We start from the raw sequence: 109,831 nt of genomic DNA, 5'->3' as shown, positions 1-109,831 counted from the left end.
ACATTTATGATATCACTGATATATGGTGCTTTTTAAAAAAAAAAAATTGAAAATTCTGTTTTCGAACCTCTTGAAGTCTAAAGCTCTAGGAAATGGAACCCAAGTGTTAGATCTGGTGACAGCGTGGGAAAGATGCAAGGAGTGGCCTTGCTCCATGAATTTGCAAATTTTCTAAACTGGAAGATAAGCTTTTATTTGTGATACAAAAGCTTGTCAAATCCAACTAATATGATTGGTAGATTCATTTATCCATGTTTATACATTTTCCTTTTCAATGTTTTGGAACTATAAGGGCAGTATCAGTTCAGAGAGACCTTGGTTGAAGAGAGTATCTTTTGGATAAGAAACTATGGGAGAGTTACCAATGCATTACTTGTGATTTGGTTTATAGCAGGATGAGTAAACAAATTTGTTAATTTTCAAAAAGAAGTAAAGAACAACAATTTCATTTTCATATTGTTTGAGTGATACTTTACAAATTTAGAGTTCTCATAAGTGAAAACTGAAAAGTTTTCGACAATTTTATCTATTGATATTAATTTTGACTGTCAACATTAACTTTCCTTTACTGTAGTATTTGATCTTCTTTCATATTTGTATCCGTCTAGTATTTTGCGAATATTATGTGTAGAAAGCATCAGACCCTCACTTGGTAAAACAAGTTGTCTGTGGCTTGGATTTATCAATCTACCCTGCCTCAAATTTTGACATTCAAGTGGGAAGGAAGATAAATAACTATTAATGAAGTTATTTCTTTTTATACTAGGTTGGGAGTGCATGAATCATTGCTTTGGTGAGAATTGCAAATTCCTCACAGATTTGAGCGTAAGATTTTGTGATATGTACAATTTTTTTAATCTCCCTCAGCATAAAAAAGAAAAAGAAAGGGAGGAGAAGACTTCTTTTTCTCTCTGTCTCAATCCTTATGATCTTAACTTTTAGGGTTGGCGATGTAGGCCAACTTTCATTTGATGTTCACAAGTAATGCATTTGACCATTCTTTGACATGCATATTGATTTTTAATGGTAGTTTACCGTGGGAGATTGTTGGAATTGGGTTGTGAAGTGGGCCATCCCAAGTACCAACATGACATAATTACTTAGACATTTTTTACCAAAGCATTCAAGGTTTTAACTTCTCTTTTACTCAACGGGATGAAACCTATAGACCAGAGGCTACCATTTGATGGGGTGGTTTTAGATGTTAAGCCAGTACAAAACATCATTTAATGGTAGCTTGCTCTCTAATATTATCTTTCATTTTGTGCTATTACACCCATTTATTACTTGTTAGAGATAGAGATATATGTGGCATCTGATATAATATTCAATTGAAAGAGTCTGACAGTATAGAATATTGGGAGGACAATTAGGAACTCATATTTTGAAATTTTGGCCGTGGTTTATGGTTGGAGAGCAACCACGATGGTGTGTTGGTTGGGACTTAGTTTTAGTAATCTAACATCTGTGTAATGCAATTGCAATATGTCACTAAGTAGGTTCATTGAGTGTAATCTGCTCACCATGTCTTCCTGTATTGCTTGCTTAATCTTAGGTGATAAGTTACGGATCATGATCATATCATGCAAAATGCTCACTATGTACCTTTTTATCGTGTGAAACCTAAGTCATCGTTGAATCCAAGTTTTTCTACTGTTAACCCAAATGCAAACGAAGTAGTAGGTTTACCTGGATGATCTAGAGTTGAACACTAAGAATTGTTTCAAGACATTAGTTCTAGAGTGTTACTAATCAATTGGGCGAATTGCAAGAATTAAAGAATAATGAATGTAAGAATTGCTAAACTAAGCAACCAGAGTCTATAAAGAGGGGATAAGAAAATGGCATGGTAATACGATCTAACTTGTAACAGAGAAATGAAGGTAGGAATGTCTACATATTACCACACAGATAGGTGATGAGATGACCTCGATGCAATTTAACTCACTAACCATATTTATGATCAAGGCATGCTTCTCTTGAAGTCATTATATGTCACACATGGTTGCTTTCAGGGATCCTATGGCTAAATATGAATTGACGAGTTATATCTAGAAGGAACTACTTATGAACCATATAGTATTTCGAGATTAAGGACTGCTACCTCTTGGTACCTACTATGCACACTTGTTTTCCTTTTCATGATACAAATGTTGGAAATAATCTAGTGAGGGGAGATGAAACTCCTCCTCGCACGCGTTAATTAGGTTCTAGCTACTTTTCTTTTCGGGTAGTTGTCAACTAATGCTGGCCAGACGATGCAAATAGCTTAACTAACACAATAAGACTTATAAGCAATGCAACTCTTCTTATCAAGAACTTATCATCTACCTAAGCTACGAATAACATGTTGACTAGTGGAAAACAAAGGAATGTTGAATTGAAAAGTTATGTACTTATGACAAATACAAAGAATGTAGGCCATAGGCCAACACAATATATACAATACAAACTACAAAGAATACAAAATTGGAAGATAAGTCAATGAAATAGTGTTACAAGTTAGGGGACAGAAAGGAACTTCCTTCATCTCCACTCTAGCTACAGACTCTCTTTATGGTGTATTCAGACATTTTTCTTTGTTTGGGGACAAAGTGCTTTTCTAGACAGCTTTTCGGCAAGAAACTTCCATTCTTATGAGATTGTCAGTGCTGATGTTGATCCTGTGAAGTCACGTCACTCCAACTTGTCTTTCAGTGCGTCTTCCTCGCATGATGACGTGGTTCCTCACCTAGAGATGATTTAATCGCCCAATGATTTTCCATTGCGTGGCTCTTGTGCGAGGTATTTCCTATGATTCACCAGTTCATTATTTGTTCATCATTATGCGTTTAGAAATTATAATCACTAAAACAGACACGATACCTATGTAATCTGTATTTCTGAATATTATGAAAATACAATGTAATTGATGACCATTGCAATTTCTCCTTCGATCATGAAGATCCACAACTGATGGCAAACATCAACTATGACGACGAACATGGCTTCAACATTAATCTCCCTTCATTATCAAGAAAGTATCAAGGTAAGCTCCTTTTCTTACTCTTTTTTTTCGCCAAGTAAACCGACATTCATTAACAAGTAAACTGGCTTCGAGAGGTAATTCTAATAACTGGGTTTTTTAATTAGATGGCTGTTTTCATTTATATATTTCATTTCATTTTCTGTTATGTTACAGAAGCCTATAGTAAAATGCAAAGGGAACTAGTAAAGGTAAGGGAAGGTTTAACCAAAATTTTAACATCAAAGGATGTAAAAGCTACTGTATGTGTTTTTTTGTTTCTCATTTCACTCAGCTGAGAATAGAAAATTCTGCAACAAAAATGTTAATGCCATTCTTTTCTATGTGCAGTTGCTAGACATGGTAGAGCGAAACGAGCTCAATAGATCGTTACTTGCTCTTCTCGACGAAAACATAGCCAATGCACAAATGGGTAACCAGGTAAGTTTACCTTTTGATATGTTTTATGGCGTTACAATGTTAGCATCAACAGTATCTTTTAGGGAATAAATTTCTGCCAAAATATGTTGGGTTGACTATGAAAGGATTGAAACAGAATTGGTAAAGATCTAAGTTGAATTAAGCTTTTTATCTTCGTTTCTCTTCTATTAATTTTCTTGAATGAACTCTTTTACTCAATGAATCTTCCATTAACGATAAATAGAAACAAGTCGTTGCTGCTTTCATACGTAATTTTGGTTGAATTAACCCATATTCATTCCATAATAATGCAAATGTTTTCAATTTACTTTGGATGTCCTCATTCCTTTCTAGAATCAGAACAACAAATGAAGATGTGCAAGCCTTTTATATATGAAAATCTATGATTTATGTTTTAGACAAATATTTGTTTTTTGGAATCTATTACTCGTACATTGGATTATGGATTAATGGTTTGTCTTTATTTATTTCTCAAAACTCCAGACTATGGATTAATTTATGAATATGAACTTGACATACGTTGTGTCTTTTCAATGCTTTTTCTTATATTTTTTTTTTGCATCTTTTCTTCTTTTACTATCAAATCTTATGTCACTCAATTATTGTTATGATTTTTTTTTAAATTGTTGCTATGTGTATATCTAGTTGTGAGGATCAAATTGGTTAACAAGGTATTTTTTTTCCTGAAATAGAATGTTTGAAAGTATATGGATGTAAGGGATAGATAAGAGACCTACATAAAAAAAATGATTCGAGAAGGTAGAAGTTCATAGAAGGTTAAAATTCTAAAGATATAACAACTAAATTTGGCTCCTTCCCCCAACATATTTTTTATATATATATATATATACCTTAAATTTCATTTATTAATTGAAGATACTTTTTTCTAAAAAAATAAAGGATCTCCTGACACATAATATGATGCATCGGGAGATCATGAAAAGCTCCCAACACCATCCATACGACGTTAGAAGGAGAAAATCGAAGTGAACCAAAGAGAGAAAATCAAAATTGTCATTTGTAGAACACGCAAAGCCAAAAGGAAAAAGAAAGAGGAAATTGAAACCTAAGATTTACGAAACCAAAATCGAACAACAAAATAAAGAAAATTGACGTAAAACACACAAATCTTATAGAAGAAAAAGGAAGAGAAAGATGATGACCTTCTTCCACATGACTTTAGCATTCTTAATAAATGACCCAAAGTCACAAATTGGTGAAATGGATGAAATTAATAAAATTAATTTCAAATATTTGTCATATAAAAAACGAGAGTTTTAAAAGATCGAAAAAGTCGCAAAAATATTTACACGGTATTAAAATAATAAAAATAAATATTTACACTATACTGTAATAATAAAAATAAATATTTACACTATACTGTAATAATAAAAATAAATATTTACACTATATTAAAATAATTAAAATACCTTACAATTAATAACGATTTTGTACCTAATTTGAACGGTCTTGTACAAAGTCTAAATAATATAATTTTATACTCTCGTATCTAGTTTAAACGATTTTGAATTTTTATATCCAATCTCAACGATCTTGTACCCTCATACTCAATTAAATGATCTTGAATCCAACCAAATTAATTTAAACAATCTTGGTACATGATCTTTAACCCAACCAAATTAATTTAAACAATCTTGGTACATGACGACCTTGTACCTTTGTATCAAGTCTAAATGATCTTATACGCTTATATCCAATTTAAATGATCTTATATATTTTTGCACCTTTCTAAACGATCTTGTATCTAGTCTAAAGGATCTTGCACCCTTATACCCAATTTAAACAATCTTGTCAATCTTATCATTTGGTTTAGATCTATTAATAACAATGGTCTATCAAATCAAGATACCCAATTTAAACAATCTTATCAATCTTGTCCTTTGGTAGCTTGTCAATCTTGTCCTAGTTTAGATCTATTAATAACATTGGTCTATGTCAATCAAATCTTGTCCTTTGGTTTAGATCTATCGGTAACAGTGGTCTATTTCAATTGAGTGGTTTATCTCAACTGATTGACTGATCTGTTATTAACAGTGGTCTATCTCAACTGAGTCTGATCAGTGATCTATATCTCAAGTGATTGATCAATAGTCTATATCTTAAGTGATTGATCAGTAGTCTATCTCAACTTAACTCACTGATCCCAACTCAACTAACTAACCGATCAGTGGTCTGTCTCAACTCAACTGTCTTATCAGTGGTCTGTCTCAACTCAACTGTCTGATCGGTGGTCTGTCTCAACTCAACTCACTGATCAGTGGTCTATCTCAACTCAACTCAGTTGACTGATCAGTGGTCTATCTCAACTAACTAACCGATCAGTGGTCTGTCTCAACTCAACTGTCTTATCAGTGGTCTGTCTCAACTCAACTGTCTGATCGGTGGTCTGTCTCAACTCAACTCACTGATCAGTGGTCTATCTCAACTCAACTCAGTTGACTGATCAGTGGTCTATCTCAACTCAACTCACTCAACTGACTGATCAGTGGTCTATCTCAACTCAACTCATTCATGACTGATCAGTCAACTCAACTCACTCAACTGACTGATCAGTGGTCTATCTCAACTCAACTCATTCATGACAACTCACTCAACTGACTGATCAGTGGTCTCAACTCACTCATGACTGATCAGTCAACTCAACTCACTCAACTGACTGATCAGTGGTCTATCTCAACTCAACTCACTCATGACTGATCAGTGGTCTATCTCAACTCAACTCACATGATTCATTGACATTGACAAGGAAGAAAATGTAAAATAATGACAAATAAGAAGTGCAAGAAAAAGTAAACAAATGACATAAAGAAGTGAGAATATTTGTAAAGAAGTGAGAATATTAAGGAAGAATGAGTGGAAATATAAGGAATGAGAAATAATATTAACAAACAAGGACCATCCCAAGAAAAAGGTTAAACTGAAAACTGTAATTCTAATACATGTTTTGCAGCAAACACCAAACACCCCTAATACTCCCATTTAACTGTATAAATTAAAAATGACAATTTGTTTATATAGTGATCATAGTTTTTGTATAAAAGAAGTGAATTCTGAACTTCCAAGAACCATGGATAATATTTAGTTTTTATACTGAATTCTAACAACCAATCTGTTTGTTTTATTTCTTTTTCCTTTCAAATGATCAGCTTGATATATCCATGTATCTCCCCTCTTCACTTTTTCAAACTTATATTTTGTTAAAATAAATTGGATGCATCATGCAGCTATGAGTAGACGTTAAATGGGAACAGCCTTTTGTTTTGAAACAAAACAATCTAGGTAAGAAAAAGAAAGCATAATACAGGCAAAAAAGAGTACAGAGTAGAAGTTGAGTTTTATTGAATTATCTTTAGTCTCTCGCCAAACCTTACATCACCATAGTTCATTACACAACCCAAAGCTAACACGACAACGTTTCATTCTCGAACTCTCACGATTCACACCGGCAAACTTCACATCGACAATCCGCTCCACACCTGCAGTTACCCTTCCCGACTCCGACCTCCGTTCTGGGACACGTGCACGGGTTACAGTCACAATGCTCCCCGCACGGGCATCTCCAATTATACGCAGTCTCCCCTCCCGCTGCCGCTGCAGTTGAGCACCTACAAGCGTTTCCACCGGGGCAGGGAACGGCACAACCGCAGCTCTGGTTGCAAGCCCCGACTCCGCCTCTACCGCTACGACCACCTGGTTCTGCCATTTTTAATTATCTCCTCTTCTCCCTTCTGGTTCCATTAGTTTAAATTTATATAAGTTGGAAGCTACAACGATACTGCTTTCTGCTTACACGTGCCAATCCACGTGGTGACTTCCCTCGTGCATGGTTGTATTAAGTGGAACTTTGATCCTCCCTCCCTCCCTCTCGGTTTGTTTTCTTATATGTTGGGATGATATTTATGAATCCATCATTTTTAAAATAACAGTCCAAATACGAAAACTCAAAAAATATAATATTAAAATAATAATATAAAACATAAATAAATAAATAAATGAAATAATAAATAAATTTGAAAAATTAAAATTCTCATAAATTTCCACTTTCTCTGTCAGTATTGTTCATACTTACAAACCCACCAAATGTCATTATTTATAAACAATTTGGCATGCATGAAGTAGATTACATACCACAAACGGTGAGTCTCTTATACGTTGTTCATGTGCTAAAACTTGATCTGAGATCATTGTTTGATTTTTATTTGCTTTTGTTCTTGTTTTCTTTCCCTTTTTGTGTTCCTCTGCTCGAGATTTGTTTCTGTTGCTAAGTGAATCTAGTTTTTGGCATTTAGTTTGAACTTACAATCACATATGTTGTTTGTAGTTTATTTCTTAAGTTTATGCTGGAAAATTTTGGCTTCTTTGGTATTTTCTTAGCTATGTTTAGTGAGATTTACATGTGGGAGTGTTCAAATATTGAGGCAATGACGTGGATCTACCTTGTGAATCTGTATATAGCTTATGGAAGTGTTTTTACATTAAAATCTAGACGTTAATGAGAACAATTTTTCTATTTTAGAAAGTCAAAGTTAAAACAAAAGCTTAAAATTTAAGGTACATAAATCAATCTTTTTCCATTAGAAATTTGTTGAACCTTTGTCCATATATGGATGGAATTCCCGAATATAAAGTATATCTCTTAGTTTGATGGATAAATAATCATACTAACATTAGTTCCAATGGAGAGATATTCTCAGTTAAAATTAGGAGAAGTAATATTTCAACCATTGTTAAAAGAGATAGTTGCAAATTTAGCCATTAAATTCAAATTAATTAAGTATATAACACAATTTTAAAAAAATTTACAAATATAGCAAAATTTGTCAAATTCTATCAATGATATAAGTCTATCATTGATAGACTATGTTGCAAATATTGGTCTATCATTATATATCATATGGAGTCTATCAGCAATACAAGTCTATCAATGATAGTTTTGCTATATTTGTAATTTTTTTAAAATGTTGCTATATCCTTAATTATTATTGTTAAAATAGTCATTCATTGTAATTTCTCTTGTTAAAACTTTGGATAAAGTTTACAATCTAGGACTGGTTTTTGTAAGTTAGAGTTAAAGTGGTACATATGAACTTTTTGGTTCTTTTGGCAGTTAAGTGTCAGATACACACGTTTTATGAACTTTTTGGTTGCATCTGACATTTGAGATTCAATACTTATCTTAAAAAATTTAGGTTGTTTTGAGAGGCAAAGTGCTACTTGCATACTTTTATGAATTTTACCTTGATTTTGAGAATAAAAGTGGCACTTATGCACTATTCATTCGTTTCAAGGGTTAAAGTGTTGCTTTGAAACTTTATTCATTTTTTAGAAACTTTTTATGAGAGTTGAAGAGACATTTAAGCATTTTTTTGTTGTTTTAAGTGTTCAAGCATTTTTCATCTAATTATTTAGCATTGAGAAGGAAAAGAAAGATCTCATTTTAGGATTAATATTGGATGGTGTGGAAAGTAAATATAAATAACACTTTCAAGTGTGATCTTCTCTCTTTTTCCATACACGAGCAAAAGCTACAGGAAAAATATCACTATGATGTTATCTCTTTTTCTCTCAAATGCTCGATGAAGAACTTGATGAAGGAGAATAACACATATTAAAAAAGAAGAATATAAAAAAATGGACTAAAGGGAGATAAAGAACAAAGAAATTTAAGTGGTACGGCCAAAATGTCTACATCTACTGGTCAAGGGGACTTTCTTTTCTTTATTGTTTTCAATCTTGAAGAGAATTTATACAAACCAAAAAACTCAAACTCTCTTCTAATTTCTTTTTTTATAGATATAAATATAAATGCAATCCTCTTTACTTTGACTTACGTGTTGAGTTTTCCCTTCCTCAGATGTCTAGGCTTGAAGCCAAGTAAAGAAGGTTAAGATGATCATTACACGGAAAAGCTGATCAAGTTATCCATTTTCGCATATTTCGAAGTTATTATATTTGAAGAGGATTGCATCCCAGTTTTGTGTGAGGGATAAGCCTTTGTCCTAAAATGGGTTGCTAGGCTATCAAGGAGTAATTAGACTCCTAAACACATTGAATGCGAAGGGTAGCATCCCAGTTTGGTGAGAGTCAAGTGAGGGGTTCAAAGCTTAAGATTTACCTTTGAACTATGTGAGAAAGAAAAATGTAATTGTAAAGCATTGGATCAAGTAATAAAAGTGAAGTTGTATTTTCTATTTTGTTGGCTGTGTTGTGCTTATCGCTTGATAAGTTAGAGTATAAGTTGAACTAAAGTTAAAGATTAGACAATTAAGACAAGCTTGTTAATTACTTAAGTTTTATTCTTTTTTGCTATGTTGTGTTGAGAAAGTCTCTTGAGTTCTATGTTGAAACTTGTTTAGAGAAGTTGTTCCACTTACTAGGCATTCAACGTTTATCACGCAATGTGATACATGTTAGATATTTAGGTGGCACGCCTCCACTTGGTCGCAGGTAGCTAGTAAGTTGGAGTAGGGCATGACAAGTGTAATCATAAGAATAAAAGTAACTCTGTGAAGGAATCGTCTGTTAGATCAATCTCATTATGTAAATAAAATTCTAAAGGAATATAATTACTTCAAATGTAAACTAGCATGTACTCCTTATGACCCTAGTGTAAAGTTGTTCAAAAACCAATTCGAGTATGCAAGCATCATAGGCAATCTCAAATATGTTGTTGATTGCACTAAGCCTGATATAGCTTATGTTGTAGGATTACAAGAAGACCTAGTATAGAGCATTAGAATGCTATAAAAAGGGTTATAAGGTATTTAAAGAAAATCCAAAACCTAAAGGCTTTTTGCTATCCTCGAACTCCCTCTTGGATGACTCGAAGGGTACTAGTGGCTATATCTTAAATAAAAAAGGAGGTGTTGTTTCTTGGAAGTCCAAGAAACATACTACTTTGGCTAAGTAAACGATGGAGTCCAATATCATAGCACTAGCAACTACTAGTGAAAAAGCAGATTGGTTATGGAAAAAAATATGTACCAGCCATCTTGATCCATTTTCATAATCTGCAGCAATCATAAAAGTTCAGAACTATAATTATAACGAAAAAAGATGACAAATTCTTTATTACTAGTGTTGTTAGAGTTGAACATAAACAGATAGATGAAAACCTTGTTGATCCTTTAACGAAAGGATTGACAAGAGAAAAGTTTTTAAAACCTGAGAAAGGATGAGACTTATGCCTATAGAAAAATGAATCACATGTGTGGAAAACCCAACCTATAAACTAAAGATCCTAAGAAATTGGTTCAAAGTGTAATAGTTGTTCACAAGTGATATGGAATGAATCATGTAAAAACGATACAAGAGTTCCTTTCTATGACCTAGAGTCACACCATCATATCCTATGAAGCAAATGAAAAGGTTGAATTGCGTTCTTAATGAGATCTATACTTGTTGTCAAGTGGAATACCTAGCTACAAGAGTATTTTTTATAGACTTACCTATGTGAATTTAAGGGTCAAAGCTGCCTCCTATGAATTTTTAGGCAAATTCTCTGGAGAAACCATCTGCCTCGCATTCTCTCCCTTCCACTATTGGATGATGCCTTCGACTATCGGTTTGACGTCGCCTTCAACCACCTGTGTAACATCGTCTTTGACCACTGGTCTTCTCCTTCCCCCACAGTTTTTTGCCACTGTCGATTATCTCTTATGGTATGGAAATGCCTCTTTTGTTCTCCATTTTGCGAATCTTTCTATGTTTTGAAGTTTGGTTGGGATAATTTTTTAGATTATTTCAAGTTTTGGTTGTGATAAATTGGATTGAAGTTTCTCTTTCAATTTTGGGGTTATATCATGTTAGAGATTTTGGGGTTATAAGTTGTGATAAATTTTGGGGTTATAAGTTGTGATAAATTTTAGGGTTATGTTATGTTAGGGTTTTTTTCTTAATTTTGGTTGTGATTAATTGGGATTGAAGTTGCATAATATAAGAAATTTGTTGATTGAAAAATTTTAATTTCTTAAACGACTTTTTTGGTTATTTGCTTATTATTTTTCTTAATTTTGGTTTGTTGTGGTTAAATTAGATTGAAGTTTCTTTTATTTATTTTTCTTGATTTTGATTTTGTTATTTCCTATTGGAGTTGTTTTGACTTAATTTAAGCTTGGGTTAAGAATGTGGTTGTATGAAATATAACTACTTTAATTTCAAGAGTTTAAGCTTTAGATAGTGTCCAAGTACAATCTATTGGTTAAACTTGTTGGCATTTTAATAAGATTCTTTTAGTCCTATAAGCATGAATGAGCTTGTAATAAGTAACCGTAAGTATTTGACTAAATAATACAGGAAATTACTTATGTTGAATTTACAAGTTTGTCGAAAAACGTTTATTATTAACAATAAACAAGGAGTGGATCAAACTTAGAAATAAATTATCGGTTGAGTATAGAGAATGAGTGTCCTAATTTTTAGAGGTGGCAAAGTTTCATGTTAATAATTTCGGACGAACAAGATGACCATACAAAAAATTGTATCAACTCAATATGAGAGTCATTAGAGGGTGTGGAACGACATCTATTAACTTATGGAATATCTCCCTCATACTGTGAATGGGTATATGATCTTGGAGAGTCCATCAACTTACCTTGAGGTTTTGAAAGAGTTGCAACGCATTCACTGCATAATGATGAAGAAACTAGCAATGTTTTTTAAGAGAATGAAATGTTGAATCTTATAAATGATTTACGAGTATTAATTGAAATCAAAGAGTCCACTAAACAAGGGATCAAGAATGAAATGTCCTTTAATAGTCAAGAATGAGATATAACAAACTTATTTGAGGATTTAATGAAAGAAGCACAAAATGAATTGTACCATGATTGTTTAGAATTTTCCTCCTTAAACTTTTCAGTGAAGTTGATGCACATCAAAGATCTCAATAACTATAGTAACAAATCGTTTGACATGTTGTTATAATTGTTAAAAGCAGTGTTTCCATCAGACACTGCCACACCTACTTCCTTTTATGAAGCTACGTGAAAATTGTATGACTTAAGTCTTGGTTATGAGTCCATAAATATGATTGTGTATTGTATTAGAAGAAACTTGAAGATTTGCAACCATGCCCAGTTTGTGGTGAGTCTCAGTACAAAGTCAATGATATTAAAGCTAAAAAAAAATCCACTCAAGGTATGACATCATTTTCCATTGATACGAGATACGGATATGATAGGATACGACATACATCCATTTCTAAAAAACTAAGATACTACAAGATACATTCTTTTTTTCCTTTATAAAATCTAAGATATAGGTAAATTTCCATTAAGATACTAAATGTAATTCACTAAATCTACAAAAAAAATCATAAAAAGTCAAATTAATGACAATGGTACGAAATACAATATTAACACAACAATAGAGAAAAAAAACACATCAAAATCATGAAAGTACAATAATCGATAGAATTCTATAGAAAAGAGGCACAAATTTATCAAAAGAAAGAAGATTAGAGGCAAAGTACGAAGATAAACAAAGAACTTGTTTGTTAAATTGTGTTGCATATATTCGAGAGAGTTATATTTTAAAAGGCTTTACGAGGACTCATTTATGATGATGATTAGATGACCCTAAGATTTGGTATCTTATTTGTTTAATCATTTTAGTATTGGATGAGGGAATGAGCATATATTAATTAGATAGGTTGTTTAGTTTTGAGTTGGAAAATATTACATGGGTTGTTTATCTTCTCTTTAGATAATAGTCTAACATAAAAATAAATGTGTTGAATTGTGTGTCATTACGCGCCAAATATTTTCATGATACATCAAATCAAGTATCAGATACGTATCTAAAAGTATCGGTATTTGATATTACAAAATCTTTGGTAAGATGAAGTATCTGTGTTTCATAAATTAAAAATTTTGAATGACTTTTATGATTAATTTTAGTATTAAATAATATAATATCCGTATTCAATACATTTTCATTTGAATCTATATTCAACACTTTAAACCTCATTTCAAAGTGTTCTTCGAACTTTGTGTTTTAATGTTTTAACCATTAAACTCAACGTTGAAAAGCGCATCTAAAAGTTTCAAACAATCAATCTTCATTACACCGTGCAATTTTTTAACCATTAAATAGATCTCATCAGCTCTTGGATTGAGCACATCTCCAGCAACAAATCGCCAAGTCTGAGAATTAATATGCACCAAACTATATCCAGCAACAACTTTAACTCCTTTCTCTTTTGCCAACCTTCTCATTTTTGCAGAATCAATCATTAGCCCACAGTTTGCATACAAGTTAGATGCAAGCATGTAGCCTGCCGAGCTCAAAGGTTCGAGTTGGAGAACACGAGAGGCTGCTCCTGAGCCAAGCGAAATGTTTCCGTAGCTCCTACAAGAACTCAAGAGTGTCCCCCAAATGCTAGCACCTGCTTCCATTTCTTTAGGCAGTTTCTCAATCAACTCTAATGCTTCGTTAAATTTCCCCGCTCGGGATAACATGTCGACAATGCACGAGTAATGTTCCAAACCAGGCTCAATTCCATGTTTCTGAACCATGGATGTGAAAAAAGAGAGTCCTTCTTCCATTAGTCCTCCATGGCTACAAGCAGAGAGCAATGACAGAGCAGTCACAGCATTTGGCTTAGTGCCATTTTGTTTTATTTTCTCAAACAACATCAAGGCTTCGTGTGCGAGACCGTTGATGCGAAAGGCAGATATCATAGCACTCCAACACACAACATTTTTTTGTGGGATTTGGTTGAAGGCTCTAATGGAGGCTTCTATGTCTCCACATTTTGAGTACATGTCAATAATGGATGTTCCAATATCTACTTCACTAGCCAAACCTCTTCTGACAGCTATGCCGTGAGCCCATTTCGATTGTCTCAATTCCGCAGAGACAGCACAAGCCTCCATAAGATTCATAATCGAAACATTGTTTGGGATCACCTCTTCATTCATTTGCTTGAAGACTGATATCGCCTCGTCCGGTTTGCCATTACGGGCAAAGCCTGCAATCATGGTGCTCCAAGCCACTACATCTTTCTTATTCATTCCATCAAAAACCATACGTGCAAGCTCAACCAGATTGCATTTTGCATAAGCATCAATTACAGAGTTCAGCAGCAATTCATTTGATTCGTATCCCTTCCGTATAATCACACCATGGACGGACCGGCATTTTAATGAGTCCAGAAAATGCTTAGCTATCTGAAGAACATTCGCCAAGGTCACCTCATCTTTCTCAGCCCCTTCTCTGACCATTGTCCCAAGCAATGCCAAAGCTTCCAAATGACTCTCATTGAGGATATATGCCGACAACATCAAATTCCACGAGATGATATTCTTCTCTGGTATCTCCTTAAAAGCTTTAAATGCAGAATGAACATTAAAACATTTGGAATACATGTCTATCAAAGAGTTTCCAACAAATAAATCATCTTCCAAGCCCCTAAAAATCACCAACCCATGTACCATAGTTCCAAGTGAAATATCTTTCAAGTTGGTGCAAGCTTTAAGAACACTAACAACAGTTACTCCATCTGGTGGAATGCCAGCCTCTGTGACCATATTTCGAAACATCAGGAACCCCTGTTCATCTTCCCCAATTTGCACAAAACCTCCGATCATCACACTCCAGGAAACAACATCATTTCTAACTGACATTTCACCAAACAACTTGTGGGCAAAATACATATGGACTTCAGCATACAAGCTCAGCAGAGAGTTTTGAACTGAAAGAATGGCAGAGAAGCCAGAGCGAAATATATAACCATGAAACGCAAAGCCTTGACTGTAAATTTTAAGCTCACGAAAGGCCTGAATTACAAGTAGCAACGAAGAAATATTGGGCTGAAAATGGGCAAATCTACCCTTGATAAACCAGCACAAACCTGCCATTATGCTCCCATTCGAGAAATTCCCATGAACCATCACATTCCAAGATACCGAATCCTTGTTCTTCGTAGAATCAAAAGCACGTTGTGCTGAATCCAAATCACCATATTTCATATAAAAGTCAATGGTGGAATTAGCAATGGAAGTGGAAGATTGGCATCCTTGTTTGATGAGACATCCGTGCATAGCGGTTCCAAGATTGAAAGAAGTGTTCGAACATGCTTTGAGAATGGAAGGGAGCACCCAAGTGTCTGACAATTGAGCTCCAGAGATTCTGATTTCGTGGTAAAGTTGAAGAGCTTCTTGCCAGTTTCCGCTGTATGACGCGTCTTTGATCTTTGAAATCAAATCGGAAAGCCTCAAACCAGCTTGAAAATTCGAGAAGCGCATTAGTAAATGCGTTTTCCAGTAAAGTTTGACAACAATGTACACTGTGGAACGGCTTCAGGCTTCAGCAATGGAGTAAATATGGCTGTCTGTTCAACCATGGAAGTTGGGCAGAAAACCATTTGAAGTGGGCAACAAGATGATGCACTCCGTAACACAATTTCCAGTTGAAGTGGGCAATAAGTGTTATTCTGAAAACAATTTTGTTACGTATAAAATACTCATTCGCTTACGGACTATGCACGAAATTTGATTACCAATGAATAATTCATCTTATTATCTTCTACACTCTTTTCAATTTTAGTTAAGCTTCTGTCTTGGATCATAGTAAGTTTTTTGTTTTGATAGTCATTTCATTATTTCTTAATTACTTTTCTTTTTCATAGTAATTTTTTAATATTGTTTGATGTCTTCCCATTACCTTTCATTCTTTACCACCTCCAATTTCTATTTGATATTCATTCTTTGATTGTCTTTTGATTAACTTTCATTCTTTTAACACCTCCAATTTCTATTTGATATCGATTGTGTTATCTAATTGATATCTTATGTTTATTTGTAGTGAATTTCACATCTCAAGTCATATATATCATCCATCTAACCAACTAAATAAGTGCATCAACTATTCTAAAAATAATTCAATCAATCTCAATCGAATTGACATCATATTACCATGTGATTCTTATATAATTGAGATTTTAAACACTAGAGGCATTTAATTAAATTAAAAGGGCATTTTCAAATATAGTAAAGAAATTGAAACTATCGGGCACATTCATCAAATTCTTTCTAGTTCATGAGTTTTTTTTGTTATGTTTTATAAATAGTTTTAATGCTCTTTCTAATTATGACATTTACTCTAAATTTTAAAACAATGAAGCATAACAAGTTTATTAGCAGGACATTAAGTGCATTAAACTTATTAATAAAACATTTAAGTGCAATAAACTTATTAATGAAGCATTTAAGTGTTTCAAGACCTAAAGGGTATCAAATGTATCAAGAAGAATAAAGTGTAACAATGAGTATTAAGTGTTTCAAGGTCTTTCAGGTGTATTAAAGGGTATTGAGTGTATCAAAAAGTATAATGGTTCATCAAATATATCAATGTCCAAGGGTTATCAAAAAGTATCAAATGTATATAAGTGTATCAAGGAGTATCATGTGTATCAAAGAATATTAGGTATATCAAATGTATCAAATGTACATTAGTAGCAAGGCACTTATGACATTTTACATCTTGTATAGGTGAGTTGGACTTTACTTTTGCCATTTTTGTAAACAACAAATGTGTGTGCTATGAGCTTAATTATTATAACTTGATTTGCATTTTTTGCAAGCGTCCCTTGTTTTTTTTGGATATTGCAAGTTTGGAATTTTATTTTGGTAATTAATAAGGAAAAGGAAGAATATTTTTATATGTTTGAAATTAAAGCTATGTTTATGCTTGAAATTCTTATTGATTATCAAAATAAAATTGAAAGTATATACAATATATATATATAAATGATCTATGAGATTTCGAAACTATTTTCAAATTATAGCCAAAGCTAAATATAGTCGAAGCTTTAATGGACTATGCTATATTTTATAAATAATTTCAAATTTTTATTGTATTTAAAACTGTTCTAATAATATACATACTTATATATCTAGTTGCCTTCGGATGTACCAAAAGAAAAAAAATCATCTTTTTTCTCCTTCCTTTCGCAAACCCAATCGACGACCCCTTCCCCCTTTGTTGTGTTTTCTTCTTCGTGGCGCAATCGGTCTCAACCCAGTTGCTACCCTTTTATGTTTTCTGTTCTTCTTTACATCGTCACCCATCTCAACCCAGCCACCAATATCAATTGTTGCCCTCCCTATCTTCTACTCTTCTTGGCGCTGCCACCGGCTTCTATTAGCCCATTGAATGAAAAAATGGTCTTCCACTTGCATTAACAATCTTTGAATTTACCAACTTGATCTTAGAAACCATCTCCAACCGAGAACACCTCTCAATTCTTCTTTCGCTAGTCTCCAATTACAATGAATTGATCTTCTTGAGTCTCGCGCAATGGTGAGTCTCCGACCACTATGAAGAGTTGAACAACAACATTTCATCTCTCTCATCTATTGTATATAAAGGGAGAAGATGTACTTTTAGTCTCTGAAGTTTGAGATTCATGTTTATTTGGTTACGTAAGTTGTAAAATAACATGTTAATCCCTTGCATTTGTTAAATGATTATAAGTGATCCCTAGGTTAACAAAATGGTTACTAGGCTTGTTATGTGTTGTTTTGAGCATTAATTGTCTTGTCCCACCCCAAAAATCACTTTATACGACCAAGCGACTGTATAGATATTCGACGCGACCCTCACTGCGAGATAATACGCATAACGCCTAGTAAACAGAACAAACACAACCAACAAACTTAATGCAAAATGAGCGAAACGATAACTCAACTGAAAATACCAAGACTTCGTTAATATTCCATGAGAGAGTATTTTTGACCCTCAGTACAAAGTTACTTCCAAAGAAACTAAATACAAACACAAAACAACATTTTGACTCTTCTCACCTAGCTTCTAAATGATATGTGAGTTGACAGTGGTTACTACTAAGTTGATGTGTTCAAATAGGCACAATAAGTGATTAAGGCTACAAATCAAACGAGTGATGTCCTTGGGGGGAGAGGGGAGGGGGAATAAAATAAAATATTTGAAAGGTTAGACAAAAATGTCTACTGAGTGATATCTTTTATCAACATCTATAATAAATCAAATTTTGCCTCAATGCGTTATAATTCATTTCATCAAATCATGCAATACAAATAGTAACTATCAGAAATATCAATTAATAGCAACCTCGTTGGTAAAAGATATCAGTGATAGCAATTGATACCACATTTTTCAAATTGAAAGCTATTACTAAAAGTAGTTATCAGTGATAGCAACTAACTATAACAAATGATATCATATTTCTCAAATTGAAAGTTACTCTACCCTTCATTAGTTATCATTAATAAAAGTTATTGTTGGTAGGTGTTGTCAATTATATCAATGGATAACATATTTCTCAATTTAAAAATTATCATTGATAGCATCTATTAGTAGTAGCAGTATATAACAACTATCAATTGCTATCAACGATAGCTTTCGATTTAAGAAAACGAAAAAAAAATACTTGTAATGGTAACAAGTTATCACTGATAATAGTTGTTAGTGATCACAACCGATAATAATCATCAATGATATTCACTAATAACTTGTTCACTAATTGTAGTTATTAGTGATAGCTTTCAATATGAAAAAATCGAGAAACGTGTGAAATAATTAATTCTCAAATTGAAATGCTATCACAATTATCAGTGATAGATGTTATTAGTGATTGTTGTTAACACTAATAGCAATTATCAATGATAGTTTTTAATTTGAGAAATTTGACAAGAAACTAGGGGTGTACAAATATGGGTTGAACCCGAATAACCCGGACTACCCAACCCATATTATAAGGGTTGGGTTGGGTTAGGTTAAAATATGGGTTGAGTTGGGTTAAAAAAAATTGATTTTTTCGGGTTGGATTGGGTCTAGGGTTGGAGGGTTGAAAATTTTGGTTCAACCTAACCCAACCTGAATTAATGTAATATATAAATAAATAAATATATTATTTTAATAAAAAAACAAATTAAAGGTATATAAATCTTGAATTTATTGTATGAAAGTTTGAATTATGTATGTTTGAAATTTAAATGTAACAATTTCAAACTTTTATAATCATTAGAAATTAGAAATTAAAATTAGAAAACGGAAAAAGAAAAATTAAAAAAATAATTATATATACAACCCGACAACCCAACCCAACCCATATTTTACGGGTTAGATTGGGTTGGGTTAGAAACTAAATTCAGGTTATTCGGGATGCCAACCCAAATAACTCGAAAATATGGGTTGGGTTCCCAACTTGACCCAACCCGATTTCACCCCTACAAAAAACAACCAAAATGGTGATTTGACATGGATATTTTAGTCTTACTATTTTTTAGGCTATATATGCAATTATTTCATCATTTTGCTATATATATTATTACTTTTTGCTTTTTTTTGTCATTTATGTAACTAACTCTTTTAAATCTATATTAACTTTCGAATAGATAAGAATCACAAACCAGTCTGTATCAAAGACATAATTGATAAAATTGAAACAAAAATCAATTGATATCAAATAATAATCACACAATAATCAAATAAGGTATTATTGACCATTAGTATCAAATGCTAATTAGATAACAATTATTAATGATATCGACAATCATATAACAATTAATATCATTAACAATCAGGTAACAAATAATATCAAATAAAAATCAAAACAAACAAACAATCAAATAACAATAAAGTTAAAGGGTAATATGACAACAATTATATGCAAAACACTTTTGTAACTGTGAGAGATAGATCAATCAGCCGGGTATTTCAATTGTATTGGGTTTAAGGAATTTGTCAGTTTGCAAAGTAATAAACATATGAACTATGAGCTTAATTTTAACCCATTACAATTTCACATTTATGCAACTATACCCTAACAAAATTTAATCAATTAAAATTTGAAAAAAAATTGAGAATAATTTAATGGAATGATAAAGTTGAGCTGGCTGGGGAGTACACCAAATTTATAGCAAAGCTAAAATTTAAATAGCTTTAGCAGGCTAAACTTAAAACAGATTTAGAAAAAGATGTGGGCAGATCAAAAAATAAGTTTTCTTATTTAAAAAAAAAGCTCATAGGATTGTAAAAGCAATCCCAACCTATATTTTTAATCAACAGTAGAAGCAAATTAGCAATACTACATTTTACACAACTAAAATAAATTATCTAAACAATATAAAGTATCTCGATCCAAAATAGTTGAGTAAATTCATTCACCTTCGTAACATCTCTCCGCTTGATTTATGTACAAATCCTAACGTAATCACTACACTCAGCCAAGCTCGAAATTGCACAGAAATCACCAAACGAAGTATTAGACACCATCATCTCGTTGCGATTTTGACCTTCACAACTACCTCGATTTTTTTAAAACCAAATGGTAGAGCCTCGTTTCATTTAAATGACCTTCCCAACATGCTTCAGTGATTGACCTACAAGATAAAATGTGCCTAACTTAGCTTGCAACATCAATACAACGATGTCGTTTTATATCAGTTGAGGACCGAAAGTACTATAGCAATTTGAAATCTTTTCTATACTACTTTCTTTCATTGCTTACCATATCTCTGATATTTCAAGCTTATATTTTGGGGTTCAATTGGGTACTAGTAGCCAACATTTTAACTCCCCTTGACGCCTCCTGGATTGCGCCCAAATTGGATAATCATTGGCTTGCCTTTGAACACGTAACCATTTACTAGATTCTGTCAAAACAATGAATTAGGCATTATAGAATTATGAATTACAAATATTCTTCTTATTTCTTTACAAATGGGTGATTCACCCATATACATACAATGATAAATTTCTAATATGGTGAAACACTCCACAGTTAAAAGAATAATATATAATGCAAGAATATTACAAAGAAATGTGTAAATAATTGCTGGAAATAACATTCCAAAGAGATAGCGGAAGGAGAAGACTTTCCATATTCAACAGGCATATTAGATAAGCTCATTTTACTCCTACCGGAAGATTAAAACAAAAACTGAACACAAATAGTACTACAGCCTTCGGGTATTTGGAATAGCAATTCTCGATTCGAAACCAAAGAGCATCTAGAGGAAAAGTATACACAGTAATTTGTAAGACGTATCTTAGGACAGGTAATATGGGAAAATTTGGATCCAACAGTTATTAATCTTGTGCATCTAGAATCAGCACGGGAATAGGGTAGTTAGCATTTTTCAGAGGTTCTAAAATAGGGGAGAGACCACATACCAACCCTCTCCCTATGAAGCATGGATACTTCAAAGGATGGTATCTGGTGTATCAAGTTGAGAGAAAATACTCAATTCCAAAGAATACCTCAAACATTGTATCGAAAGCCTACAAGGTTTAGTTTAAATACCAACCCTTCTCACTAGTCAGTTAACAACGATAACGATAAAGAATATATGAGCAAGATTTTTAAAGAACCGGCTTTAGAGACTTATAAGCCTAAAGAGCCAGTTAAAAGTAAAATAGAAAACATAATACATCAAATTCCCTCCAACCAAAAGAAATTAAACTCACCCTCGAGTTTATGTTAAAATGGAGAACTAATCTGGTAGGAAGCACTCGGTTATGTCTGCAATGTTGAAGATTGGGCTCGTGTAAATCTTCAAGTAGTTCAATCTTGTAAGCGTTGTCACCGCATTTCTTCAATACTCGAAAAGGATCAAACTTCTTGGGATGCAATTTCCTGTAAGTCCCTTCTGGACATTGAGTTTTTTGAAGATGAATCATGACCAAATCTCCATTAAACTCTTTGAATCATCTATGCTTCTAGTTGGTCATTTTTTTCAAGTGTTGTGAGACTTCTTTATGTACTTCTGCTATTCTTTCAGTTAATCCTTCACCTTCTAAATTAAGATCAAATCAGGAAGGCAAATTAGCAAGGTCAAATGTTTATCTGAGGAGTTTAGTGCACACTATTTCAAATGATAACTTCCCATAGATCGATTCTTCATCTGATTGTATGTGAATCTGCTTGAGTTAAGACAAGGTCCCATTTTCTAGGCTTGTCCTCTCCAAGACAACGTATAAGATTCCCAAGGATTCTGTTCTGTTTGTGTGACTTGTGTTTCCTAATCGGTTTGATAATGACTTATTGTGCTAAACTTTAAACTTGTGTTAAACTTCTTCCAAAAGTAGCTCAAGAATTTGGCATCTCAGTTTGAAACTATAGACTTACGAAAACTTTGTAAACATGATGTATTTTATATTGTCCTTCAGTTAGGAGTAGCAGCCAATTTTTGAGGTATTTGTAAACAGATAGCTGGATCTTTTAAGTTCATGAAGTTGTAAATCCATTATTTTTAAGTACAGTCGCTAACTAATTTGTTGGTTCTTGTGCTTGTACTCAATCAGTGAAATTCCTCTGCACCGTTTGATACTCTTCTACTGCCTTACCAACAGTTTGGTACTACTGATACAAAATTGGTTCATAGTCGGCCGAAAGAAATCTTTCCTTCATCATCTTCAGCATTCTCAACCGGCTTCTGATGGATGCCTTGCCTATTAGCCGCCGATTCATTTGGATTTGGTCCCACCATGCAGAGGCCTCAAACTTCAACATAAAAGCAACCAGCTTTACCTTCTTGTTTCCTCATTTATTCATCTATGAAGATAAGATACTTCATGTGAGGCATAGAATCTGCACCAAACGCGTATCAGATATTGATACTACGAATTATTTCTCAAATACGTATCAAATACCGATACTTAACACATTATATACGATACTTCTCAAATACAATATAAACAAACACTCCAAGAATTGTTTCATCATCTAGCCATTCTGTCAATTGCTAGATTCAAATCAACAATGCTCATTTTGATCTTGCCAACCGACTCTTCTACAACCAACAACCGGGTCGTGGTCATCCAAGCAAGATAAATCTTCGGGGGTATTTGGGTAAGGTCTCAGCATCCCTTCCGTTGCTGACGTTTGCAACATTCTTGCCAACCATGCGCGTCTGGAATGGATTGTGTCTCACATGTAAAAATTAGAAGATGAGGCAAACACTTCGTATCCTAAAAACGTCACTCCTATAGATATCCTAAGTGTTCCTTTGTCACCAAAATCACCCTCGGGCATATTAATTGGCAAAGTTAATGTGGGCAATTCTCCCACAAGTAGCCTAGACTTAGAAAACAAGAAAAGAAAGTCGGTACAAATGCATTTGAAAAATCATTTAACAAGACATCTCTTAGGCCACCAATAGTGCATCTGTATAGTAGGAGAGAAAAGAATAGTACGGGCCAGTGAATTGTAAGTGGTGGGGACCACTCAGGAGAATAATATTTTATTCTCAAAGTGCATTGAGTTAGTTAGGGAGAAATTGGAAAGTATCTTCTCAAGAGTGAGGAGATGTGGAGTTAGGGACGATCATCTCTGATTGTGCCCTAGTTATTATACTGTAATTCTACTATTCGGTCCATTACTATTTACTACTACATTAAAGATCTATACCTTTCATATTGGTATCGGAACAATCAAACCTAGGGAAAGCATCCAATATGGTGCAGAAACGATTGGAAGAGAAGATTGACTAAAAAGAAGTTGAAGACTATCGAAGATGAAGGAATCCATGAAATCCTTATCAAAAGGCGTGGAACGAGTGATTGTACAAGCGAATAGTCAACGACTTTGTTCCAAAGAAATGAAGAAGTTGTTGAAGGATCTCTTGAACGAGGCGAATCAAGCGGAAGAATGAGAAGGAAACACTAACGGGAACGACTGCAATTATGAATGAAGTTGCACGATTTGGACCGAGAGATGCAACATTAGATCAGAGTAAATTCAAGAAAGTAGAGATGTCAATTTTCAACGACACTGATCCCGATTCCTAGCTTTTTCAAGCCGAAAGATACTTTCAAATTCATAAACTAACAGGGGAGGAGAAATTGATTGTAGCGGTTATAGTTTTCAAAGTAGAGACTCTGGACTGGTACAGTGCGAAGGAGGATCGAGAACCATTTTCCGATTGGAAAGCATTGAAGATACGACTACTAAAACAATTCCGATCTCGGCAAGGGATGGTATGTAGCCAATTTCTTGTGATTAAACAAAAAATCAACTGTAGAAGAATATATAAATCTTTTAGATAAGCTTGTTGCACCGTTGCCTCATTTGTCTAATGAAATCTTGGAGAATACGTTAATGAATGGGCTTGTACCATGGATTAGGGCAGAGGTAGAATGTTGGGAAGCCCATCGGGCTTGTGAATATGATGAAAGTGGCCAAAGAGTAGTGAATAGAAAATTGGTTCAATCTGAAACAGTGAAGAAGAAGGGAGAGAAGGGCATGATCATTGAAAAAAATAAAGGAGTGAATGTGGTGAACAATCGTCAAGGAATTCTACCGATCACAGCAAAGGAAATACCAAAGACAGTCAAACCAGTTTTGATGCGAACAATTACGTTGCAAGGGGTGAATAAGGCCAGAGTTTAAAAGGAAGGCATGTTCAAGCGTTTGTCTGGCGCTGAATTCAAAGCAAAAAGAGAGAGGATTATGTTTCCGTTGTGATGAACGATACACTATAGGTCATCGATGTAAGGTTAAAGATCAAAGAGAACTTCTTGTCCTGTTAGTGCAAAATGAAGCCAACGAGTTAGAAGTATTTGAAGATGTAGTAGAAGAGTTTGAGATGATAGAACTCCAATATGCAGAAGTACAAGAAACAGTGGACTTATCGACGAATTCAATAGTTGGATTATTAAACCTAGGAACGATGAAAATGACGAGCAAACGGAGAAGTCCAAACATGGTGTTGGTCGATTGTGGAGTAACACACAATTTCATTGACAACAAGTAGTAGAAGAAGTGGAGATCAAAGTTGAGTTGACCGTGAATTACAGAGTAATGATGGGCACTAACACGACGATAAAAGGGAAGGGGGTGTGCAGAGGAGTGTGATTGCATATTGGAGGGTTAGTAGTTGAAAAAAAATATCTACCTTTAGAGTTGGGTGGAGTAGACGTTATTTTGGGGATCCAATGGTTACACACCTTAGGGGTGACAGAAGTTAGATTGGAGGACAATGACAATGAAGTTTCTGCACAAAGGGAAGTCAATAGCGTTGAGGGGAGACCCAAGCCTAAAAAATTACAAGTGAGCTTGAAACGCTTGGCGAAAACTTGGGAGACTAGGGATCAAGGATTTTTTATCCTTGCAAGGCATGGAGTCATGGGAAGAACTTTATGGAGGAAACATATTAAAAAAAATACTCTTAATATGTACCAATGATCTCCCAATATTTGTCTTCTTTTGGAGAAGACTTGTCCTCAACATATTATATCCAAAAGACACATGTCCAGAAAGTGAATTTTGCAACATAAGCAAAAGACTTATAAAATGTGAATTCCTCGCTAAATGAAATGGCAAGCCTGAGAAAATAAAACATTTGAGCAATAAGTGTATCCAATTGGTCTCGTGATGTCTTGACATAACTCAAAGCTACTTGGGAGAGAATTACTCACAATAACTCCACCAAGTGATATGACTGGGGTGGTTTAGATGGCAAAGGAACATTTTTAGGAGTTTTCCTTTCTATTCCAATGTTTGTCTCATCTTCTAATTTTTGCATATCAATTATAACTTTAGGAGTGACTACACACAATCCATCTCCTTGACAATTTATCTTCAACAAGTGAGCTCTAACTATACGAAAAATTTCCACCCACTCAACTTTTGAATCATAATCACATATTCACAGGGATTTAGAATCAAAGCTGGTAGATTCCATGGAACTATTCGACGATTGACAGTGGCAAGAGTTCACAAATATCATCCTAACATTTAAAAATAGAAAAACATATATAACTTATAAGGGATTGAACATGGCAGTGGTCAACTTGATACACTTGAAGAAAATATATATTTATATAAAAGAGTTTCAACTTTGAAGATCGACACTAGCTTAACCTGATAGATTTAAAGAAGAAAAAATCTGAAAGTGATTGAACTGTGAGGATTAGTAAACGATAGTGACAAATATATATATAACATGTTAAAAAATTTGAGGATTTGATAATGGTATACAACAGTGGGTAATGGCCAAAAACATATTAGAGGTTGAACCTTGAAGATAGGCAGTGAGCAGTGGGTAACTTGATAGTGATACACTTGAAGGGGGGAAAACATACTTCATCATTGTTATCAAAGAGTTGGAAGATTGAGGCTAGAACACTGGTCTCTACTGCTCTGGTGAAAAGGAGAACTAAGAAGGCTACTGTCTCTGTTCGTTTTTGTGATTGCATAACAAGAGTGGGAGGGAAGTTGAAAAGTTATTGTTATATTATACTGAGTTTTTTCTTTTTAGGTTTTATATTTGGGCCCATACTACAAACAATCGTTTAGAAGTATCTTTGTTATGACTCAACATGTCAATTTTTTTTTATTTTAAAAAACAGAACATGCAAATTAGCGTTTCATACAAGTGTCCCCTGTGTGCCTGAACAAATATGTGTCCAACATATATCCCACATTGATACTGCCCCTAAAATGGAGTGTTTATGCTTCATAGTTGTACGAATGGTACGAGCAAGCTACAAGAACTTATGTTAAACACAATCTCTTTCATTTATATTGCAATCAACAAAAACATATAAAAGAAGAACAATTACTCTACAATTCCACGAAGTGTAGTGAAATTCTTGTCATTCCTTGACAACTAAGAGCAATCATGATCAATATGTTGAGTGAATAGTTGATCAAGAAAATACATGGATTGAAAAATCAAATACATACCAAAGCACGTTGTGCAAGCTCAATCGATGGAAATGTTACAAATGCTTGACCCCTCATTCTTCCCTCCTGAAATTCAGAAAAGTAAAAAGTTTGAATCGCAGGTCATAATTATATACAATCAGATGAGCAATCATTATAGTCTGCTCTTTCTCAAGAAACTAACCAGCACACATTGATAAAAGATCATATTACACTAAGTTGTATACTTTGGAACATAGCTCATATTAAATTGATTTTTCCCCCTTAACTTGCAGCATTCAAATACCCTTTTTTCTTTTTTCCTTTTCCCTTTTTAAGGAAAAAATACAATACAAGTTTTGTTCATTCGATAAAAGGTCATCCATCACACTCCGATCTTTGCAAAACTATCATGCTAATATCTAAGCTACGTTAGTACATCTCATGCTTTAAAAATAATGACCAAAGTGGAATTTAATGGTAAAGAAGAGTTGACACGGTATTACTAAAACATCATATTGTTCTTTTAATTTTTTCAATCAAGGATGTATGTAATTTTCTCAAGTGTAGGAAATCAACCTAATGCAAGCACGAGACTAGGCTTACAACTAAAAGATTTAGACAACCCCTTATTTATACTTTCCTTATCTTTGTAAAAGCTGATGCCTAATAATAAAGTATATGATACATATTATTGGCTCTCAAGGTCAGACAATGAGGCAACTTTGCAGATGTTTCTTCTACGCTCTTCAAGTAATCAGAGAAGAAGTTACAAATTCTCCGCTATTCAAAAACTTTTCGTCAAACTACACATATGACAACAATACCTAACCTGCATTAGCTTCACAGTTAGAGCAGATTTGGCTTCATCAATACCTTCAAATAATGATCCTACAAAATAAAAACCGCCTAGTTAAAACTAACACATTGGAAAAGATAAGAACCATAGTAACTTCTAAATTTTTTGAAGTTGGCAAAGAAAACCATTAGAAGAATGTGAAAGTAATGTTCTTCCATGCATCAAAAGACCAGATATATAGGCCTATCCTACGGTTACAATGAGGTGGCATTCAACTTATAATTAGTTGCACATTCTGGAAATCTTCAAATTTACTTCCCCATATATTGATCAATCAAAAAGTCTGATGCATAATTTTAGCAATAGGCCAGGACAGGTTCAATATTTTAGTGTATGGTTCTCACATGAAGAAGGTAGTGCAGGACAATTGGCCAGTGAGTGAGTTGATAACACAGAGCTTGCAAATGGGAAGAAAGTGTTGTGAAAGTGGCCAATTGGTAGGCCTGGAAGAGAGTGTTGTAAAGTTGCCTATTGGTAGGCTAGGGGTTTGATTGATTCCTTCAAACATGCAGCCCTCAAAGAGTTCATCAAATTTGCAGCCCGGGTAAGGATATGAAACCAAGAAAAGATTATGAAACCAAGAAAAGATTATGCGACTAAGAGGAAGAGTGCTCAAGAACAGAGGGATCAAAAACAAAGAGCTAGCTAATTTTCATCACCCTAAAGGTTTATGGTATTCACATGTTAATGAGATGACTGTCAGAGAACTACACAAGTTACCTACTGAAGGACCAATGAAATTATTCTGAAAAGTGTAGGAGGCAAAGGTAGTAAACATATTGTTAATCCTGAGGAGAATGTTTCATCCATCATGGCCAAAGCTTCCAATAAGCTAGGTTATCAAATTTTCTTTTTGGATATGAAGCCTTCTGAATGATTAATTATTTTATTCTGGAAGGGAGCTTGAAAGAGAAAATTCTTTGGCTGCCCAAAATGTGCAACTAAATTCCTTACTTCATCTTGTTCGTTTGAAAATATATATAATGCCAAGGGTAAAAAAGTTGTGGTGATAATAGATCGATTAGATCTCTTGGAGCAATAAAAAGAAATCAGATCTTTCTGTGAAAGTTGGACATGTTTTCTTGATGGAGTATTGTGAAGAAAGGCCATTACTTTGGGGCAACATTGGAATTGGGGCAAGGCTGTGCACTTATTATCAAAAGTCGTCCACTGATGCTGTTGCAAAATGGGGGGTTAGCTTAGGACATGTCATTATCCTCGAACCTTCAGATAAATCTCCTTATCTTGGGGAATTAAAAGGTGTTCAACACAGCCATCTCTTGAAACAAACATGTACAGAGCTTCTGTATTTTCCCATAAGGTGCCAATGACTGATTATATATTGGTCCGTTATGCAAAGGGAAACCTTTCCCTGATACGTAGTGTAAAAATTCTGCAGTTAGCCAGCGGCCCAGCAGTGAAAAGTCAGCAAGGATGTTCATGTTTCTCTTGGTGTTCCCTCTTCACTCATCTCGAAGCTAATTGTGGGCTTTTTGTCAGCTTACTTTGGGTTCCTTTTGACTTCTGTTTTAATTAATTACTTAGTACTTTGTTTACATTTTAGTTTTCATCTGTGCTTCCAGTATAGAGGATTTTGTTTAGCTCATTGTTATTGTTGAGTTTGATTTAGCTATTGTTTGTATCTATTTTAGCCCTTCTGCTCACCGTATATTTCTCTTGTACTTTGAGCGTTAGTCTCTCTTATTATTATTAATATTAATAAGGAGGCTTGTCTCCATTTCAAACAAAAGATAGATGTGCATCATGAGACAGAATGAGTGTCACGCCAGTGAATGGTCAACAAACAATGTATCAGTGCAACATAGACAAAGTTTGGGTGAGTGGTTGCACGAGAATAACTCTACAAGTGTGAGCAGAGGTGTGAGAAGAACTGTTTTGGTTGCTGAGACGTCTTCTACAGCTAATGTTGGCGCAATGGTAAAATATGGAAGCCATTCTAATGCATAAATTGACAACAAATGCCACTTCTCAAATGATATCTGGATCTTTCCAGCTAGTCTTTCTTCTTTTTTATATCATTCTTTAAGTTTTCTGTTTTTCTTCAAATTTTCTTCTGGAGAATCAAGGTTTAAACAATAAGAATAAAATAAAAAACAAAGAAATGTAGAAAAAGAATAGCAGAATTTGTAGAAGAAAATGAAAGAAGTCATCTTTTTGCTTAGCGTCCATTGGTTGCTTATCGAAAATGATAGCAAGAAAGAAGGGTTGGAAAATGATGGAAGGTAAGAAGATTGGATGGTAATCAGAAGGGAAGAAGAGATGTTATGTTTTCTTTTTATTTTTAAATTTCCTAAAAGTGAATTGAAGGGTTGGCTGCTGGAATTAAAGCAATGTTGGTTGGATGCCAACCGAATTACCAAATAGCGCTTCGCCAAGGGGAGCAACACGGCACTTCACCTTGATGCAACTTCTAGAAAAGGCATCAGGCAGGGCACTTGGCAAGGTGCCTACCTCTATCTCTTCAAGACAGCTCCGTTATGCCCTTTCATTTGCTAACTCCTCCATTTAGCTCCAAACACATCCTAACTCATCCGGCGGTGTCAATTGCTCGTTTTCCTGTCTAAACACTAAAATACCTAGAACTAGCATGATTTAAGCTCACTAAACAGCCTACCAAATGATCAATAAGGACATAAATTTCCAAATATGCACAAAGCCGGAATTGGAGCAAAGAAACTGACCAAAAATATAGTAGAGGTCGTCATTCAATACATCTTTGGCTAAATTCTTGATATACAGCACTGAAGTAGGAGTCCCAGCAGTATAGTTCTGAAATACCCATAAAATTTCCAGCATTATTCTTATCACAGTTAAATTTTCATCATAATCGAGCAGAAATAGGGAGAAAAAAGGAGCTACGTGTTCAACTATAAACCAGGGAAATCAAAGCAAAATTTATTGAACCCATGAAAAGAAAATTGCAATATTACGGGATTGACAAAAATCCTGAACTTTTTTTTTGTCCCAATAAAGCAAAAGTGTAGAACCAGGAGAAGCCTGAAGAGATTAACACTCACATCCATGACTTCATCAGAAAATTCTAGTCTGATTCAACAAGGATCATAGAAAGTTGTTACTCTTTCAAAGTACATGCCGTTTTTCTTTTTCTTTTTTTCATTTTTAACTAAAAGATAACTGTTACAACTCAGAATCAAGTCCCATTTATTTATATTATACTCATAAAAACATTGCTTAACAAAACCAACATGCATCAACACAAGGGTGACATTGGTATCTGTTAGGTATTTAAGCACTTTAGGAAACACACCCCAAAAGCTAACAATTGGGGTGGAAGAGCCAAGCCACTTAAGTACCGCATTGGTCATCTCATTCTAACCAATGTGGGGCAAAGGCATTCCATATTATATTTGTTTCTAACAATACCACATCCCAAGAAAGCCGACATCCCAGTGGCTACTCTGACGGCACTTCACTCAGCGATAACCGGTTCTGATACCATCGTTAGGTAGGTACTTAAGCACCTTGGAAAACCACACCCCAAAAGTTAGCTATTGGGTGGGATTTGGAAGAGTCAAGCCACTTAAGTATCGCCTTAGACATTCCATTCTAACCAACATGGAGAAAAAGCATCTCATACTACATTTGTTCCTAACAATGTCCCAATTGCGGCCAACAAAAGAGAAACTCAAAATAGCAGCATCTAGAGATTTATATATTTGCTAACAAGGGATAAAAGATAATCATAAAACTATAATACAAATATTTCATTTGCAACTAAGGCCACACGTCCCAAAACATGAGGTAAGCTTTTATTTAAAAAAACATGTTTAACTATCTAAAAAACAAAGCTCCTTTTTTTAAAAAAAAAATTGAGCTTTAACGAACCAAGAGAAACATGCATTTTTTCATACTTAAGCATTGAAATATCACATGGTATAGTACCTTGAACATTGGAAGCGAAAGAATTTCTTCTGGAGGCAATTTGCCTCTCTCTAAATCTTCGAGTGTTGCATATGGCTTAAGATCATCTGCTTCCTTTTCTGCCTCTTCACCATCATTATTAATGTTACCAACCTTTCCATCATGAATCACTTTAGGGGCAATTCTAATCTGCAACGATTAAACAAGGGAATCTGGAGGAGTCATATAGATAAGATCATATGCCAATTAGTTACATTTCATAATAAACGCAACCTGAATCACTGGGTTCTTCTTCTTTATCATAGGAATCTCTTTTGGAACCAATGTGGAAGGTTTCACCCCAACAGCCTCATGAGCCACATCTTTATCTATCCCAGGGCCTACAATGGTTTCACACCTAGGACGCTTGTATCCTGATTTTGCAGTTTTTGAAACTCCACTTGGATTATATTTTCCTTCCACATCCTGATGCAAACTTAAATCCAATTAGTCAGTAAGTTCCAAGAAAAAATTGGAGTACATTATTATACCTCATCTCAGCTAGAAACAGCCTAGAACAAGAAATGAATAGAATTTAAAATAAAATAAAATCGTACAGGAGAATTAAGAACAAAATAACAGAGAAAAGAACATTTATTGACATGAAAAAATAAAGAACAGGATGTACCTAAAAATTGTAGATGACAAAAACATCAACAAGATTGACATGATCGTCCATAGGGAATAAAAAAATAAATTTTACTGACATGCTCTCAGTATAATTTTGAACCACAACAAAGAAAGTACAAGATTTACAGGGCCCTACGGATATGCAGGGAAATTTATGAAAATAATTTTTTAAGAACAAGTTTCATTTATGTATGAAGTTTATAGAAATGGGAGACTCCAATCCAATCCAAATGATTCACAATAAAATTCTCATGTTCTTTAATTGGATAAGAGTGTAGAGAAAATGTAGGAAATTAAAAAATGTGAATAACTACAGCAAGATGTAGCTTTTCTTCTTCTGATAGGAAACAGCACGATATAGCTCAGAAAAAGACTTGGAACATCTTCAAAGGGGATAGAGTGGAGGTGTCCATTTTTAGAATGGAATCCTTAATTCTTGTGTAAAGAGACTTAGCTTTGTCTGATTCCACAAAAACAAAACAAAAAGGATCTTCAAAGGTGTTAACTGTCGGCCAAATAACCTCACTACAAGTGTGTACAAATTTGTTGCTAAGGTCCTTTCTAGAACTAAAGACTTGCAAAATCGTTGCCAAGGTCTTAACTAAAAGACTAAAGAGTTATCCTCCACACCATAGCTAAAAATTAATCGAGCGGATATATATGGGAAGGATCCAAACAAAAACGGCCATACTCTTATTTGGATACACATTTAGTATTAGTCAGAGCAGACTTTTGGGCTCCCGTTGAAGACAGAATTTCATTCAAGCTAGAAAAAAGAAAAAGTTTCACCAACTCTAGGCAAGTTACCTCTTCTGAGGACTCCATTTCTGACTCATCACTGGGCATATTTGTTACTTGAGACCTTGTAGTGACAGGAGGAGGAAGAGGTGGCAGCGTTAATGATGGTGATGGTGGTGCAGGAATGGAAGGTGGGAGGGGTGGGGTGGGTAGAGGCAATCGGAATGGAGCTGGGATGTTCATCTTGTTCATTAAATGCAGCACCTACAATCAAAAAACTAAGTTGTAAGTATTTATTTCAAACATGCTCCAGAATTCAAACGAATAGATTGTAATTTCATTTGTAGTAACCTGAGTATAAAAGCGAGGGACAGCTATGAGGGCATTAACAATGTTGGTCAGGATATTACCATCTGGAGGAGGATACGCATACCTAAAAAAGTTTTTACCAAATCTTATTGAATGCACAACCAAGTACAATTGGTCTCCATAAAGCTAGGTAAAGAACAGACAATTTCGATTAGATCAATTACAATGCTAAACAAAGAACCCAAAGTAAAATAGTATTTTTAAAAGAAAAAATGAGTCCAACTAAAGAGAACCCCCCTATCCAATATTGTCATTTCAAAAAGTCTTTGAAGCCCAAAGAGAAACATGAACCCTCACCAAAGAGGGCATCCCTCTCCATACCTTAAATCACTCTATTGTTCCTCTCCTCTCAAAGATCACATAATAATGCACAAACCCTGTCAACAAGAAAAAATGGCTTTTCTCTTCAAAAGGCGGATGGAGGAGCTCCCCGATCAGCAAAGATCCCTCTGCCTAGCCTGCAAGATATCTAACTCTTTTGTGCATGTCATCCTCGCACAAGGGCCATGCTAAACTTATCTGTGTTGTTCCAATTTTATTGACAGTCCCCAAAGGAACGTGAAATCTCTAACTCTGGAAAGAGATAACTCCAAATAGAACTTAGATACTAGCACTCCCATAGCACGTGGTCAAAGTTTTCCTCCACCTTCTGACAAAGGATACAACAACAAAGGACTCACAAACGAAAGCATCTTTCTCATTAGCTTATCCAAGGAATTCACACAACCGGGTAAAACTTGCAAAGAAAAGAAATTGATTTTCTTTGAAATCTTAATCCTCCTTAGAACATTAAAATCTAACTTGAAAACAGGAGAAGGATCCAATAAAATCCTAAAGAACGACCTACAAGAAAATCTCTACTGTTAGAATTAGTGGGCTTGGCCCTTGGGGTATTTGTGGAACGATTATGGAACGATTTACCCTAATTCCTCAATCTTTTTCTTTTTTATTCCCTTGTGTATTCTATTTATTCTCCCTCATTGTACCTATTGTAAAATTCATCAAAAAAGAATAAGAGTAACAATATCGTGGTTTTTCTTTCGGTACTCGGGTTTTCACATAAGCCTCGTTTTCGCGTCTATTGCTTTCAATACCTACAAAGTGTTGTTTCCAAAAACAAGCATCCCTTCTCCCAAGCCTAAAGTCAAAACCCTCCACTTGGGAAAGAAGAGAAACCACATCTGTCGTTTCCCTAATGGTCATCGGTGGAAACCAAAGGAGAAAGATACAGAATTCCCTAACCAAACAAAGAAGTACAGCACCACACAATTTTTCAAGAGGGACAAAGAATGATAAAACCTAGGAAACACAAAGGAGAGAAGTCTATTCCCACTCAATGCTCTTGCCAAAGATAAATTTCCTTACCATCCCCCACAACACAAAAAATAAGATGTAAAATGTGAAGGAGCTAGATAGAAATATCTTTCCACGAATTTCGATATGTGCCTTTTAACCCTTTTGGATACCCACTCATAGGGATGGGGCCATGTTTGCTCGCGATAATTCTCTACCACAAGAATTCGGGCTCGAGTGGAAAATACCACAACCATTTAGCCAACATGGCTTTGTTACATAACTTTAAATTTCCAAGCCCTAACCTCCACCCCCGGTCCATGGATTTCCCCACAAGATCCTAGCTAACCAAATGAGACCCTTTCCCTTCCTACACATTTTCCCAAAGGAAGTCCCTCATCAGTTTCTCAATGCTCTTATAAACCAAGACGGGCACACTAAAAAGAGAAGCAATAAATGGGGATCACACGCAACACCTATTTGATAAGAGTAAATTTTCTAGCTTTAGAAAAGAAGTTTTTCTTTCACGAAGCTAATGTCTTCCTAATCTTCTCCAGGGGGTCATCCCAAAAAGAGAGAACTCTTGGATTACCTAGGAGGCCAAGATAGGAAAAATGGAAAGAATCAACCTCGCACCCAACCAAATTGTCCCATCTATTCAGCTTTTCTAGCTCCCAGTTAATACCCAAAATCTAAAACTTACTCTCATTGATTTTAAGCCTCGATATCAGTTCCAAGAACCCCAAAATGTAATTCAGGATAAAGTTCTCTTTTCCAAAGCAAAAGAACATTGTACCATTAGCAAATTGTAAATGCCACAAAGCTACCTCTTTAAATCCCACCTTAAAGGGCTCAAGAATTGTACCCCCCAACCCTCCAAAAATAATGCCGCCTAGAACGTCCACAACCTAGAGAAATGAGAAAGGAGACAGAGGAACCCCGGTTTCAACCCTCTAGAAGGTTTTATCGAGCCCTTCAAAGAACCATAGATAAGAACCAAATATATCAAATTCCTGATGGATTCCCACGTCCACATTGTCTCCATAGCATTTTGGAAATCCTTTAAAATTACAGCCCTTTTCTTCTTCTTCTTCCTTCTTTTCTTGTTTGATAAATGGATGAACAAAAGAGAGAGACAGCATCTTCGATTTTGTTTCTACTTCTTTGTCTCTTCTTTTCTTCCTTTCTTTGATTTTTCTTTAATTCTACCTTTACAAACAATGATACTTCCTCCTAATTCCAAGTTTTGAGGAAGAATTTCTTTTTCTAAAATAAAAAGTTAAACAATTGACAAGGCAAGAACTGATGCACCTTGAACATATGTTCAAGGCAATTGAAAGGCACAAAAGACGAGCACCGTACTGAAGGTGCTCAACTTGGGTACTTGCAATGCGTTAAGGTCTCACCTCTCACCTCAGGCGAGCGCCAAGCTATGCCACAACAACTCGGATAAAAACACACTATTTGGGAATTCCAATATAATAATAGCAAACCACTCATATTCAGTTTCTTACATTAAACACACACCAACTCTGCTTCATGTTACATTCTCATTAATTCTAAGCCACCACCATAAATGCCCAATTTTATCTTCATTTCTTACAAGGTTTTTAGTTTTCACTTATGTCTCTAATTGGAAGTATATTTCAAGTAGCTAGAAGACTGCACCTAAAATGTTGATTTAGTACCTATTGTGAGGATTGTTTAAAGTTTAAACTGTGACATTATGGTGTAGATGCTGAAAACATTTTTAGTACAAAAGTTCGTCAATCTAGTACATAAAGAACAATTTGGATTTTCAAGAAAATAAAATATTAAATGCATGTGTCATCCACTCCAACTCCTAACCTTAAAGAATTTGTAGACCTAGCATGCACAGTAATACATTAGAAATAATAACGTAAGATGAAAACATTAAATAGTAAAAGAGCAGCATACTCAAGATGAGGAGGGAATGGATAGTCCACACCAAGCCTTGCAGCAATTGGCTCACCAAAATGCAGAGGCCTTGCTCTCATACCCTCAGTATGATCTCTACTCCAATGGTCCTTAGAAATGGCATCTTTTATGGCAGCACCCTCCATCTAAAAAGATGAGGATAAAACAAAATCCTCTCTTGACACAGTTACAATCTGTTATATTTATAATATTAAATCGTTCTGGTAGCCCTTTCCTCTGCTAAAATTTCACCGAGAAGATTCAGCCTGCCACCATGAAATATAATATCATTACTTAGACTTCCGAAAGAACACAGAACTACCAAATTTCATTTCTATCACCGAGAGCATATACTCAACAAAAAATGTTGCTCTCTTCGTAGTTACCATTGCTTCGGGCTGAAGGAAGTGGATATTGATTGCTAATTGCTATATAATATTTGACATTCCAACAACATTTTGTGGGAAGATAAGGCATGCTTACAAAAGAAAAAACAAGCATTTAATCGTTATTGGTGAAACAATACAGAATTAAGAATCTCTCAAGGATGAGAGAGTTGGTTTCCATTGAAATATGAAGGAGGGAATACAGGGTATTTACAAAGTTAAACTAAGTCATAACAACTTAACTGAAGGAAACAAACTTCAAACATAAATAACAGAGTTTTCTTTAAAGGAAACTTATTCAGTTGACATGGCCCCTCAAACAAAGGCTGATGAAGCATGAGTTTGCTTATGAGAAATGAAGACTATTGGTTGTAAGTGGTTTGGTAAACAAGTCTGCAAGTTGGTGCTGTATAGGAACAAATTGCAGAATAGTATGTTCTCACACAAAGTGAAAGTCTATCTCCACATATTTAATTCACCCATGAAAAGCAGGATTTCTTGCCAACTGAATTGCAGAGTTGTTGTCACAAAGTATTCGAGGAGGATTTATCTCAGCCAGCAGACTTCAGCAGCAGTGATGGCTACAGCTCTATATTCGGCTTCAGTTGAGCTGTGTGACACTGTGGTTTGCTTCTTAGCTCCCCAAGTCTAAGAATACTACAAAGCCAATTGTAGAGCGTCGATCATCACGATCCGAGTCTGAAAAGGCAGCTAATTGAAGGGTGCTGGTTGAGGTTCTTTGAAACAATAAGCCAAAGGTAGTAGTACCACAAAGGTATCTAAGGACTCTTTTTGCAGCTATTAGGTTTGTTGTATGTGGAGAATGCATATGTTGAGACAACTTCCCTACAGAGAAAGATCTGGTTTGTTGAATGTTAAGTAGTGTCAATTACTATTCAACAGTGCATGGGTCACCAACATTAGAGGGTGGAGGAAGAGCCATAGGTGTAGAGCAAGGCTTTGCGCTTGACATTCCATACTTCTTCAACATTTCCACTATCACCCCCAAAAAAACCAAACTCTGCAGTACATTCAAGCCTTTTGAGATGTACTGAATTTCTAGGCCAAGGAAGAATCGGAAGTTGCCAAGATTAGTCATACAAAGCAAGCTCAAAGTTGGGATATTAATTCAGAGATGCACACTTGTCGAATTCCTGTTATTATAATGTCATGGGTAGACCACCAATTGTTATACATTATAGTAAAAGGAAAAAGGATGAAGTGGCACGTGCACAAGAGGATGGAAGTGGAGGAAGTGGAAACCACCTTGGTGGGGACCACAGTTAGTTACATGGAAAGATGGGGTGGTTATTTTGATTTTGGAATGGACGGCTGAAGTTTCCTTGAGTTCAGGAATTGCAAAAGTGACAGTTACCTATAGTTATTAGGAGTTGTTTCCTTTGTTGTGAAGTTTCTTTTCTGTTCTGTAATTTGCTTTTGTTCTGGTTAATTTTTCTGTATTAAGACTTGTGTTGTATGGTGTTTAAGACTGTTTTGAAGGCTGTAATCTTGTTAAAGTTTGGTTGTCTTATGAATATATAGAACACTCTACTTGGTGTTCTATCATCAACATATAATAACAGGTAAGTGATGGTAACATTTGAGATTCTGACAAACAGAGAAGAGTCAGCTTGGGATGCAACAAAATCAAGGTTTAAAAGATAAAAGGTGAACCGTTCAAACCAAGATCTAGGTGCTTGCTTAACACTATATAGTGACTTGAGCAGTTTACAGACATGATGGGGATGTGATGAGCAGATAAATCCTTGAGGTTGTTGCATATAGACCTCATCTTGAAGTACACTGTGTAGAAAGGCATTCTTGACATCTAATTGTCTAAGTCCCCATCCATATTGAGCTGCTGGTGATAAAATGATACAAACAGCCGCCTTTTTAACTATTGGGCTGAAGGTTTCTTCATAATAAATACCTTCTTCTTGATGGTAGTCTTTTGCTACAAGTCGGGCTTTATGTCCCGCAACAATGCCATATGGGGTTCGCTTGACTTTGTGTCATCCATTTTTAGGTTTTCCCCTCTAACCTAGATCATGACATGAAAACACTCTTTGAAAACAATTTTTTCAACTTAAAAGCCAAGCGAACAAGTTTTATAAAATTATATAGAAATTTCGACAGTATCTCCCTTAAAATAATGGTTAGCAAAACCTGAAAAGAGAGGAAATTTCACTTTTATATTATATATAATCTTCAAACTCAAAATCACATCGAGTGTATCTCACCACTCATCCAAACTAGTTCAGAGTCTCAATCAAAGTTCATATCCAAACTAGGAATCAGTTACAAAATAATTACAGTCCAATAAGAATCTCTCAAAACACATAATAACGTGACTCACAATTCTAACGACCCAATGATACAATACAAAAAATAATGAGAATCTACAATCAATGATAGGAAGCTCAATGAATACTTGGTCCTTAACCGCTACCTGGGAGAGAAAACATTGAAAACATAAGCTAAAACTCAGTAAGTGACAAATTTTTTAGAAGTAAGAACCCGTAAAACATACTCTCAAAACTGTTTAAATATGGCACCGATAATGAAATAACAACTAAAACGTTAAAATCATGTATTACTATAAACCACAAGTATTTGCCAACAAACTTGTACCATATAAGGGTCTACCGTAGCAGAGCATCTAAATATACGGTCCAGAATAACTCGCACATGATCAAGGAATCATGTGGCCAGACTGAGCTCACGCATATTTAGTACTTGTCATAATAGCAACCTTCCTTCAACCAACCATGGTAGAATACTAAATACACGACCAAGAATAACTCATGCGTGATCCATATCCACAAGGAAACACGCAACCAGACTGAGCTCACGCATATTTAGTACCTGCAACAGTAGCAACCTTCATTCATCCAATCATGGTAGAATACTAAATACACGACCGAGAATAGCTCACATATGATCCATATCCACAAGGAAACACGCGGCCAGACTGAGCTCATGCATATTTAGTACTTGTCACAGTAGCAACCTCCATATCCATGCTCCTATGTGCACATAGAGCCACCCACCATGGGTTAAGCTAGGCCTGAAGCCAATCATAATCCTTCATCCACGTCCTCACCTAGGCTCAAGTTTTCGTATCTCTGGTCACGATCTCCTTCAACCCCGAAAATCCCTGACAATCATAGGTGGCGCTACGGAAACACATTCACATAGCCTTAAGGAAATCACCTTTTCACTCCTCATATACATCGAATAATCATATTTTAAAACCAAGTACAATCAGAAACTTGAAACACATTTTTAAAAAATTCAATCCATACACATTCTTAAAATCCTAACAAGGAAACACATCGTCTAAGCATAAATGAAAACATAGTCATAAAAAGGTTTAAACCAAGGTAGACTCCAAGCGATATCATAAAATAACATATATATGTATGAAGAAAGCTTGAAAATGAATCACTCACTATCAATTACTCAATCCCCGAGATCATACGCTTTCCCCACTTCAATTTGGCCTGAAACAACGATTAAGGTTTCTCGGTTATCTTCACATGTCAAGGTGTTACAACTATCTCTAAAACACTTCATTATGACAACTCAAGCTATTCATGATTCAATAAGTCGAATTCCTACTTCCTTTATTAAACTTGTATCATTCTAGACATGCTTTAATTTAGGCTATAATTTCACTTTTGGACCCTTAACTTCAAACTTAAACTCTTAACACCTTAATCATCCAACTTAGGTCAATCTTAGTGGGTCTTTTAATTCCACACGCAGATGATTTTTTAGATTAAGTTCCATTATATCAACATAAGTCAATTAACCTTAAATACTTCATAAGATCCCCTAAACCATTTTATGTTTCAAATTTGTAAACACAACACCCAATGACCTCCAAAACTAGAAGAAAGCCCACTTTTGACCTCTAACATTCAACTTTAGGACCCGAGTATTATGATTAATTTAATCTAATGCTTAGACTCAATGGGCATTTAAGAACTCTAACAAAACTCACTTAAAGCACTCCTGAGAACTTAGCAAAGTAACCTTAACCTCCATCTACAGCACCCTAATGACCTTCCAAATTCGAAATCCAGCATCTGACATCATGGGTTAACCTATATTAGCACCAAAATTAGATGGGTACACAACACCCACTCCAAAAAGGTTAGAAATTTACAAGTTGTGCTAAATCGCCTAATTTCAAGCTTCCAAATGGCTGGACAGCAGCTCAAACTCTTCAAAAATTAAAATCTAATATTTGGGCAATGTTAAACTCAATGGGTATTCAAAATTCCAAGAAAACTCTTTATAAGTATCCAAAATCTTACCAAAGGCTTATGGACACAGCCTTAACTTCAATGGCCAGAATTGTCTATTAAATTCGGTGCTAACATCCCAAATCATGGGTTATTCAATATTAGCACCGAACTTAGATAAGTTCTCAAAACCCACCGCATAATGCTTAGAACTTTACCCAAATCTACCAGAGAGAAAAATTCCAACGACTACCTGAAGGAATGGGACTCAGCGCCCGACAATATGTTACTCCGGACAGCAGGGCGATCAAATAAAATTTGGCGGCTGGGATGAACGACAAAAGGACTTCGCACACGTGTGGCTTGCAGATCTCAGCGTCAGAGCATCACGAACGACGGCAAGAAATGCGGCAAAAACTATCGCTTTGATGGCTTCGAACGGCGGCGTGTGGCTGGGAATCACCGGCGAGTTAAGTGGCGCAAGCGGTGGCGTCGGCTGAAGGAGAGGAAGAGAGAGGCTTCGGGCGTGTGGTCGACGAAAAGTCGCGTCGTTCTCGGCGTGCGTGAGAGAGGTGCGGGCGGGCGTGTCGTCGTCGGAAGTGTGCCGGCGTGCGAGAGAGTAGGAGAGAAATGGTTGGCGGAAGAGAGCAACGGAGAGAGTAAATTTCGAGAATCCGGTGGGGTTGCGCGCGTAAGGAGAAAGCCTTCCTTTTCTTTTCTTTTTCATTATTTAATAAAAACTAAAATAACCTTTATAAATATGATTTTTTAAAATATATAAGAAAACGTCCAAATTTATACCGAGAAAGTCCACAATAGAAAATACCAAAACTGTCTCCATCAGTCATTAATTTGGCACTGGCATGCATATTTGGTATACGAACATATACTAAAATCGTAAACAATTTTATTTTAAATTCATTTGTACACGATCATTTAAATTTGTTTATTATTTGCTACAAGATCGTTTAGATTTAAGTAGTCAAATCTAAACAATCTTGTTTAAGATTCGTTGGTACAAGATCATTTAGATTTGGATAGTCAAATCTAGACAATTTTATTCAAGATTATTTAGTACACAATTGTTTAGATTTGACTATTTTAAACGATTTGTTAAGGTTTTTTGGTACACGATTGTTTAGAATTGTCTACACAATCTTTTAGATTTGGCTATCAAATCTAAACAATTTTTTTCAAGATCTTTTATATTTGGTACATGATTCTTGAACCAAATAATACCAGATTTATGAATGATTGAAAAGAAAATCATTATTTCAAAATAAATATAAAAGAAAAATGGCAGAAGAATAAGAGAAAAAAGACGGAAGAAAAAAAATCGCAAAAGAGTAAGTGAAGAAATATGATAAAAAAAGAAAATCAAACTTGAAATATTTTTATAAAATGTTCCGATTCATGAACTTTTCTATTTTGTTACACGAACCTTAGATATTTTAATAGTTTGTTATATTTATGAAAATTAACTTTTATAAATTCAACTCAAAACTAAACATCAACCTTGGCATTTACTTAGTTTTTCCGTCACTCATTAAATTTTCTAATCAATACTTAAATAAAATTAAATCTAAAATTTTGTCATCAAAATGATTCAATTCATAAGGAATTTACAACTAGATTTAAACTTTTTTTCTCGCAACTTAGGAAATAATAAGGTAAATTTTCGTAAATATAACAAAACATCAAAATATTTACGACTCGTGTAACAAGATTAAAAAGCATAAGAGGTCGGTAGAAACTTTTCATAAATTTCATATTTGCCCTTCATATCGGAAACAATTCATCACTTCTATTTCTTCTTCTTTGCGATTTATTTATCTTCTCTTCTAGATTTCTTTAGTTTTCTCTTCCATATTTTATTTCTTCTATTTTTATTTTTCTTCTTTTTCTTGCTTTCTTTCTTCATTTTCTCCTTCTTTCTTACAGCTCCTCTCGCAGAATATTAAGATTATTTAAATATCATTTTGATATGATCTAAGCGATCGTTTACCTAGTCAACACGATCGTTTAGTATGGCAAACACGATCATTTAGATTTGAAGTATTTTTTATATTATTAAAAAGAACTACATTATCGTGTACAACTTTCTACACGATCGTGTATCATTTCCTACATGATCACGTATCATGATCGTTTAGAAGAAGAATTACACAAACGCGTGTGGTCGATTAATCGCGTGTTGGGCATTTTTTGTATTTATGTAGGCTTGTGAGTTTTTTATGTTTTCAAAATTGTTTTATACACTATAAATATTTTACAGGTTTGATTACACAAACGCGCGTGTTAACTGGGGCATTTTTTGTATTTTCCATTGTAGGCCTGTGAATTTTTTATGTTTCAAGGTATTTTAATATCTACTAATTATTTTACTCGATTTGAAGCCCTACCTAATCAATTTTCTCTGTTAAAGACCTCAAGGTTTCTTCGATCACTAGTATTTTGCTTATCTCTTCGATCACTAGTATTTTGCTTATCTCTTTGTTGATTCCAAGAATTTTCTGTATTTTCTGTTTTTTCTGTTTGTAAATCTCTAATCATTCTTTGATACGTGTTTGCACCATTTTTTATCACCATTATAGGTTGAACATACTCTGATACCAATTTATGGAATACCAAAATGTGTTTGTATTTATTGATATCAAACTAAGAAATACAAAGTAATCAAAAGAAACTCAATACCACTTCAATAGAACCATAACCCTCTGACCTTCCTTTCTCTCAAGGAATGTTACAGCAAAGTTTGCCCTTCCTTTCTCTTGCCCTTCCTTTCTCTCAAAGAATGTTACAACCCTTTATCTTCACCAAAATCAGATCTTGATGTCTTTCTTCCTTTCCAAACTTCATATTTATAACCATCTACCTGCCTATATATCTAACTACCCCTAACCTCATATAAATCTAATCTAAATCTAGGTATATAACATATGATTTGATGTAATAAATTTGAATTGTCTTCCAAAATCTATGGATCCATCATTGCTCAAACTCAATGCATAATACATCATTATTACAACTAACTAAATGGAGCCTTCAGTTTTCTCTTGGCTTTCCCCTAAAAAGATCATACCATTACAAAAATTTGAAACACATCTTATTTCATAAGCAAGTGTAACTAAGGGATAAGAAATAGAGAGAGAGAAGTAGGATAAAAAGGACCAATAACTTCTACAAAAACTGAGCTAGCATTTTAAAGATCATTAATATCAAATTCAACCAAAGTATCAAACAGTCAAAAATTTGAATTTGTATGATGAATTTCAACCATTTTTGGCAGATAAAAGCTGTTTGGCACCAACCGAGAAGAATTCGGTGATTACTTCAAGAGGCATTCCCTTGGTTTCAGGAACTTTTAGAAAGACGAACACCCATGATATGATGCAAACAACTGCATACATCCCGAAAACACCACCAAGCCCAATGGAGTTAAGCAACACGGGCAATGTATATGTGACGATGATATCGCCAATCCAAAATGTCAATGCACAAATCGCAATACATAGGCCACGGACTCGGGTTGGGAAGATTTCTGCACATAATATGTTTGGGATTGGCCCGAAACCCATGACGAAGAAGCAGAAGTAAACAACTACACTGACTGTTGAGATAGATGCATTCAATATGCTGCCCATCTGCACTAGGCTACCAATAACTAGGATGACGAGGGATGCTATCAAGGCAGGGATGGTCCACAGTAATAAAGTCCTGCATGATGGGAGAAATATATGAAGTGTGAAATGTAGAAAAGTGGAAGAATAATCATGTCATTCTCGGTCAACAATTTTGTTGTCTATGAATGTTACAAGGCGTGTGGCTGGCATTAATAGAGGGAAAAGTGTCTTACCTACGACCTGAGATGTCCATTAATCTCATCGCCACTGCAATTGAAGGGAGCATCAATAATGTGGTTAGACCACTGATCAGTAAAGATGCAGAAGAAGAGCCAATCCCCAAGTTTGAAAGAAGGATTCCGACACCTGCTTTCTCAAGAATTTGTGGAGTGTAATACAAAACTCCATTTATGCCAGAGAACTGAAAATAAAATAAATTGGAGAAAAGACTATTAATAAAAGAAGCAGAAGAAGCCAAAGGTCTAAGATGCAAACAGTTTTACCTGCTGAAGTATTTGAATTCCTACTCCCACGAGCAGTGCGTGTTTGACTCCGGGTTCGAAAAGGTCAACCCAACTTGGCCCTTTTGTTACGCTTTCAGGATGGACCATAGCTGGTCCAACTGGATGCTGACTCATAAGCTCCTTCGAGTATAAAGCTGGTTGGCTGACCAATGCAGCAGCCTGAATATAGCCTCCATCGGTCAGGGCATCACCACCAGGAAGAGACACTATAGATCCTTGCTGAGGTCCAGAAATGCCCTCTTGGTGCAAATAAACTCTTTTAAACCCCCCTTCTTTGTTTCCATCAGGGCCTTCTCTCTCAGACCATTTCCAAGCAAGTTGCCAACCCCCACCAATCCCCATGCTTCCAACAGGTTCTCCAGCCAGACTGCCCTGTCTCATGCTTGAAAGACTACCATGAGCAGGTGCAACCATGTCCTTTTCCATGCTTGTCGTCTGTCTCGATATCAAAGGACTCCTTAAGTTATCATCCGAATCATTACCAGCACCATCCGACTGATAGTCCTCACCCTCTCTAGCAAGGCTTTCTTCATCCCACTCTTCGTTTCTATGTTGGTTACCTCCAACACTGAACATGCTGCCAAAATGTGGAAACAGTGTACTACGCATGCTTCCTGTATCAGGAAGCTTCTCGTGTACACTGCCGAAGAGAGTGACGAGAGGATCAACAAGCCCGCTCTGATTTATAATGCTTCCATGCCGAGACACTAGTCCAATAGAACTCTGTCCTGTAACTGGTCTAGCAACCCAGGAGACTCCTTGTTCAGGTCCATACAATTTGATTCCATCTTTGTCCGTCAGTAGATCTTGGTCAGGAAGGTCATCTGCTGGACCAATTATGTATTCCTCAAGAGAGGTCTCACCCCCAACTCCAAGACCCTCAACAAGTAAAGCCAACTCACCTGTTCATCAAAAGATTCAATCAGTAACATCTGAAGTTTGCTTGAGTGAGCCATTGTTGTAAAAGCCAACGACAACTGCAAGACACTAACTGACCCTAGAGTTTCTTTCCTATAACAATAGTATAAAAGAAAAGCCATCCATTTAAACACAAAATGGAGCAACTATAAACAACTGAAAAACCGTTAAGGACTATATTTAAACACAACAATCTAGTGCCACATTCAACAATAAATTTATTAATGCAGGTCATCAATGTCTGAAGCAATTGTAGTGTGCACTATGATAGACCCCCTATCATCCACCAATACACTAGACGAAGGAAGAAGAATTAGGTAGGCACGTGTGAGTTTGTTAGGGTAAGTAGTTAGGATATGTTTTATAAATAGGTTTGAATTATTGGAGGGAAGGGCAGTTAGGTTTTGAGATTTGAGTCTGGGCACCTTCGAGAGAGAAGGTAACAGATAGATTGTAACCGAATTAGGATTAATTCGTTTCTTTTATTATTTCACTTTGACCTTGGATTTATTTCATTTATCAATGGAAGTTCCATTGATAGAACACAATCTTAGTGTTTCATCCCACTACTAGAAGTCTACTATTAATACCGTAGTTTCACTGTGAATCACTGCATGTAAATAAGTCACAACCCAGCTATGACTACTTAAGTCATGAATCTAAAGTTAGAGCGAAAAGGTTTTTAAGTTATTCTTCTATGAGCTACTATTCAAAAGCGTTTCATAATGTTTCTAGTTTTAAATCAATTAAAAATTATTCAGCATGAACCATCAATAAGCATTCTTACAAACTTCCAACATCATGTATGAAAGAACAACACCAACGGTAGAAGAGTAAATTAGCATCAACAATAACTAACCAGATACATCCTCTCTGCCTCGGAGCCTCTGCAGCACTCGTTTGGCCTCGAGCATCCGGCCTTTACTGACAAGCCAGCGAGGTGACTCGGGCAAGAAAAATATTGTCAATGCTAAATATATAAGAGAGGGAATAAATAGGACCCCAAGCATCAATCTCCAACTCGGGGATTCCATTAAAGACATCCCAAAAACCATGCAGTATGAAAAGAACATTCCAGCAGAGCCAGTGAACTGAGGAAGTGTGTTTAATGATCCTCTAATTTCAGGGGGAGCAGTCTCAGATATGTACACCGGAACCAATGTAACAGCCAAACCTATTCCAAAACCATCCAAGAGCCTTCCTAGGAGAAGGATGTATACGTTGGGAGACCACAGCATTATAATGCCACCGATAAAGTAAAGAACAGATGATAAAATTAACAGCAACCGGCGTCCGAGCCAATCTGATATTGCTCCAGAACATGTTGTGATTACAGTGGCTCCGATAAGGGATGTGGCCACAATGAGCCCTTCTACAGTGGGGCTACTTTCAAGATTGAATTCCTTTTTAATGTACAGGACAGCTCCTGCAGCAACGACGGAGTCATGTTTTTTAAGAGCTTAGGATATAAATTTAAGAACACCATGATGCTGCTAATAAGGAAGGACACAACTTCAATAATTTTACCTTGGAACAAGGGAAAAAATAAGAGAGAAAGAATGAAACTACCTGCTATAGTCGCATTATCCCATCCTTGCAAAAAGTTTCCAACAGCAGCAGCAACAGCCACCAAAACAGAACCACTCATTTTGCTTCTTCAAATCGACAAGAAAATCTCAAAACAGACAACCAAGGAACCTAAAAGAGTACAAACCCAGATCGCTAACCAAACATCGAACAAAAATCAAGCTTTCAGAGAGAACCAATATCTCCATTCAGATCACTAGACTCAGAATTTAACTCCAGATTAACAGTCTGATAACAAAGAAAAATGAACCGTAAAAGGAAAAAAAGGAAGGCTTAAATGAAAACCCAAGTGTTCAAATCCAGCATAAGAGAGAAAACAAAAAAAAAATAGTGACCTATTGAGAATAAACAGTAAAGGTGATGAGAATTTTAGGGACCATCAGCAGCAAAGACAGCCATGAAATGCTCTGTTTTCACATGACAGCAAAAACCTAGTTAATACCCAAGAGACAAGATCAACAAATTGAAAAAGCAAGCAAAAGAAAAGAAAAGAAAGAAAGGACATCAATGTTATTAGCTGGAAGAAAGGCGAAAGTGAGCGATCCAAAAGCAAAAGAACATATGTAATACTTCAAGTTTAAAATGATATTTTATTCACTGCTCGTTTTCTTGTTCGACACTTGTCCTGCGGTTCACTCTTTTCACTACACGTCAGCTCTTTCAATCTAATCCCCAGCGTTTTCTTTATTATTTTCGTTCGTCTACAAGTTCCCATTTGTCATCTTTTTCACTGAAGATTCACACCCACCCTCCAAATGATTCATATATATCTCGATAAATTAACATGCATGAACAAGAACGGTGAATTTTCCCTTCAGAAAAAAAATTGGACGAGTTTTGCGAGCAAAGTTTGTTGCAGGAATCACGGAAAGAAGTGCGGCGAGTGAAGGAGTTAAATCAAATTTAGGGTTTTACAGAAATAGAAAAGAGAAGTCACCTAATTAGCTGATCAGTCCAAATTATCGCCATAGATATATTACTTGAAGTCAAAATCAGTCAGTGTTGTCAAGAAATGAGGTTGATGCAAATTTGCATTATAGAGTGAAAGAGATTGCAACTTTCCTATGGGTGTTTGAAAGAAAAGCTTACCATAAAAAGCCCGTCAATGAGTGTGAAGCACAGCGAGGCTCATAATCATTAGCAATGGCGGGATTTATGAGAGTGTGGTTATGATTTTTAAAGGACTGAATCATGATGCCCATGAAGAAAAGGAAAAGTTTTTTGGGAAAAGTAAATGGTTCCTTGGATTATTTTTACCGGCTATTTGGAGGAGTTGAGTTGGATTAGGGGTTTGCTTCCTTCACCAATTATTTAAAAGGTTTACTATTTCCTTATTTTTCATCCTCCTAATACTCACATTTCTCAAATCGTTATTTCAAAATTACCAATTACTTTTCTATAATTATTAACAACTTAACTCTTTTTTAGTTTTATTTGAATTTATTACTTTCAAAATCTTAAAATTTTACCTTTCAATTTTGTTTATTTTTAGATTTTATAATTTTAATTTTTAAGTTTTTATTAAATAATCATTTTCAATTATCCATTGTCAAAAGTCTATTATTTCATTTAAATAATTATAAAGTAAAACATTAAATTTAATTTTAAAAGTGTAGAAAACAATGAAACTTGATTAATTATAATTCTTTTATCTCTTTTAATTTACTAATACTAATTTGATACTACCTGGGTTACACGTGTTATGTTATATAGTTTAGAAAGAGAATTTATTTGTTAAAATTAATTATAAAAGTTTAAAAATACAACTTTAATATAAAGTGTAGATTAAAAAAGAAACAAGGGTCGGATCTTGAGTTTATCCAATACTTCTTCAACAACCCCCTCATGAGGTTAGAGAATCTAAGGGTCGGCTTTCCTGGGTGTTTTGAACAAGAAAAGATCATAGTGACTAAAGGTTTAGCATTAGAACTTGAACTCTTTAGGTTTTCAGAAGAAGAAGTGGCACATCTATCTCTTTGGAACCCAAGATCGAAAAAGAGATCAATGGCCAACTTGACCATTTAATCAGCAAGCACTTGCTGTTAATATTAATTTATTTGAGTAATGTTGTGAACAATGCTTATAAAATAGATCATTGGGCTAGCGTTTCAGTCATCGGAAGGAACCTCTTTCTTTTCCCTTTTGAAAAATTGATTGATAAAGAATGGTTGACCAATGCCAGTCCATGCTTTGTTTACAAACATCTCCTTGTTCTCGAGGAACCTAGGGTCAATATGAAACCATACAATTGAATAGAGAATGATTTTAAATTCCAACAGACTCTCACTTACACTAAAATTCATAGTGGGATAAACCAATGTTGAATTTAACTATGAGAGAATAATATATATATGAGTACAATAAACATATGAATACAACAAACAGAGGCATATTCACAATAAGTCTCTCACTTGTCCTAGTTTCAAACATCGTAGACCTAAACTCTATAGGTGACCTTAAAAAACTTTAGCCATGAGAGCTTTTATAAAAGGAACAACAATATTTTGCTCAAAAGATATCTAGCCACCACAACATCTCCACGATGTACAATTTTTCGGATAAGATGGTACTTGCATTCGATATGTTTTCTCCATTTATTGCTTCTAGGTTCTCTTAAATTTACAACTGCACTGCTATTGTAACAACATAAAGTGATTGACAAATGCATATTTAGAACAACTTTCAGGTCTGTTAAGAATTTTATCAGTCATACTGCTTTATTTGCCTCTTCACAAGCAACTACGTATTCAGCTTCCATTGTGGAGTTAGCTATACAAGTTTGCTTTACAATTCTTCACACTACCTTTCCTCCATTTAGAGTTAATATTGATCTCGATGTAGACTTTTTAGCATCTTTATCAGTTTGAAAATCAGAATCAATGTATCCATTAAGAAGCAGATCCTTTGCACCATATACGAGTATGTAGTCTTTTGTTCTTCTAAGATATTTTAGGATATTCTAAATAGTTGTCTAGTGATCACATCAAGGATTAGACTAATTCCTGTGGACGATCCTTACTAAGTAGCATATGTTAGGTCTAGTACATAACATTGCACACATCATACTTCAAAAAGCAGAAGCATATGAAATATGTCTCACAATCTCAATCTTTTGAGGTGTCTTAGAGTATTGTTACTTTGACAAATGAATTTCATATTTATATGACAGCAGATTAACCATTTTTGGTATTTTGCATTTTATATCTAGACAATATTTTGTCTATATATGATGCTTGAGACATGACTAGTGTTCTCCCGAATCTTTCATTTAAAATTGCATAGTTAGTCATTCCTTGATGTCATTAAGATAACCTACATCATTTCAAATGAGTAGAATATCATCGACATACAAAACTAAGAATGTTATAATTAAATCGTCGACATTTTTGTAAACACAAGGTTTGTCAACATTCTTCTTAAAGCCATAAGACTTGATCGCAGCATCAAATCTTATATTCCAAGATCCATATGCTTACTTCAACCCCTCTATAACCCTTTGACACAAGTCAAGCCTTAAAAGTTTGTACTTTATCGATTTGATCTCGTTTTTTTCTTGTAGATCCATTTATAAACAATTGGTTTTATGTCATTCGGTTGATGTACTAGGGTCCATACATAATTAAAGTACATAGATATCATTTTGATGTCCATAGCTTTGATTCACTAGTCATGGTCCACATCATTCATCACTTGTTTATAGGTTGATGGATCGTCTATGGTATGATGACTTGAGTTTCAGTTAAATTCAAGTAGCTATCAAGCTAATGAACAACCCTTCAATACGTCGAGGCACTCTCAACTCTCGAGAAGGATGTGATTGACCAAATTTACTAGTTTTGTTAACTAATTTAGTGCATAAACTAGGTTTATCTGTAACGTTTTTCGAAATCTCATTAAATACTAGCTTACTCCTAGGTTGATGATTCCTGATGTGATCTTCTTCTAAGAATGTGGCATTTGTCGATAAAAATACTTTACTTTCTTGAGGATCATTAAATAAACCACTTCTTGATTTCTTTAGATAACTTATGAATAGGCATAATTTTGAATGATGTTTCAATTTCTTAGGATTTTGCACCAATACGTGTGTTGGGCATCCAAAAATCCTAAAGTGTCGTAAACTTCCTTCATGTCCTTTCCATAGCTCATAAGGTGCTTCTGAAACACTTTTAGAGGGAACATTATTTAAAATAGAGACAACTATTTATAAAACATATCCTCAAAAGGGACTTGGCAACTGAGCAAAGCTCATCATAGTGAACCATGTCCAACAAGGTTTGGATTGGACGGAGGTCATTACTATGGTAGGTGCTAAGTAAGTGTGAGCTCTGTTTGACTGTGTGTTTTCTTGTGGATATAGATCACGTGTGAGCTATTCCAGGCCGTGTATTTAGCATTCTACCTTATTCGAATCAAATGAAGGTTTCTATCGTGGCGGGTACTAAATACGTGTGAGCTAGTTTTGGCCTCATGATTCTTTGATCATGTGCAAGCTATTATTGGCCGTATATTTAGGCACCTTGCCATGGTTGGATTGAGTATGGGTTTGTTGACTTGACTTGTGGTTTATAATATGATGTAATGATGACATTTTAATTACTGCTTCATTATCGATACATTTTTACACATTGTTTTAGTATGTTTTATACGAGCTTTTAATTTTAAAGAACTTGCCACTCACTGAGTTTTAAATCACGTTTTTTAGTATTTTTCTCTCCCCCCAGATAGCGCTCAAGGTCTAGGCTTCTGTTGAGCTTTCCCCTCACCATTTATAGATTATCGTTTTCGTATGTATATACTCAAGTTTGTATTACTTCACGAAGTAGTTAGAAGTAGCGAGATTTATGCTATGGATACGTGATTTGAGATCAGATTTATTAGTAAACTGTTATTCTTTGGTAACTAATTATCTAGTTTGGTTATAAACTTTTCTTGAGACTCCCTATAATGGAATAATTTGGATTAGTGTGTGGTGAGACACACTTGAGGTGTTGAGTTTGAATATTGTATATATGTATATAGCTAGAAGTGAAAAACTCTACCCTTTTCAGGTTTGGCTATCCCAAATTTTAGGGGAGATGTTGTCAAAACTTTCATAGAATTTCTTAATATGATTTCTATAGAACTAAGTTGGAAAATGTCGTTTACAAAAGTGTCTTATCATGCCATAATTTAGGTTAGAAAGGAAAACCTAAATCGGGGTGTGACAGTTCAAGTTCCGGAGACACCATTTAAGGGACACACTCATCTACTTACCCTAAAGTAGGGAAGAAGTGAATTTCATCTTATGTAATTATGCTTCCAGCTCCCCACTTGGTCTTGTTCCCAAAATGATAAGCATATTGAGTTGGCAATCTGGCCACTCTCGCCCATACAAATGAAAGGACAATCCATCATGAACAAGAGTTCATAATACACTCGAGATTAATACTAAGTTACTTAGATCATTCTAATGAAATAGAAACACAACTAATTAACAGAGTTACATCTAGTGATTATTATTTTGTGGTCCGATCTTATGCAAACTCATTGCATAGGATACCCTTACTTGCATGTCACCTACATAAACGCATTGGATCATTGCATTTATATCAAATAAAAAGTGAGATGTATTCATAATGTTACCAAAATAAGGTACCCAGTCTTTTCCCTATACTATATACCCTTTAAGCTAATCTCGAACATTGATCCCTACATGTCTCTACATACTGTTCAAGACTCATCAAACAACTTAAGATATTAGTTTATTGAACTTAGGTTATTAAGACAACTAATAATATAATCAATAATATGTATTGAAACTATAATAATAACACTTTATTAATAATGGTCAATTTGATTACATTTACAATCTACGAGTTTTAGAACATAAATCCCAATATACCCAACTCCGGTCCCACTACTACAAAAATTGGTTTACTTGACGTGAATACATTGTCAAGTAAACGTATACTTGACGTTTTTAAAAGCGTCAAGTAATCGACTGTCAAGTATAGACGATGATAGAGCAAGGAGTTTCAAGGGGGATTAGGTGGGTTTTCATTTTCTAGGGAGGACAGTATGGAGGAACAATGATGGACCCTCGTTCAAGCAAACATGGTTCCTTTGTCCAAAAGTTTGAACCAAAGTTGCAGGTTGGAGCAAGGAAAGAATTCCACGATCAATAGCCTTCTCTTCCTACACAATACAACAATCAAGATTCAAGAGAAAGGATCATTGCATTTTTCTCTCAGCCACAACAAGTGATGATAATTCACATACTTGAACACAAATCTAGTCTAAACACTATTAATTTCATGGCTCAAATATTGGATCACCACTAAATCAACAAGTTTAATTAGTTAAATAATATATATAACCATTTATAAAAATTCTTAATGCACTTATTTTATGGATTTGAAAATGAGCACAAACCAAAAAATGAGCACAAATCCTCGTAGTCTTAAGCCAAATTTATCATTAATGCCATTACAAAAACAATTCATATAAGAAACAAAATGATTAGAAAAAATCACGTACCTTCTCTCTTTTATGCATGAGCATTGCTAAGCGTAGACGTAGAAATCCTAACAAAATATGCAACACATAATCTCTAAGAAACCTAGGGCTCACATAACTACACACTAAACTAAGTGAATGAGTTGATGACCATAATGAAACTCCAAGTATCGAGGCAAAGATGAGAAGCAAAAATACTAGATTAACATCGTAATTACATAACGATTAATGACTAAAGCCCGATTCACAATATTCAACCCCTTAAACGAACAACACTCTGTCCTAATCATTCTAAATACCAAAAAACAAACAAAATAAACCAATAAGATTGTACTAACCAAGTAGCTTAACCCTAAACCAATAACTAAATATTTCAAATATGAAACCGATCCACTAAACAAAATAAAAAAATAATATATCCTTAAGAGAAAATTTAAACTCACTCTTGCGGTCAATCATTTTGAAGGAAACCATATCTACTCAAAACTATTAATTCACCTTTTTGCCTTCACTACAAAACAATTCAAAATGTGAAAAACAAAATAACTAGTCGATCAAATAATCAAACAAGCAAAAGAACTCCAATCGACAAAAATTCTAAAGTTCGTGTAGCAAATTGAGAAAATTCGTACAAGATCTAGAAAGGTTGTACAAGATAAATCTGTCTTATGCAACAATTAATGACCAGTCCAACTAATAGCAACCAATAAAATATAAGATGTGAATTCTAGTATTCTATAGGCTTTTGCATCATCTGCCAAGAAAATCTAAAAAGCCATGACCCTAATTAACACAACAACTTTAAATGTCTTTTACTTACGAGAGAAATATAACCGATTGCTTAATTTGGAACAATTAACATTGTTAAGAAGGGTAGTTAAAAGCACAAAAAAAGAAGAAAAAAAAGAAGGGCTAGTTAAAGATGTAGACATCTATACCTTTAAATCTCCTTTCAAGATCCAATAAGTATTCATCCACTAGCTTGATATTAATCCCTCACGAGTGAACCTAAGTTATGTAACAAAATACATGAAAAATAAATTCATCCTACATATTAAAAATTGTTAGTCACGTTGAATGGAACAAACCAAGATTTTAGAATCAAGCAAACATTTTCCGATAGCAATAGTTAGTACTCTTCCCTTGTACAAAACAAAAAGTTAATCTTCATGGACTAAAAAGAAGGTCCATATTATGTTTATCTTCCATACTTTGAATAATTATAGAAAGTGTGGAGTACTTATCAAACCTACAATCTCCAAAAATCCAACCTCATTTTTCCCTCCAAATATGTTCTTCAATTTCTCGTCGCAAACTATGACTTTATTGTTGCTTGGTTTCTAAAAGAATAAAGAATATAATTTAAAAGAAAAACAAATAAACAAAACAAACTGACACGACTCAGGGCTTCTGTGCTTCAAATCACTAATTTGCGAGACATCAAATATCATAACCAAGTTATGTTCTTCAAAAAATTCAAAGTATGGGAATACAAATAATGTTTCCAATTAGTAGTGAAGAAAGAAAATTAGAAAAACTATAGCTTTGCAAAATCGATATATCCTTGCACACAATGTAATCTTAAAAAAACATATAGCAAAGTAATCTTGAAAAAAAATACAATTCAATTATAGGAATACATTAACCTTGGTTTCACACACAATAACAATATACTAATCTATATCAATATCTTATACAATCAAGCAAAATGTTGGAGGCTTTGAAATCTTGATAAATAAACTAAAGTTAAACTTACTTAGGGTGAGCTGCAACGAATGGAGCACTTACGACGAGTTTGGTGAGCAAAGGAGTGGCGGCCTCCAACGACGTTCAGATGCTAGCAGATAGCAGTGGCGTTCGGCGACATTCAGATGGTAGCAAGTAGCAGCGACGTTCGAATGGTGGGTTGCGAGAAGAGGAAGAGGGAAATGGGGAGGATAGCGGCGACATTTGCATGGTGGGTTGCGATAAGAGGAAGAGGGAAATCGAGAAAGGGTAGCGGCGGCGTTCAGATGGTAGGTTGTGAGAAGAGGAAGAGGGAAATCGGAAGGATAGTGGTTGGGTTGTGTTCTGTGAGAAGAGGAGGCGGCAAATTGGGGGGAAATGTTGTATGGGAGAGAGAAAAGTGGGAGGGAAAAAGTAAAAAATGAGGAAGAAGTAAAAAAGAAATTAAAAAAAACATAAAAAAATGATTATGTTTTTTTTTTTTAAAGAACATAAAAAACTGAAATTATATTTTTTTTTAAAAAAAAACATATGCTCATGTTATTTTCGTTGTCATATGTATAAATTTTGAGTCGTCATAAATGCATATAAAAAATTTAGTGTCTTTCGTCACGTAAATTAAGTTGGCATAAATATGTCTAAAAGGCGTGGGATCTTTCGCCACGTAAATTAAGTCGACAAATGTTTAAAATATTTATCCACACATGATACTTGACCATAAATTAAAATAAACGTTGGTAGAAATCCAACTAAAAAAATTTAAAAGAGGGAAATAAAAAGTATTTTTATATTTTTATACTTGACAAAATAAAAATGTTAACTATACTTGACATGAAAAAGATGTCAAGTAAAAGTTGCATTATACTTGACACTAAAAGACCGTCAAGTAAATTATGCACTATACTTGACGTGGAAAAAAACGTCAAGTAAAAGCTAACGTAAAATAATTCAAAATTTCATGAAATTTTGCTGTATTCAAACTATACTTGATGTTTTGTTCGCGTCAAGTAAAAGTTCGTTATATTTGACGTTTTGTTCATGTCAAGTAAAAGTTCGTTATACTTGACATTTTGTTCTCGTCAAGTAAAAGTTCGTTATACTTGATGCGAATAAAACGTCAAGTAAAATCTCTCTTATACTTGACGCGAAAAAAACGTCAAGTAAAAACTAATGTAAAATAGTTTGAAAACTTTCGTGAAAGTTTCCCCTTTTTTAAACTATACTTGACGCTTTTCTTTTGAAATGATCATTACTTGACGTTTTTTTAATAAAAATGTCAAATATGTAAAAGTACATAGTGTCAAGTAAAGTAGATTTTGTAGTAGATCCATTCATATTGGACCTATCGCCCAAGTACAACTTTCTTAACCTCAAGGCTTTATCCTCTTCAAACTGAACATGTGACTTTTCGGCCTAAACCTTAACCCCATGATGGTATCAAAATCTTTTCGCTCAAATGAGACCTTTTAACTAAAGTAATTTAAAAGAGATTACATCGTCCTATTTGTCATCCACCTCACTCAAGAGGATGTAGTGGCAATGCGGTCCATTAAACACCAACTTGACCTCCAGGAAATGACTGAATAAGGTTTTCTTGAGCATGTGTATCTGCTTAGGTGTTAGCTTATTTTTTTATGTCTGACATTGTCTTCACTAAGTGCGAACTTGTCAGGTTGGCTAAGAAAAAGTCTTTAATTAGAGTTGATTTGTGTGACCAGAGGCATCTGCAAAACAGAAAACACCATGTCATAAAGCACAATCAAATACCTGTCCTAAGACTAGGAACAATCTTGGCTGATAACAACATGAATTACCAATTGAATTCAAATAAAACTATTTCACCGAGACTCCATGAGATAAGGGTTTTACATGCATTCTATAATGTATCTAAGCTAAATCTTAGGCAAAATAGTCCCTGAGATTACCCCACAAATGCATGTGAACTGCAACAAATCTTGAAACTCCTTCAACGAATCTTGGGACAATTTCATCGATATCCACCGAGATTCATCATCTGTATGGACCTAGATTGATGAAATTGTCTAAATTCATCAAACGAAATCACCTACATTAACTTAGAATTTAGTTCACACTCAACTACATCATAACACCAATTACAAAATTTTCCATTCGGCTCAAATTTCACAAGAAAACAATCTAACATTAACTAAAAACTAAATGCTAAAACTATGGAATCGTTCAAAGGAATTCACCTTCAGATATTTAAGTCCAAGGATGACTTCTTGAAACTTTGTAGCGCAAAAATCAAATAAATTTCTTCAATTTTGGGAACAAACTCGTTCAGTTCTTGGTCAAAATGAACACAATGTTTAGGGTTTAGAGTTTTATGAGAATATCTAAAATTCAACATTCACGTTTCCAAGAAAATTCTCCCAACTTCTTCCTCTTCTTTTTATTTCATTTATTTTTTAAAAATAATTTCGTGGGAAATATTCATACTGACCCTCACTTCAACTTTTTCTTTTTTTGTTGCCCTTAACTTCATTCTTTTCAACTCTTACCAAATTTCTTAATCCTTCACTCAAACGAATTTGATTCTAAAATTTCTTATCAAAATGTTAAAAATTTGTATTCCAAACTTTCTTTTTCAACCCCAGAAACATTAGTGTAAATAAAAAGAAGAAAGGAATAGAAGCTTACATCAATTGAGAAAATGAAGTAAACTACGAAGGAATAGGAGCTTACATCAATCGAGAAAATGAAGTAAACTGGTAATGTGCCAAAATGGTAATGATGAAAATGTCGAAGGAAAAGTGATATTTTGAGTTCTTTAATAAAATATCAATTTATCATTTTGTCTCTAATTAAAAATTAAAATCATAGACGTTAAGGAGTAACTATTTTATTTGGTAGCCTCGTGAATCACATATCCAAGTCACGCAAATAAAATTATAATCGACAAAAATAAAATATAAAATTTGGAAATATTTTCCGATTCTCGTATATAAAAGTTTATTTCACCTATTATGAAACAGTTGGGTTTGAACATTTTTAGATAATAGAATCGAATATTTTATTTAAAAAAAATGAAATTAATATAAATAAAAGAAGGATATTAAATGAAGGAAATTTAAACAAAGTTGATTTGAAAAAGGAGTTAAGGGTTGCACATTGGACGACACATAATAACCCGCTGGCAATGATTGTGAGCCATCATCACCGACACTATATAATATCATTATATTACCACCAACATAAATTGTTTTTCTAATTTCTCATTTCAGGCCTTATTTATTTACTACTAGAACTGAGGAATTTAGAAAAAAAATATTCACCTTTCCTTCTCATTTTATTGTCTTACCAACTTTATTCCTATTTAAAGTTTTACATTGAGATCCAACATCGTTTTCATCTATTCAATACTAGGCCATGCTATTCTCATTCTCAATTTTTTAGTCGGTACTCTCTATCTTCCTATTTAAAGTGATATACCCTTTTCTTTTTATTTATAATTAAACACAATTTTAATGAATCCTAACTTAAACATTATTTAACTAATTCACTTCTAAACTATTTTGATAATAAATATCATCACTTTTAAAATAAATCTAATTAAATTAAGTTTTTTTTCAAGAATAATAAAAAACTATTTGGTCAACTTTACTATTTTTTCCAATTCCTATTTAATTTTAATGTAATATTAAATCACTTCCTTTAAAAATTAATCACCTTAAAGTTGATTACTCTCAACAAAATATATATATATATATATATTTTACTAATTTATTTGTCTTTATAGGATGTTCAAATTAGGTAAATATATATATAATTGAAATAAAGAGTGTATTTTATGAATGCTGAACAACCAGTTTAACAACACAACACTAAAGGTTGTAATAATAACGACAATAATAATAGTAATACAACAATATTTTTACATTTAACCCTCCGTAGTAAAAAAGAAAAAAGAAAAAGAATTGAAAGTAAAATACAATACAATACAGAAAAAATAACAGCATCGTTGTACAAAATTAAATCCACCAAAGTAAAAAAAAAAAATTATAAAAAAAAATAGCACGTAAAAATATAAGCATCTAAATAATGACAACCATATCCCTAAGCTATTTAAGTTGTTCTATACCACCTAATTTTGGTTGGATCCAGAGCAATGCGGCATCGTCAAATTGGAACCCTAATCGATCTTCGAATTCATCGGCATGATATTACGCGATACAAAAAGAACAATTGGATACAAAATCAATGGAGGAAGAAGGGCAAAGAAGGATGAGAGATCGATTAATTAGGTTCTGATTCCGCTATTGTTGTTGGGGAAATTGAAGGATCGATAGTTGGGGGTAGTTTGGGGGAGGGCAACATCAGAGCCAATGAGCTTTCTGATTTCGGATCTGAACTTGAAGAAGACGTGTTTCCAACTACCTCTGTTTTGAGATCCAAGGATTTTGGATTCCTCTTCGTTCATCTCCAGATCTTTAGCGAAGATAGGTTTGCGAGAAAGGATCCAAGCCCAGCCCCAGTCCCACCACTTTCTGACGGAGGAGCCGGCGAGATCTCCGAATGAGGACATGGACTTGGATTTTCGAATGGCCCAAGCAGTGGCAGGGGAGGAGATTGGCTGAATGCGGAGGGAAAGAGAGGAGAGGCGGCGGCGGAGGGTTTGGTCGGAGGGGGAGTCGGTGTGAGAGAGGGGGAGTGCATCGGGGAGGGGTCTGGAGGGGAGAAAGGAGCGAGTCTTGGTGAAGGTGTGGACGACGGAAGACATGGTGGTGGAATGAGGGCCGGAGGAGGGAAATGGAGAAGAGGAAAGGGTGGGAACTGGGAAATGAAAATGAGAAGAGAGAGTGTATTTTGTGAATGTAAGTAAAAACAACAGCTGGATCACAGCCTGTTTTATTCGCTTAGCGGTGGGGGGTTGGGTTGTGGGATGATTATCGTGGGGCCCTTTCTCTTTCTTTCTTTTTCTTTTTCATTTTTTCTCTTCATCTCCAATTCCTGCTATTTTAAAAAAATAACGCGCAACCTAGGGTAGGTGAGAAAGTATTCTCTAAACTAGGGTACTCAAGTTATGTATCCCTCTATCAGTATTAAGTCGTAGATCTCATACACGACAACGTATTTAAGTTGCACTTTCATGTTCTTTAGTATGCACTTTAAGAAAATGGAGATCTTCCGACGTACTAAAGCGTCCAGACAAATAGCAAAAACGTCGGAAGGAGTTGCGACGATGGATAGAGCGGACGACGATCTCTCTCTCGTGGCCTCTTCCTCTTTTTCTTTCAATTTGAGTTATGTGTTCTATGAATACAAAACTCAAATCTGTAAGGGATCTCCCGACGCACTTCATAAACCTCGGGCAATTCACCTATTACCGATGTCCTAAAGTACAATATCGAAAAAAATATTCTTCATTTGCCACGTTTCACTAATGGCCTCGGAAAAAGTTTAATTTTTTAAAAAATTTTAAACTTCTTCTGATGCCATGCATAACGGCATTTGAAAATTTTTAATTTTTTAACTTCTAACGGCGTTGGAATAAGTTTAAGTTTTTAAAAATTTTAAATGTTTCTCGATGCCGTTATGCATGACGTCGAAATTGTCAACGTTTTCTGACGCTCTACGACATTGAAAAAAGCTTTTTCTTTCAACATCTTTTATCCCGACGTCCGTGTTGTACATCGAAAAATACTTATTTTCTTGTAGTGATGCACGAAGTTGTATACTCCGTTCATAACTTAAAATAGAAGTCATGGACGGGTACACAACTTCTTCATAGAAAAATGCTCACATCTCTTTCACCATAACCATTGCGCCTTTTCTCCTTCTTTTCCTCCATCGTTTCCTTCTCTTCCACCATCATTATTGTCGCCATCGTCTCTTCTTCATAATCGTCATCGTCTTTTCTATCTCAATCAAATATGTTCATTTAATCATCACTTGCTTAGGATTTCTAAGGTATAATTATGGTATATTTTTAACATATATTTTTTTATTCATAAAGTTTTTTTTAAATAATGGTTATTTTGTAAAATATCATAAAAAATAGGATAGTGAAACTGTGTACATGATCCATGACATACACTTAACAAGGTTAAGTGCATGGTTTTGTTTATATAGTGTAAATGTAATTGTTTGATTTATAGCTTGATGCATACTTTAGGATTTAATGTATATTTTAGGGCTTAAATTCATAGTACTATAGTGTGGATATGTAAATTTTAGGGACATTTTTTAAAATATAAAAATAAATTAAAATATTTACAAGCTATAGCAAAATTTTGAATTCTATCGATGATAGTCTTCTATCACTGTAACATATATCAATGATTATTCGTGATAGAATTTGTTATAGGTTGTAAATATTTTGTAAAATTTACTATTTTCGAAAATTCTCCTAAATTTTAGGGCTTAAATTCATAGTGTTTATTGTGTAATTATTTGATTTTATAATTTTGCACTTTTGTTTCATAAATAGGACGTTGCATTCTTTTATATAATTGTGGCCTTGATGTATTGATATGTAAATTTTTTAACTTACAAGTGTGTGCATGTTTTGGAATGAAAACTTAGATTGTTTAAATTTGGGGTTTTAATGGATTAGACAAGTAGGCTTTGTTTGATTATAGTATTGTTGAAATAAATGGTGCTTCTGATATATTTCGAACTTTAACAACCGATTAAATATGTCAATGCGACCTAAAGATCTAGTTATTCTTGAAAGTAATGATGGGGATAGTGATATAGATGTAGATGTTGATGAATTATTTGGAAATGAAGAAAATATAGAGGATGAAAATGAAACGATGCCATCTGAGATGTTTACAAAAATAGATTGGGACATTTTTTATTCTGTCTGTGAACAAAAGTGAACATTAGGAGATAGGAATATATCTGTAGACACACTACTACAAAAATTGGATTACTTGACACTAGCAGTTTTTACTTGATGTTTTTGTTATGAAAATGTCAAGTAACAACCATTTTAAAGAAAATACGTCAAGTAAACTAGTTAAAAAAGTGAAGATTTCATGGACATTTTTGGACTATGTTTTTGTTAGTTATTACTTGGCGTTCCATATGTTTAAGTATAATTAACATTTACTTAACGCAAAAAAGTGTGAAGAGTATTGTTGATTTTTATTTGACATCTCTTAAACGTCAAGAAAGCTAAAATATTTTTTTTCTTTTTTAGCCAAAAAATATTTTTCATTCCGTTTTTACTTGCGTCAAATAATTTTCAGTTTTTTTTAGGGATTTAGATGAAAGTTTGAGGGAGGCGCCCCAAACTCTTAAATCCCTCCCGCACCAAATTGCATGACTTTCTATCTCAATCTCCTTACCATTCACTCCCTTCTCATCATCTCTTTTTCTATTCTTTCTTCCTCACATGAATACTGACACTCCACGAAATAGGCGACTGGATGCAAACATCGACACTCCATGCAAATGATGACCTTTGCTCCTAAACATCGACCTTCTTTGGCTGCTTCCAAACTCTAATTTCACTATCATGTGGCTAAGCCCTAACCTAATGCAAACATTTAAAGGTATTGCATGAAGAAGATCTTGTTTAATTCAAAAAGGAATGTTATTTGAATGTAAAAAAAATCTTCAATTGGTCGTTAAAATGTATTGTGTGACAAAACATTATGAGATTGTTGTAGTAAAATCGAACCAAAATATGTGGTATGTTAGATGCTAATAGTGGAAAAAGGGTTATGACCGGAGGTTATGGAAAAGTACATGCAAGAGTCACAGAATGTTTGAAATTACTAGGCTCGAAGTTTTTTGTGATTGGGAGAAATCATATAATAAGCTTTCATACTTATTGAGTGCAGTTGTAAATTGCAATTCTGGAATCGAGTCGATCGATATTTTCTTCCATATGTTGTACCTGGTACGACTAATTTTGGAAGAGCTTTCTAATAATTTGGCTCTGCAATAGAGTGTTAAAATATTGTAGGCCATTAATTCATATTAGTGGAACCCATTTGTATGGAAAGTATAAGGAAAAATGTTGACTACTTCTTGCTTTTGATATTATGAAAGAAAAAAAATGACTTCGATTGGTCATAGTTTCTTAGGACATTGCGTGTATACGTCACTAATTGAGATGATCTTTGCTTGTTCTCTGAGAAGTATTTGGTCATTTTTTTGCCATTAACAATGAATATGTAGGTTTGAGTGAACCTTGAGAGCACCATTCATATTGTCTTTGTCATGTTGCTAGCAACTTTAATACAAAATGCAAATCCAAGCAACTGAAAGATTTGATGTTTAAGGGAGGTAACCAACACCAAAGGCCTTGTAAAGTGCATGAAAGAATTGAAACAATTGAACTCGAGTGTCTTGAGTATTTTGAAGATATTGACTTGAAAAAATGGACACACAATCACATGATAATGGGTATCGATATGGGTGAATGACAAACAATGCAACTGAATGCATGAATGGTGTTTTTAAAAGAGATAGAATGTTACCATAACTTCTTTGATTAGATTGATATTTTATCACACGACTCTGTATTTTAAACATTGAAGAGATGAGATAAGTGAAACACTTGATCGAGGAGATGTGTATACAAAATATGTGATGAGAAAACTTAAGAGGTGGAAGAAATGAGTTTCTACACATTCAATGACATCCATTGATAAAGAAACTCAAACACTTGAGGTACATATGGAAATAAGTATGACTTCTCCATACAAGGGTTAACGCACACAAGTATTAAGTTTGACGGAAGGGACGTGTTCTTGCAACAAGTGGCAATCACTTAAGATTCCATGCTCACATGTAATAGTAGTTTGTAACTAAATGCATTTGAGGTATGTACCTTATATTGACAAATGCTAATTATTGTCCAACTTCAAGTGTTTTTATGATGGTTGATTCCATCCAATACAACATCTAGATTATTGACCAGAGATATCATTCACAGAAGTTCTCTCAAATGCATGCAGACTTATAAGGTAGAAGGACATAACAGACGTACTTGTTCTCTAAGTATAGTAGATACTTCATCTTTAAGACATTGATGTGCAATATTTTTAATCGATAACTTTTACGTTGGATCTTCCATTTTTTTATGCTAGTAATGAATTTTTTTATGTTAGTAATGAAATACTTCTATGTTCTAACTGTTCCTTATTTTATTTTTTTTAGGAAATTTGCACAATGGAATCTGACCCTATTAATTTTATACTGTTGTATCAACAACTGTCTCATCTGTCACAATCTGTATGTGATACTTTCTCTATTGTGGTTTTAAGTTGTCGGAAGACTAAGGCAGCATCCTAGCGCATTGTCCCTTTTGATCAACATATTGTGCCATGTGTAGAGGCTAATGGATTTTCTGAGGTCTCTTCAAATTGGATTCATGCAATTGGATTGGCAACCCATTACTACTTGAGTAGAGCAGTGAAGATTGAAGACCCACATATTTCATATGTCTTGTTGTTAATGTACCATCACGTTGCAGGACGTTACAATCCAGTTGGGGTTACCGATGGACAAGAAGCCTGTTGTGGGATAGTTAATGTATGACTAGAAACAAGTATGTGAAGATTTCTTGGAAGTTCTATCGCTTGACATGAAAGGTCAAAAGTTGAGCCTAATTTAAATAAATTATTTTTAAAAAATGGAGGTAAATTAAGGGATGTTTAAATAAAAATTTGTTTGCTTCTATAAATATATATTAGAAGTATTTCTGTTAATTTTAAACTACTATAGAAGAATAAAAGAATGGGTGGGTAACCAAAGTTAACTTAGGAGAGGTGGCCATAGTTTCTCATATAAATTAGGAAAAGGTTAACCATTTTAAACATTCAAAATCCATTTTTCTAAAAGTTTGATGTTAAACTTTTATTGAACCTATTTTACAAGTTTATTTTATTACAATACAAAAAAATGGGGTTTGATATTTCCCCAAATATTTAATTATTTCATCACATCATCAAAGACAACTAATTCATCCCCTGTTATATATATATATATAAAGACCAAAATACTCTACCTAGTTGTCCACTCGTTCCATGTGCCATTATACCAAATTTTGGGGGATAAATGAATAATATATTATAACGAAAGAAAAAAGTACTTGTAGTAATGAAACACCTCAATCATATTCATGAAATCTGATCATTATTACTATTTATAAAGTATTGTAATGTTGCCAAAATATTGCCATCAGTGAAAGTATCAAATGACGAGGGAAAAATAATATTATTTAGGGGAAAGACACAAAATTATATCCTCTCCTAATTCCTAATAAGTAACACCACCTAACAACAATTTACCTATTTTAAATTAGTCGTATTTAAATGTTAAATTAGAGGTTTTCTCCAAACAATAATAAATGAGAAATATAATATATTACAAATATTAAATAAATACATCTTCATTATCTATCAACCTTAACTCTATATAGCATAGCAGTTAATCACGTGTCACTCTCCATCTCAATGAACTTATATGTAATGTATCTTTAAGATGTAACCCTTAGTGACACATTCATATTTCGAGGATTTCCAAATAACTTTGAGGAAGCAGGCAAATTTGAGATTTTTCATTTTCTTTATTTTCTTTATTTATTTATTTTAGTATTATATTTTAATAATTACCAATAAAATCATCATAAACCTTATTTATTTCTTTCATATTTCTTTCTCCTTCACGTTTATGTAAATTTTGCCATATATAATTTTGTTTTAATTTTTCGTTGAAGTTTACGGTCTATAAAAAGTACAGTAAACGCATATTCCGATCATCTCCTTCAACTTAATTTTTAATGTTATTAATTTTGTTTTTAAAATTGTGAGCTATAGTATATAGTATATAATAAACGTATTTTCCCTTTCTTATTAAATTGCAAATGTACAACATATAAAATATCAGATAGTTTATAACATATATCATTAAGCATTAAGTATCATACACATAATATATAATTAAGTAGCACACATAATATTTCATACATGTTACACTATATATGAAATATTATTAAACATTAAACATTAAGCATTAAGCATCACACATATGATATATCGTTAAGCAACAAACGCATAATATATCATTAAGTAGCCAAACACATAATTTATCATATATTATACAATATAAATATAAAATATCATTAGCAATACCTTATACACATCCTCCCTCCTAGATATGTTTTTCCCACCCTTCTTTTTCATTTTAACTTTATAAATAATAACCGCATATATTTTAAATATTACAAAGTATATCCATAAGTATAATAGACATAATATATGATATACTATATAGTATATGATGTATATCATTCAGTCTCTTAGTGATCTATTTGAAGTTCTCTTTCTCTTTTCTTTTTTCTCTCCACTTGTTTTCTTTTCCCTTTTAGTTTCATTCTTTTCTCTCCACATGTGATGATCTACTTTTTTTATTTCATTCTTCTATTTTTTAGTAGTTAGGAGCAAAAAATATTACGAGACCACGGAAGGACGAGTCTTATTAAAAAAGAAAGGTCTAAAGCAATATTCAATTATTACTAATAAATATAAGTAGTTTGATCAGGGCTGTGTAAAATTGAAGCCCACTAGCACATTTATGAAAAAGAGATAACCGTGAGAATGACAAAATTTAGTATAACAAACTGAAAAATAGCAAATCTAAAAAATATTAAGATTTTTGATAAAACCAGCGGATCTATAATTTTTTTTTTTTTTTACTTTTTTTTACCCGTTTATACTCCTTCGTAGGGCAATACATTTTTTTTATAGATACAATGTATTTTCTATGATGCAAAGAATGAGACAAAATTTCATACATACACAAATACAATTATTTTGCAAACTACAACCAGTTTTGAAAAATCTTAAATAATTTATGATATTTTCGGGCTTGACAAGATTTTTCCAACATCCTCTAAATATATGCCTATTTTGAATTTTGAATTTTTAGTATTTAAATAAAATTAATTAACATTTACTTATTTAATTCATAAGACTTAGGTTTAACAAGGATTTCTCCTAAAAAATGGCTAAGAGAATTTCAACTGATTCATTGTATTTCATAATATTTTGAATTCAAATATTACATCATATCCCTAAAATAATAGCAAACATCAATTCAACATTTTCGTATTACTTATATTTTAAATTATTTAAAAACTTATCAGATAATACACAGTACGTATGATTAATAATAAAAAATGGCTAAGAGAATTTCAGTTGTTCCGACTCATTTTATTTCATAATATTTTGAATCCAAATGTTACGTCATATCTCTAAAATAATGGTAAGCATAAATTTAACATTTTTGTAACATTTTTATATTCCAAAATATTTATAGAAACTTTGAATTTAAATACCTCCGAAATACGTTTTGTTAATAACATTTTTAATTAAAAATTTTATTGTAAATGAAATTCACATTAATGGTTCAGTACATCAGATACAATATAATTTACATACACATTATTTATCTTATCAATAAAGTACTCAAATAAAAAATCTCTTTAGAATTTAAATACACAGTTCTTAGAAGTTACAAGTCACTGATAACAAACAGATCTAATTTGTTCATAACAAAAATATATATACATCTCATTTATGATAACATAACTAACCTATTTCATGCCGTTAGAGTTATAAATACCTTGTAATTGAGATTCACAATTTTTAAAATTTAATAATCATTCATTATAACAAACATATGTCAAACATGCAGTATTACACTATTTTCATCCGATCTTCTTCTTTATTCTTCATTTCATCATATATAAATTTTTCGTCGATTGACCTTATCAGCATGTTGATTTCTTCCTCAGTATCCTTTGTGTCCTATTACAATTATGTATACATTTTAGTTACTAAGATGATTCTAAACATTATGAATGTCTATATTTGGTTCTTTTCTTTTCCTCATATCATAAGCCATCGCCCTCTTGTCCTTGGGTGGTAGGTGTTGTTTCTAATGTGCTTAATTTAGTTTGTCCATCTGGCCCTTCGAAAGTATGGTTCCTATTTCCAGCCGTTTTTCTTTTTCCTTCCTCCTCAAGATCGTCATTTTTTTTCTTCTAAGCACTTTTGGATTGCTTGGTTCCAAGTTTAGTTCGCCATCTTGGTCTTTTTGTTTATTCTCTTCTTCTTTATTCTCTTTTTTCTCCTCCAAGTCTCTTGTTCCCTGCATTCCAAATATAGTATATTTTAACATCCAGTTTCATGTACACATAAACAGAAAGAAAATTTTAGTTTATATCACATGCTTACCATATACTACATGTACACAAATATGTTTTGAATATATTTAATTTGTTCCATTTGTTTTATTATTATTATTTTTTACTTAATTTAACAAAATATCTTTATTGGTTAAACTGGTTAGGTTTGATTGCGTTGATTTTCTATAGAATTACAAAGTATTTGTAGATACTACATGCCAATATTATTTATTTTCAGATTAGTTCCACAATATATGACAGACTATATAACATATGTTGCTAACACAATTACATTGTAATTTATGCTTTTAAATAACGTGATAAATTGTTCGTTCTATATCATCATCACATATTCAAATATTAATATTTATTTGCTCACATAATCATATACTTTTTCAATCCAAAGAACTTAACAATAAGATGAATTTGTTACAAAACCAACAATAAGAACGATGTCTTAAATAGCGTCATTGAATCATAATTATGGTTGTTTAACTAACCTAATTTTATAATAACCAATAGAATTAAGATTTTCCAAACATAGTATATGTCAAGTATAAATGATGACAAATTTGGGACACACAAAAAGGAAAAAATTAGATCATTAAGATATGGCATCATTCATCTGGATATAGGATAATCTATATATTGAAATACGTATTTGAATAGCTAAAAAAAAAAGATAGAATATTGAAAATAGCACAAAGACAGTTTATTTTGTAAACAACATTCAATCCGTTAAAGCTTCCAAATCCGTTAAGGTAAGTTGAGATACAAAATTTTAAAAACAATAAATAAATAATTAAAGAACTAAATCCTATTAGATATGGAATTTAAAATCACTCAAATAGAACTCGATGTTTTAACAAAATCTGTTGATTGTATTTTGGTCAAATAATTTGTTTCATTACTTTAATTCCAAAATTTTGTAAGATTTTGATGAAATAATGTTAGAGAGATCTTGTGCTTGTAAATTTCTTGAGTTGGTGCAAAATTCAAAATTTATCAAAATTGAAACACCCAAATAATTTTGAAATTTCAGTCCAAGTTATCTAAAACATTTGGGTAAAAAAAATAAGAATTTTTTATAGCTTTTTATTTTATCAAATTTTGGGCATATTTTAACACAAATTGCTTTCTTCCAAATCTTAACGGTTCTATCTTGAGCAACATCAAATATATATACTTTATTAAACAATACCTAATATATATTTTTAATATCAAATTAAATTTAAATTTTATATCATTCTCCTCAAATAAAATAATGTCATATATAAATATAACAGTTTTAATTTTTTTATATATATTTTAAACAATTTATTAAATAATACATAATATATCATTTTGATTAGAATTAGAATTTAAATTCTAGAAGTGTAATTAGGCCCTCAATCACAATTTTGCAATTATTTGAATATTTTTTTGTAGGGTTTCATTTGGGGAGGAACAAATTGCACTCAAGAAGAAGATGAGGCACATGAATAAGAGAGAACATTTAAACAAATAAGAATTTGCTCTTCAACCGATTGAAAAATTCTTCAACCATTTGCCAGGAGATTTTGGAGCGGACGACTAGAATAAATGTGGAGCGGAAGAATGCTTTTCGGTAGAGGGATGGTAGAGATGCTTTTCGGTGGAGGGATACTTTTCGGAAGAATGCTTTTCAGTGGTGGAAAACGGTGGAAAAATGCTTTTTGAAAGAATACTTTTTGGTGAATGAATGTAAATTTGTATGAAGCAGAAAGAATGCTTTTCAGTGGAACAACGAATGTAAATTAAAAAATTGCTAGGATTTCAAAATAGAGATTTGATGCCTTCAATGTCTGCACCGTTTGAATGTGATGTATAATTGTTGCATAGATTTGATGGTGATGATTTTTTCTTTTTTTGTTTTGTGAAAATTAAAATTTTCATAGGTTTAATTAGTTGGAGAGTTATTTTAATTACAACGTATTTTGAGTTTATTCCATTAATCTATATACGATTCAAGTTCTTTTTAGTGTTTTTTAGTTAGATATGGACATTTAAGATAATTGTCCGACTATTTTTTTCTTTTCAAATTTTGTGTGTTTACTATTTGATCAATTTAAAAATATACTTATCATTATACAAGACAACCTCTATTCTGCCATTCTTTCTCGTCACCTCAGTGAAAAATTTGGCAACGTTACATTCACCTCTATTCTATTTAGTAATTAAAAGAGAAATTGGAATGGATAACAATTTCAGCAATAACAATCAAGTATATAACAAAATTTAAAAAAAAATGCAAATATAGCAAAACTATCACGGATAGACTTGTATCGCCGATACACTTCGTATGGTCTATCACCGATAGACCAATATTTGCAACATAATATATCGTTGATAGACTTATATCAATGATAGAATTTGACAAATTTTGCTATATTTACAAATTTTTTAAGATGTTGCTATATACTTAATTATTTTGAATATAATTTCTAAATTTCCAATTATCCCGTGTAAAACCCCTCATTAGATCTCTCATTAGATGGCTTAATATATGAACACGGGCATCACGGCCCAATTCAGGCCCAATTTCCGAAGAGCTTAGAAATGGAAATTCAGCCACCGGTAGTAATTCTTGATTACGCAGAACCACAACCATCTTCTTTTCACTCAAATCTGTGCATGAGATACGAAGCTTGGAATCTTCTCCGTTGGCCTCCCAGATCTCTAACGTGTTCATGCTCTAATGGAGTATCGAAGGATTAAGGATCAGGTCTGATTCCCTTTTCTTTCTGTTTTCTCCAATATCTCCTGTATTTTTTCTACTCTCAATTACAGATCTCTATTTCTTAGTTTCCCCTTAACTATTCTGTTCATTATTGTTTAAGCAGTGCTTATTGTTTGAAAACTGAAAGCATTCCATTAGCATTTCGATTTTTGTTCTGAATTGTATGAATATATACTTGTAGGAAAAAGATGGCAATGGGGACGGCAGTGGGGTTGGTGTTGCTGTGGCAGATGACATAGAGAGCTTGCGCGCCGGGAAACCAATTTCAGGTGGTATTTTATCGTGCGGCTCTCTTTGGGTAATCTATCTTTGTTCGAATCGAGAGTCTTCGCCATTGTAGTTTGATTTCGGTTTAAACTTCTTGTGGTTCTAATGTGTTCGTATACGATAACTGCAGGGAGTAATGTGGCAAAATTGGGAGCAAATTCTTTTGATCGTTCCAAGTGGCAACAAAAGTATGATTATGAAATATGAGGAAACATGTTAGATTTCGATAAAGTCTTCATTAGTTTCCCTTTGGGTTAGATTTTAATTAATTTATTTTTTCAAATAATTTGTTGAATTAGGTCCATAGTTACGCTTGCACTGACAGTTCTTACTAGTTCACAAGCAATACTCATCGTGTGGTCCAAGAGAGCCGGAAAATATGAATACAGTGTTACAACTGCAAATTTCATGGTGAGTAAAACCAGACACTGATTTGATGTTTTATTATTTCTTTACTAAATGGGTGGTTGTGGCATATTCATGAAGAGTATCCTTTGGCTTTGGTAATAGGTGGAGACTTTGAAGTGTGTTTTGTCGCTTGCAGCTTTGAGTCGAATCTGGGGAAGTGAAGGGGTGACTGAAGATAACAGGTAATTTCGCCAGCTTCCTTTTCTTCTCTGTTATGGAAATTAGATTTAGTTCATGGAGGAGTTGATGCAATATTTTATTTTCATTTCAAATTAGCACATACTGGACAAAACTCAAACTGTCAGAAAAATCTACTGGGTAGATTAACAGGCCATCAAGAGCCACAGTTTCTCTTTTATGATAGGAAACATGTTTTGTATACCATATGAAGGGATCTTGGTTGTACACCTTTTGAAAGGGTCTTTTTTATACATCCTTGGGTATTTCATTTATTTAATGAAATAATTTCTTATACAAAAAAAAAAAAGAGAAAAAGAAAAAGAACTGGGAAGACGAGGAAAATGCAAAAGAATTCAAGAATTCAAACTTGAAACAGTTTAGTTATTAGAATTAATCTATTAGGACAACGTCCTTACGGTTCATTATTCTTTACTTTTGTGGTTTGATGGGCTAGACAAGAAATATGAGTAGAGAGGTGGTGGAATAATTCTCAGTTTAACTGATCTCAGTCGGGATGGCTATGACCAATTGTGCTGTTTGTATTACTATTTATTTACTGTTCTTGGCCAACATGCTTTTGGCAACATTCAGTTTAGTGACGTAGTGAGCATTCTATATTTTTCTTCTCATTTGTTCAAATTTGACTAGGTTGAGCACAACGTATGATGAGGTTATTGTATATCCTATTCCTGCAGCACTTTACCTTGTCAAGAATTTGCTCCAGGTTTGTTTTTGCCCTTTTTAAAGCTGTCCCCTCAGTCTTTTCCACCATTACTTAAAATTCAATGTCCTTGTTTATGCAAGTGTATTCACTTTTATTGTTTATACGTGACAGTATTACATTTTTGCTTATGTGGATGCACCGGGTTATCAGATATTGAAGAATTTTAATATCATCAGCACTGGTATTTTATACCGAATTATACTTAAGAAAAAGTAAGTCCCATTACTTAGAGTTGAATTCTTTTAGTTATAGAAAAGAATAATTGACTGCCAAACTTAGAAGTTACTATTGCATAGCAAGTATGCTCATACAGCAAACGGAAAAGAATTACGTGAAAGAAAAATTGTGAACTGGGGAAATACATTTATTTTTCATTTACACATCTTCTCAACCCCACCCCAACAATCCTTCCATGAATGATGAGCTAATTCAGGCACCATGACTAGGTTATTAAGAAAACTTGCATTTTAAGCTGGATATGAAATGACTGCTGGAAGAACCTCTAAAGTTGCCAAATCTTCTCAATAGCTTGAATTGCAGTCATTGAGGAATACTTATTTGGATTAAGTTTTAACAGGAGTCATATTTCAGGTTAAGTGAGATTCAGTGGGCAGCATTTATTCTACTATGTGCTGGGTGCACTACTGCACAGTTAAATTCAAAGTAAGAGTTCTTTTCCAACTGTTCTATTGCTTACTACTAGCTTGCTATTATTTGGATCTCTTCTTAGTTCCTATTGTATATTCAGGATGCTTCTCGCTACCAGAAATGCCATGAAATTTCTTCGGAACTAACTTTTTTTCATTTTCAGTTCCTAACTCAATTCCGTGATGACTGTATTTATCCACCAACAGATACTTGTTCCAAATTTTATTTTGTGATTATAATTACTGAATCCATTATATATTTAATTTTCTTTGCAGCTCCGATCATGTTCTTCAGACACCTTTTCAAGGTTGGGTGATGGCTATAGTGAGTTCCCATCTGTAATGCTTTATGAGAGAAGTGTGATGTGTGTTTTATGGGAAGAGTGATCCTTAAAGTACTTATTGTCTTAATGGTTGTTTGTTTATGTAGATCATGGCGCTCTTGAGTGGATTTGCTGGAGTGTACACTGAGGTGAATTACTTGTGTTCAATTTTAATACTGTCACCATTTTTTGAATCATACAGTTACCATTTCTTGAAAGAGGAAGGCTCCCCACCCCCGAGCAAGAAGTTTCATTATGTTAAATAGGTTTCTGTTGAAACATGCGATACTTTGATAAACCTCTGTTGACTTTGTGCTGGGTTTCAGTTTGGAAGCCATGGGACAGTTCTGTTTAAGTTAATTTCTGATCGGTGCTTTTTTCATTATGCGTAAAATTTTCTTCTGTAGGCTATAATCAAGAAACGGCCTTCAAGGAATGTAAATGTACAAAACTTCTGGTTATATGTGTTTGGCATGGCGTTCAATGCTATTGCCATGGTGATTCAAGATTTTGATGCAATCGCAAACAAGTAATGTTTTGCTTGTGCACATTTTTTCTCTCCATGATTTGAAGAACATTAATTTATGATTTTGATTTGGATACATTTTTTCTTTTGTTTGGGAAAATGGGCTATTTTCTAGTAATCCATACCCAGAAAATCTTAAATTTTGTTTGCCACCTGAATATTTTGTTCGACTATGCTTTTGTCAGGGGGTTCTTTCATGGTTACTCATTTATTACGGTTCTCATGATCCTAAATCATGCCCTCAGGTATTAAACAATTGCACTCTAAGAGTTATTAGCATCAATAGTAGATCTTATCTTAGGCTGACTTTATGGAAATCTTCGTTATTCAGTCAATTAAGTCTTGTGGCTTTGTGCGATAGTATGGAGATATACACTACAAAAATAGCACCCAGTCTATTTTCTTATATTTAGAAAAATATGGTGACAGCATTTGTTTTTCCAGTGGCATTGCTGTATCTATGGTGTTGAAGTATGCAGATAATATTGTGAAGGTATTGCTTCTTACAACTACAAGGCCTTAATTCCTTCGATGAATTTATTTGTACCTTTATCTCACAAAATATAATTACTTATGCGTTGCATATGATGATATCTCTTGCAGTTTTAGTTTGGAATTAATTCACATATTTTTTAAAATTTAAAATTTATTATCGTTGTTCAATACAAGTCTATATTATTTAAACAATATGAACGCCATGGAAATTTGAATAGTGCCAGGGTGTTCTGTAGAATTTAAACTGGAAGCGATGTTCTAATCTGGATCTTTTGAGGACCAAAAGAATATATTCTGATAGCTTTGTCGATCACTAAGGATCTCTTGATGAAGATTATCATTCTTCTTAATCTAACACAAACTTTGCACTGCATGTATACTCAAAGTCAAGCCCGTTGTTTCAGTTCAACAATTGTAACATCAGCAACATAAATTTTTTACCATCTTTATTGGTACTTCTTAGTTATTAAATAAGGCTCTTATTATGATGTAAGTTTGCAACTTGGCGCGCAGGTTTATTCTACCTCAGTGGCCATGCTTCTTACAGCAGTTGTTTCTGTTTTTCTATTTGGGTTTCATCTTTCCCTTGCTTTTTTCCTTGGATCAACGTAAGTTTGTCCTTGTTTATAACTGGATCCTACAAGCATTCTCTCTATACTATACCCATAATTTTCCTTGCTAATGTACCTTTATCCTTTTGATTTTTTTGCGTTTATAGCGTTGTATCGGTTGCTGTGTATCTACACTCAATCGGGAAGCTGCAAAGGTAGTGACAGCTTTGAATGGGTAATCCAAACAACTACTGTTCCTTTTATATCATTGTATTAGGGGTACTGCTCTCCTGTTGTTTTTGCCCCATCATATGTTTCAATTGGTTAGCTGAGGAATTATGGATTCTAACTACAAGCTAGATAACAGTTGATTGGCATATAAGAAAAAGCAATTGTTACAAAAAAGGGAAAAAAAAAAAAAAAAAGAAGTAAGATTCAACCCTCGAGTCCTAGTGCGCTGGGGAATTCAAGCTCCACCTGGTTAAGCTATCGGATTTATGGATGATGGTGGGCGATATCTGAAGCAGTTGTAGAATGTCAAGTTCTTGGGGTTTTGAAATGGTGTTGGTAAAAACTATACATATAGATACCGCAAATTTTTACCTATTCAGTTTGCATAAGAATTAACTAGACTTCCCAATTTTAATATAAGTTCAACAGGGTTTAAGACAGACTTAAGCAATATTTGTTTCAAGTTGGAATATTTATTATAATCATTTGTTAGCTTTTGCAAATCTGAGGCATCGGTATTTGTCACCATTATGAATGATTTCAAGAGCTCCATCTTCGTTGTGTTGGATGATTGCAGTTCCTCCTTTAAGAACCTCCATTTTCTCTTTTTCAAACTCTTCTTTCTCCATTCTCAATATTAACTCTTGCCTTGCAACCTCTGCCTGAATAAATTAAAATCACAACCATCATTTTCTTTTTTTCTTTTCTATAATTTAGTCACTATTATGATTTATGAAACTGTTCATACACCTCTCTCAAACATACAATAATGATACACTTATCAATCTTCTTAACTATTTTTTACAGTTTTTTCAAATCATATTATCATATTTTATCAATCCATATGAATAAAATTGACTAAATTGTAAATTTTTTACTACCACTGAATTTGTAATCTTTAAAGCAATATTATAACTAATATAAACGGAACTTGTTAAGATGTGTGTTCTTCACCATTAGGTTAAAATTTCAAATCCTTCTGACTGCTTTTTTATTGAAAAATAAATAGGTCCTTCGATAACACCTAAAAGAAAAAAACTTTCATATAACCTAAATATATCCACAGTTAATGAATTCTTAAGCTTCTTTTTATTCGAAAAAAGTGGAACTAAGTATAAAGGTAAGCAAGTTGATTGCTTGAAAATTTCCTTTCGCGTGAACTTGATTCCTATAAAGATGAATAAACGTAGTGGAAAATTTCTGAGCAATTATATATTTTGGAAGGTTTTCAGAGAGAAGCGGAGTTTTCCAACAACATAGAGCTTTGGAAGCTCAGTCTCGATTAAGATTTGAACCACCATTTGACTAGACTATTTGTTGAGTGACTTAGTGGTTCTTTCTAGTAGTTGCGATGCAAATAAGTGTTTGCGTACGAGATTTATTGAGTGCATGTATTATAAGTCTTCATTCGTGGATCACCTCCAGCAGGAGTCCTACTTTTAGGGTATGGAGCCACTGTCATCAAGTATAGTGTGCATAGGCACTAAAAGTTTATTTAGAGTCATCACTCTCCATCTTTCCACACCTCCGTCAGACTCCACACGATATGTTCGTCCAAACCTGATTACTCATTTAGCCCATGAATGAGCTTGAAATTGATGTCCTCTTGTCTGTGATTGTGCTTGCAAGGGGAGATCGCATTATGCAATTTTCTTGCGTCTAGCAAGTTACAACAACTTCGAGGTCCATCAATCTTTTAAGTCATTTGAACTTGAAACTGATTATTCGATTCAACCATGAAGTGATTGTTTAAACCTTTTATAGTTTATTAAAGGAAAGACTATCGTAAATAGATATCTAATTTTTTAAACTAAGAATCTTTATGATAGGTGTGAAACAGTGGAATACAAACTTATAGGCCCCTCCTAAGTGCACTCCAAAAGGTTAAGAATGGATTCTTGGTGAGTTAAGAATGGAGTCCGTTTACATCTAGAAGTATTGTTTTTTCAAATTAAAGGAAAAGACTGAATAACGTACTAATCAACACTTAATTGCTTAAGAACATCTTATAATAAGCATTTTTCATACACAAAAATTTCAATTTGGTGCCAAAATTCAAATATCAATCAAAAGATTGGTGAAACTCCAAAAATCTAGATTTAGTAAGTAATAATGGTGAATTTTAGAAATATCCCAAATTGAAATTCAAATCTTATTTAACACTAAATTAAAAGGAAAATGATTGAAATAACACTCAAAGTTCCCACCAATTATATATAGCATAGTTTATGCCCCAACCAGTCTAATGACTCATCTCGAACAAAATCTGAACATTTTAAAATGCACATCCAATCTAGTTTTTCCGATCAAAAGCTTTGAAGAAGAAAAGGAAGGAATTTTTGGTGGTTTGCCCTTGGAAACTATGTATGAAATATAATCTTCATGATTGTGTTACACACTATGGCGTGGGATTAATTTTAGGGAACGATCGAGAATTAAAAGAGTTGAGCATTTGAAAGTACCTCTCGGCGTGATAGCTGGGCGTTCCATCGTTCCCGGTCACTGAGTTGCTTTTCTTCCTCCTTTCTCATTCTATTTTCAACATCAGCTTCCACTTCTGCCTTCACTTCTTCCACGAACTTCTCTACCAACAATTTTATTTTCCACAACATTTTCTATCTCAACTTCTCATCCCCTGTTTCCTATCCCATTACTCCCTTTCCACACAAAAGCTATTATTATTGGCTTTCCTCCTTTTCACGAATGATGCAATTTGGAGTGAGAATCCAGCCACATCCCATTTTTTTACAAACTTGTGCTTATCAGCTTCGAATCTCCTTTTCATGGATGATTTAAATTTACCTCTTTTGTGTTTTTAATCCTTCCATAAGCCATGCGAAGGGCAACTTCCATCTTGAACCATGCTCCCACCTTTTGTTCTGTGTCGGCCCACTCGTTAGTCGACGAGTTCACCAAGTTTTGCTATCAGAGGGATCTTCCAAGAGCTATGAAAGCGATGGAAGCAATGCATAGAAACCGTCTCTCGGCTGATGCAATCACTTACTCCGAGCTCATCAAGTGCTGCCTTGTTCGTGGGGCTGTACAACAAGCTCGGCTTGTTCATGAGCATGTTTTCTCAAATGGTTACGAGCCCAAAACATTCTTGATCAATACTCTGATTAATATGTACGTAAAATTCGGCCTCTTGGATGAAGCCCGGAATCTGTTCGACGAAATGCCTGACAGGAATGTGGTCTCTTGGACGACTATGATATCTGCTTACTCCAACTCCAATCTTAATCACAAGGCGTTGGATTTTCTGATATTGATGCTTAGAGAAGGTGTTCGACCTAATATGTATACGTATTCTTCTGTTTTGAGAGCTTGCGATGGTTTGTTGAATCTCAGGCAGCTACATGGTAGCATATTGAAGGTGGGTTTGGAATCTGATGTCTTTGTAAGGAGTGCTCTGATCGACACTTACTCAAAATTGGGTGAACAACATGATGCCTTGAATGTTTTTAACGAAATGATTACTGGTGATTTGGTTGTTTGGAACTCCATAATTGGTGGTTTTGCTCAGAACAGTGATGGAGATGAAACCTTACATCTTTATAAGAGAATGAAGAGAGCTGATTTTGTAGCTGATCAGTCTACATTAACTAGTGTTTTGCGAGCCTGCACTGGGCTAGCGCTCTTAGAGTTGGGAAGACAAGTCCATGTCCATGTATTGAAGTATGATCAGGATCTAATCCTTAACAACGCACTTCTTGATATGTATTGCAAATGTGGCAGTCTAGAAGATGCAAACCTTCTTTTCACTAGGATGATGACCGAGAAGGATGTCATCTCATGGAGCACTATGATTGCAGGGTTAGCTCAAAATGGCTTCAGTGCGGACGCACTCAAATTGTTTGAAGCAATGAAATCTAAAGGTCCAAAGCCAAACTACATCACTATACTTGGAGTTCTTTTTGCCTGTAGTCATGCCGGGCTTGTAAATGATGGATGGTACTATTTTCAATCTATGAAGGAGCATTTTGGGATTGATCCTGGAAGAGAGCACTATGGTTGCATAATCGATCTTCTTGGTAGAGCTGGAAAGCTTGATGAAGCTGTGAAGTTGATCCACGAAATGAACCATGAACCAGATGCAGTCACGTGGCGAATCTTGCTTGGTGCTTGCAGAGTTCATAAGAATGTGGATTTAGCCATATATGCTGCTAAAGAAATCCTGAAACTGGATCCCGCTGATGCTGGGACCTACATATTATTATCGAACATTTATGCCAATTCCCAGAAATGGGAAGATGTTGCAGAAGTTAGGAGGAAGATGAGAACTAGGGGAGTGAAGAAAGACCCAGGATGCAGCTGGATTGAAGTGAGCAAACAAGTTCATGCTTTTATATTGGGAGACAACTCACATCCAAGAATAGAAGAGATAAAGAGGGAGCTAAGCCAATTAATTCAAAGATTAATGAGACTGGGTTATGTTCCAGATACAAATTTTGTGCTGCAGGATCTTGAAGGAGAACAGATGGAGGATTCCCTTCAATACCACAGCGAGAAACTGGCAATTGTGTTTGGTTTGATGAGTTTGCCAAATCAGAAAACCATTCATATAAGGAAGAACCTTAGAATCTGTGGGGACTGTCATATCTTTGCAAAACTTGTTTCACAGTTGGAGAATCGAGTAATCGTCATTCGAGATCCTATTCGATACCATCATTTTCGGGGTGGTGTGTGCTCTTGTGGTGATTACTGGTAACAGGACCGTCAGTCTATTATCAGCTATTTCCAACACACTAAGAGCTTCCTTGGAGTGACTCTTTTGCCTTGGAATACCCAAGGGTTGTACAATTCCTCAAAGCTAGTTAATCAGCCATGTTATTGAAGTTTGATTGTTGTAATCAAACGGAATACGTTATCGGAGACTTCATCAGATTTGGGATCAGCAATTATTTGACAGCAGCAACAGCAAATCTTGTGAGGCCTCATTGGTGTGTGAACACTGGATACCATTACCAAGAAGTAAGGTAAACACATAACAAGTGGAGAAATCCATATCCTAATTGCAAGGATGACCATAGAAGCAATTTTCAAAACCCCAGACGAGAAGCTATTTAGTTCTTCCAGCAGTTGGGAACTTTTTTTTTCTTTGCCTGAGACCTACTTGCTTAATGGGGAATTGGGCTTCTTCAAATCCAGAACTGTTCCCCAGAACAGGTAATGTGGATGTCATTCTCTTTTAAACTATATTCCATTTATTTTTTTGTTAGTTTTTTCAAGACTCTTATTACTAGGGTGTGAATCCATATAATATCGTTTTGGGCCAAATTTGGATAACGTTTTAGGAGGTAACCTCATTTGTCCGCTACATCAACTAACGGTGAATTCTACTTGAGTATCATTTAAAAGCTACTTTCGAGCTTGAAGGATCAATTGAAAATCAAATTTGAAGCGTGAGATGAGGAGTTTGATATTCAAATTCTATGAAAGTTGCATAAGCTTACTCTTATGATATATTGTTATAAGATATGTCCTTTATTGTAATTGTACATAGTGTCTAGGGGTTATTTTGTTCTCTACATAAATATGACTCGAGATGAATAAGAAATATACTTCTCTAAATTCTAGATTACATGGTATCACAGACATTAGGGTTCTGAATGACCGTTAGCTTTCTCCTCCAAGGTTACCTTCCGTTAACTATTTGTCGACACCACCCATACCATAAGAAGCGCCACCTCTGTCCGCCCAAGTCTATATTCGCCGATCGTCGGGAAACACTGGTGTGAGCTTCACGTGTCATCAGAATATCCCTGCACATCATCCATGCGCCGACGCATGAGGACTTCGATTTGACTTCCATCTTCTAGGCTTGTCTCGAACCTCTGTTTCCGGTCAGTCGGAGCTGTTGGGTCTATCAAATAGTATTCAGATTCAACGAAAACTAAAGGCTACGCCATTGTTTTTGGGTTTTCTTCCAATTTTACAGCGGTTTGGATTGACTTTTTTCTTTGTTTGTGTGGACTACAATTAGTGTGTGACTTCAATATGGCCGACATAAAAAATTTGGTAGTCTCCAACGTTATTCCCTTAGTCTCTAAGATCACATAACATAAGTTAAATGTATCTAATTATTACCATAGGTGTCAGACAATTTTGTTCTATTTTAGAAGTATAATCATATGATCGAAGATCCCCAGAAGATGCAAAGCAGAAGAAAGATTGGCTTTGTGATGATGCCCGTTTATATCTTTAGATAAAAAACTTCATTGATAGTGAGATAATTGAATTGGTTGATCACTGTGAGTTTGTTAAAAAGCTTCTGGATTTTTTAGATTTTTTATATTCAGGTAAGGAGCAAGTACATAGAATGTTTGAGGTTCGTATGCAATTTTTTTGTGCTGAACAAAAAGCTGAGTCTGTTACCAGCTACTTTATGCTGCTTAAGAAGATAACTGTCGAGCTTGGCTTGTTGTTACCTTTGAATCGTGATGTTAAAGTTCAACAAACTCAGTGAGAGAAGATGTCTAATATGATCTTTTTGAATGGACTCTTACCTGAATTTGGAATGGCAACCACAAATTCTCTCTAACTCTAAGTTTCCATCATTAGATGATGCTTTCACTTGTGTCCTTCGCATTGAAAGCTCTTCGACCGGTGTATCTATTCCTCAACCTAGTAGTGCTCTCTTTAGTAAGAGCAATAACCCTCAAGCACCTCGAGCGATAGATAGCAATGTTAAGAGTAATAGTTATGATCATCGAAAATCAGATTTGGCAGAGATTGTTTGTAACTACTGTCGTAAACCATAATCTCTCTAACTCCCTGTTCTTCAGGATGTAAAAGATGAGGTCAGGTACGCAGGTGGTTTTCCCACATATTAATAACTTCCTTAAGTAGGGGAGTTATTTAGGGAACGTGGGTGGTTTTCCCACGTATCCCATAATCTCTCTGACTCCATGTTCTTTAGGATGTAAAAGATGAGGTAAGGTACGTGAGTTACAGAGAGCTTTTGAAGAACTTTGGCAGAATTCTTTGAAAACAAAATTCTCTCTAAAAATTCATTTTCAATTTTGGTTCCCACAAACAAATCTCAACTCAAAGAATAAGGAGATCTCCAAGCTGGGATGCCTCAAAATTGGTCATTGGCAGATATAGAGTCGTCAACGAACGTAGTGCCTTTTACTCTTCTCTGTAATTTCTTTATTTCTTCTCTTCTCTGTAATTTCTTTATTTCTTTTGAAAGCGTGTTTAGCCTTATAGAAATTAGTTTTTGTACTTTTACCAATGCACTAGTATTTTTAGATCTCAACTAATTTCAGTTATGATTCTGTTAAATATTTTCGTGACTCTTATCCCTTCGATAAGGAATGTAGATGACTAATGTGTATTAAACTACCTTAATGAATTGAGGTATTAAACCTGTGTTTAAATGAAAATGATTTATGAAATGCATTCTCAACAGGTTTTAAAAAATATCACTCACTAAGTCTGTTGATTTATGTTTAAAATTTTTCCCTCCCCAGGTTATTAGAAGCTAAGAGATCGTTTAGAAATGTAAGTGATTGTTTGAAAGATAAGCTATCAGTGATAAGCGATCAGTGACCGTGTTAAAAGGTAAGCGATTGGAGCTCAGCGATCGAGTTGAAGAGCTAAGCGATTGTTGAGGGTTGAAGACTGTGAAAGCTTTTGGCATTTCTTTGTTAAGCTCTTGTTTTGAGAATTTGTATATTGTTCTATAGTGTTGTAGACACTTTTTGGATTATATTTAGTTAAGTGTTTGGAGCAAAGCGTGACAATTTATTATTTTATTTTTCATTTCTGTCACTTTTATCATTAAAATAAGATTTTGCTATTTTTACACAGTACCCTTCAATTTTTGCTATTTGTGCTATTTGTCTAGTTGACATTTTTTTCTATATATCATTAATCATAGTGATGGATAGTGTTGATGAGTCTTAAGCACCTTTTATGAAAAAGATTAGTGTAATTTAGTTATATATCGGGTTAATTTTCATAAATATGACAAAACACCGGTCCGTGTAACAAAATAAAAAAATTCATGATATTTTCATAAATTTCAAGTTTACCCTTGAATAATGCATATGATCTTTTACTCATTTTTCTTTTTCTTATTCTTTGCAATTTATTCTTCTCTTCATATTATTAATTCTTCTTCATCTTACACTATTATGATTATTTAGGTAAATATTTATCAATTTCTTCATTTCTTTTATGCATTTCTTCCTTCTTGTTTCTTTCTCATTTTGTTTTTCTTCTTGGTAAATGATTTAAATGATATTGGTACATGATCTAAACAATCGTGTACCAATATTTGAACGATCCGTTGTTAATCAGATAGATAGAGATAGATCACAATCACTCATAGATGGTTTTGATTTGGTACAAGATCGTAGGATAAAATATCGTTTAGGTTAGGTTGGGTACAATTGTACAAGATTGTTTAGACTTGGTACACGACCGTTTAGACTTGGTGCAAGGGTACACGACCGTTTAGACTTGCTACAAAATCATTTAGACTAAGTAGAGAGGTACAATATTGTTTAGTACAAGTTCGTTTAGATTTGGTACGAGATTGTTTAAATTGAATACAAAATCATTTTGTCACCATATGTGACTATTGAGGGTGAAGGTATTTTTGTTATTTGCTTGTGAACTTTTTCTTCGTTTAAATTGTTGTGTAAATATTGGGGGAGTTTGTTCTATTTTTGAAAAAAATGCCTATAAAACTTTTTTAAAATTTGGTTGTTTTTCTGCCCTTGAAATCTTTCATTGTTTCTTTGTGAATCGATGGCCCAGCTTTTGGTTACTATTGAAGTGGGGGTTTTAGCTCAAATTTCATCATTATCCCATCTCCCCAATATCAATGGCAGAATGGACCTCTGTCGTCTTCTCTTAACCCCACCCTTTCTCTTCTCCATTCCAATTTCTCAATAGTTATTGAACTTAATTGTACCAGGGTCCTTCTGAATCTGAGCCATGAATTTCAAATCTCTCCATTTTCTCCTTTCCATAATAACTCTCTTCTTCTTTCTATCAATTTCTACTTCCGAACAGGACCCATCGTCTCCCTCTGCAATCATATCCAGGTTTCAACAATACCTTCAGATTAATACCGTCCAACCCAGCCCCCAATACTATGAGGCTGCTGATTTCATCATTTCTCAGGCCAAATCGCTCTCCCTTGAATCTCACACAATTGAATTCGTCGAGGGCAAGCCTCTGGTCATTCTCAAATGGCCTGGTTCCAACCCTGAACTCCCTTCCATTCTCCTCAATTCGCATACCGATGTTGTTCCAGCTGAGCATAAAAAATGGACGCACCCTCCTCTTGGAGCTCATATCGATTCCCATGGCAATATCTATGCAAGAGGGTCTCAGGATATGAAGTGCGTTGGGATGCAGTACCTTGAGGCTATTCGGCGTTTGAAGGCATCTGGATTTCAGCCTCTGCGCTCTGTTTATTTATCTTTTGTCCCGGATGAAGAAATTGGTGGCCATGGTGGTGCTGAGAAATTTGCTGAATCCGATGAGTTCAAGAAATTGAATGTCGCCATTGTGCTTGATGAAGGTTCCGAGTGCACCCCTTTTTGCTGATTTTTCTGATGGGTGAGTTTCTTTCATCCTTGTGTGCTTCGCATGTTTAGACTAATGTTGTTCGAAAATCATCAGGGTTGCCTTCTCCGGGTGAGAATTATAGGGTGTTTTATGGGGAAAAGAGCCCCTGGTGGTTGGTGATCAAGGCAGTGGGAGCCCCAGGTCATGGAGCTAGGCTTTATGATAACACTGCCTTGGAGAATCTTTTCAAAAGCATTGAGACTGTCAGAAGGTTTAGAGCTTCACAGTTTGATCTGATCAAAGCTGGTTTGAAGACTGAAGGAGATGTGGTCTCTGTCAACATGGTCTTCTTAAAATCTGGCATTCCATCTCCTACTGTGAGCTCATCTTTGAAACTTGTTTCTCCATGAATGCTTTTAGCTGTAATCCTTCTAGCACTAATAGATGAAACTATCATTCTTCATTTGAGTATTAGTTCAATCATTGTATCAGGCAATTTGGCTAGAATTTATTAGTATTGTCCTATTTTTCGTTTGAGTTCCAAGTTGAACTTCAAAAGCAATGGTTTTGACGGTTGAAATAATAGAATATTTGGGTTATTATATCAATCAAGAATGTCTTGGTTGAATTTTTTATGTTGGTTTTATTATGTTGGATGTCATGACAGACTATTTTGTTGATATTCTGTGTCATACAAAAGAATCTTTATGCTTATGAAATCCTGTTGCCATTATAACCTGATGGCTTACTCTACTTTTCTACCAGGGCTTTGTCATGAATCTGCAGCCATCTGAAGCTGAGGCTGGTTTTGACGTTCGCGTCCCACCAACTACAAATCCAGAGTCTCTTGAGAGACGAATTGCAGAGGAATGGGCACCAGCCTCTCGTAATATGACGTTTGAGGTAACAATTTAGGGATCTTTTGATTCTGGCCTAAGAAGCGTGGAATACAATCACAGCATGTATTCTAAGGAGCAAAGACACAAATAATGGACATATATACTCGAATATATGTTATTATATCTAATTTTCAATGACTTTGCATTATAAATTCGTTTTTCTATGTTTAAAATGATAAAATGTGTTACAAATGCAGTGTAGAACATCTATCCAACAAGTGGTGGAGTGATGGATGTCCAATACACAGCGGACTCAAACTCAAATATTTGCTTAAAAAATTCTTACCACTATGACTTGTACAGACTATGCTAATTCCACTATCACTTTTACAATGTAAATTCTTCCTCTCATATCTTTCCTTGTGCTTGATTGTTGCAGTTTAAGCAGAAGGAGTCTATTTACAACAAGTTTGGGAAACCAGCTCTTACTGCTATTGACAAATCCAATCCAAGGTGGAATCTTCTTGAAGAAGCTGTAAGAAATGCGAATGGAAAACTTGCAAACCCAGAAATCTTTCCTGCTTCAACGGACGCCCGATACTTTCGAAATCTTGGCCTCCCTGCAATCGGCTTCTCTCCAATGGTCAACACTCCTATTCTTCTTCATGACCATAATGAGGTGAGAATCTTATTCCTCCGTTCTTCAGTTCCAGCAGAAACTTTTAAGTTGGGTGGTAGCATAAATTTTTGTCATAGTTTGCCTTCGCTTAACTTTTTTACCGTAGGTTGAGATGTTGATTGATCATAGTAAATTAATTGATAAACTGAGCAGCTAAACCACTGTATTCCTTTACCTTCATTTTAATTTTTGGAGTTTTCGGATATGGATCTGGTTGGTCGTTTTTGTGGGCTGACATTGAACTGCATTGTTTTCTAAGTCATTAATATGTTCATTTGTTCCAGTTTCTAAACCAAGCCGAGTATTTGAAAGGCATTGAGGTGTATGAGTCAATAATCAAGGCTTATGCTTCTTACGACGGTGACAAACCGATGGAGAGCTTCAAAGATGAGTTATAAGAAAGCAGCAAGGCAGTGATATCCTTTGAGCATTCAGCTACGAGGTTCGAATTTGCTCTGTAGGGATCAGGCAACTTCAGAGCATGGGGTTGGAAGGGATATGATTCTGTTCCCTAATTAATCTTCTGGAACATTACTTCATTGAATTTTGGTTGTGCTTTATTTGCAAGTTCCATATAATAATTCAGGCAGAAGAATTTTCTATCAAATAAAGTGACAACAGAATTGGCTTTGGAATAAACTCTTGTGTGTCATGGGGATTGGAATTTGTTAACCTGGGGATTTTGGAGGGATCAATTCTTAGAAGTTAATAAAATAAAATAGTTTCAAGTGAGAAAGAATTTGCTATTTTACTCTTTTGTCCTTATTTATTGCAGAACAATTATATTAATAATTATAAAATACCTTCTAATCAACTAACAATTTTAAAGGCATAAAATTTGACAAATTTACTTATTGAATAAATAATAAAAATGTATAACCATGGTCAGATGAAAAAAAGAGTGTTTGCAACAAAAAAAAAATTATGATATGAAAAATCTACAAAAAAAAATAGAAAATAGTAAACAACAAATCTACATTGAAACAATTGTAATTATTGTTATGATAAAATAAAAACGTAAAACATTGTTATGATAAAAGATGGGGAACAACAATTAATACGGTGAAAATCAAATAAACAAGGAAAAGACTAACTTTGGGGGAATTAACATAGATGTAGAAAACAAAAAAGGTGATTGAGAAGAGTGATGATATAAAAAAAAAAGTGATATTTTTAGTTATGGTAATATATTAGCTATGTTAACAAGATGTTTAAAAAAAGGTGAAATTGAGAACATATTTTTTTGAAGTTTAAAATCCACAAATTGTGCTCGTCGGAGTTGTTGCATGCTTTTTGTAGCATTCTTGTTTGTCACTTGCTGCCTTATAATGACTTGTCAATGATACACTTTTACAACCATGCATATGTGAGACATTGTAGGAAGAAAGCAAACATGATTTTAAGCATATTTAAAAGTTCTCTCCTCCATCTCACGCACATCATAGTTCTTCACCTATCTATCTTAGCTTTGACATGCTTACAATAACCTTCTCGGGTTTTTATTTTTGTTGTCACCTCCAAAGCCCCCACTAGCTTGGTATCTGTTGTGAGAGGTAGTAATACGATACAAGGGTGGAAAAGTGTGTTTATTCGACTGCCAACAAGTAAAAGATAATATAACATACACATATAAGAATAATAATAAAAAAAATAATGACTAGGGTTGAAGAAGGTCATTTGTTGAATTATTGTTCAATAAGTTGTTATTGAATAAAGAAACTTTCTTATAATAAAAATTTATAATCTAATAAACAAGATTCTTTGATTATAGTATGTGTACTTGAACTTTATGTAAAGACATAAATGTTGATAAAGTTTGAGTAATAGTCTAAAAATGGTCTATAGTATAAAATAAGGTTGGACGTCCATCCGATTTGGGGATATTATATATTTTTTTCGAAATCTTAGAAAAAAGAGATATATGGATTAGTTAAATATAAATTTTAGAAAATAAATATATAAACATTTATTAAAGATAAATGTTCAATTGGAATATAATTTTATAATTAAATAAAAATGTAAACATTTATTAAATATAAAGGTTCGGTTATGATAACTAATTGGAGATATTATATATGGATAGAGATTCATATAGGAAAGATTTGGTTCAATATTCTACGGCAAATAAATCTCAGATTCATTTAGAATCTAACGCAAGATCAAAATACATTGTGTTTCAAAAATTTGCCTTACAAATGTAGTATACATGAAAACCATAACATACCACGTAAATAGGGTGCTAATGTCTTTTTCGTACACAAATGACTCCCGAGCTCAACTCTATATTTTGCAGACTATTTTCTAAAAAGATTATTTACTTTATTTTGGTGTCCAATCACACCCTAAAAAAGGATTGGTGGCGACTCCTATTTTCCTTTTTAAAAATAGCTGACCTCATGTATACCAGAACTAATGCACATGCTCTACAAGCATTGGTACATTTTTGGGATCATGTGTTAAAATATTTCTCATTTGATTGAACTCCTACTTTAGAAGAATATCAAGCATTGATCAACATACCACATTTCATTGGAAGCAAGGTCTATGTGCATGATAAAATATTAACACTGCAAAGGTCTTTATCCAAGTTTATAGGTAATGTTCATGCATCTGGTAATAAAGGAGTGAATGAAGACCAAGGAAGGAAGAAGTTGTATCCCTATTGATTATTTAATTAACCTCGCTCGTGGATGTTTACCAGGGAAGAAAGGTCTGTCCCTTTTGACCCTATGTATTTACGGTACAGTTATCTTCCTCAAGGGGTACGTAGAAGAAAAAGTGGTTAAATTCTTTGTTGGAATGGAAAAAGGAGCTAATCCAACCATCTCAATCCTAGTAGAAATCTTCAGATCATTGAGCTATTGTCGAGTCCAAGGTAAAGGAAAATTCTTCGGCTGCTCTCCAATGCTTTTCATATGGATTTCCAGTCATTTAAAATACCCAAGTGAGTTTGGGTGTCCTCGAATAAAGTTTAGTAGCCCTTGGAACATTACGAGGAATACTGTTAAAGACTTCAATGTTGCGCAATGGAATCCTAAGACTTTGGACCTTTCATTCTGGATGCGTTTTCTTGGTCATGTAGCGACGAAAGAAATAGTTTGGAGAGCACCGTGGGTACCAATAAGTCTTTTAACATACTGTTGCGAATAGTTGTTATTTATCTCACTTTTAGGTTTATGGGGAGAGATTGCTTATTCTCCTTTATTGGTATTGCGTTAGACATGGTCTAAACAATTTGCACCAGTCATCTATGGGTTGGAAGATTGAGATTTTTCATACGAGGCTGATGAGATGATTGTCAAGGTGCAAGAAGCAGTAGAAGCAATAGAAATATGGATGGTTGTAAGAAGAATGAAGAGTCTGCGACATTATGAGGGTACTACAAATCAGTACGACATTTATAGAGCTGCTAGAAATGGATTTGAATTTGCAACTGTTTCACAATCTTCAGACCCCATTAGTTTTATGATAAGTCATGATAATCAAGAAAAAGATTCAAAATCTGAAGGGGATTCTACCACGTGTATGGTCAACATCTTAAACCTTATTTTCTTCTCCTTCTAGTGTTCTTTGGTAGATGTCCTCCATTTAATTTGAGTTTAAAAACAATGTAAAGAAAGCCCAACAAATTGGTATTAGAGCAAACCTTGATTTTCAAGAATTTGAATCTTGAAGGATTAAAGATCATAGCAAATCCGAGAATGGCAGTGACAAGAGTAAAAATTGAGAAGCTCAATGGAAAGGAGAATTTTGCTTTATGGAAGGCAAAAATCATGGCTTTGCTAGGTCAACAAAAGGCTCATGAAGCCCTTTTAGATCATTTAGAACTTCTAGAAACACTCACAACATCACAAAAGGAAGAAATGGAGTTGAATGCCTATGGTACACTAATTCTAAATCTCGGTGACAGTGTTATAAAGCAAGTATTAGAAGAAGAAACATCATACAAAATTTGGAAGAAGTTAGAAAGTCTACATGCCACTAAAGATCTCCCTAATAAAATGTATCTAAGGGAGAAATTCTTCACATACAAAAACCTTGACAAACAACATAGATGAGTTCAAGAAGATTGTTTCAGAATTTAAATGTCTTGAGGACAAACTCAGTGATGAAAATGAAGTCTATGTTCTTCTGAATTCTCTACCTGAAGCTTACAAAGAGGTAAAAAATGCACTCAAATATGGCAGAGACTCAGTAAAAACAAATGCTATTATTTCAGCCCTTAGAACAAGAGAATTAAAAATTCAATCATCACAAAAAGAGCATCATAGTGGAAATAGTTTATTTGTCAAAGGAAAAGATCAAGCTAATCGGTAGAAAAATTGTAACAAACTTTTTTCAAATGAGGAAAAGAAAGCAAAAGAGAAGAAAAAATATAAATATTACAAGAAGAAAAGGCATCTAATACAAGGTTGCTTTTTCCTTAAGAAAAAAAATCAAGAGAAAGAAAAAGATTCAAAAGGAAAGCAATTCAAAGCAAGAAAAAGATTCAAAAGGAAAGCAGCTCAAAGCCTCTACAGTAGAAAGTTCATATATCTATATTGATGCTTTGACATCAACTCAAGACCAAACCAATCATGTTACCCCCTATGGTAAGCATGATTGGGTTCTAAACCAGAAAAAACATGTATAAGCCTCTATAGTTAAAGCTTCTAAAATCTAGAAAAAAAAATCGATTTAAAGAGAAGAATTTTCTTTCTAAGATCAAATTGAATAAATTAAATTGGCAGCCATCGATAGCGGAGAAATCGTGTAGACGAAGAAAGTTCGTTAGGATTTTTTTTGACATCTATATTATTTTGAATTGTTTTATTTTTCTATTAATGGTTTTTTTTAGAAACTAAAATTTTAAATGATTTTCTAATTTATCAAATCCCAAGTTGTTCAATAGTCATCATCTTCCACATCATCACTTAACGATCCGGTCAACCATTTAGAATCATTTTCAAAACCTAAGAGACTAAAATTTATTTCTTGAAACCTTAGGATCAAATAGACGTTAACACCAAACCTGATGGACCAAAAGTTCATTTTGTCCTACGAGCTGTCATTCACGTTAAGAATTATAGATCTATTTGAAACAACTTTTTCAAGTGTTTAGAAAATAGATTTAAACAAACCTAAACTTATGGAATAAACTTAAGTGTTGAGATGCTACTAGACACATGTAATAAGCAAATCACGTTATAATAAAATACATTTTTGTTGATAATATCATATTAAATTGCACGCGATTTGAAGATTCAAACATGTAACTCCTAGGTAGATGGTACTCCTAGACTACACATGTATAAGCCCATTGAAAAATCATATTTTAATATTGAGAAAAAGTAATTAATGTACATCACATTATTCTCATTCAAAAAATTTGATTGTTTTTCAACTTTCTATGATAAAACAATAAAATTAAGAAAATTAAAGTTCACTCTTTAATGTTAGGACATTAAATTAAAGATAAAATCATTCACGTTTTGTAGTATAAATATCTTAATAATTTTGTAAAGATGGCATGTTTACTTATATTATTTTTTAATTCTAAGGATTACATAATAAAATGTGTCTCAGTTGTAATATTATATTTCTAATTTTTTATAAGCAAAAAATGAATCACATGTTAATTATTTATTTATTTTACAAAATTCATAGGTATATTTTTCTTTTTCTTTTTTATAAAAAACTAATCTTATAGATTTTTGTTTTTAAAAGAAGTATTTTTAAATTATTCAAAATTAGTATATTTTCATTCATTTTTGTAAGACCACTTGCATTTGTGGTAAATATATAAAATGAAAATTGAGTCCATGACCTAACATTTTAAAATTTACAAATTACAAATTAACAAGTTAAACTCATATTATATTGAAACTGTGGGAGGACCAAAATGCCCTATAGTTAGAAATGTAGAACTTCATTTGATTACCATATGATTGTTATCATATTGTCATTTGATTACCACTAATTATCAATGATGTCAATTGCTATTTGATTGTTATCTGATTACTGTTTGATTGATATTTGAATCTTGCCTGATTACATACTTTTTTCTTTTTCAATTTTAGATAGCTTTCTAAGATAGTCATTTGGCTTACCTTCTTGTTGTCATTTTGATTGAATATAGTAGACATGTGCAACAAAATTACGATCAAAATTACCCTAATTGCACCTAATCCTATTAGAAATTGACACATTTATTTAAATCAAACTTAATTAGGGTTTTAAGAAATCATACCTTTGTAGCTCTCATTTGTTAGTAATCCTACCATGATCTCGTATCGGATCACCACTAAAGTCGACCCACTGTTCTTCAGATTTATAACAAGGTTGTGAGACCTGATCGATGAAGGATTTGTTTGGGAGGGAGATGAAAATTTGGGAGAGAAGTAATCAAAATTACTTAAAAGTTGTGGTTTATAATTTAAAATCTTTGGTGAAACTTTTAAGCCAGTAATAAAAATGGGCCGAAAGTCATTTTCCATTTGAAAAAGAAGTCTTTAAATAACCTGATTACATACAAAAACATCCAAAATTATTCAACACTTGACACACCACTAACCTGATGGAATGCAATACACGCACAACGAAATTACGGATCAAAATTACTCTAATTGTCACTAAACTATTTACTAATTAACATACATATCAACTACCCTAATTAAATGAAATTAGGGTTAATAGAAGTCATACCTTCATAGCTTCTCGATACCCTGGTATCTCCTCACGAACACGAACTCGAGACCAACACTAGAGTTGACCGCTATTCTTTGGACTTAGAACTAGATTGTGGGATCTGATTAGGTGAAGGAACTAGAGAGATATATGGAAATTAGTAGGTAGAAGTTTGGTTGAGATTTTTAGAGAAATAAATTGTTTTTTGTACTTTCCAGAATTACTAAAAAAAGGCAAAAGTTTTTTTAATTATGAAAAAGAGTCTATTTATAACCTAATTACATACAAAATTGCATGTATTTAGTTGGCCAAATCTCAACACCCATCATTCTCGAGCTTCTCAATATAAATGGCATTCATATTTTTTATATTTAAATCATATTTAAATATAAAGCTCTATATACTTGAAGTGAAAATTGGTCGTTATATCACATATACATGTCGATTTCTTTCTCTTTGCCTAATTCGAACTATTCGAATTAATTTAACATTCTGTTCTAAATTAATTTCACATGAGCCACCAGGGAACCTAATGAACCTATAGATCATGGGCTCCAACGATCCGCGGTTAGCTAACTAAACCCTTTTAGATTAAACTAATCAACATTTGTTAACCAACGAATGATTACACTGAAGTTTTGTAGTTGCACTCCCCTCACTATAGATATATTCGTGTCCATCTAATATAACTATGATTGGTAAGTTAATCCTTCATAAGCTATGTAACCTCCGATGGGTCAAAATACCGCTTTACCCCTGAGATTACATCTTGCTCTTTAAGTTCCACTGATTCACTATTGAACAATTGGTTTAAGGTCCAACCTATAAACCGAACCCCTCTTGGGCCAATGAGAGGATGAAGGTCCCTTGTTCAAGACATGGATTCAGTCCTTAAGAGAACAACCTATCTACTAACCCTAAAACGAGTAGGAATGAATTCCATCTTATTGGTCTAGCATTGTTGATTTGTCCTCACATATGCATATTTAAGGATAATTTCATGTAAACAGAAATTCATAGTTAGCTTAGAATTAAGATTAAGTTACCTAACTCATAAATAATCGAAATAGTTAGTTTTATACAGTCAACGGATGCTATAACGTAAAAGTGATTGTTTCATAGTTTCAGTCTAGCTTTGTAAACTCTTTACATAGGATGATGCCCCTAATTTTATGTCTCCACATGAACGATTCAGAATCACCTCGTTTGTACTAACTACAAAGTTACATGCCACATCCATATACTATAGACCGTTTAGACTATATACTTAAACTTGATTCATGTTTATATCTTTACACAAAGTTCAAGTTTACTCAAGATAGCCTCTCGGAATCTTAATTTATTGGAATCAAGATTACAATGTTCAATTTCACTAATAATTTCTCAAAAACAACTTTATTGAAATATATAGAATATGATTTTAAGTTACAAACTACTAGTTTTAAAACATAAATTCTAAAAAAGAAAAACGGAATAACTTAGGAATTTATTAGAAAATGTATTGAAGAACTATTAATATGAAAATTTTCATTATATTTCTTTTTAAAGTTAGATGAATCTATTTGATACAAACTTTTAAAAAAGTGTTAGAGCTAACTATAAGTAAACATTTGTTTTTGGACCAAATAGAATAAATATAAAATTAAGGGAAAAAGAAGTCAACTAAAGCCAAGACTCGTCTTCATCCTTGGACTCATCTTTCAAGCTTAAAGAGCCGAATCATCATACATGCATGACGTATTCACAATTAGATGAAATCACTAATTATCTTATCATATTTCAAAATAACTTGATTCCCCCACAGGATACTGGAGAAGACTCAAGTTAACCCCTTCTGTAATTACATCTCTATAAGTCCTAACTAAAGAGGTACGTAACTTGAATCCTAAGTAATCTCATACAATATTGAAATCACCTCTATAAACTAAAGCAAGAGAGTGCATGTGGGAAGTAAAACACACCAAATTCTATCTTTTGCCACCTCAATCTTTATTTAAAAGATCAAATCTATCGTAAGTATTAGTGCATTTTTTGTTTAGATGTTGACTAAAACTAAACAAAGAGAAGTTATGTTTGGTTAATGTTAAAAATATATATATATATATAATAAAAGGAAATATATTAAAGAAAGCAGAATTGACCGGAGATCCCGTCGCCGGCGGTGGGAGAGATTTGAGGGGCGATTCAAGTAAGTCAAAGTTCTTTGCTTTACTTTTAATTTTGTTGAATCTTTAAAATAAAAAGGAGTGTGTGTGTGGTCCTCTGCTTCTTAAACAAAAAATAGTTTAATTGGAACCCATTCTTCAACGCTACACTTTAATAACCTAACTATTATATTTATACCATTTGTTTGAATGCTTCATTTTTTTTTTTTACCTTTTCTTTCCCAATTATTTCTTTTCCCTTTCTATTTAAATCAACCTTGACTAATTTAACATTTCTCACTCGATTCATCTACAACGAACCTTCGTTCAATTAATATAGTAATAGATATTGGTAGGTATCAATAAACTATTATCATCTATCACTGATTCGTTTTAGTTATCGTTGTCTACCACTAGACTATAAAATTTTGTTATATTAATAAATATTTTCAAGAATTTTATTATTTAAAACAAATTCTCATTATAATTTTATGCTAATTGGTTAGAGATTTATTTGATTTCTTTTAATTTTGAGTAATACATCGACTCTACATGTCTAATGTATTTTACACGAACGAATTAATAATGAGTTTTTGAGACTTTTAATTTATCTAATAATCGATGATTTATTAACATATACAAAATACAAAATCAAAATACCTACTAAATTAAAAGTTAAAAGTCTACTAGTATATAAGACTTTATTTTTTAATTGGGAGTGTAATCAACTTGTGGTTTACTAATTATTGTTTCGTACTAAAACAAATTTTATTATTTTGTAGGGTGGTAGTCAAATTTGGGAAAAGTCAAATTCTATTCTTTGGTATGGTTTTGGTCGAATTTTCAAAAAATTATTAAATTACTTCGCTAATTCTTGTTCTTATTTTCAAAGCGAAGAAGTAGGTGTTTTATTGAAATGAGTAGACAACTCTCTGAGGATATTGCTTTCTAAGAAAATAGATAGAGTCATTCGATTAAAGAGTTTTGCCTTTGCAGAGAGATAAGGTTGACGTCTCAAGGGAACGTCCAATCGCGGCTGATATTTAGCCTACGTGTTGAGTTTGGGTTGGTTGCATGATATGATGAATCGATAAGGGGACATGTTTAAGGCATGAAAGTGACCCTTGAATGTGAAAGGCCACAATAATTAGGCCAAAGGCCAAAGAAAAAATAAATTTTTTAGATGTTTGATTTTCTTATGAAAATGACAAAGGGAAAACCTGAGTGTTGAATGCCCTAAAGTCTGAGTATTGAATCGTCAGTCGAGCGAACCACTAGAAGAGAAGAAAAAGCCAAAATGTTTGGGAGTGATCCTTATAAATGAATAAATGTTTGTGAGTGAAACAACAGATTTCAAAAGTAATTTCTATACTGTTATTTATTATTAAATGTTTTTATGCTCGAATATGAGTTTATGAATAAATGTTTGTAAATGATTCTTCCTAAAAGAAAACAAGTATTTATGTATGGTTAAACGACTATTTATGTCAGAAACGTTCGTATTTATGATCTTCGTTTGGGAAAAAAATGTTATATAAATGTTGCCTCACTAGTATTCTTTTGTAATATCATGATTATGCTTGTTGCATGGCTTTGTTATCTCTATGATAATCTGTGTTGGGAGTAAGTTATGAGCTAATACTCCCTTGTTATTCATCGTGTGCTTTTGTGTGTTGTGGCACGATATGAATGTGAATTCATACGCGAGGTAACCCAGGTAACTCATGTGACACTGGTTGAATGTGAATTCTAGGTCTAGGTGAGGGGAGAATCCAAAGTTAGGTTGAGTTGTGATGAAATATTAATATTGGATGTTGGTTGAGTGTGAATCCCAAATCTACGTGAGGAATGTTGTAAGAGACGCTAGTTGAGCGTGAATCCTAGGTCTAAAAAAAAGATGGAATGTGACGAGACACTGGTGAAAATCCTAGGTAACTCATGTGATGCTAATTGTATGTGAATCTCAGGTCCAGGTGAGAGGAGACTCCCAAGTCCCGATAATGAGTTTGGAATGTGTGATGACTTAAATGATGGAACCTATTGTGCTTGTTGTGATGGTGGTTTGATTATGGTTCGATGCGATGAAAATCTTATGTTGGTTGTGAAATGACCTCAGCGTATGGTGTTGTAGCAGTCGTTGTGCAATTGTTGATTCATTGTGGCTGATGCGATGTGCTTTATCTTATGTGGTTTGACCTTATTATTTATAGATTTTGTGTGTTTTCCCCAAACAAGGTTTTCTAAAAAACTATTAGTCACTATGTCCGTTTGACTTATGTTTTAAGTTTTTCTCTCCCCAAGTTGTCAGGGTTGAGGCCATGCGAAGGTGGATTCTAAAGCGTTGTAGTCAAGTTAAGGAGGAAAGGTCGAGTTACTCTGTAGTCTAACATGGTGTGCTAGCCATGACATCTCATAATGTGGTTAAGGAGTTGGTTGGTAAGAATACTGCTCTTTAATGCCCAAAACTCAATTCAGCAGGAATGTGAGAGCAAAAGAGTTGAAGAACTAAGGCAGAAAAAAGAAGCCCCAAAGATTATCTTCTACATTAAGGTTGTTGGGCGATCGAGGTAAAGAAGGAAATGAGGACTTCACACCTCTAAGTACCTCTGCCTCAAAGAAGCAATTGAAGCGACAAATAATGAAAAGAAAGACTCAGGTAGTTGTCCTTGGGTTGGATTGAAGATGACAAAAAGAAAAAAGGAATCGAGGAGAGTCTAATGCCCACAACCACCGCTACAAAGAGCAACATTAGGCAATAAATAAAGGAAGTTGTGCTGCACTTGGTGGGAAGAAGAAGAATGTGAGAAGATCAGAGGGGGTTTTAAATTATCCAAAGTAAAGTTTAAGAGTTGTAATTTGTATTTTGTAACTTCTGTAAGCATTGAGTTAATAAAGAGAAGAGTTAAGTTATTCCTCTGTGTTATTATATTTCCTTGAGTTGTTCTTACGCTGAAAAGTTGAAAAGGTTTTTAAGGCTCAATGGAAGAGCCTGCGAAGAGACAAGAAGAAGAGTTGTTTCGCTTTCTAGGTGTTCGACGCGTCATCCCGCAAAAGGTATGCATTGAATGTCTAGGCGACACACTCTCCATTTAGTCCCACGGTGTGATATTTGGGGTCGGACATGATATGTCATGTCCTACACAATCGTGTATCATGATTGCTTAGAAGCACGCATGTGTCCGATTAATTGAGTATTGATTAGGGTATTCTTTTTTTCCATTGTGAGTGTGTAGGCTTTTTCTGTTTTTCAATTTATTTTACACAATGTAAATATTTTGTTAAACTTGTTATATTTTTTAAAAATCCCATGTTTAAACTCTATCCACATGAGGTTTTATTTTTCTATTTCCTTTAGTAAAATATTCTTAAAGATTGCTTTGCCTTGAGTTTAATCTTGTTCGTCAATGAGTAGTGACCTTAAGTATGAAAAAGTTATATCGTTACACCTCACCTCGTTCTCTCGCATCTCTCTCCTCTCATTCTTGCTCCCCTCTTTCATTTTTTATCTCCTTTTACTCATTTCTCACTCAGGTTTCCTCTTTCTTGATCTCTTCTATGTTACTCTCTCCCCCAATGACCTCTTACTCGTTTGTCATTCTTGACTGATGACGATGTAAGCAATCCATCCAAATTTTAATAAGTGAGGTAAAATCTAGATTTATTTTAGGGAGTCTATTCAATTATCTTTGGAAAAAGATTGTTTCACAAGAATAGATATAATTTTTGTTAAAATTCAAACTTAAAGACTTCTAACGTAGAGAACTCTCTTTTGAATCTTTTTTATTATATAATTCATAACCTACTTAATAATGTTAATCTTAATTCTTCAACTTTTAAATTCAATCCAAAACTTTTGGAAGTATCTATTTATAGAAATTTAAAAGTGAAACCATTTTTTAACTCTACCTATTAGACAAATGAGACTAAAAAAAACCATAATTAGCAGTTAATTAATTAGTATATACTCTTTCTTAAATGATGTCACCTACAATAGTTTTTTACAATTTCGACTCTTTTCATCTCGACACATCATTTTACATGGACAAAAACGTGTTTATCCTGATGAAATTCTAATTCGTCAGCAAAGTTTTAGAAATCCATACTTTTTTTTTGTAGATATCTAGGTCGATGCAAGATCTGTACATATAGCGACGCAAACAATGTCGGCCTAAGTTTTAAAAAAGAAAAACTCATACATTTTTATACATATTCATGCCCATATATTTTTATACATATTCATGCCGACACACGATTTATGCATGTTTGAGTTGAAATCTACAAATTACTTCACATTTTTTTGATTAATTGTCTCATATTTTTCATGGGGATAATTAATTAGGTATATATAGACACCAATACCCTACTATCATTTAGCTGTGATTGATAAACACTAATAAATGTCTATCACTATATATCTCTTTGATAGGCTGTGTTATTTTTACTATATTTGAAAATATCTTCGACAATTATTGTGGCATACAAAACAAATTTTCTATTTGATTGCTTACATTTAAAAAATGAAAAATAATATATCTTACAATAAGGAAGTATCAACTTCCTTCTTAAAAGGGAAGCATAAAAGAAAAGAAGACAAACTACAACAGGGAAGGGGGACTAAATTAAGATTAACTAAATCTTGAAGGCATCAAATAAAATAAAATGATATATAATTAAGAATATTATAATTATGATTTGATTACTTGCTTAACAAAGTATACATAATTTGTCCAACTTGATCAAGTTAACAAGAGAATTGGTATCATATTAATACACGTTCTTAGTAAGGTGCATTCTTTTATTTATAATATTTTAAGTTTTTCTTGTAATAAGGACTATCCTAAATCACTCATATAAGTTTTTAGTGGTCAAATATTAATAGATGATAAAGTGAGTTTGATATACTTTTTAGTCAAAATAATTTAAATTTCCACTTTGAAAACAAAACTTGTTTACTCAAATATATCTTTATGTTAACATTTTAAAAGTTTTGGTTTTGAAAAAAAAAAAATCAATTTGATTACCAACTTTAAACTTTTGAGATATTATTGGATGAAAAATTTGTGAAAATAAAAATGTACTATTATTTTATTTTTAAGTGTATTTTCACGCTGATTAATTTTGAGTGTGGAAGTCAATTCTTATACTCATTGGTTTATCGAAGGGTTTGGACCCTTAGGACACCCGAGTTTTGGAAGGAGGGAGAAGATAGACAAACATAACAAAAGAATTAAGAGACTTCGTAGTGAGATACCAACTTATAGCATGAAGCTATCAATGATGAAACAGACTCTCTTGAATCCAATAGAACTTGGCACCTAGTTGACTTACCTCTGCCTGAAAAGCAATAAGTTGCCCAAATGAGTTTTATGGGTTTTAGTGAAGAAACTCAAATCCATTAAATAGATGAGTTTTATGGGTTTTAGTGAAGAAACTCAAATCCATTAGATAGATGTCAAAAAACTGCATTCCTAAATGGTGACTTAGAAGAATAATATGGAACAACTTGAAGGTTCTCATAGTTCATCTAAAGTTTCCTATATGGTTATGTATTATCATATGCTTATACGTAGATGACATGTTAATTTTTTTTTATCAAACTTGCACGTCATAAATGATGTAAAAGCTATGTTGAGTGCAAACTTTGACATGAAAGACTTAAGAGAAGCTGATGCAATCCTAGGTATTAAGATTACAAGAACTGGAAATGGAATTTCTTTAGATCAATCTCATTACATAGAAAAGATTCTAAGGAAGTATAACTACTTCGAAAGTAAACCAACTTGTACACCTTATGACTCTAGTGTTAAATTGTTCAAAAACACTGGTAAGAGTGTTAACCAATCAGTGTATACTAGTATCATAGGTAGTTTGAGGTATGTTGCTGATTGCTATGTAGTCTAGAACTCTGGAGCACTATAAAACAAGTAATGAGATATCATAAGAAGACACAAAATCTAGGATTACATTACCAAAAGTTTCCCGTTGTACTTGAAGGTTACAATGATGTTGATTGAAACTCTCTCTCATATGACTCAAATGCTACAAGTGACTATATTTTTAATATAGCAGAAGGAGCTGTTGCTTGAAAATTCAAGAAACATACAATTTTAGCCTCAAAGTTGATAGCACTAGCTATTGCTAGTGAAAAAGCAAGTTGGCTTCGAAGCTTGCTATCATAGATTCCCACATGGAAAAGACTGGTACCAGCCATACTAATCCATTGTGATAGTATTGCAGTTATCGCAAAAGTTCAGAACTGTTATTATAATGGTAAGAGACGACATATATGTCGTAAGCATAGTACCATTAGAGAATTTCTCACTACTGGAGCAATGATATTGGATTATGTACGGTTTGATGACAACTTGGCTGATCATTAGACGAAAGAACTAGCAAGAGAGAAGGTTTTTGAAATCTCATAAAGAATGAGACTCAAGCCTATTGAAAATTGAATTACTGTGAGGTAAACCCAACTTGAAAGACTGGAGATCCCAAGAAAAAACTTTAATGGATAATAACAAATCACAAGTAATATGACGAGAATCATGCTAAATTAGGAGTTCCATTCTTATGATTCAGCGATTAGCATAATATTCTGAAGCGTATGAGGAGGTTGAACTTTGTTCTTAATGAAATCTATTCTTGATATCAAGTAGGGTATCTAGCTACAAGTGTACTCTTGATAGATTCACTTTTGTGAACGTAGAACGGAGGGTCGCTTCCTATGAAATCTGGACAGATTCCTAGAGCGTTTACTAAACTAGGACATACGTGCAAGGCCACAAATGAACAATTAAAATTTATAGATGGAAAGTTTCAAAGAATCTAAATTGATAATCTAACTATACTCACTAATAAAATATTGGGAGTTTAATTAAAAGTCTAATATGATTTTTATTCGTAGAGAAAAACATGATAAAAGTTGATTTAAATCAAAAGACATACAAAAGTTGAAATTAGTTCACTTAGTTTAGGTTCGTACAATCCAAAGTGTAGGAAATTAATGTTAAAATAAAAGACAAAGAAACAAAAGGAGAGCCCAATATTTTTAAGTTTTAAAATGTTTGTTTGAATAGGAAGGAAAATAAATATAAAAAATCAAAGATGAAAATTTAGGTTAAAAGGACTTGGACTTGGACTTGAACCACAATTAGTTTGACTAAATGACAATTAACAAAATATATAAACCAAAGGTTTTCTTTATTAATTGATGCCTTAGTTTGAAGTCAATCAAAGTTTAAATATAAGATTTGATTGACTAATTCATATAACTTGACCACAAAATATATACATATATGGAGAAGATTGTGACATCTAATTGACCATATACTTTGATAAATTTTTAAGTTATGATATAAAAACAATAAAACAATATATATTTGCAAGTAATGTGTTTGACTCTCCAGAAATTAAAACAAACAATAATACTAAAAAGAGTATATTTGATCATAAGATTTAACTCATATCTTATTGAAAACTAAAAGGTTGAATGGTGAAATGGTGAGGGAAAGGTGGAAAACCCTCTCCATCTCCCATCACCTATGTAAACATCCCAAGAAATATATATAATCATTTTTTGAAGAAAATATTATTTGCACGTAGGATTCAAAACAATTATTTCATCTACGTGTGTTGTGTGTACAAATGATTCTCTAAAATATAGGTACCAATAAATTAATATCATAGATACATAGATGTATTCATTTGTGATTCATATTATATATAGATATATTAATACAAGTATGTCGTAATATATATATAATAAATATATCTTAACATATAATTCTCACAAATTAAAATGCCAACTTTACACACTAAAACTTAAAAACTGTAAGTTGGCCACTTGATAAATTATTCATATGAAGTAATTGAGGATGGAAACTCTTTGAATTATAAATAAATTTTAAAAAATGAATATAAGTTACAAATAAGATAACACCATTCTTTACTTATTTAGACTCTCTATTTTAAAACAGTATGTTTTTCTTTTCTTATTTTAACCAAAAACTAAATAAATAAATTTTGATTTTCTATTTTTAATATAATACACTAATAATAGATCTACTATCCATACATATTTTTTTGATTTTGATTGGTTTGTCATTTAAAATAATTTCTTCCTTTTTCTTAGAATTAAATTTTCTTTTACAACTTTTATTTTGAGAGCTCATACTCTTATATGCTTTCTTCCTGGCTTCCTTTTATTTACTTTTACCTATCTTACCTAACATAAGTTTGATAGAATTATCAACATTTTTAATTGTATCTACCGTACACGAGAAACTAGTTTTATTAGCAAGACCAAGTAGGTCGTGGATTGCAAATTTCTCGATTAAATAACTTGCAGCAGCCCCAAGGGTAATCGAATATTGTGGGGTGTTTGCGATAGGTTGATTACAAAAGAATAAAATTGCATGAAATAAAATTTGAAAAATGATAAGAGAGAGAGCCTAGATTGGTTTGTGTAAATCTTTCCCTATTCAAAGTCAAAGTATTTGATCATAAAAATCTTCTCATTGAATTGAGTAATTGCTACCCCTAATCAATTTAATTGAAAGGCTAATTAATTATTCTCCTCCACAACCAACCTTCAATTCCTACGTTGCATTAAGACTTATATATGTTAGGCTTCTAACTTCAAACAAAGTAAATAATCCTGATAGATTTAATCTTTTGTCTTTTTATTTTTATAAGTTTTTATGTTCACCGTTGCAAATACAACAATTAGATTCAAAATATTGACATATATATAGCAATATTTTTAAAAAATTACAAATATATATCAACGTTTATCATAGTATATCATTGATAAATCATATTGCAATTATTAGTATATCGCTAATAGACCATACGAATCTGTCTATGAGCGATAGAAGTATATCGTTGATACACTTTGTTATATGTGTAATTTTTGAAAATATTGTTATACTCTTTATTATTATTTCTAAAATTGCTACAAATTATAGTTTTTCAAAAAAATTATTGTAAATAATTGTAAAGTTGACAATAATATTTTCAAAATATATATATAAAAAATCATATTCAATTAAAGTAGACATTGATTGACACTAACAGACTTCTACCAGTGTCTGTCAATGCATAGATAAACATTGATATAAGTCTATCAATGTCAATCAATGTCTATCATTGATAAAAATATGAAACTAATTTTCTATATTTTGTAAATATTTTACTTTATTGTACTATAGTTAAAAATACCAAAAACAAGATATATATATATATATTTGCAAATAATATTAGAAAATAACAATTTTAATTTTTAACTTAAGTTTGCAAATACTACCAATTATTTTCCATAGCTTTTGTTATCTATACTATAATTCGACCAAATTATCATATCAATTAAAGAAAGGGATAATCTTGACTAAAGTTAGAACAACTATTTCTATTGATACGAAGTTTTTTGAAATGGTACCAGAAGTAAAGCTATGAGAACTTAGACCTAAGGTGAACAATATTTTATCATTGTGAAAGTATTTTAATATATACCATTTTTATAAACTAAGGAATTCTTCCCATGCTTATAACATATTAGGGATATATACTATACAAGTTTTGATTACTTATTTTTTTAGGATAAATATAAATAATGTCTCACGTTAGATACATAAAGATAATATAATTATTTTTAGAAGTTATTTTAATTGATAAAGTTTTTTCAACGGTATTCATTTATCACGATCTCTATCACAAACAGATAAATTAAATTTTGATATATTTATAAATTTCTTAAGTTAACGTAGGTATGTTCAAGGAAAGTCCATCCTTTTATTTATTCTCTCAAAAACCCAACTTCTTTTTCAAAGACCATAAATGAAAGTTTAAGCTAATTATGTAAAACGTGTAAAAGACTTCATATATAAATGTGTAAAAGAATTTCCTATAAAAGAAACGTGTAAATGATTTTTGAAAATGTAGAATAGTGCTGAATAATTTAATTCCTTCCTATTATATATTATTGGTCAACAGTTTCATATAGGATCATTAATTGAATTTTAATCACTCTATATTAAGCCATGATCTTCAATTTTTTAATAATAATAATAAGAATAATTCATATTCTTTCTTAACACCAAATTCTAAATATAATCATTTATATATAAGCTAACGTGCATACCACGTGGCTAATTTTTTTTTAAATATAACTAAGTTATAATTGAAACTATTATTTAATTTTCACAACTAAGTTATAAACCATTTATATATATAAACATCATATACAAGTGGCTAACGAAATCTTTTAAGGCAGATTTATACAACAATTATCATTTTTGTTCTCTTTCTTTATTAAATAAAAAAGGAAGAAGAAGAAGCTAATACAACAGAGACACGAAAGAGGATTGAAGCCATCTTCGAATGACTAACAAAAACTTCATTCTAAAAATCTTTCGATAAACATTTTGAAAATGAAGAGAGGAAGAAGAAAGGTAAAAACTATAATGACTCAAACTCTTATATTAAGTCGAAGTCATTACCTAAAACATAAATAACAATTGACACTTTTTGAAAATGATGAAAACTAAATTTTTATTAAAATAATTTTAAATATTTGTTCGCAAAACATAAATTGACAAAGTCAGTAAAAATACTATGAAAACATGACATGGGGGTTCTAACAAATTTTAAAGAAAATAAAGATAAATAAATAAGAACAAAAATTTAAATAAAATATTTAAAATCAAAGTACTGAAAAACTAATAAAGAAAAGCGGAAGCAGAATGATTTCCCCATATGGCATGTCGCGGATCCTTCTTGTTGTTCACCAGCTTTCCAGATCCTAAATATTAATTATAGACGAAAAATTGTGAGTATAGAAATATACCCAGTAAGGGACCCACTACTGGTCCCACTAAGCGATCTATTAACTTTTCATTAGGAGGTACCATAAACTAATAATAATATCGTGTGTCCAATGGAGCACACCTGAGCGAGTGACACCGTAGGAATACCCCTAATTGTGCGAGTTATCTCGTAGGAACATCTCTTATCATGAGAGTGATTTCGTAGGAACACTCCTAAACTGATGATCTCGAAGGAGCACCATACATGTGGGGTACACAACCTAACAACCAAAGTTAACAGGCACCATCATCAAAAGTATGTAACATTATCATAAACATGGCATGAAACACCAATCATAATAATTCATAATCATGTAATCCATAAAGCATGCATAATCATCATATAACATCAGTTAACAACTACAACAACTCAACTACGCATTTTAGCTACCATCAATACATAATCAGTAAATACATGTAGGTTCTCATGAGAATCTCTTACAACGCATCTATGCATTTTATCTATTGTCAATGGATAATTAGTCAATACATGCAGAATCTTAAATTTTCATTCGAGTGTCTTACTTGAGATTGACTAAAAGGAAATCTTCAATTTTTCCCAATTAAAAAACAATCATAAACATAAAAGGTAAAACAATTTAGGAGTATTTTTTTAAATAACAAAATAAATTAAAATATTTACAAGTTATAGCAAAATTTTGGATTCTATAAATAATAGCCACTATTAGACTTCTATCACTTTATATTAATACTACTGATAGGAGCATATCAGTGGCTATCAATATCTATTATTGATAGAATCTGAAAATTATACTATATATTGTAAATATTTTGTCAATTTTGCTATTTTTGACAATTTCCGAACAATTTAATAACTTAATAAAGTTTATGACGGGCCATCAACCTAACTTTTCCAATTTCTCTTGCTCGAATTTGAGGTTGAAACCGATTCAACTATTGATGGGAAAGTCCATGGATGCTTCAAAAATCTCCAATTTAGTCCTTTAAAGAAAACGCTCAAGTAAGACCCAAAGTTAACTTTATCTTTATTGCCAATAATGGAACTTTTATGGGTTAAAAAAACCCACAAATTAACCAAAACATAAGAAAATAATTAATAATTTTATTTAATAAAATTGTTAATTATGTCCAAACAATAATCTAACCCTGAACCCTTACTTTAGGTTATGTTAAGTTCGTTGGTGCAAATGAAACTACAGTTCCACCTATACATAACCAAAATTAAATTAATAATTTTTACCAACAAATTATTAATTTACTCAATCAAATTTGTGAACCAAGATCGTTTAGATATTGGTACACGATTAAAAATCAATTGTTGTCATCACATAGAGATAAGACAAAGTCTAGCTCATCCAACTTTGTTTCATTTCGGTGGGGAACTATTTGAAAGTGCGATCCATTTCCTCAGTAGAATAGGAAGAAGTACTCAAACAAATAGTCTCATTCTAAGCTGACAAAAGACATACCTATAGTTGGAGTAGTGTAAATCATGAAGAAATATTTAACCTAATTTAAAGATCTCACTTGAGGCTTTACATATTTTAAGGGCAAATAAATAGTTGAGTTTATCGAGGTTTGGAAATCTGAAATTGAGAAGATAGTTCATCTTTCAACTGTTAAACATAAGTTAAATATTGGTAAGTAATTATTACCAAAAATAGATAATAAGTTAAGGACAAGCCCACAAACCTAACAAACTATGACATTGATTTATATCACGTGTGTTGGTACTTACTTGAGTCTATAAAGGATTTGTAAGGTGCAAACAATACATTGACAAATTTTGTTAACGAATCTAATGAGTTGAGACACGCAGACAACTTTCTATAAATGATCGTGGAGCAAGAAATTCTTCACATTCATTTTGTCACACCCTCACATGATTTATAAACTCAACCAAGAGAAAATGTGACGACTTGGCGAGTGAAGTCCCCAACATCCCTAGTTAGGGTGACACTTAGACACCAGGTGAACTTCCTAACAATGCTACCCTTAACTCTTTCCAACTTTTTTAATGAAATATAATTAATAATGTAAATCCAAGTTGTATACTTGCTCTATGTGGAGGTTACGTGATGAGAATTCAATAATAGAGACAAACATTTGTTTTTATTACTTCAAACACTTTAGTATAATTTACAAACTACTATTTTTGGATACGTTTGTCTACATATTTTGTGATAGACTGACAATGAATGTTTACATACATAATTAAGCTTTAAGCTTTTCCAACTATTTGACGAGATGGACCTGAGACTTCATGTGGCACATGGAACTCTTGCTACCTGGGAAAAGAACATTTAAAAAGTGTAAGCTAAATACTCAATCAGTAACAAATTATTAGAAAAGTATTTTTTTAAGGAAGACAATTTTGAAAATCCATTTGCTAGGTTGGACTAGACTATAATTTTATCATTTTAAAACCTTGTTATATAATTTATTCAATTTTAATATAGGATGACCATAAGT

General features: G+C 33.4%; 9 protein-coding genes, 1 long non-coding RNA gene and 1 pseudogene across 27 annotated transcripts; 3 read left to right on the top strand and 8 right to left on the bottom strand.

The window, feature by feature from the left end:
- Window positions 1–6,778: 6,778 nt before the first annotated feature.
- Window positions 6,779–7,334, bottom strand: LOC105435990 (metallothionein-like protein 4A). The gene has a single exon (XM_011660102.2). The coding sequence runs from the start codon at window positions 7,167–7,169 to the stop codon at window positions 6,897–6,899; it is 273 nt and encodes a 90-aa protein (XP_011658404.1). The 5' UTR covers window positions 7,170–7,334; the 3' UTR covers window positions 6,779–6,896.
- Window positions 7,335–13,372: 6,038 nt separating this feature from the next.
- LOC101214874 (pentatricopeptide repeat-containing protein At2g17210) lies at window positions 13,373–15,990 on the bottom strand. Its single transcript, XM_004140014.3, has one exon. The coding sequence runs from the start codon at window positions 15,712–15,714 to the stop codon at window positions 13,471–13,473; it is 2,244 nt and encodes a 747-aa protein (XP_004140062.1). The 5' UTR covers window positions 15,715–15,990; the 3' UTR covers window positions 13,373–13,470.
- A 4,440-nt stretch (window positions 15,991–20,430) lies between these two features.
- Window positions 20,431–42,238, bottom strand: LOC101212553 (U11/U12 small nuclear ribonucleoprotein 65 kDa protein). Of its 9 annotated transcripts, none has more exons than XM_011658609.2 (12): window positions 41,757–42,236; window positions 40,706–40,756; window positions 36,868–37,133; window positions 33,619–33,700; window positions 33,337–33,531; window positions 32,134–32,325; window positions 31,882–32,049; window positions 30,660–30,747; window positions 27,931–27,989; window positions 27,141–27,206; window positions 20,961–21,105; window positions 20,431–20,832 (listed from the first exon to the last, which is right to left on the bottom strand). In XM_011658609.2, exons 3-11 carry the CDS (start codon window positions 37,011–37,013, stop codon window positions 21,022–21,024), a joined length of 1,080 nt encoding a protein of 359 aa, XP_011656911.1. In that variant the 5' UTR covers window positions 37,014–37,133; window positions 40,706–40,756; window positions 41,757–42,236; the 3' UTR covers window positions 20,431–20,832; window positions 20,961–21,021. The 9 variants fall into 9 exon arrangements, with proteins under 9 accessions (XP_011656911.1, XP_031743236.1, XP_031743239.1 ...); XM_031887376.1 differs by lacking the exon at window positions 41,757–42,236 and adding an exon at window positions 41,260–41,318; XM_031887379.1 differs by lacking the exon at window positions 30,660–30,747 and having other exon boundaries at window positions 41,757–42,238.
- Window positions 34,098–34,194, bottom strand: LOC116404828 (annotated as a pseudogene).
- A 2,228-nt stretch (window positions 42,239–44,466) lies between the features above and the next one.
- Window positions 44,467–49,388, bottom strand: LOC101212786 (monosaccharide-sensing protein 2). Of its 7 annotated transcripts, none has more exons than XM_031887248.1 (7): window positions 49,245–49,388; window positions 48,491–48,586; window positions 48,138–48,383; window positions 47,428–47,994; window positions 45,630–46,552; window positions 45,360–45,547; window positions 44,467–45,220 (listed from the first exon to the last, which is right to left on the bottom strand). In XM_031887248.1, exons 3-7 carry the CDS (start codon window positions 48,214–48,216, stop codon window positions 44,776–44,778), a joined length of 2,202 nt encoding a protein of 733 aa, XP_031743108.1. In that variant the 5' UTR covers window positions 48,217–48,383; window positions 48,491–48,586; window positions 49,245–49,388; the 3' UTR covers window positions 44,467–44,775. The 7 variants fall into 7 exon arrangements, with proteins under 7 accessions (XP_031743108.1, XP_031743112.1, XP_031743109.1 ...); XM_031887252.1 differs by having other exon boundaries at window positions 48,138–48,266; XM_031887249.1 differs by having other exon boundaries at window positions 48,491–48,562.
- A 4,568-nt stretch (window positions 49,389–53,956) lies between these two features.
- LOC116404463 lies at window positions 53,957–56,802 on the bottom strand. Its single transcript, XR_004217302.1, has 3 exons — window positions 56,410–56,802; window positions 55,592–55,661; window positions 53,957–54,332 (listed from the first exon to the last, which is right to left on the bottom strand). It is a non-coding gene; the product is annotated as an uncharacterized LOC116404463 (long non-coding RNA).
- Window positions 56,803–60,185: 3,383 nt separating this feature from the next.
- LOC101213314 lies at window positions 60,186–61,227 on the bottom strand. Its single transcript, XM_004151598.3, has one exon. It carries the CDS (start codon window positions 61,117–61,119, stop codon window positions 60,640–60,642), a length of 480 nt encoding a protein of 159 aa, XP_004151646.1. The 5' UTR covers window positions 61,120–61,227; the 3' UTR covers window positions 60,186–60,639.
- A 10,888-nt stretch (window positions 61,228–72,115) lies between these two features.
- On the top strand, window positions 72,116–77,162 carry LOC101213027 (CMP-sialic acid transporter 4). The gene is made up of 15 exons (XM_004139927.3): window positions 72,116–72,292; window positions 72,489–72,576; window positions 72,705–72,762; window positions 72,874–72,985; window positions 73,085–73,164; window positions 73,811–73,886; window positions 73,998–74,098; window positions 74,478–74,549; window positions 74,810–74,858; window positions 74,964–75,005; window positions 75,264–75,385; window positions 75,568–75,627; window positions 75,827–75,875; window positions 76,391–76,485; window positions 76,596–77,162. Exons 1-15 carry the CDS (start codon window positions 72,266–72,268, stop codon window positions 76,645–76,647), a joined length of 1,083 nt encoding a protein of 360 aa, XP_004139975.1. The 5' UTR covers window positions 72,116–72,265; the 3' UTR covers window positions 76,648–77,162.
- On the bottom strand, window positions 77,040–79,303 carry LOC101213270. Its single transcript, XM_004139928.3, has 2 exons — window positions 79,122–79,303; window positions 77,040–77,321 (listed from the first exon to the last, which is right to left on the bottom strand). The coding sequence occupies exons 1-2, from the start codon at window positions 79,269–79,271 to the stop codon at window positions 77,142–77,144; spliced, it is 330 nt and encodes a 109-aa protein (XP_004139976.1). The 5' UTR covers window positions 79,272–79,303; the 3' UTR covers window positions 77,040–77,141.
- Window positions 79,304–79,466: 163 nt separating this feature from the next.
- On the top strand, window positions 79,467–84,476 carry LOC101213511 (pentatricopeptide repeat-containing protein At2g03880, mitochondrial). Of its 4 annotated transcripts, none has more exons than XM_004139929.3 (2): window positions 79,467–81,825; window positions 84,135–84,476. In XM_004139929.3, the coding sequence occupies exon 1, from the start codon at window positions 79,493–79,495 to the stop codon at window positions 81,365–81,367; it is 1,875 nt and encodes a 624-aa protein (XP_004139977.2). In that variant the 5' UTR covers window positions 79,467–79,492; the 3' UTR covers window positions 81,368–81,825; window positions 84,135–84,476. The 4 variants fall into 4 exon arrangements, with proteins under 4 accessions (XP_004139977.2, XP_031743103.1, XP_031743102.1 ...); XM_031887243.1 differs by lacking the exon at window positions 84,135–84,476 and adding an exon at window positions 82,294–82,688; XM_031887242.1 differs by lacking the exon at window positions 84,135–84,476 and adding an exon at window positions 82,254–82,688.
- A 931-nt stretch (window positions 84,477–85,407) lies between these two features.
- LOC101213747 (aminoacylase-1) lies at window positions 85,408–88,444 on the top strand. The gene is made up of 5 exons (XM_004139930.3): window positions 85,408–86,200; window positions 86,302–86,564; window positions 86,953–87,090; window positions 87,466–87,705; window positions 87,990–88,444. Exons 1-5 carry the CDS (start codon window positions 85,609–85,611, stop codon window positions 88,101–88,103), a joined length of 1,347 nt encoding a protein of 448 aa, XP_004139978.1. The 5' UTR covers window positions 85,408–85,608; the 3' UTR covers window positions 88,104–88,444.
- Window positions 88,445–109,831: the final 21,387 nt, after the last annotated feature.

Source organism: Cucumis sativus, chromosome 6 (genome assembly GCF_000004075.3).
Source record: "Cucumis sativus cultivar 9930 chromosome 6, Cucumber_9930_V3, whole genome shotgun sequence".
In the NCBI taxonomy this organism is placed as follows: Eukaryota; Viridiplantae; Streptophyta; class Magnoliopsida; order Cucurbitales; family Cucurbitaceae; genus Cucumis; species Cucumis sativus.
This window is presented reverse-complemented; position numbering and strand designations above follow the sequence as displayed.

Excerpts from the sequence above, each read along its gene's own strand:
- LOC105435990 (XM_011660102.2), bottom strand. The coding sequence starts at position 7,169 with ATGGCAGAACCAGGTGGTCGTAGCGGTAGAGGCGGAGTCGGGGCTTGC.
- LOC101214874 (XM_004140014.3), bottom strand. The coding sequence starts at position 15,714 with ATGCGCTTCTCGAATTTTCAAGCTGGTTTGAGGCTTTCCGATTTGATT.
- LOC101212553 (XM_011658609.2), bottom strand. The coding sequence starts at position 37,013 with ATGGAGGGTGCTGCCATAAAAGATGCCATTTCTAAGGACCATTGGAGT. Across the intron at positions 30,748-31,881 it reads TTTCGCTTCCAATGTTCAAG|AACTATACTGCTGGGACTCC; the intron begins GTACTATACCAT and ends TGGGTATTTCAG. Across the intron at positions 21,106-27,140 it reads AGCTTGCACAACGTGCTTTG|AATCTAGTAAATGGTTACGT; the intron begins GTATGTATTTGA and ends TTGTTTTGACAG.
- LOC101212786 (XM_031887248.1), bottom strand. The coding sequence starts at position 48,216 with ATGAGTGGTTCTGTTTTGGTGGCTGTTGCTGCTGCTGTTGGAAACTTT. Across the intron at positions 47,995-48,137 it reads GGATAATGCGACTATAGCAG|GAGCTGTCCTGTACATTAAA; the intron begins GTAGTTTCATTC and ends TCGTTGCTGCAG. Across the intron at positions 45,221-45,359 it reads ATGGACATCTCAGGTCGTAG|GACTTTATTACTGTGGACCA; the intron begins GTAAGACACTTT and ends CCCATCATGCAG.
- LOC101213314 (XM_004151598.3), bottom strand. The coding sequence starts at position 61,119 with ATGTCTTCCGTCGTCCACACCTTCACCAAGACTCGCTCCTTTCTCCCC.
- LOC101213027 (XM_004139927.3), top strand. The coding sequence starts at position 72,266 with ATGGAGTATCGAAGGATTAAGGATCAG. Across the intron at positions 74,550-74,809 it reads ACTGCACAGTTAAATTCAAA|CTCCGATCATGTTCTTCAGA; the intron begins GTAAGAGTTCTT and ends TTTTCTTTGCAG. Across the intron at positions 75,876-76,390 it reads ATGCAGATAATATTGTGAAG|GTTTATTCTACCTCAGTGGC; the intron begins GTATTGCTTCTT and ends CTTGGCGCGCAG.
- LOC101213270 (XM_004139928.3), bottom strand. The coding sequence starts at position 79,271 with ATGTTGTGGAAAATAAAATTGTTGGTAGAGAAGTTCGTGGAAGAAGTG. Across the intron at positions 77,322-79,121 it reads CCCAGCTATCACGCCGAGAG|GCAGAGGTTGCAAGGCAAGA; the intron begins GTACTTTCAAAT and ends TAATTTATTCAG.
- LOC101213511 (XM_004139929.3), top strand. The coding sequence starts at position 79,493 with ATGCGAAGGGCAACTTCCATCTTGAACCATGCTCCCACCTTTTGTTCT.
- LOC101213747 (XM_004139930.3), top strand. The coding sequence starts at position 85,609 with ATGAATTTCAAATCTCTCCATTTTCTCCTTTCCATAATAACTCTCTTC. Across the intron at positions 86,565-86,952 it reads CTGGCATTCCATCTCCTACT|GGCTTTGTCATGAATCTGCA; the intron begins GTGAGCTCATCT and ends CTTTTCTACCAG. Across the intron at positions 87,706-87,989 it reads TTCTTCATGACCATAATGAG|TTTCTAAACCAAGCCGAGTA; the intron begins GTGAGAATCTTA and ends CATTTGTTCCAG.